Raw genomic sequence first — 121,986 nt, 5'->3', positions numbered from 1 at the left:
CTCGACGGCTTCTGCTCACATAAAGCTGCATCGCTAATATCTGCATAAAAAATGCGTTCTCGCCATGCCATTTCGAAAATGCTGACCTTCACCTGTACAGTGCATTTCAGGAAAGTTTTGCCTGCGGCTCTTTGCGAAATTTGAACAGCGCTAAACTCTTCCATTGACTGCTGGTAGCTACCGGTGATACTGAGCACGTAAGTTCACATTTCACCGCTGATAGCCTTGTGGTGCTGTCGCCGGTGCTTGCAGCGTATATTGAAACCAGGCTTAAGAGAGTAGATTAGTATCATAAGTGAACTAATCAGTTTTTGAGATTTCAATTTCAGTCGAGCAACAGAGGGAATAAAAGTTTTAAAAAGACTTTGAATTCAAAGAGCATCTGACAAAAGCATTCTTTTGTAAATCGACAAAATATAGAGTTGAACTTGAGTAACTGCTGGCTTCAATGCTTTACAAGCATGCTGGCAATTGTGGCCTCGGGTCCTAAACTACTACTGTTTGGGCTGAATGGTAGCCCCTCCAGTTTTCAGAACTTTAGTGCATAAATAAAAGAGGTTGAGGCTTCCAAAGAGCAGTAAGAAAAAAGATCATCCCGTACGAGAATCAAACCTGGATATTCAGATTCTCAGCCAAGCGCTCTACCATCTTCTTGCCTTAACCGCTGCAGCAAAATTGGAATAATACATTTACATATGTAGAGCAGCCATCATTCACTATGTCACTATTTACTAAGTGAAGTCATCATGTTAGTAAAGTGGAACACCTTCACCACTTTACCAACTTTACCCTCTACCAACTTTCCTTTAAAGATGCTACAAATATATTCTTGTATTTTCTTACCTAGCTTTAGATTCTTCTCTGTTTGATCCAAACCATATCAAGGTTATATTTCACAGTTTAGGGTTTTTCATTTCTTTTTCCAATTTTAGCCTATTGTTTGATATAACAATGACAACCGATATATACAGGCCCTTAGGGAGTATGTGCTACTAGCATCTGTCTGCACCATCTGCTTTTCTATAATCTCTGCTATAACCTCTGCCTTTCTCTAACCTCACCATCTGCTTTTCTAAAACCTCTGCTATAACCTCTGCTTTTCTCTAACCTCACCATCTGCTTTTCTATAACCTCTGCCTTTCTCTAACCTCACCATCTGCTTTTCTTTAACCTCTGCTATAACCTCTGCCTTTCTCTAACCTCACCATCTGCTTTTCTCAATATGTAACAATATAATATAGAAGAACATAAAATAACAAAGAATATAATACAGTGTAACATAATGTAGGGTAACAAAGCATAAGATAATATAATAAGATATAATTTAGTACAAATTAATATAATTTAATATAATTTGATATAATATATAATAATGTATAATAATATAATACAGTATTATATATTTTAATATAGCATTTTTCCTTCACTCAGTCATAGAAAGAACGAAACAAAAAGTATAAGTTTTGCCAGAGTAAAACAGAAGCATAAAATTTGTAATAGTTTTTTTGGTTTCAGAAAAGCTAGATGTAGCATCATATCTCATTTATCTGTTACATCAGATTGGCTTTGCTTTTAAATAACTTAATGTCATGAGTCAATTTTTTAAAACTCTCCATTTAGCAGCAGATTCTAATGTTTATTCGAGAGATGTGGAGTTGTCAAACCAATCAGAAAGTTGAAAAGGCAAAGTTCAAATTGAAGCATTTGAAAGAGAGATGAATATATGCGGAAGTCGGATAAATAAAGTAAAAAACTTGCCTAAGAATTGAACTGCTATTTTGGGAGCTTGTATATAAACTAAGTGATTGACCAAGTGTAATAAACCAAGTTATATAAACCAAGTGTATATAAACTTGGGGTTTGACTGAAATTAACACATTTTAAAAGACCGCATTTTTTTAACTCACTTTTATCTACCTACTGTAATATGTGATCAACAAACGTTTCAGCAAGAGTAGCCAACTCACATTTTTTTAGTGCTTTCAAAGATTGTGTTGGTGTATCTTTATTGAGTTCAGGTTTTGTCATTGTTTTTCATCATAATTGTAGCAGAGATGTTGTCAAAAATTAATGTAATTGTTTTATTTAAACCAATCAGCTATTATAATCAATGCTAGAATTATACAGTTGTATTGATTTTATGCATGCACAGGTCACTCTTGAATAGAAATAAACAGCTTTCGCTTGTTTTATACGTCACACTCCGTTTGAGATGAATAGTCACACGCACATATTTGAAGGCTAAAGATGAGGCCGGCTGGGCAGTCAAACACTCCAGCTACAACACCTTCAAAGGAGTGTGTGTACTTTTGGCAGTTTGTTCCTGGAACCGGAGAGTAATCGCTGCCCCATGCCTGGCAGCTGCTAACTGTAAGCAAATAAAAAATGTTTAATTAAAGTTCTGAAGCAAATTTTATAAATTTTGTAACAAAGTTCACGTTTGTCAGTTGAGATCAAGTTTTCTTGTAAAAGAGGTAAGTTTCTAAACTACACTGCTGTCAGGGCCACATTCTGCAATATTTTAACACACGAAAAACTTTTTTGTTTAAAAAAAAATTTTAAAGGAAGGACTTAATATGGATTTAGAAGGATAGTTTTTAAATATAAACAAAATTGAACAAGAGCAGATAATCCTTAATTTTAAATACTTGAAGATTGGCTTGCAACAAAATTCACATTTCAGGTATTTGGTATCAAAAGATTCATCATGTTTTACTCTGCTGTGTTGTAGGTGCAAAATTTGTGAAAGTGTGATTACAAGCTCTTAAAAGCGGGAAAACAAACAGTTAATCGAAAGCATCACTAAAACGCCATAGGTTGGAATCCCTTTCCAAAATGGCTCAAATGGGACGTAGTTGAACACGATGTGCTTCTGGTTACACTTTCATGCTACCTCACTCATCGAAATATTTTCACAAATATAGTTCACGCATTCAATAAAACCATTTCTATTGTCCTTACACGTCTATTTCATCATCATTGTAATGCTGTCAATTTAAGCACTGATATCTCAAAACCTAGCCTAAAAAGTTTAATTTTTTTAACTTTTTAGAAAACTCAGAACTTTCACTTGATCTGAGAGTTTTAACTGCAATCACGTTTTGTCGTTTTAACCTTGAAACATCTTGGCAGTCAGACCACTTAAAACGAATAAAATTACCGCAAATGATAAAAAATACCGATACTTTCTGATAAATTCTATTATAGTTTTGCATAATCTTTAAAAAATGTTATACAACAGCAAGTAGCTTAAAAGCTACAAAGTTTTGTTGCTGTTATAGAGAGCATACTATAAATGTCAAAGAATAATATAAAAAGAATATATTTGGCTAAAACCATTAATAATAGAAATTAACGGTAATAGAACTATGTTTGTATCAACATTCCTGATGGGCATTTTGATATTGTTGATGATATCAGCATGATATGTAGATTTACTTCCAAAACCTTATTGTAATAATTCGGGATTATCCACTCTTTACACTACTGTGAGTATAGTTAGTAAGCAATATTTCTCCTTCAAGTCTGATAAGTCATTCGCGTGCTATAACAAGACGATTTCACCATACAAACTATCCCAGCTAGTACCCTGGTATTCTAGTATGCCGTATGAAATTGTTAGGTGTGCCGATAAGGCGCAGAGAGTAATAATGCGCATAGTTATTCTGATGACCTGTAAATCTGACAATTAGCCAAGTGGTAAGATTGTTAGACCAGTTGTAGTCGACATGCCATGAGTTCAAATCCCATATGTTCCACGTTTTTTTCCAGACAATCAATCATTGCTTCAGACAGTTGAATGGACTTTTGTTAATGTTAAGATTGGGCTCGCTAATAAATGCTCATAAAACTCCAGCGAGTGTAGTAAAAGTTTTATTTAATTTTAATAATCATAGCAAATAAACAGACAAATGAAGTTTGATACTTTGAATTAATTTCTATATTTTATTCACAAAAGCTGTGCATTAAAAACTTTGTGTTATTGAATGGCATCATTTAGCGCCGAGGATAAAAAAAACCAGCTTTTTTATAGACAACTCCCATAAAAAAGAAACAAATTTGGTTTGCATCGCTGCCAGTGGGTTTTATTGATTTCATAAAATAAATAAAATAAAAATAAAGAAATAAATAAATAAAAATACATGTAATAATTTTTATAAAAAGAAAATTAAAAAACACATTTATCTGCAAATCTTGATTAATTTTCCATTAAATTTATTTTTAATTTCAGAACTGTACGAGTAGAGCGCATATATTTATATCTTCATCAACAATGTTTGTGAATTGGTTGTTGGCTCATCAGTTAACACCGTATGCAAATAAAAGCCTTGAGCCACTTTAGACTTAGTAAGTGAACTAGATTCATAGAATTATCAGCTTACCCATAGACATGCCCACCCATGTTCTTATATATTCATACTCACCAACACAGTGTTTTCCATCTCCAGTGTGTCCCTCATTACATGAGCAGGTAAAACCTCCAGCAATGTTGTTACAAGAAGCATCTGCATGGCAGTCATGAGTTCCCAGGCTACATTCATTGATGTCTTCAACAAATTAACATATCATGAAACCGGTATGTTTAGCTATCTAATTTCAAAGGTAAAAGAACTTTTTGCTAACACTTGATTTATTACGACATATCTCAAATTGGTCTATGAATGCATATGAAGAAAAGGTTACTACATGTCAACAAAAGTTTAATGGGTAAAGTTATTCCATTAATTCTACTTGCAAGCACTTACCACTGCATGTCAATCCATCTCCAGTGAAACCTGATTTACATTCACAACTGAACGAGCCTGCTGTATTGGTACAGTTAGAGTCGGGGTGGCAGTTATGACTCCCCTCATTGCATTCATTTATGTCTGAAATTAGTGGACTAACATGTTATAACCTAATCTCAGAAACAGACTCTACCAAAGTAGCGACCACCCCATCTCAACCATAAATGATAACTCATATATATCTACATTCTTATATACCCTAGGACACTTATATTTCGCTAGTATTTAGTTTCGTGAGTAGCATACAGAATAAAATTTCGCTGCAACTTAATTTCGCGGCTCTGATGAGTGCGAAAATATAGTGATGTGAAAATAAATGCAGTGGAAAAAAACAGATTACATTCCTCAGGTCCAGTTTGCTAATAAGAAAAAAATTCAATTTTGGACTAGTTCGTATTTGTAAACAACAGGTTGAAACGTGTGGGTGAGATCGGCAATTCAATTTGATCACTTGCTGCCATTTGTTTTTTAGACTATCAATGACGTCTAGGTTCCTCCCGCTGTGACTTTCACACTCGAATCCCAAGAAAAAGAAAATAGATAGGTAGCAACCAACTTCACAACCAAAACTGTATAACCCTTACGCTGCCATAAACGCATTTATGCGTTTTCTAGGGGCCACTGCCATAAACGCATTTTTGGACTTTCTCAGCAATTGTCTGGTAACCTGATTTTATTATTTGTTGACCACATAACCCACGATCTTTAAGTGTTTTATGAAATTGACGGTGTTCTCCGAAGATTTCTCTATAAAATCAGCCTAAAACAACGAAGCAATTTTAAACTTTTGTTTGAGAATTGCTAATCTAAAAACGAACATTTTTCTGTGAGTTCATTAACTACCCCGCGCAAGTCATAAAACAGGTAATTAGTTGTTGATGACATAATAGCCAATTTAGATTTTCGTGATTATACAGATAATTAAAGTAGAACTTGAAAAAATACTGTATACATATCATGAAGCAATATCGGCAATTTCGGTAAAATGGCTGGCACTAGGCCGGTAGCTAATTTGTACATGTACATGGTTGGCAGTGGAAGAGATAATGTGGTTAGACCTGATGAGGGTTGATATTGTTTTTGGTTGGTAATAAAATTCATCACTACAATAATTATAATGCAATTTTATGACTTCACCTACCAGACTTTCATCCTCATCAGTTACAAATTCGGTGACTAAACTGATATAATCTTAATTTGCTTTGCCATGCTGCTCAGTCGGTGTATTAGCTATAATGAGTTTACCAGAAATTTCCCATTTATCCCAACCACAGACGAAAATTGCCTGCATTTCTAATATGACGATTTTATTGTGAATATCAATGAACAAAGCTATTTAACTTCGCGTTTTCGCTTGTTCGTTATGATAGTTTAGTTTCGCTCATTAAATTTTCGCGAAAGGATGACACCGCGAAAACGCGAAAGTTAGATGCCGCGAATACATAAGTGTCCTAGGGTAACGCATAGATAAGCTAATGTATATACTCTAGTACAAATTGTATTGGGAGGAATTTTTATTAGGCCAAACATGGGCTTTGTTTAGTTTGTTCACTGTAATCTATTACAAAGCGTACGATCATCACTATATCTACTGTATCGCAGTAATATCTACAATTGACGGAGTTCTCATCACCTAGCAACATGATTGAGTTGGAGGCTAGCGGGAATTTTCATTGAATAAGAACTTCGTTGTGTGCAGCGACTCAAAATTTGAATAGGTAGTCTGTATCAAAGCAACGCTATGCTAAAGCGTGAAGAAATTCGCAGTGTACGCACATTGTTCACTTTTAAAATAAACAAGCCTTAGTAAGTAGCTGTTGGTCAGGTTTTCTAATTATAAATTGAACTCTAAAAGAATCAGTAATTTTTGTAAGTAAAAACTAACTTACTTATTTTTATTAAGCTTTGAAATTTGTTATATTTATAACTGTTCTGTCAATTTACATGTATATACTATTACCATGATTGACAGCATAATGAGTTAAGATTATTAAAAGACCAGAACATATATCTTACCATCTGTTGTTTTTATTGGAAACTTGAAGAGCTTCCCATACATACATGTATACTCTACTACACACGTACACCAGCTTAACTACACCTAAACGAACGTTTAAATGCGTACACATACATGTATGTATATACTTATATATACTAGCATATATATGTACACACATATATATGCCAGTATATATAAGTATACACATAGGTGTATGGGTGTACATGTACTAAAGTATATTCTCTATTATCTATGCGCTAGTACACATATGTACAAATACATGTTCAAGAATATATTTACCCAAGTACACCCATACACCAATATAAGTATGCCTGTCTTTGTACATCTACATATATGCAATTTATACACTAATATATATGCTAGTGTACATATATACCCTAGTATGCGTAATACCCACATATACATGTACATGTTTGTTATTAAACATATACCCAAGCACACCTACTCACTACCATTTGATATCTACTATAGTCATAGACCTATGTTCTAGTATACATATATACACATACACTAATACATTTGACATCAGTATACATATACAGTAGACGCTCCTATAGCATAAATCCCTGATAACATACAAAATTTATGTGAAGTTTTTGCTTCCTACTATGTAAAAAACTCCAGATAACGTAAAGTGTCAAGTCAGGCGAGTTTTCAAAATTGATTTGAATGTTAGTTTATTTTGCCGCACTTGCGGAAAAAATGACTTGCGTTTATTGTTGTATCTATTATATATATCTTTTATGACCTTCTAGTTTGTCGTAATGGATCATTAAATGTGTCGACAAAAAAGAGAATAGGATAGTTGCGCAATTGTTCATAAATACAAAGGCAATCGATTGGTGCAGGTGTTACAGCGTTGGTCTACCAGTCTTAATGTCACGAATTGGAGTATCGTCGAAAATTATTTTAATCCTAACCTTGACCCCAGGATAGTGATAGACGACGAACAGGTAGAACTGTTTTTTATGGTAGAAAGATTTTGTTGTTTTGCTTTATTGTAGACATACTAAATATTTGTTATTAGCTTATCTTTGCAGAATAGGCTTTACTGTTAAGAAAAATAAGCAAATCATTCTAAATGAACTTCGAAAATGTGCAGTTCCTATCAACTTGCTGTAAATTTACCGCATTCACAGTCTACAAAACCAGTGAGACTGATTATAAAAAAGAGAATAGTTGTTGACGCAAACCAATAATTCTGCAGTTACGGTGCAGCCTAAAAATTAAAAGAATGAAGTAAAGTTTTTCCTTTTTGCCAAAGGGATGAGCTTGCAAAGATCTTGGATTAGACAATTTACATGTATTTTACTCTTAGTGTAAACTTTCCTAAAATAGATTATTTACATTTTAGGAGCGTCTGCTGTATACTACCTGTAATCCACCTATTCACTAATACACTTGAGCTAATGTTACTCTATGCCTGCACACCTTGAAACTGATCAAGCTGTATTCTAGTATATTTATATATATTAATCTCAAAGTTTGTCATCAGTTGTCATCGTCTGTTTGAATATCTGTCTATAGCTATTAAAATCTGGGAATTAAAGTCTCATATCCTGCTGAATTTGAACTCTGTATAATTGCAACTGCAGGTTTGTAATCCAATTGTCTGCCCACCAGCCTACGAAGGCTCTTACGATTCATTGCTCTTACTATATACGTACTTTATACACCCTTTTTTCCAATTTTACTTGGTAGATGACGTAATAATTGAAACTCTATTAATTCTGTAAAACACGATAAAGTTTCATAGTTTTTTTCATTCTCGCCGTACTAGGGCTTCGTCTTCGAGTTTCATACAGATTTTATTGTCCTTGCCGTACTAAAGCTAATTTGTTTTCCGCAAAACGATATCAACAATAATGCCTATCGAAATTAGATTTTGGCAATTTTATCTCAGTACAGCATCATCTATTATGGTGAATACGGGTTCGAAAACAGATAAGTGGTAAAATTTTGGTTAAAAGTGCAAACTGAAATACAAACTAAAACTTCCTTCAAGTATGTTTAGTAAGCTAAATTTATATGAGTTAGATTCAGCGTTTATATTACACGTCTGTCTGGAAGGTAAGAACTCTGCACGTAGTACATTGTAATGTTACATTTTCTTGCAGATCATAAGCACAAAATGCACTGAAGTTATAGTAGGTAACTATAGTTACTAAGGTTAACATATTGTTTAGTTACTATTTTTTAATGATGATAATTTTTACCAGGAGGTGATTGCATTAGATAATTACTATGGGTGTCTATACCACTCTATACATCTATACGATAATTTCGCCTTATGATGCCAACACTGAAACGAACTAAAATCATATAATTGTATACCAAATAATTTTTGATTGTATTCGTAGCGAGATAGACTATATTTAGCCATTACCTGCTAATGATTTCACATTTACATTTAAACACTTTTACATTTTTATTTTTCCTTCTAATTTATTTCAACGAGACACTTCTTTCAAGTTATAAAATTTTTAATTAACAGTGTTTTGAAAACCTTTCCAGTTGTGTTATTTATTTTTAATTTAGTTGTCCTGCCAAAAACCTTTTTTTTTCATGACATGAATTTTGAAAGTTACAGTTGTTTGACAAAGTTTAAAAACCTTTACAGTTGTTTTTATTTTCTCTCGTAATTTATTTCAACTACACAAAAAGTCACAAAACATTTCTTTCATGATATGTAGTTTGAAAGTTAGAATGGCAAATGTTGTTATCTATTAAATACAAATCAATTTTCTGTCCAAAGACTTTTTTATTACCCGGCCAATGCCAAGTAGTACAGGTGGTATATATATATATAATGTGAAGCATCCAGAATATATATATATAATATGTAAAATATGATCAAGACATAACATCTACTATCTTGGGGCAGAGTTCCAGCAAGCACTTACCACTGCATGTCAGTCCATCTCCAGTGAAACCTGATTTACATTCACAGCTGAAAGAGCCTGCTGTATTGGTGCAAATAGAGTCGGGGTGGCAGTTATGACTCCCCACATCGCATTCGTTTATGTCTAAAAGTAATAGGCTAACATAATATAACTTAGTCTCAAAAACAGACTGTACCAAAATAGTGACCATCTTATCTCAACATAAATAACAACTCATATATATCTACATCCTATATACTAATTTATACATAAACTAATGTATATACTCTAATACACACATACACCAGTTTAACTACACCTAAACGTATTCGAATGCCTACACATATGTATATACTTATATACACTAGCATACATATGTACACGCATATGCATGCTAGTATATTTGTTGCATTAGCTGCATGTATTAAGTAAAGATTTGTGATAAATTAATTGTATTCAACACAATGTACTAATTGTGTCTACTGACCTGTACAGACCAACCCATTCCCAGTGTATCCGAAACTACATGTGCAGTTGAAGGTGCCAGCAGAGTTTGTACAGAAAGCATCAGCGTGGCAGTTGTGGGTTCCAAGACTGCATTCATCATGGTCTATAGGCATAAAAATATGATCAAATGACATTTTAATAGATTTTATCAAAAGATTATAGTTATTGTTCTATCATTTAAAGTTTTTTTCGTGTTTTATAAGATCTGACTGCCAGGTTGCTTTAAGATTAAACTTAAAAAAACTTGATTGCAGTTGAAAAGCTCGCATGAAAAATATGTGCCCAGATTTTCTCCAATGGGATACATCAATGGATCATAACACAGTAATTCATGATTTGATAGGTTTGTTGGATAAATTATTGGTAAAACCAAAAGGTTGAGCATCTCACTAATTCAATCTAGAGTGAAATATTTTTATGAAATGATTCTTTATCTTTTGAAAATTGAAATTACCTTTAACACATAAGCCAGTTTAAAGTCATGGTAAAGTGGTCATAGCCATATCGAGTCAAGTCATTGGCTCATAGAAATCCAATCATATAGAAAAGATCTGAGATCTATAATTTCTGATTGTTTCTGGTAATTTGGACAATATTTGTGTTTTAATATATAAAAATATGAGCTATTCAGAATATATATACCTATAAATATATACATAAATATAAGATGTGGCTTGCCCAGATACTGACAGCAATCAACTCAGGTGAGTTGCAGAAAAGTGCGCTATTGGGAACAGCTAAGATCTTGAGGCGAGTGCTCAAACTCCCAGGTCTATGGTAGGAGACCCGAGTTAGAGCAGAAACTACCACCCATGTGGGTTAACCGGGGTGAAAAAACAAATTTTACATATATATACAATATATAAAGTGTGAAGCATCCAGAATGTATGTATAATATAACGAGTGAAATATGATCAAGACATAACATCTACTATCTTGGGCAAAGTTCAAGCAAGCCCTTACCACTGCATGTCAGTCCATCTCCAGTGAAACCTGATTTACATTCACAACTGAACGAGCCCGCTGTATTGTTACAGATAGAGTCGGGGTGGCAGTTATGACTCCCCTCATTGCATTCATTCATGTCTGAAATTAGTGGGCTAACCTGTTATAATATGGTCTCAAAAACAGATTGTACCAAAATAGTGACCACTCCATCTCAAACATAAATCACAACTCATATATCTAAACTATTCCCATATGCTAGTGCATACATAAATTAATGTTTATACCCTAGTATACATATACCCTATTACACATGCACATACACCAGTTCCACTGCACCTAAACGCATTCGAATGCCTACACATATGTATATAGTCATATATACTAGCATATATATGTACACACATATACATGCTAGTAGACATATGTGTATGGGTGTACTAAAGTAAATCCTGTAGTATCTATGCTTTAGTACACCCATACACATGTGTACATAGACATACTCTAGAATATATGTACCCAAGTACACCAATATAAGTAGGCCTGTCGTTGTACATATGCACTGTCTACACTAGTATGTTTCGCTAGCATATATATATATATATATATATATATTTCGTATATATATTTCGTATATATATATACCCTAGTACACCCATATACCAGTATAGCTACACCTATACTTTTTCACATATACATATTTATTATTAAACATATAGCAAAATACACCTACTCACTATACTTATACCCATAGTTTAGACCTATACCTATGCTCTCGTACACATACCGTAAAACCTCAAATTGAACGCTACCTCTAATTGAACGCTACCTCTAATTGAACGCCACTTCTATTTGACGGTCACTATGAGAGAAGGGATGAAAAATAGAGTGTCACCACCTATTTAAACGCTACTTTAACATTCTTTGATCTTTATGAACCCATAATATTTAGTGATCAGTAGAAAAATGTCCACAAAATCATATTAATAATGAATCGTTGACATCAATAACAATCAATTAATTCTTTTGTTATCCAACTCCAAAGCTTTTCGTTTTTTTCCGTTAAAACTTTGAAAGCACCATCATAGAAATAATTAATATTTAGCTCAGGCTAATGGTATTTCCTTTTTAGCGTGGTTTTGGTATTTCTTAGTACATGTATATAAAAACAGTTTACATTTACGATGGTTGATGAACGACTAGTTTTGGGCCAAAGGTTACGTTTAGTGAGCAAAACTTTTACGCGTTGCATTTGTGCTAAATGTAACTCGTAAAGGTTTGCTTTGCCAAAAAATTGTTTGGAGGCTAATATTGACTAGCCATGCAGTGCAAAAGAAAAGTTGAGATCAGAAGACATTGTGGCAGATATTGGACAACCAGAAGATGTTCGTTCTGTCGAAAGCAACAATCAGAACGCAGCTATCCGAACAAACAACGCAAATACTTTTGTTCTAAAAACGTTAATTTTTGTTTTTACATTTAATATAAATATGGTTTATGTCACTTGATTATGAATATATATTTGTATCATTTGATAGATTATCATTATATAACTTATACATTTGTAGATTTATAGCATATTATTTGATAGCATCATTGCGGTAATCTGATGTTACAATTGATCGACGCTTGTAACTCCTCTTCTATTGCACATAAAAAACTGGTGTTGGCTGCAAACTGTAGCAAACATATCAATGGGTACACTGAGCTTTTAGGCAATATTGGTAAATATAAACATAAAGTAAAAATATGTCTTCAAATTTAAAATGTAATAAAAATTGAAAGCTTTCGCAAGTTAATGACGCTTCATCGGAAGAAGAGGGCAAAATATAGGCGACATTTGCTTCGTGCGTAATAGGGCTAAATTCATTTACCCAAAATTCTGACAAGTCATTTTAAAGATACAACTCTAGCCTCTATCTAAACGCAACCTCCTATTGACCGCCACTATTATAAAACAACGGTTGAAAAATAGAACGCCATGGCGTTTAATTAGAGGTTATACGGTATACACGTATATATACATAGTATACATCAGTATATATACATCTTACTTGTAATACACCTCATTGCTAGTACACTTAAGCTAATATAACTCTATGCCAGTACACCTTGAAACTGATCTGTCTGTACTCTAGTACATATATATATTAGTACATTTACACCTAACCCTTATACACAAGTATTTCTTGCACAAGTACACTGATGCACCTGCAGTAACCCATAAACAATTACGGCCTTACACAAACTCTTATATATAAAGGTACACTCATAGACCATTACATCTGTGCATAACTGTGTCCATAGGTACTTGTTTATTTGTATTATATGATGGCTGCATTTTAGCTAGACATATCAAGTAAACATTTGTGATAAATTAATTGTATTCAACACATTGTACTAATTGTGTCTACTGACCTGTACAGACCAATCCATTCCCAGTGTATCCAGAATTACATGTGCAGTTGAAGGTGCCAGCAGAGTTTGTACAGGAAGCATCAGTGTGACAGTTGTGGGTTCCAAGACTGCATTCATCATTGTCTATAGGCATAAAAATATGATAAATTGAAATTTTATTAGATTTTATTAAAAGTTATAGATATTGTTCGATCATTTGAAGTTTTTTGGTGTTTTATGAGATCTGACTGCCAGGTTGCTTCAATATTAAAATTGACCAAAATTGATTGCATTTAAAAAGCATGCATAAAAAAGATGTGCCCAGATTTCTTCCGGGCATAGTACCTGCAAGCACTTACCATCGCATGTCAGCCCATCCCCAGTGAAACCTGATTTACACTGACAACTAAACGAGCCTGCTGTATTGTTACAGATAGAGTCGAGGTGACAGTTATGACTCCCCACGTCGCATTCATTTACATCTGAAATTAGTGGAATAACATGGTATAATATAGTTTCGAAAACAGACTGTACCAAAATAGTGACCATGCCATCTCAAACATAAATACTAACTTATATACATGTATATCTGAACTAGTCTCTTATACTAGCATATATGTAAACTAATGTATATACTCTAGTACACACATACACCAGTTTAACTACACCTAAGCGTACTTGAATGCTTACACTTATATACGCACATATACATATATATGTATATATATGTATATATATATATATATATATTTACATATTAGTACATTTACGCCTAAACCCTTATACACAAGTATTTCTTGCACAAGTACACTGATGCACATGCAGTAACCCATAAACAAATATGGTCAAATACACAAACTCTTATATAGAAAGGTACACTCATAGACTAGTACATCTATGCACATATCTGTCTGTAGATACTTGTTTATTTGTATTATATAAAAACTGAATTTTAGCTGCATGTATCAAGTACACATTTGTGATAAATTAATTATATTCAACACATTGTACTAATTGTGTTTACTGACCTGTACAGACCAATCCATTCCCAGTGTATCCAGAATTACATGTGCAGTTGAAGGTGCCAGCAGAGTTTGTACAGAAAGCATCAGTGTGGCAGTTGTGGGTTCCAAGACTGCATTCATCATTGTCTATCGTTATAAAGATATGATAAATTGAAATTTTATTAGATTTTATCAAAAATTATAGATATTGTTCGATCATTTGAAGTTTTTCAATGTTTTATGAGATCTGACTGCCAGGTTGCTTTACGATTAAATTTGAAAAAACTTTATTGCAACTAAAAAGCTTGCGTAAAAAAGATGAGCCAAGATTTCCTCCAATGGGAGACATCGATGGATGATAACATAATAATTCATTATTTGATTGGCTTGTTGGACAAATTATTAATAAAACCAAAAGGTTGAGTATTTCACTAATTCAATTTGTAGTGTGATATCTTTGTGGAATATTTCTTTACTTTTGAAATTACCTTTAACACATAAGCCAGTTAAAGCCATGGGAAAATGGTCATAACCAAGTCAATAATCAATCAAGTCATTGGTTCATAGAAGTCCAATCCCACAGAAGAGATTTGAGATTTATAATTTCTGATAGTTTCTGGTAATTTGGTTAATATTTTGTGTTTTAATATATAAAAATATGATATATCCAAAATATATATTTAAAGTGCAAAATATGAGGTACTTAGAATGAACATATAATATATAAAATATGACTCATCCAGAATGTATATATAATATAACATGTAAAATATGATCAAGACATAGCATCCACTATTCTGGGCATAGTTCTAGCAAACACTTGCCATTGCATGTCAGTCCATCTCCAGTGAAACCTGATTTACATTCACAACTGAAAGAGCCTGCTGTATTGGTACAGATAGAGTCGGGGTGGCAATTATGGCTCCCCTCATTGCATTCATTTATGTCTGAAATTAGGGGACTAACATGATATAAATTGAATCGAAGAAGTAGATAGTACTTATATAGTAACAACCTCATCTCAAATATAACAACTTATCTATACGTACACAAGTACCTCATATACTAACACATGCATAAGCCAACGTATAAACATAAGTACTCATATATACTAGTACACGTATACTAGTACACATATACTAGTAAACATATACTAGTACACATATACTAGTACACATATACTAGTACACATATACAAGTACTCATATACTAGCACACATACACTAGTACACATATACTAGTACACATATACTAGTACACATATACTAGTACACATATGCTAGTACTCATATACTAGTACAAATATACTAGTACACATATACAAGTACTCATATACTAGTACACATATACTAGTACACATATACTAGTACACATATTCTAGTACTCATATACTAGCACACATATACTAGTACACATATACTAGTACACATATACTAGTACACATATACTAGTACACAAATACTAATACACACATACTAGTACACATATACTAGTACACAAATACTAGTGCACATATACTAGTACACATATACTAGTAAACATACACTAATACACATATACTAGTACACATATACTAGTACACATATACTAGTACACATATACTAGTACACATATACTAGTACACAAATACTAGTATACATATACTAGTACACATATACTAGTACACATACACTAATACACATATACTAGTACTCATATACTAGTACACATATACTAGTACACGTATACAAGTACTCATATACTACCACACATATACTAGTACACATATACTAGTACACATATTCTAGTACTCATATACTAGCACACATATACTAGTACACATATACTAGTACACATATACTAGTACCCGTATACTAGTACACATATACTAGTACACATATACTAGTACACAAATACTAGTATACACATACTAGTAAACATATACTAATACACATACACTAATACACATATACTAGTACACATATACTAGTGCACATATACTAGTACACATATACTAGTACACATATACTAGTACACATATGCTAGTACACATATACTAGTACACAAATACTAGTATACATATACTAGTACACATATACTAATACGCATACACTAATACACATATACTAGTACACATATACTAGTACACATATACTAGTACACATATACTAGTACACATATACTGGTACACATATGCTAGTACACATATACTAGTACACATATACTAGTACACATATACTAGTACACATATTCTAGTACACATATACTAGTACACCTATACTCGTACACATACACTAATACACATATACTAGTACACATACACTAGTACACATATACTAGCACACATATACTAGTACACATATACTAGTACACATATGCTAGTACACATATACTAGTACACATATATTAGTACACATATACTAGTACACATATTCTAGTACACATATACTAGTACACCTATACTCGTACACATACACTAATACACATATACTAGTACACATACACTAGTACACATATACTAGCACACATATACTAGCACACGTACACTAGTACACATATACTAGTACACATATACTAGTACACATATTCTAGTACACATATACTAGTACACATATTCTAGTACACATATACTAGTACACATATACTAGTACACATATTCTAGTACACATATACTAGTACACATATTCTAGTACACATATACTAGTACACATATACTAGTACACATATACTAGTACACATATACTAGTACACATATACTAGTACACATATACTAGTACACATATACTAGTACACATATGCTAGTACACATATTCTAGTACACATATACTAGTACACATATACTAGTACACATATACTAGTACACATATGCTAGTACACATATTCTAGTACACATATACTAGTACACATATACTAGTACACATGTACTAGTACATATATACTAGTACACATATACTAGTACATATATACTAGTACACATATACTAGTACATATATACTAGTACACATATACTAGTACACATACACTAGTACGCATATACTAGTACACATATACTAGTACACATATACTAGCACACATATACTAGTACATATATACTAGTACACATATATTAGTACACATATACTAGTACATATATACTAGTACACATATACTAGTACATATATACTAGTACACATATACTAGCACACGTGTACCAGCTCGCCTACAAACAATTTAATATGAGTAATTGATCCATTTAATTCTACATGTATATCAAGCAGCCATGTTGTCTACTCACCTGCGCAGACCCCACCATTACCAGTGTATCCAGCATTGCACATGCAGGTAAAGCTGCCAGGAGTATTTGTACAGGAAGCATTATAATGGCAGTTGTGAGTTCCCAGGCTACATTCATCAACATCTACAATACATAAAGAAGGTACTGTAAGTGGTCTTGCTTTATTTTTGGTTTTAAAGCGTCATTCAATGCTGTTGGAGTCACTAACAAACTTGAAAGCGTTGTGGTTAACTCCCTCTTTTACAAAAGAGTATTATTTAAAAGCAGTCTTCATCACTAGCTTAATGAGTAGACTGCAGGAATATTTTAAATAAATACCATTGTCTTCAACGGTGAACATCCAGACTCCAGAAGAGCCAATGTTGCTGCTACGTGTGACCTCCAGCATGTTTGGGGTGTTGGACAGTGGGTGGGTGTAGTAGTTGTTCCCTGTGCCATCATCAAATCCCATCTGCAACTCCGCAGCAAATTTGTGATTAGGTTGCATGATTCTTGCACCAAAAGAATGTTTCGCTTGGTAACATTCCAGAATATGAGTTGTTAGTATTTTGTTTGACAAGTTTTAGAGATATCTAGAGACCGTTTCACCAGGATGAAACCTCTAATCTTTGTAAAAACTGTAGTAATGCTACATTCGTTTGTGCACTTGACTTCTTATGAGTACTAGTGGACTGTGAGAGATCATCATGTGTGCCGGCAAAGCGCAAAGAATTAGTATGTGCACACTTAATCCACAAGCCAGTGGAGCAGCTGGTTAGTGTAGGTGTTAGAGTGATGGGCTTTTAAGCAAAATGTTCGGGGTTCAAATCTTGTGAGATGCGAGTTTTTTCCAATGCTCAATTGCAGCTTAAATGGTCATATTGCTTATTTTCATGGAGAATAGCATTCTGGCCTTCCGATCTGCTGTGATAGGTCATCATATGTAATAACCATGTGCAAAATTATTCTGCTGTAGTAGTTGTGCAGTTGGTAATGTATCTGACTGCTAGGATAAGTGTGTGAGCTCAATTTTTGCCTGATGTGTCTTTTCTCCCAGTTTCTAAGCATGCCTTCAGACAAATGGATGAACACAGCACTTGTTTTTAAAAAATATTAGCGTAAATACTAGCTGTGCTACCCGGCATTGCCCAAGTATTAAAAATCAGCTTATAAACAATGAGAGGGAATGAGATTTTCCTGCCACTTGCTATTAGCCTGGCACATTGCCAATGGAAAATTTGTGTAAGCTTTCTAGTAAGAGTTAGCCCTCTCCGTGATGTTACGCCATGACTTTGCGTCAGGACCGAAAGCAGTAGCCTATTTGCTCTCATATACCGACATACATCGCCTAGCGAAGCTGTCAAGCCCATGTGGCTTAGTTAGTAAGACATCTGATTGGTTAATGGGAGGTTTAGTGAGCAATCTTCTGCTTTGCAGATTCTTTATTCCAAGATTTTAATAGCTGGACATATATAACGACGACAAACTTTGAGAAATATATATAGATGGACAGGAAAAGCTAATTTTTCCATAAAAACAAGTTTACCAATTGTTGAATTTAATGATCGTATGCAAAAACTTTGTTCCATGTCAGTAAAAAGATTTTTATATACTTATGGAGCATCCTCTCAAATACCAGCAGTAATTAGCTTTTACACAAATGTTTGATCTTTGATTCTATAAGTCATTACTGCAGTGCAAATTCTACAAATCTGAGAACATTTCAGCTAGTGACAAGCTAAATGAAAAGTCTCGTTAGCACCTACACCTAGCAGCATCTCTTATGAATAACCAACCTGGGCAGTTCTGTCTGGTTGCACTTCTGGACCAGAATATTCCATTTCACCATAGAGAAAGAATACAATTGTCGTCCATCCATCACTGAGTATGACTGCTTGAAATGTGTCCTCCTGAACCAATGAGAGTAGCATATGAATTAGTGAACCAATCAAAGCAAAATAATTACGACTCAATCGGAACAATGGAAGATCAATAACATCAAAAAATTAAATAAATACAAATAAATGGCAGATAAAAGATGCTTCAGAAAAGTTGGAAATCTCTCAGACATGCTTTATACAAATAGACAAATACTTTATATTTTTACGCAGGTTCTACTGAAATTTAAAATTTAATCAAATGCCAAGTTTTACCAAAGTGAGTGGTAAACTAGCAGTGCTATTTTTCAAAGGAATGCAGTTTAGCTTTTTATGTACCCTTGGAAGAAATTTTAAAGAATGTAAAGTTGACCAGAGGTTTTAAAGACATCTGCAAAAGAACTTAACCACTTCTCATTAATAAACTCATTTATGAAAAGGTTAACTCAAAGTGAAGTCACTGTCTGATCTAACGCACACATAAATAGTCATAAAAGAGTGTGAAAACTATAATACACATGAAATACAATACACAGACAGTGATTTCATGATAACTTGCAGTTAAAACAACAGACACAATAATAATACAGACGTATACACTGTGAAATGTACTCTAACAAGTGTCAGTAACAAGTAATGTGCAAGAATTCATTTTCATAGAAAAATAACTCTAAAGATTTTTACAACTACACGTATCTTTTGTTTGTATTGCAGCTGAATTACATGCCTTCTGATAGAAAGTTATAGTGAACCCTCGTCATACGATTGTAATTCATGCCAGTGTTGGCATCGTAAAGCAAAAATGTCATATAGAGGGGTGTAGAAACCCGCAGTGATTATCTTATACCAACACCCCTTCGTAAAAATCATCAAAATTTTATATACATACTGTACATATTGAAAATCAGTAACAAAATAATATATTAACCTTAGTAACTATAGTTACCTACAGTAATTTTAGTGTATTTAGTGGTTATGGTCTGCAATAAAATGTAAAATTACAATGTACTTTGTGCCGAGGTAGGCGTGTAGCATAAACGTTGAATTTAACTTAAATGAATTTAGCTTACTAAACACATACATGTACATAAAGCTAAGCTTTAGCATGTATTTTAGTAAACTTCAACGTTGTCATAGGCTAAAATTTTATCACTTATCTGTTGTCAAATTGGTTTTTACTTCAACTTATAATAAATAACGCTGAACTTAAAAAGAGAGAGAGCATCGTATCTCTTTCAGGTGTTATGAGAGTGACTTTGACAAATAGTTTATTGACATTTTAAATAATTCAACATATTCATCAAACCGACTGCTAAACTTTAGTTTCAAAAAAAGGCTTTGTTGATATCGTATGGCAAAAATTATGTCCTGTTCTTCCTGGACCTATTAGAGGTGACGTTAAAATAGAGGGTGGTGCTGTATTTGTTGACTAGCTCGTCAGACTTTGGAAGATAAATACAGTTGAAAGCGATGCTAATGCTGTCTACATATTGCCCTTCTTCAGACGGAGTGACATTAATGCCGTTGACCTCAGCATCTGTTAGCACCTCAGCACCTTAGCATCACATGCTAAACTGTGTTTCGTTTACATCGAAATAACAGACCGAGTTAAACAAAGAACTACTACTATTCCGATACAGTTATTGATTGTTTCGACTTTTTCACTATAAGTTCATGAAGATCAAAAAATGTGAAAGTAGCAATCAATTAGAGGTTGTCGGATCAAATAGATCGATCAATCAAAGGGTGCCGCTCTATTTTTCAACCCTTCTCCTATAGTAGCACTTTATTAAAGGTGGCGTTTAAATAAAGGTGACTTTCCAATAGAGGTTTTATGGTATATTAGATTATTTTGGCCTTGGTGTTTTACCTTTTCACTCTTGAAAATCTTGAGTCAAGAACAATTAAAAAACCTTACAAGACTTGAAAGTATCACAGGGGATTTTTTGTGCAAAGATTATTTTTTTAATAGTTTTTAATTTAGTGATGAATGCAGCTTTTTTGCTGAACATAACAAGGCTTGACTCGAAATTTAGAAAGATGGTTTTCTATTGTGGTCTATTTACAATAGCAATACAAATGTTATCAAATAGTTGTTGATACTAGAATGTTGTCAATTTACCCTCAAGTCAACTGGAACAAATTATACAATTAAAACACTTTTTCTGCTTTAATTACAGTGATCTCGTCAGGATAGGCTGAAAGGTTTGTCTAGCAAAACTTTTTAACTGGCCCTATTTTCTACTAATGTCTTTCTAAAAACTCCACTGCTTCCTTTCCCCAGTGGAACAGTCAAACATTACTTGACGGTCTTACCAATCCCAAATTGTCTCTCTCAGAACCGTAATGTTGAGTTCTGTCCCACGTAGCAACCAATGCTGATGTTGCTTGAAAAGGTTTTCCAGTATGGTATGTGGCTGCAAGCATAAGGCAGATATTTAGACTACAATGTTATGATTTTTATATAAATACAGACATAGATACAAGCCTATATACTTACATATACACATATTACGTTTATAGTGTTATATGTATGAGTGCATGAGTACATACCTATGTTGATACATACACATAAATACAAGCACAGATATATGCACAGATATATGCATCTATATAATTATATAAATTTCAAAGTTTGTTTGTATGTATGTCTTTCAGCATGGCCAGCTGTAGCTACTAAAATCTTGAAAATTAAAGTCACGCAGCCTGCTAGATTTTAACTCACAAAGATTACGACCGCAGGTTGACGTCCAATTGTCTAACCACAAGTTTACGAAGGATTGTGCGATTCATAGCTCTTAATATATACTGTATACACTCTTTTTTCAATTTTACACGCTAAATGGTGTATTAATCAAAACTCTATGAGCTCTATTAAGTCTATGAATCACGATGCTTTTTCATGTTTTCATGAACTTCTTTTTCCAGTTTTTCGTAGGGTTCAATTTCTAAATTGATAAAGGCTAATACTTTTCATGCAGACAAATGTATTATCTAGATTGAGCATAGCCTCTACATTCTCTCTCCGTTCGGTCAGACAAAGTATCAGACAAAGACAGTCCGATATCTCATTTTTACATTTGTACAAGTCGACAATATCGACAACCAATATTGTCGTATTTAAAGTTAGGAAATAAATTAAAGGCAATCTTTATATACACACACACTTTTTGCATAAATTGTTAGAATTAATTTAACATATTCAGGATTTTTTTCTTTTTTCTCAGTTGGTATTAATTGTATCATTACCAAATCATCTTTTATCGTAATTGTAGTAAAACAGACCTAATTTAGCTATTACTTGTTAATTATTTCACATTTACATTTAAACACTTTTATAGTTGTTTCATTTTGTTTGTTAATTTATTTGACCTGCACAAAACATGTTCCTCGTGATATGAAGTTTGAAAGTTACAGTTGTTTGACAAAATTTGAAAACCTTCACAGTTGTTTTGTTTTTTCTCTTAATTTATTCAAACTACACAAAACACTTTTCTCATGATATTACATTGGAATGTTAGAATGGTATCTATTGTTATATGTTAAATAAAAATAAACTTTTTGTACAAAGGCTTTTATTATCCGGACAACATTGGGCATTTATATAGTGTATACATATATACAGTCATACCTCGACATACAAGCTTAATGCATTGTGAGACTGAGCTCGTATTTCAATTTACTCGTGTCTCGATTCACCATTTCCCATATAAAATAATTAAGTAAAAATTAATCCGTTACCATATTATGAAAAACCAACTAAAGAGGATGTTATGGTAGAAAAAGGGTTTTTAATTGTTATAATTCAGTACATACATTAACAAAGTAACAAATACCTATTTAATTGTTATGATCAGCAATAAAATATAACATCACTATGTGCACTAATGATTGGAGTATATGTATATATATTTACTATATGCATATATTATATACATATACTATATACACATACTAGGTGAATGCCCATATACATATGTAGATACATATATGTAGATACATATTTATCTACATATGTAGATGCATATATAGATAGATATATAAATACATGTTGTATATATACATATAAAGATATATAGATATATATACACAGACTAGTCAAATGCTTGGCGTTGCACAGGTATTAAAAACAGTTTATGAACAGTTGTAGGTAATGTAGTTGCTTGCCATTTGCCTGGCACATCGTCAAAGACAAATTTGACTACGCTATTATCCGTATTGCTAAACTTACCAATATGAGCCGTGAGAGCAAGCTTTAGTCACGTTACGTTGCGTATCGTGACTCATAATGGCTCATATCGCCAAAGAATTGGTAATTAATTGGTATGATATTTGTCTGGGAAACGGAAGTTCCGAGATCAAATCTTCTGTGATACAGATTTATCATTCCAATATTTTAATAGCTATACCTGGACAAACCGAACTACACACAAACTGAGATTTATATAGATACAGTATATAGAGAGATATATAGATATATAGATACATATATACACCTAGATATATATACATGTGTATATAGATACATATATATATTTATACATAGATAGATGCATGTATAAAATGATTGCTAGACGGGCAGTTGCATGATCTTAGAGTTGACTAACAAGCAGATAAACCAAGGTACACAATAACATCACACACTTGCCTATTACCTCTAACTATAGCCTAACCTCTTTCAGATAAATTATTTAGCAAATCCTCATCTGTGGATACTCTGGACCATAGGCTACCGCCATAACGAAAGTCATGGTCGGCCCAAAATGGAGCAATGACTGCGTAGCCAAAGTGAAGTGGGAAGGGTGGGTGAAGATATTGATTGGTGAACCCGCCAACCGTTAGGATGCCATTCGTGCATACCTGTAATTACATAAGTAAATTACATGTATTTCTCTCTATCTCTCTCTCTCTCTCTATCTCTCTCTATCTCTCTCTCTCTCTCTCTATCTCTCTCTCTCTCTATCTCTCTCCCTCTCTCCCTCTCTCCCTCTCTCCCTCTCTCCCTCTCTCCCTCTCTCCCTCTCCCTCTCTCTCCCTCTCTCTCCCTCTCTCTCCCTCTCTCTCTCCCTCTCTCACTCTCCCTCTCTCTCCCTCTCTCTCCCTCTCTCTCCCTCTCTCTCCCTCTCTCTCCCTCTCTCTCCCTCTCTCTCCCTCTCTCTCCCTCTCTCTCCCTCTCTCTCCCTCTCTCTCCCTCTCTCTCCCTCTCTCTCCCTCTCTCTCCCTCTCTCTCCCTCTCTCTCCCTCTCTCTCTCTCCCTCTCTCTCCCTCTCTCTCTCCCTCTCTCTCTCTCTCTCTCTCTCTCTTTGTGCATACCTGTAATTACATAAGTAAATGACATGTATTTCAAAATCTGTTTATGCTTTCATTGGCTGCCAACTACCAACTGCATTAATTGTTCCCATTCTAAAATTTTAGAATATTTGTGCACATGTTTATTATCTGTGCTTTATTGGCGCGCCCGTCCATTGCTCTGATTGTCCGGATCATCAACAACCATGGTCAGGTTTTGTCGCTTTTACTTTTAAAACATCCTGGCAGTCTAAGTTTCTCGAACATCAAAAACAATAGCTAATGGTAAAAAATATCGATACTTTCTGATAAAATTTACTAAATTTTTGTGTAAGTTTATTTTAACTGCTTGTTAGTCTTTAAAAAATCGTATTCTGAGGCTGCTCGTTTTATCTGTTGGATATAGAAATCTAAGATTTTTTGGGTTGATTTTCGATTGTCATCTATCCTGTTTTTGATGAGGTTTTCAATAAGGTTGGCATTGCTTCTAAATTTTGGCTTCTTTAAAACTGTGTATGTATAACTGTAGTTACACAAAACATGTTTTTCATGATATGTAGTTTGAAAGTTAGAATGGCAAATCTTGTTATATGTTAAATACAAATCAATTTTCTGACCAAAGGCGTTTTTATTACCAAGGCAACGCCGGGTAGTATAGCTAGTATATATACATATACGTATAACAAAATATATATATATATATATATGTACAAGTATATGCCTTGTGTAGCTCAGGGGTAGTGCTCGGGGTTATAAAACTTGCGGACGCAATCTCCGTGAGTTCAAATTCATCAAGACGCGGAATTTTAATTTCAAGAGTTTAAGCTACAGCTGGACATATACAATGACAGATACCCAGATACACAGACAAACTTTGAAAATATATATATAGATATATATATAATCAGCACATTGACTACCTTAAAGTCTGTGAGGCAACTTAGTTGTTTCATGGCAGGAAGTCAACTCTCATTAGCAATGGGATTTGTTTCCCTTGCCTGTTCTGAGCTACACTGATGAGGCTTCAATAGCCGAGAAAGTACTGTCTGTAGCATGAGTATATATATACGTATATATAGTCTATACATTATAGTCTCTAGTAGACACGTACATAAATGAAGGTGAACCACTCCAGTTTTGAAGAGTGGTACAATGTAACTCACATAGACAGATTGACCTCGGAGGCTGTAGCCTGTTACATAGCACACATCATCAGCTGATTCCTGTCTTGTATCTCCCTGTGATGTTCCAAATGGGTAAAGAGATAAGACTACAACAAACATGTGATCAGTTTTGATGGTTTTCAATAGATGGTCAGACATCATTCTTATAATGGTTACTAACTAGCTCATTGCTAGGAGTTGCAAGGCAATCAGCTAGTTAGTAGATCAAATCCCATGTAATAAAAAAGTTTTTGCACAAAAGATTTATTTTTAATCCACGCATACAACCTTTATCATTTTAACTTTTTAATAAAAGTTTTTAATTGAATATAATATTATATGTAATATTATATATATTATTTATATTACATACAATGTAGTACATGATAGTACATTTATTATTTTTTATTATTTATACTTTACTATATATTATGTTGTATAAATATATTTAATATTTTCAATTAAATATAATCTTTTTATCAAGAAAAAGAAAAAGCAGCAATTATAGAGACTGTCTAGCTGACTCAGAATATCTAGTAGAGCTTCGTCATTTCTAAAAAATCAAAAATCACAAGACGATTCGATATTGCAAATATGCAAAATCAAATCGAAACGCAATATATTGTGAATCGTCTATTTCTAGATGATTATCCTCTATTTATAGAGGATTCACGATATTCTGCGTCATTATTACTATTTAAAAAATACAGTCAAACATGGATAACTCGAACTTCATAGGACCGAGCGAAAGTGTTCGAGTTACCAGAGCGTTCAAGTTATCAGAGCCCTGTCACAAGTCCATGTATTCATTTATTAGTAGATACATGTACATATACAAACTATAATATAAATCAAAAGCATAAATGGCTTGTTTCAAATTAAATGCTTTTAATGTAAAGTTTAAAACTTTTTTATCAAAAAGTATAGAGATTTTTCTATCACTTAAGATTGGTTTGTTGTTTGAGGTGATGCTATTGCCAGGACATTTTTTAGATTAAAATTGGCAAAACTCGAGCGTTGTTGGAATGCTCAGAGGAAAATACATCTTTTTTTAGCGCTTTAACCAAGATCAATTTTGCCGATTTTTCTTTAAGTTTATGCGAAGGTTACCTCACTTTCCCTCGCTTCCAAAGAGCCATCGCTAAGCGGATGTTTGGTCGAATCAAATTTCATCAAACGTTTAGAAAAGTCGTTGACAAAAATATTTTGCCGATGGTAGTAATAATAACGACACCTATGAATTACGAAAAGTTGAGGTTTTTCTCTATGTCTTGGAATAAAGTGATTTTCTAAAGCGATAACAACCGTCTCGGTAGGTGCTGGTCAAAAAACTGTTCGAGTTAACAGAGTTGAGGTCGAATTATCTAAAGCAATTTATCATTATGTGGTAACGGACTGAAGAAACCGTTCGAGTTAACCATGTGTTCGAGTTATCCGAGAGCGAGTTATCCATGTTTGATTGTACTTGTAAATATCTGTTAAATTTTTTTTGTATATTTTAATTTTAAAAAGCTGGTTTGTGTTTGTGATAATTGGAAACATTTATTTCATGAAGGCCCATGTGTGTGGAAGGTTTTTGAAACAAGTTTATTATAAGACTAGCAGGCCCGTGCATTTTGGTTCCAGTATCCCTCACTCTGAAAATTGTCAGGTGGGAGATAAATCATCATTATACCATCATAGAGTAATAGAGTAATCATTGCAAGAATGGTAGAAACTTACAATTCATCTACAAATTGCAAAGAGATTCAATAAATAATTTTATGTTTATAAATGTTTTGTGAGTCGTGTTCAAATATATCGGAGTTATCTTATTCTGCTTAATGTTAAGCAGAGGTTAAAAATCTAGCTATTGCAATACAACTCTGTGAGGTTTTACATTTACTAGCATGACTGCAGTTGTGCACCGTGTGCCACCACAAGTGAGCCATTGTCAGTGCACAATTATTCTTAAATGTGGGAAAGTGGTCAAGTGGAGCAGATAGCAGCGTGGCAGAATATTAGTTCAATCCCTGTGCAATGCAATTATTTTTCCTAGCGCTCTTAGCATGGCTTTACATAAATAGATGAACAAACATGGTTTTTACCATTGTAAAGATTTAGATTAGTGTTGGTTTTAAAGTGTTTTTATCGATGAGCAGCTAAGACAGGAGAGAGGTGCCACTTGGTTTTAAGATTAGAAAGTCTATGCTCACCGCTGACTTTACTGATGCAAGAACCACTTGAACCAAAAACTAATCCAAAAGACTATTTAACGATAACCACAAATTTTGCAGTCAGTTCTAATTCAACCGACTACACATTTGTGTTTTATATTTTTTCATATTTACCCAAATGATCTGTAATCACAGAAAACCTCTTGAAAAATCGTTAAACTTTATCCCAATTTTTTAACTAATCAGATCGCTGTTGTTTTAACCAATCAGGTCGCTGTTGTTTTAACAATTATTTATATCTATAATGTTACATTTTTTCAGTTTTGTATCGGCAAAGCAGTATTGAGAACTTGCAACCGTATAATCTAAAATAAAAATTAGTAACCTTCTCCCGACATTTTCTGTTCTAGCTTTTTACCTTTTAAGTTTTATGCTGCTATTTAGCTATTTATCTTCTATTCAGAAATTTGTAAAAATGACAGAAATGGACCAATAGAATGCTTCTCTCTCAGTTGGAGTCACAACATGATAGATAAATAGCAATGGAGCACACTCTATTTTCTGGTCAATATTTTTTGTGTTTTACCTATCACACAACTCAAATAGAGCGCATTCTCATTTGAGTTTTTGCAATTATGAAGACTGATTTACTACTAGATACAATAAAAACCTTTATCAGGTCAGGTGTAAAAAGGTCATTACTCGGAGTGGGTTTTTTATTTTAAAAGATAAACATTTTTTATCTTGGTCACTATAATCTTTTTTTAAACAATACATAAGTCCTCAGTCATTGTAAGTCCCCACTACCAATTTTAGGTGGATTCTGGTTAAAAGAGGGTTCTAAGGTTTTTCAAGTATCAGTACAGGTCTAGAACCTTCTAGAACAAGAGTAAATAACGTACTCACCAGTAGCGCATTGCAGCAGAAACACACTCAACAGCTACAAATAAAGTTACAACAAGGTCATTGCAAGGAGAATCGTGTTTATGAGACCCATTAATTAATTATGTATATAAAGAGAGTCAAGAACAAACTACAATCATTAGTAATAGAGTCATATTAATCTGTCTCATAGATGTGGTTGTTCTTGTTTGTTTCATTATGTTTACATCCAATATTATCCTCTAAAAATAAGTAAAAGTATAGAGACGACGAAGGCTCATTGCACAATTATAGGATAGCTAGTTAAGTGCGAGCCCGTATAAGGAATTGGCAACTCAAGGCGGCGCGGACACTATGTCAGTGAGTCCACCAGATACTTTTTGAGAGATACTCTAAAGCTATTCACATCGCCAATCTCTCTGATGTAGCCTGGTAGAAAGTTCCATGCATCGGAAAGTCGGTATGCAGAATGTCTCTGGCCACACACCGAGAGGAAACTGGGTGGTCTAACTGATAGCTCAGAATTGCGAGCAGTGTAGAGTGGCTTGTCTCTTAGTTTATTTATGTAAACAGAGTGAGCTAAGAGACAGTCTGTGAATGTATAGTTGCTTAATTGATAAGTATTACCATTCTTATTTGTCGTCTTACAGTTTGAAAATACATAATACGTTTTACATCTTCCTGTATCTTGAGCTTGAAAGTTGTGATGATTTTTGCTTAAGTACTCTTTGATTTTGAAGTTAGAAAAGATATTGTTAACATTTACTAAGTATTTAACAACTTCAAACAAAATTAATTTATTATTGTATTATATTTAATATCTATTTTATTATTATTATTTGATTATGTTTTCTGCTGTATTCAACTGGGAATGTAATAAACGTTTACAGTAGATCGGCTGAAACTAAACAAAACTTGTACAAAACTTGATTAGAATATAGAATAGACCTTCTTATCAAACCATTATAATGATTACAATTACTGTTTGATCATGAAAATAAAATTTTATTATTATTAATGATAGCATATTTCAATGATTATAGTATAATTATAAATTTCATCTTTACTATAATAAGACCCGTGTCTGTTCAAAGCACGTGAGTTAAAATATTACTTTGTACAGAATTTAAATTTATGACTTTAATTTGTTGAATGGACATTCTAACACCTGTGTCAATTCATCACCTTCCAGTTTTTGGAATAATTGTGCGCATATTTATTCTTAGTATTTTATCAGCAGAAGTTATGATCTCTCACAGTACACCAGGCTGCCGGTGAACATCAAGGTTGATGTCCCGTTAGCTTACTGCAAGCAGAGGCTGTGCATGTTTTTTAAGAACATGTTGCACAAACAATGTCTCTGTGATCTTGGCTGGATATGTCCAAGTCCAGTGGCAACTCGATGACTGGAGATATGCTCATCGGCAGAGAGAAATTTAAGGTTGGATGTCACCCTGTCACCGCCAGTTGCCTTTTTTGGGAAAAACAGGGAAACTTCTTTCGAACCTCAACCTGTTGGCAGTTCGGGTAGACCATCAGGTCACAGTTGCTCTCTGTGCTTTCTCTCTGCTGTTTCTTACAACTAATTAATTTAAATCATGTAGTTTATTGGTTAAAAAATTATCCTCTGTTTTGTCAAAGTCATTCTAATAACAAACACAATCTTTTGTGTTTGAATTAATAGAATTATGAAAAGTGCACCTAAATTGCCTATAAAATACATCTTTTTTAAAAAACTGTCTAAAACCTGCACTCAATTTGTAACAGACGAGGAATTATATTGAATGTGTTTTTGTAAATTTTGCACAAAGTTTTAGTAGATTTTATCGGAAAGTATCAGAATTTTGTATAGTTTGCAAATGTTTTTGATATTTGAAATGATCTGACTGCCTGGATGTTTCAAAATTAAAATCACTAGACTTTATTGTGATTAAAGCTATCAGATCAAATGAAGCAGCAACCATATTGTCTATAGTTGCAAAGAGACCGCCCGAATAAAAATGCATAACAATGGAATTTGAACACAATAGCCAATATCAGCTAAATTTATAACAAATATAGCAACAATAGTAACTAGTGACACAATTTTACACAAATTTTCTTCTGAATGTTTTAGCAGCAATTAAGTTTTGTCGATTTTAATTTTGAACCATCCTGGCAGTCAGATTACCTCGAGCACAAAAAACAATTACATAATGATAAAAAATACTGATATTTTCTGGCAGAAATTAATAGAGTTTTGTGTAAAGTCAGCTTTAAGATAGTCGCTGACAAAAAGCAGAGCAAATTTTCACTTTATCAGTAAATAACACTGATTTACTGATAAAGTCTGGCATTGTCTAGGATTTTTTGCGTTTGTAATCAGGTAGCTAGCAGGATGTTTAAGATATTGATCTTCAGAAACCAGATAGAAGTCGAAATCTAATGTTTTAGCTATCTGGTGGAAGGCTCAAAACATATTTGTGTAAAGTTTGAATAAAATTGGCCAAAAATGTAAAAACTTTTAGTGTCTACTCGTTTATGCGCACACGCAACACACACACACAACACACACACAACACACACTACAACACACACACACACAACACACACTACAACACACACACACACACAGCATGCGCACAACACACGCACAACACACGCACAACACACACACAACACACACACGCAACACACACAACAAACACACAACACGCACACACACAACACACACACAACACACGCACAACACACACACAACACACACACAACACACACACATACACACACATATAGACGCACACAACACGCACACAACACACACACAACACACAACACACACACAACATACACACAACATACACACAACACGCACACACACACACGCACGCACACGCACACACACATGCATGCGTCACCTTGCCCTCACACACCCATTCCCCCACATTACACGCACACTTGTCATCAATCATCAATAAACTAGTGTTTTTGTATCCGAGCTTGTTTCTTATTTTAGGAACTTCCCTTCACTGTAGAATGACTGCCCTTGGTTCAACAACCTACGGATACATTTGCAACCTTGAACAAAGGACAGCTTGGCTAGTAGCATTAATTGAAATCTAAAGTGGAACTATCATCTTAAATTCTATGTTCTATCAAATATTCTGATGTTTATTCCTATTTTACTTCATCTTAAATAAATTGCATGAGTATAACGCAAATTTATTTAATAAAGTTTTAAAGTAATAATAATCTATTTATTATAACGAAACAAAAAGTTAGAAATGTACAAAACATAGAAAATAACCGGGCTACACAGTCAACTTTAGCTAACCTCTAAAATGAGTGCAATTGTTTTATCATTGAGGGCTTCATCTACGAATGATGTCATGCTGACTCGCGTCATTTGAGTTTGTTTAGTACTCTGCTATAAGTGTGAAGAGGTTTGCACCTAGAGGCTAAGTGCTGGAGTAAGAGATAAAAATGTGCAGACACGTTGTGACAGGTTGTGAGACACGCTGTGACAAGTGTCTGTATAGCTAAAGCAGTTGGCATGCGAGTATATCATTTGAAAAATTAATGGGAAAACAAAAGAGCTTTTGGAAGGTACATTGGAATTATCTATCAGAAAAACACTACAATCATAGTATCAGATACTAACGTTTGCCTGGCTGTATTTATCCATATATCAATTACGCTCTCATAAATTGGTAAGTGCAACTTGTAAATGCATGAGAGAATTTAAATAGAGAGTACATACATTTAGTTTTATAGAGAGAATTAATATATGTAACTTGTGGTATATTTGCTATCTTTTTATTCATTTCAGCGTTATTGTTGTTAATATTTGGTTGTATCTGGTTGCTATCTGCACACCTTTCACTGTCTGTAAACAACTATAGCAAATACTATCCAATATGTTTGCAACAATTGCATTTACACCCAAGTGTTGTACTATTTCAGGATAAGACAACTTGGATTTAAAACACCACTCACAAGTGTCTGGTTGAACAGACATTGATTCATTTTTATTTAGCAAATGTGCATTTTTGAAGCATAATTGATTTTTCATAAATTAGCCAAAAGTTTTTAAAGGCTGTCTAAGTGGTTTGTCTAGCAACCATTAGTATTATTGTTTTCTTGGAGTAAAGAACAAAGTGCAACTATCTGAAATTATCAACTAATTATATATTATATTTGTATATATATATATAATTATATAATACTTATATAATAATATATATTATATATATATTATTATTTGTGGTGAAAAATCAGTAAAATTTAAGAATTTTATTTTTTCAAAACTATTAAAAAAATCTGATGAATATAACAAAAAGCCAAAACTCACATATACGCTACCACCTTCAAGATGCTCAGACAATATTTTGTTCCCATCAGACTTTCATAGCAAACAAAGCAATACAAATTATTGTTTGTTACATAAAACAGATGTCTGTCTATCAAATAAATACATGCTCTTACGCTTCATTTTTAAAATTTTTATGATTCAGGGTTTTAAGCAATAATAAAAATTTTAATAACATGCACCGGCATATCTTAGCTAATTAAAAAGTTGATAATAAAAAAACTATTAAAATTCCCATCAAATGTACAATAAAGCCATTTAAGAAAATATTATTAGATGAATAAATAGTGTTATTTAATTAAATTCTTAATTTAACTTCATAATAATTTTTTATTTAAACTTCATGAGAGAATATTTTTATATGAGTAGTGATTGTCTATATCACTAGAGGGAAGCGTAACCTTCCAAGTAGCTTACCAATTTGTAGCTGACTCCCATTTTGTAGTCTCAGCCTTCAAATGGTAAGAACTGTAAAGGTCTTTCATTATATGTGCACCCAGCACAGAGTCATAGGGTCATGTTATCAGCCAATAGGAAAGTAGGTATATATGATGACGCAAACTGCATAGGTGATGCACACACATTGGTTAGTAAGCAAAACCTCTTCTGCTAAATTTGCTAAATATTTTGAAGAATTTTAAAGTTATTGTAATTGAAAATTGTGTAGAGTTAATTTGTATTGCATTATATTCATTAATCAAATTTTAAAAATCACAAAAAAGTAGGAAAAGAGGAAGGAAGAAACCCAAGAGTAATCTACTCATATTACTTAATAAAGATATCGCTCTAATGCCCCATTATGAGGCGAATGTGGTTAATTGACTTGACTTGACATATTGAATTTGTTCGTTTTAAAAATCAACTAAAGAATTTTAGTAAATAAATTTTATTGTAAAATAAAAATTATTGCATTAAAAATGAATTTTTTTGTAAAATTTATTATTAATGCATGTATATATTTACTGTGTATAAGGCTAATTAGGCTAAATAATAATAAATAATAATAATATTTTCGCAATACTAATAAGTCCCATAATATGTTAAATAAATTCTATAAAACTAGCAAAATTTATTAATTATTCAATACAAATAATAATATACCTGTAATAAATTAATATGTGGAGAATAAGTTTCAGAGAAAAAATAGTGTTAGTGCATATAGATTTTTATTGTGACAAAACCCATTGAGTCCTATTTATAGCACAGAATAACGCAACATTCATGCAACCGCTTCTAACGCAACTGATGACATGTACATGACCTCTGCTGAATCATCCAAAGTATGCAAGTAAACTTTCCCACGACAATCTGCTGTATTTGGTGACCAAGTTAGGCTACAGTAAATATGACAGCGGTCATGCACCGCTGTCATTTCGGTCTATGTTAACAAACGCGAGCGAAAAAAGCTACGTACAGAGGTAGCAGATTCATGGTACTATAAGGAGATTTTGAAATGGATAATGTACAGTTTTAGGGAAATATATTGATCCTGTTTCTCTGCATCAGTATCATTTTTATCAGTATCGGAATAATAGATATTTTTTATCATAAATTGACTCAAATTTTATCCAGATAATAGCTATTTAGAAATTAATGTCTAGACGGATTATTAAATCCGTCTAGCAAATTGTATTCGTTTGAACAAAAGATATTGGTGTAAAGTTTCCCATAATAAAAAAAACTTATTGAAATAACAAAAAACAGAACTCAAGACGTATATGGCATTTAATTTTTCAGTAAATGTGTAATATGATATGTTTGTGACCTTTAGATGACATAAACACATGCCAAGCCAAGGAACTTTTTAATATCATTAGCAACCCTTTTTTTAACTATCAAAAAATCGTTTTGGGAAATGTAGTCGCTATTGATGAGAAATAACAAATCGTTATTCTGGTAAGGTGTTTGGGAAATAACGGTCAACGTATGTTCAGTTATTGATTCCATCATTAAATAGGTTGTAGTGTACATACTTTATGCGTATATAATGGAGCAGATACATGATTGTATAGTAAATGGTATTTTTAGTATTAAATATTAAACAGCTTTGTACTTTGACATACAAAATTAATTTTACTTTATACTACATTATAACATATTTTAATATACTATATTCTAATGTAGTATATAGTATACTATATTCTATAACGCACTTTTGGATTTGTTTTGTGGATCTTTTAAATTGACGTTCAAAAAAAATTTTTTAAGTATTTTTTAAATTGTGATTTAAAAAATATTTTTGTAAAAGTGCCTTAGATTTTTTGTAAATCTATTATTTTCAGCAATGAGTTTTGTGAAAAACAATCATAGAACACGACTCCCAAATACTTATCATCATTAGCTTTAAGAGTCGCTGTAAGTAGCAGGAAACCGTGTTTTGATGGTATTGTGAAGTCAAAGCTCGCTCATCATTTCTCTCACTGATATCAGACATATTTATTACAACACATTCACTGATTCACTGGTTTTTAGTCAAATTATGTATATACATGTAAACAATTTTTTTTTAAATTTCATTTGACGTTTTATTTTAAGATGTACACAAATTATTGCCTGTTTATCTATGGTGAAAAAGAAAAATGCACATCTTTAGCTCGTTTTGGATCAATAATTTGTCAGATTTAGCTGTAGCGAATCATGGCCAAAATCATCTCGCCATCCCTACTCTATAATATATTTTATATTAAATAAATTTTACATAATATCACAGTATATTTTGTTATACTGTACTGTATTCTTTTCAGCAAGTACTTTGGTTTCTCAGAGCTTTCTAATAATCTATTAAAAGCTCAACTTTTGTATGATTGAAAGCACCTCATGGTCAATTCGAAACCGTTAGATAAATTGATACATTTATTATATTGATTAAGTTATTAGATTACTAAAATTTGTGAGCAGTTCAATTATGAACACTCATCCGTAAAAAAATTGTATTATATTCTTATAATGTGAAATAAATAGCCCATTATATTTATATTAATAAATCCCTCTTTGTCATTGTGTGTGACAATTTTGGTCAAAAATATTTAGTTTCCAATTTCCAATCGGTTTTTGAGACCCTTGATTTCAAACACCCGCTTGTTGGTTATTTGATTAAAAATGAAACTGCTACTATTATAGTATTTGTAAGGACAGAAGAAAAGCACCAAGCTACATCTGTTTATAAATACCTTATTCCAAAAGTAAACACCTCATTAAAAAGCAGATTTTGTGTGTAAAGTATGTAAGGTAGATTAATGTGGCTGACTGTATGACCTTGGTATCACGGACAGCAGAGAAAAAAGCAGAAAGTGAGTGTTTCAAATTCCTTACAAATTATACTTACACAGCCGAGATGTCATCAGACAGTTTTAGCATCAGACACTTGCTGGGATTAAAACTGAGGGAAAAGATACATGTATACACTACAACTACTTGTGCATGTATACACTACAACTACTTGTACATGTATACACTACAACTACTTGTACATGCATACACTACAACTACTTGTACATGCATACACTACAACTACTTGTACATGTATACACTACAACTACTTGTACATGTATACACTACAACTACTTGTACATGTATACACTACAACTACTTGTACATGCATACACTACAACTACTTGTACATGTATACACTACAACTACTTGTACATGTATACACTACAACTACTTGTACATGTATACACTACAACTACTTGTACATGCATACACTACAACTACTTGTACATGTATACACTACAACTACTTGTACATGCATACACTACAACTACTTGCACATGTATACACTACAACTACTTGTACATGTATACACTACAACTACTTGTACATGTATACACTACAACTACTTGTACATGCATACACTACAACTACTTGTACATGTATACACTACAACTACTTGTACTTGTATACACTACAACTACTTGTACATGTATACACTACAACTACTTGTACATGCATACACTACAACTACTTGTACATGTATACACTACAACTACTTGTACATGTATACACTACAACTACTTGTACATGTATACACTACAACTACTTGTACATGCATACACTACAACTACTTGTACATGTATACACTACAACTACTTGTACATGTATACACTACAACTACTTGTACATAAATACACTACAACTACTTGTAAATGTATACACTAAAACTACTTGTACATGCATACACATGTACAAGGAGGGAGCTGAATAGAAGAACTCAAACTTATTCAGTTGTGGCGTTTAAGGTATAACAAGTTCTCCTTGGCTCTGCACTCATTTATTTTTTAGTTGCCGACCCGTAGAGGCTGTAATTTTTTCTCATTAGAGTTTAAATAGAGACATCTGTGTATCACCATCTCACACTGCTAGTGCTAGTTCCCAGATAAGGGCTACTAATGAGTACTAGATTAAAAACACAATTTAGAAACTGGGCGAGATAGTCAAGATGAAAACTGTACTTATACATTGAAGAGAGGACAGAGATAACATGGTACCTTTTTAGGACATTTATTTATTTGCACTTATCGGCACTCTGTCCACCTAGGACAATAAGTAGTAACTCTGTCTACCTGGGACAATATGTAGTAACTCTGTCCACCTGGGACAATATGTAGTAACTCTGTCCACTTGGGACAATATGTAGTAACTCTGTCCACCTGAGACAATATGTAGTAACTCTGTCTACCTGGGACAATATGTAGTAACTCTGTCCACCTGAGACAATATGTAGTAACTCTGTCCACCTGGGACAATATGTAGTAACTCTGTCTACCTGGGACAATATGTAGTAACTCTGTCCACCTGGGACAATATGTAGTAACTCTGTCCACTTGGGACAATATGTAGTAACTCTGTCCACCTGAGACAATATGTAGTAACTCTGTCTACCTGGGACAATATGTAGTAACTCTGTCCACCTGAGACAATATGTAGTAACTCTGTCCACCTGGGACAATATGTAGTAACTCTGTCTACCTGGGACAATATGTAGTAACTCTGTCCACCTGGGACAATATGTAGTAACTCTGTCCACTTGGGACAATATGTAGTAACTCTGTCCACCTGAGACAATATGTAGTAACTCTGTCCACCTGGGACAATATGTAGTAACTCTGTCCACCTGGGACAATATGTAGTAACTCTGTCTACCTGGGACAATATGTAGTAACTCCGTCCACCTGGAACAATATGTAGTAACTCTGTCCACCTGGTACAATATGTAGTAACTCTGTCCACCTGGGACAATATGTAGTAACTCTGTCCACCTCAGACAATATGTTGTAACTCCGTCCACCTGAGACAATATGTAGTAACTCTGTCCACCTGGAACAATATGTAGTAACTCTGTCCACCTGGGACAATATGTAGTAACTCTGTCCACCTGGGACAATATTTAGTAACTCTGTCCACCTGGGACAATATGTAGTAACTCCGTCCACCTGGGACAATATTTACAGTAGTAACTCTGTCCACCTGGAACAATATGTAGTAACTCTGTCCACCTGGGACAATATGTAGTAACTCTGTCCACCTGGGACAATATGTAGTAACTCTGTCCACCTGGGACAATATGTAGTAACTCTGTCCACCTGGAACAATATGTAGTAACTCCGTCCACCTGGGACACTGTGTAAGATGAATCTATTTAATGATCCACTGCTTTCAAATTTGTACATAATTAACATTTCCCAAAATGCTATGAGGGACACATTTGTGTACTGCATGTTTTATTCTCAAAACTACATTTTTTTATAATTATATCTGGCTCTTCTACTGTTAATAATTTTAATTCTTGCTTAAAGCTGTAATTGTATGATATCGTTATTACTTAAATAGAGCTTAAAATATAATTATACTTACTGAAACTATGATCTTTTTTTTTCTATATCATGCACTGCAAACATTATACAAAAAATTCCACCCAAATATCACAGCTCATTTTCATTAGAAACTGAACAGTTTATGGTTAATACGTATTGCGTAATTTAAAATAGTACTGTGCTATTATAGCAGTACCCAAGCATAGGCATCCTAGACTCAAAAGTGAAATCCTGATGTTCAATAGCACCTGCGCAGGTTGTCTTTTTGGCAATGAAGTCACATGATCAAAGTAATGTTCAATTCTTTACTGTCTATTACTCCTTGCTTCTTTACTATACTGTTATTCTTTATTATTGGCTACTAATAAATTTAATATTCTGTTTTCAGTATTGTTTGAAAACCAAAAAATGTCGATTTGGTGCTAACCGAATTAATTAATAAGAACAAAACTATTCAGGACAACCACTAATGTGTTGCTGAATATCTCAGCATAATCAAGTGAACCAGAGGAAAAAATTATTTTCTTCATACAAGACAATTATTTTGATTACATACATGTTTATTTTGTTAAAATACTTGTAGTTAAATTGAAAGGTCACTTCTAGTATCGGCTGCTAAGCACTCGCAAAGTCAGTGAAGAAGTATTTTGAAATTTTACTTTACCAATGGAAATATTTGAAGTTGGCACTACAATTGCTGAAGCACCTGTTCAACTTCTTTTTTGATGGCACTTGGTAAGGAGTGTACTGTAAGAGGATGTCATAAGGTATTGGAGCCAAGGTTATGTAACCAGAGTGTCATTTTACGGAACAATTATAAATAAGAAATCATGGGAGCGGCGTTGCGTCATCAGATTTATTGAGGAAGCGTGAGATAACTTAGTATCGTAATGGGCGCCATTATGACCTCTTCAGGGTGCTGCTGATAAGTTATGTTTATAGACAGTAAGATAAAGGTGACATGGGCACCGCTGTCTTCTCTGCCTAATGTAACGAATGCTCAAAGACTATAAAGAAATGTCAGGCGGAACACTATTGGTTGTAAACCTCATGTTATGCTAAACAGTTATGTTAGCTTTTTTCATCATGAATTTAGTAGATGACAAACAGTAATAATGTTGTACAGATAGGAGCTATAACTGACAGAGAGGCATTCATTTTAGAAAAGTGTTTATGGTGCAGAAAGTTTTACTTTCTCAATGGTAATTTTTTAACTACACAGTTTATAATGTTTAGAACACTTGCGCACGTCTGGCAACCCAGGAAATTAACATACACAAAGTCTCGTAAGAACAGCTTTGTGGCTGACTGTCCAATCTACTAACTACAAAACCTAATACTTTAGACAATACATTCTTATCGCACAATTTCTGTTGTCTGAAACTTTTGAAGAACTTCGCCCAAGATATTCATCTTGAAAACATCTTATTATTAACATACATGTAGTTATTGATGTTGAATTTGAGTATCTAATTGTAGTAAAGGTCTGGAGTAGTTCACTAAGTCTAATAACATGTTCAGATATATTTAAAATACTGAATAAGAAAACAACGAGTAGGACAAAACAGTAATACAAAAATTCATTACAGAACTAAATCACTCGTTTGGTTAAACCATGTGTCAACATCTAGGACTGTTATTTACAGGGTCATACCCATTATAATCAGTACATATTTCAATTAAGAGTGCTGAAGCCTGTTACATGCCGCTATCAAAATGAAAAATTTTATTTTGCCTTTACAATTGAGCTAAATTTAGAAAAGTGTAGCATTAATTGAGAAGCTGTTATTTTTATATCAAACTTATTACAATATTATAAAACCTAAAATTGGGAACTTAAATTATCATGTTTTAACTGAGCTAAAGCATGAAAATATTTTAATCTTTCAGTTTCTTAATTCTGGTCATAGATTAACTACTCCACAGGCAGCAATTAAAATATTTCATTATCAGCATTTCAACAGCCGGCTTCACAACAGGACGGAGTAAGCGAGATAAATCTCTACTTAGTTCTGCCAAAGCTCTGTTCATGAATAAATTATTACAAAATTATTAAAGTTATTAAGTTAGACCTCCTTATAATCTGATCAGCGGTGAGCCAGGCGATGCTCAAAATTTCTTTGATTTTCAATCAAATTGTCGCCTACTGAGTGTAAAAGAGATTGGTTCTCTAGACTCAGGACTGAGTTTAGTCACAAAATATTTTTGCGATCCAGTGGAAGAGATGGAGCATATTCGTGTGAAGTTGGGATGAAATGAGGCAAAAAATGTGAAAGAGCATGGCGATTGCCCAGACTAATAGAAACACACAATGGCAAAGTGAGATATATGTTATTTGAAATTCTATTTTTTATTTAACATTCTGATTTGTGTTTCCATTTTGCATTATCTTAAATAAATTTTACTAAAATAATACAAATTTATTTGATACAGTTTTAGTGCAATGATATTTTATTTATTATGATGAAAAAAAATAAAAAATATTCAAAAGTGATAAAATATAATTTTTTAAGCAGTCAATTTTAGCTAATTTCTAAAATGAGTGCATGCAATACTATTTTGTCGTAGTCTGATGATTTCAAGTACCGGATCGTATCTGAATATGTTGAGTTGCCTCTCACCTTATATGGAAGCTCAAAACAAATAAGTATTACATAATAGGATTAAATATGAGTGTAATAATAGAATATTAGGGCATCTAAAGAGAAATACTAGAAAGATATAATAAAAGGAGTGTAACTATTTAAGGGTGTATAAAAGTAATAACATTATTTACCTTAAAGCAAATAAATAAAACAAAACTTACCACAGTTATCAGGTTGAACTTTAAAGGTGCGGCAGCACCTTTCTTTCATCATGAAATCACATAAAAAGCTTTTTATGATGATCCGGAGTAATAATTTGTGCTGTTTCTGTTGGTCAGTCTTCATCACAGTGACATATTAGTCAATCACTATTATAGTGGCATGTTGGTCAGTCTTCATCACAGTGGCATGTTAGTCAATCACTATTATAGTGACATGTTGGTCAGTCTTCATCACAGTGGCATGTTAGTCAGTTACTATCATAGTGGCATGTTAGTTAGTATGAATCGCAGTGGCATGTTAGGTATATTCCTTCATGCTTAGACATTATAGCCAACTGTATGCTAGTCATTTCAGGTTTTGCTTGAACTATATAAACCATCTGCTAGTTTTTCAAACACTCATATGCTTTGTTGGACTCTTGGGAAGTTATCTACTCTTGTGAAGTTATCTATTCAAACTAATTGTTACTACTCGCTATTTTTTGCTTACATAGACTGAATAACCTTTCACAAATATTATACACTGTAAAAATAGTAGTTATGATGTGATTATCATTCTATGTTTTTATATGCTTTCAGGTTTAATTTGAGCCACCACAAGCTGGTATGTTCCAAAAATGTAATAATTACCTTTGATATGAATATAACCTACAACTTTATGTTATTAGTAGATCATGTAGAATGGTTCGTACTTTGAGCTAGTGGTTTGGCAATTTTAAACACTAATTATTCACGCTTTTTTGTTTTGCTAGTAATAAACACAAAGAATAGATTTATAAAAACTATGCAGGTACAGTTCTGATAACTAAAAAGTAAAAACTATAGCTGAACACTAAAAAAGGTCTTTTTGAGCATTTTCTTTCGCAGAAGTTTTTACATGACTACAAAAATAACGATTATGATGATATGGAGTTTATTATTCAACAAATTTCTATCTCTAGAAAGAATATACATCTGGTGACAGAATAACAAGTAATATAAGAATATGTTGCTATTTTTAAATTTTTACACATTTTGCAAGTTGAATTCTTATTTCAAAATGCAGGAACGAACTTGGATAATTGTTTTAAAAATATTCAGAACATATCTCAATGACTGACAGTATCACAAGTAACTGGCCTGACAGTAATATTTAAATACATGTTTATATACAAATGTTCTATAGGTGTTTGTTGCCACAATAAAAACACTGACACATTTACTAGCTTTAAAACATGAAAGACAAAAAATTTAAAATACCTTGCATTTAAGGCCTTTTCAAATTAGACTTTACATTGGTGTCCTAATGTATTTTAGGATGTTATGGTAGAAGCCCAGTACGACGCCCCCGTAAGTCTAAAAAAAATGGAGCTAAACCTAAAAAAGTTACACCGAGACTATTTTTACATTTTTACGGATGAGTATAAAATCAATTTCTGATGGCATCAACTATTATCAAAAATGCACGCTATCTATTGGAATTTTTTTGTTGTATAAAAACTTATTTTTAAATTACTTTTGTCGATCTTTGGAGTTGTCATTAAGTTATCAGCATAAAACCAAAAGCTGTTATCAGGATAAAGTTAGTCGCTATTATCAACATAAAGTCAGTGAGTATAATCACTATAAGGACAGAGGGTATTATCAAGATAAAGTCAGTAGGTATTATCAGTATAAAGTCAATGATTATGATCAGGATAAAGTCAGTGGCTATTATCAGTATAAAGTCAGTAGCTATTACCAGTATAAATACAGTGGCTATTATCAGAATAAAGTCAGTGGCTATTACCAGGATAAAGACAGTGGCTATTATCAGGGTAAAGTCTGTGGCTGTTATCAGTATAAAGTCAGTGGTTATTATTCGTATAAAGTCAGTGGCTATTATTCGTATAAAGTCAGTGGCTATTATCCGTATAAAGTCAGTGGCTATTATCCGCATAAAACTTTAGGCCAACACACTACAGGTATATGTAATTGTAACTTCAAGCAGTTTGACTTCCGCTAAATATAAATAAGTTTTGCCAAGGATTAACTTTCTACATGCATTCCAGAATTTATACAGCTGTTGTAGTAAATTAAAGAATAAATAGTCCCTTGGTTTATTTCAAAACAAGAAGCACACTTATTGATCTTCTCTTAATGTTTAGAGTAAAGGTGTACTGTTTCTGTTGACAGCATGGTAAGAGAGCATGTAGCAACAGAGCATTTCAAATTAGCTCCTTGAAGTCCGATGTGCTTTATATTCTGATCTTTCTACTTTGGAGGTTGACGCAGCTTGTTAGCATCTGTTGTTGACGTTGTTTGAAGGTTTTTAGACATTTTAAGGCAAAGCAAGTCAAGCTCCTCCTCCCACTCTAGCCACTTCTTGTCACCTAGCATGTCTGAGAGCCGCTGATTAAATGGGCGGTAGAAATCTTGCAGGAGACGGTAGGTCTCAGGAAGAAATGTAAAATATTTTGGCATCACCATAATTCGTTTTGCTGCAAAATAATAAGATCGACAATGATACTTAATAATAATGAAACCGCAAACTCCAAAACCATAACTTTTATGAGAAAGACCATGATGTTACTTTTTATTTAAAATTGTGAAACTGGGTTACAATTGATGCCTTTTGGAATATGCACCTTTAAAAATGAAGCACAGTTTGTTATGAAATTCTATTATGTTACAGTGGTTTGTAGAATATAAGTAAATAGTCTTAACAGAAATAGATGTTTTAAATGCTTTATATTATATATGTTAAATTGTTTATTTCATTTGATTAATTAACTGCTGCCCTTTTTTAGGATTTTTATATGACATCCCTTAAAAAATATCTTTGCTTAAAATGAAATTATATCCAATAAAAAAGCTATGCTTCTGCAGTAACAAAACAACAATCACCAAATTTTTTTTCAGTTACTTGGTATCTTGGCATCCAGTGATATTAAAAAACCATGGCTCTTGTTGTCGGCTGAATAATATGGAGCAACGAAATTAGCACGATTTATAACCACCTCATACTATTCGATAAGATGTTCATTCATTGTATGTAAGTGTCTAGGTGCTAAGAATATTAGATGTTAGACCAATAAGTGCACAATGTACTGTACTTAGTCATGGTGACAGATATCATTGTAGGACTAAAAGTTAAAAATGTAGCTAACAACTTACTATCTACATAGCTAGTCCATGTACTAGTAACTCACTCTGTATCTAGTACTAATAACTCACTGTATATCTGGTGCTAGTAACTCACCATGTATCTAGTACTAGTAACTCACTGTGCATCTAGTACTAGTAACTCACCATGTATCTAGTACTAGTAACTCACTGTGTATCTAGTTCTAGTAACTCACTGTGTATCTAGTACTAGTAACTCACTGTGTATCCAGTACTAGTAACTCACTGTGTATCTAGTACTAGTAACTCACTATGTATCTAGTACTAGTAACTCACTATGTATCTAGTACTAGTAACTCACTGTGTATCTAGTACTAGTTACTCACTATGTATCTAGTACTAGTAACTCACTATGTATCTAGTACTAGTAACTCACTATGTATCTAGTACTAGTAACTCACTGTGTATCTAGTACTAGTAACTAACTATGTATTTAGTACTAATAACTCACTGTATATCTGGTGCTAGTAACTCACTATGTATCTAGTACTAGTAACTCACTATGTATCTAGTACTAATAACTCACTGTGTATCTAGTACTAGTTACTCACTATGTATCTAGTACTAGTTACTCACTATGTATCTAATACTAGTAACTCTTCCAGAACTATGAGCAAACAGTTATTCAGAAGTTGGATTTTTGTTGTGAGAAACCGAAATATTAATTTTTACATGGCCCCAACTTATTAATGAATTTTTACTACCTTTTATTCAAATCAGTTTGCTGCAAACTTTTGCTTTTTTAATTTTGGCAACTCAGAAAATGTAAATTCTACTAGCTTTTACTTACTTCCTTTTGTCTCCACAGCCTTTTGGACACCAGCTGTGGAGATGTTGAGAAATGCGTAGAGGTCTGTTAAACTAGAGATCGGAGTGTTATAGAATGTCTCAGACTTGATCAGGTGAACCTGCAAGAAGGGTGCGACAATCAAAAGACTCAGGCTATTCAAAGAAGTTTTATTTGAAGCTGGTCAAGTAGAAATTTCATCAAATAACTATGATGAACTTATTGTGTAAAATGGAAGTCTAAAACAATATATTGCGCTAGTGCACTATTGGCCAGGTGAATTTGTTGCTTAGGTTTCATTGGTCAATTTCGTTCCTTGCTGTTGCACCATTGGTTAGTTGCATTTATTGCTGGCATACCAACGATCAGTATCGGCGGTCAGTAACAAAGACGATGAGACGTAATCAAAAATTTCTAAACAATTTTAAGATACTAATACAATCACAACACTGATGACTTTATCGATACTCTGTAATTATAGGAATAAATAATTTTGAAATACCCGTAGTCACAAAAGCAGCGCTATATCCACAAGTTTTTTGCACCATAAATGGACACTACGCAGCTCCAACACACAAATGGTTAGAATTAAAACTAAACTTGATTACATGTTATCTTTCAGCTGCAGCTGTACAAAAAACAGACATTCGTTTAGCCTTTTTATTATCGTTGTTGGAAATCGACAGTTTTATTAAGTTGCCAGTTTATTGTAGGATTAAATAAGTTTTAACTTATGCAGCAAATTTAGTTTTTAACTTATTTTTATTTCATCAACAAACATAATTTGAATTTAGTTGCAAAAATAAAAATGCTATTAAATTTTGTAAATTTGTGAGAGAACAGAACAAAGCAACAAACGCTAACACTGCTAAAAGAAACGTGGTCAGATGTGAATAAACCAACCTGTGTGTTTATATTAGTTGTATAGATGTTTACGCCTACACAAGCAGACTAGCTTTATGGATTATTGACTAGAGCGCAAACACAAAGTATTCATAACCATAAATACCATTGATCCTACGTTACTCAACACCATATTTGTTTCTAATTACAGGTAGTTGACAATTTCCAGTTTCTCATCACAAGGTCAAAAAAAAAAGATTATTCAGGGATAATTTAAGACATTAAAATTTGGTGCAAGACAGAGTTTTCTTAGGATCAGCTTAAAAAGTAAGTTGAAAATATTGCAAAAACTCCTCTTGTTTTTGCTAGTTGTAACAGGCAGACACTTCCTTGTTTAAAGTATATCAACATTCAACAAATATCTGACTATCTTTGACATATTTGTTATGCATTTAAAAAAGCCTTTCCATTTTTTCTTTATGAAATTATGCTGTGTTTAAAAATGTAATAAAGTTTGAATTCCAAATGTCTGTGTGATACCACAAAGTATATATTCCATAAAATGATGGTTGGTTCATTTTGCTCGGCATTTATTTGAATAAAACAGTTTTCTGATAAAATACTATTCAATAAATATGTTATTTGTGTATTTTGATCTATATTTCTTTAAAGTGCTGTTATTAAATGTATATTTGTGTGTACATTTAAATAAATATCTATTTTTTATGTTATAATCAAGTATTTGCATATTTCAGGTTATTGCTTATAAGTCAGGGTCGACCTCCCGACCTTTTGAACTACTGATAAAACTGGAAGCTGCCATGCCATGCTTTTGACCAACTTGCACTCAATTGTAAGACATCAGTAATGCTGTCTAAAATCTCCCTATGGTTTTCTGACTTGAGTGCAAAAAAATTTACAAAAATAAACAAAATTGTTTTCAGAATTTACAAATCTTTCAAGTTGAAGGTGAGTTTAAATAAATTTTAAAAGTTTAATTTTAAAGTTTAATTTTTATGAAATTTTAGAATTCCAATTTAATGTGAATTCTGACTTCATTTTAAAAGTTTAATTTTAAAATGAAGTCAGAATTCACATTAAATTGGAATTTTAAAATTTCATAAAAAATTTGAAATTCAATTTTTGAGAAAATACTTTGAAATTAAAGTTGTATTCAAAATTTGAAAGTTTAATTTAAATTTTAATTTTAATTTCTCATTCATTCTTAATTTAAAAAGTTTTTAAATCAATTACCTGTGCGGGAGGAAAGTTCTTGTAGACTTCCTCTAGAAATATGTAATAGATGCCAATACGCAGAGTCATGAAGTAGACAGGATCACCCCAATGTTGGGATTCCCAGCCTGCCATATGACAGCAGGCTCGCAATGAAGTCTTTCTCACGCACTCATTGAAGTGTTGAATACTACAGAAAAAAGATTAGTAATAGAGATATATGAAAACAAACATAATCTGACAGCCTGTGGAATGTGCCTGAATGATCTGGTTCACTGCCAAAACAAACCACCATTTGTATAAATAATCTTCCACTTTTTATCACTTTTGAATAAAATATCAATAAAATAGTTTGTTGCCAACTGACACTCCCTCTTTGAGCTATTCAACTGTTATATACAGACTGTGCTATGTTTTGTGTGGTGTCCTGTGCTATTGAATTTTTATCTTTTATTAAAATTAAACACATTTCATTTCTAGACTTTCATTATACCCAAAAACCTGAGAAACTGAGGCTAAGGTATGAGCTGCTAAAAACTAGACTGTATATTCTTGAGTCTAGCCTTTCTCTATTAAGTATTGTATTGTACATATCACCTGATCTTCTACGTATTACGCTGTTTATGGTACAAAACAATGTGAAAGTGCTAAAAGAATTGTTTGCAAGTCTTGGAGCAGATTAAATTCATTCACCCCAGTACCCTGGCAGTCTAGTGTGCAATAAGCGATTGCCAAGAAAGTTGATAAAGCAAAGGGAATATTTATTTGCATAACTGCCCGTAATGTAGAAGGTTCTTGGTCATTGCAGGTGTCAGAGTGTCAGCCTGCTAGGCTTAATGTCACCAGCTCGAGTCTCGTTCAAAGCAATATTTTTTCCAACCTTCAACTTTGACTTTGGACAGACAGACAGACAGATGGACAGGCAGTTGCCGCTCTTATTATAGTAAGGAAGACTATGACCCCTGCGGTACAGAACGCCATGAGAGATCGTCGTGATAACATAATAATGCTGAATTATTCCACAAAGCAGAGAGGTGGTTGAGCGGGGCAGATAGTAATGGGCTTGGTTGCTATGACATATGTCTGAGTTCAAATCCCATATCATTCAATTTTTTTTCTTATCATCCAACTGTGGTTTCAGACCTACACGGCTCTTATTATAGTAAAGATTTTTTAACAGAAGATGTCACTTTAAAATTTAAAAAATTTGCTCTGTAAACAGCTTTCAGTAATACTGTATATGAGTCTATAACATGTTCTGTTTATCTCCTTACCTTTGTACAAAGAACTTGTGTATATCAAGGGGTGTCTCGGGCATGTTTACATATCTGAACCCAAGGTTAGCGTTGTTGTTTTTACTCATGTCTATTCCATGGTTGTAGAAGGAAAGGGCTCTGGTCGTCGGGTTTCGCATCATTACTGAATATATAGAGGTATAAACATTCTTCAGACAAGTCGGGATTGTGGGAGAAGCTTAGTATAAAAAGAGCTTGTCATAAAGCCTTGAGACGTTTTCATTGGCTAAGGACATTTTAACACTGGCAGAAATATTTACAAAAATCTTGTAAAAAGTTTGGTTGGACCAAATTTATGGATCTGTAGAGGTTTTGTGGCAATAACTTCTATATATAAGGATGTATATCTGTACGTATAGATCTGTACGTATGTCTAGATATATATGTGTACATGTGCATATATATGTATATATACTCATTTATTCATATGTATATATACACGTTTATGCATATGCATATATACACAATTATATATATATGTATATATACTTACATCTACGTATAAAAATATATATATTGTTGTTATTGATATATATACATTATATTATTATATTATACATATGCATGGGTTTATGTATTATACATATGCATGGGTTTGTTTATTATACATATGCATGGGTGTATGTATTATACATATGCATTGGTTTATGTATTATACATATGCATGGGTGTATGTATTATACATATGCATGGGTTTATGTATTATACGTATGCATGGGTTTATGTATTATACATATGCATGATTTATGTATTTTACATATGCATGGGTTTGTTTATTATACATATGCATGGGTTTATGTATTATACGCATGCATGGGTTTATGTATTATACATATGCACGGGTTTATGTATTATACATATGCATGGTTTTATGTATTATACATATGCATGGGTTTGTTTATTATACATATGCATGGGTGTATGTATTATACGTATGCATGGATTTATGTATTATACATATGCATGGTTTATGTATTATACACATGCATGGGTTTGTTTATTATACATATGCATGGGTTTATGTATTATACGTATGCATGGGTTTATGTATTATACATATGCATGGGTTTATGTATTATACATATGCATGGTTTATGTATTATACATATGCATGGGTTTACGTATTATACATATGCATGGGTTTGTTTGTTATACATATGCATGGGTTTATGTATTATAAATATGCATGGGTTTGTTTATTACACATATGCATGGGTGTATGTATTATACATATGCATTGGTTTATGTATTATACATATGCATGGGCTTATGTATTATACATATGCATGGGTTTGTTTATTATACATATGCATGGGTTTATGTATTATACATATGCACGGGTGTATGTATTATACATATGCATGGGTTTATGTATTATGCATATGCACGGGTTTATGTATTATACATATGCATGGGTTTGTTTATTATACATATGCATGGGTGTATGTATTATACATATGCATTGGTTTATGTATTATACATATGCTTGGGTTTGTTTATTATACATATGCATGGGTTTATGTATTATACATATGCAGGGGTTTATTTATTATACATATGCATGGATGTATGTATTATACATATGCATTGGTTTATGTATTATACATATGCATGGGTGTATGTATTATACATATGCATGGGTTTATGTATTATACGTATGCATGGGTTTATGTATTATACGTATGCATGGGTTTATGTATTATACATATGCATGGGTTTGTTTATTATACATATGCATGGGTTTATGTATTATAAATATGCATGGGTTTGTTTATTATACATATGCATGGGTGTATGTATTATACATATGCATTGGTTTATGTATTATACATATGCATGGGTTTATGTATTATACATATGCATGGGTTTTTACATTATACATATGCACGGGTTTATGTATTATACATTTGCATGGATGTATGTATTATACATATGCATGGGTTTATGTATTATACATATGCATGAGTTTGTTTATTATACATATGCATGAGTGTATGCATTATACATATGCATTGGTTTATGTATTATACATATGCATGGGTTTGTTTATTATACATATGCATGGGTTTATGTATTATACATATGCATGGGTTTGTTTATTATACATATGCATGGGTGTATGTATTATACATATGCATTGGTTTATGTATTATACATATGCATGGGTTTATGTATTATACATATGCATGGGTTTTTACATTATACATATGCACGGGTTTATGTATTATACATTTGCATGGATGTATGTATTATACATATGCATGGGTTTATGTATTATACATATGCATGAGTTTGTTTATTATACATATGCATGAGTGTATGCATTATACATATGCATTGGTTTATGTATTATACATATGCATGGGTTTGTTTATTATACATATGCATGGGTTTATGTATTATAAATATGCATGGGTTTGTTTATTATACATATGCATGGGTGTATGTATTATACATATGCATTGGTTTATGTATTATACATATGCATGGGTTTATGTATTATACATATGCATGGGTTTTTACATTATACATATGCACGGGTTTATGTATTATACATTTGCATGGATGTATGTATTATACATATGCATGGGTTTATGTATTATACATATGCATGAGTTTGTTTATTATACATATGCATGAGTGTATGCATTATACATATGCATTGGTTTATGTATTATACATATGCATGGGTTTGTTTATTATACATATGCATGGGTTTATGTATTATACATATGCAGGGGTTTATTTATTATACATATGCAGGGGTTTATTTATTATACATATGCATGGATGTATGTATTATACATATGCATTGGTTTATGTATTATACATATGCATGGGTGTATGTATTATACATATGCATGGGTTTATGTATTATACGTATGCATGGGTTTATGTATTATACGTATGCATGGGTTTATGTATTATACATATGCATGGGTTTGTTTATTATACATATGCATGGGTTTATGTATTATAAATATGCATGGGTTTGTTTATTATACATATGCATGGGTGTATGTATTATACATATGCATTGGTTTATGTATTATACATATGCATGGGTTTATGTATTATACATATGCATGGGTTTTTACATTATACATATGCACGGGTTTATGTATTATACATTTGCATGGATGTATGTATTATACATATGCATGGGTTTATGTATTATACATATGCATGAGTTTGTTTATTATACATATGCATGAGTATATGTATTATACATATGCATTGGTTTATGTATTATACATATGCATGGGTTTGTTTATTATACATATGCATGGGTTTATGTATTATACATATGCAGGGGTTTATTTATTATACATATGCATGGATGTATGTATTATACATATGCATTGGTTTATGTATTATACATATGCATGGGTGTATGTATTATACATATGCATGGGTTTATGTATTATACGTATGCATGGGTTTATGTATTATACGTATGCATGGGTTTATGTATTATACATATGCATGGGTTTATGTATTATAAATATGCATGGGTTTGTTTATTATACATATGCATGGGTGTATGTATTATACATATGCATTGGTTTATGTATTATACATATGCATGGGTTTATGTATTATACATATGCATGGGTTTTTACATTATACATATGCACGGGTTTATGTATTATACATTTGCATGGATGTATGTATTATACATATGCATGGGTTTATGTATTATACATATGCATTGGTTTATGTATTATACATATGCATGGGTGTATGTATTATACATTTGCATGGATGTATGTAGTATACATATGCATGGGTTTTTATATTATACATATGCATGGGTTTATGTATTATACATTTGCATGGATGTATGTATTATACATATGCATGGGTTTATGTATTATACATATGCATTGGTTTATGTATTATACATATGCATTGGTTTATGTATTATACATATGCATGGGTTTATGTATTATACATATGCATGGGTTTTTACATTATACATATGCACGGGTTTATGTATTATACATTTGCATGGATGTATGTATTATACATATGCATGGGTTTATGTATTATACATATGCATGAGTTTGTTTATTATACATATGCATGGGTGTATGTATTATACATATGCATTGGTTTATGTATTATACATATGCACGGGCTTATGTATTATACATATGCATGGGTTTGTTTATTATACATATGCATGGGTTTATGTATTATACATATGCATGGGTGTATGTATTATACATTTGCATGGATGTATGTAGTATACATATGCATGGGTTTTTATATTATACATATGCATGGGTTTATGTATTATACATTTGCATGGTTTTGTTTATTATATATATGCATGGGTTTATGTATTATACATATGCATGGGTTTGTTTATTATACATATGCATGGGTGTATGTATTATACATATGCATTGGTTTATGTATTATACATATGCATGGGTTTATGTATTATACATATGCATGGGAGTATGTATTATACATATGCACGGGTTTATGTATTATACATATGCATGGGTATATGTATTATACATATGCACGGGTGTATGTATTATACATATGCACGGGTTTATGTATTATACATATGCACGGGTGTATGTATTATACACATATATTATAATATTAGTAATTATTATTTTTATAATCCAAAGGAAGGTTTTGGATCTTCCAGGTTAGTTGTTCTGACTCAGCTTAAGACCCAATGCTAGCTTAACATTATGCTGTGCTACCAACAATAATAATAATATTGATAATAATAATCTTAATAATAATAATAGCTAGCATAAAATACAAAATGTGTAAGTTAAAATCATTGAAAAGCGTTGATTAAAGACCTTTCTAATTTTATACCATGCTTCTCAACAAAAATGAGTTTGCATCAAAGATCAAAGATTTCTCAAGAATTTTTCTAAAAGGCTAATATGCGTGAGATTATTTAGTTAGTATTATAACGTTTTGCTTTCTCAGATCTCATGAACCAAAGCAATTGAGTCTACCAAACTCTTTCACTCCCAAGTCAAATTGACCCGTCTCACCTCATCTACCCCCTAACTATCTCCTGTTCTGGTTTGTGCTACCAACACTAGTGGCGTTGTCACAACAGCGTCTGAACTCACCAACAATCTGTGCTGCAGGATGTATTCTCCTTATGTAGTGGAAGTTAGTATGTGTCGGTACTAGCGGGTCACCCGCGTAGCCCTGTTTTATCTTCCAGTGCCAGTTGTCATATATTATTGTGGCTGTAGCATCGTACATGATTTTTTCCGGGTGGCCATCTTGTTCCTTTTTTACTCTTTCATCAAAAAACTCGAGGAGTTGATCAAAAGTCTTCATGTCTTTGTGGTTCTACCAAATACAGCTCAAGAGTTTCAGATTGGATGAAAGAGAAAGGCATGACAGTACATTAATATACAGTATACTGAAGTGCATTGCTATATACAATATACTGCAGTGCATTACCATGTACAATTCACTGCAGTGCATTGCCCCATACGAGTACTGCAGTGCAGGATCATACATAATACACTGCAGTGCATTACCATATACAATACGATGCAGTGTATTACCATATGCAATACAATGCAGTGCATTACCATTTACAATACAATGCAATGCATTATCATATACAGTGCAATACAATGCAATGCATTACCATAAATAGTACATTATACACCATAATGTAGCACATTACGATACAATACAATATGTAATGTGTTATATTTTAGTGCATGTACAATGCAAAACACTTAACTGCCATATTCAATGCAATGCATTACAAACAAGACAATGCAAAGAAAAATAGTCCAATACAATACAATGTAGTGCAGTATGGTAATCTATAATACCATGCAGTGCAATAAATTACCACGCAATACAAAACCTTGTAATGTAATATAAACTTACACAATACATTAGAACGCAATACAACACAATATTTTTTAGTTTATAATACTGACTAAAGCAAAATATTTTTATCTCATAAGTATTTAGTATTAATATTTATCTATTATAATATCTCCTAAGTATCTTGCTTTAGTTAGTATTATAAACTAAATTATACTGTGTTGTATTTGTGTTGTATTGCATTGTACTGTATTGTGTAGCTGGTCTCTCATGTTTAAAGCATTTTCTAGCCAAAAATTGTTTCTTATCTATGATGAGTAGATTAGTGCAAAGCATTCAAGTTGATAATGTTTGTGTAATATTTTATTTATTTCCAGATATAAATGGAAGCTTCTAGACCAATGGTTCTTCACCTTGTTGGACGCACTGAACCCGCCAGTTTCATATGCACTTTTGATGAATCCTTTTTGAAGGAAAAATAAATTATCATTTTCGCGTTCAAGACATAGGTGTATGTTCTACTGGTGCGCAAAATAAACTGCTAAAAAATATTTGTTGTGCTCAAAAAACAAAACCACTACGATTCATGAACTCACAAAAAATTACATTTCTTCTCATAAAGGCATGACATTGCAAATTAGGGTCACTTTGAGAGACTTTCGTGAGACTGACTCGCGAGACTAACTTACCGAACCCCTAGAGTTTAATGGAACCCAGGTTAAAAACTGCTGCTCTAGGCTACACTGATCAGTGCCAATAATAAGTATTGAATATACAGACGAGGAGATGCCAATCAACTAGTCCCAGCTTTAAGGTGTCAATACTACGTATATTCAACTACCTAGGTGTCTCAAGGCAAGTTGTTCTACTAGTAGTTGTCTTACTACTGGCATAACCTAATACGAGAACTGATAACTCTAATAGTGAAAGCCCATTACATAAATCTATTCATGCACTAGTGGCATATGACCTCACATCATGAAGCTACATCATAAAGGTCAAAGGTCAAATGTAAGCACTAACCGGCCAAAAGCTGAACTGTGTGAGGAATTGTGTTTCCTTGAAACCATGCACTAGCTGTGGGTGACTGTTTAGGTGCCACCATAGGTCTGTAGTACCTGATTTGGCCCAACCCACCATGTACATGTGTGGCATGCACTAAAAGAAACATATCTATAGTAAACATTCATAAACACATCATTGAATGTTGTACCAACTCTTGTTTTCCTTTGGTTATGCAAGTTTAACATTAAGAAGGTTCAAGTCAGAGTGGTAACTGTTTTAAGCAACTTCTACCTGCTGTCTACTGTCATGGCACAATATAGTTGACAGGCATATTGAAATGTGTTATCTAAATGTTACTGTCTCAACTCCATGCAAGTGCTTTCTAGCTAGTAATATAAATTAGCAAGTCGTAATGAGAGGATGCTTCCCAAGTCGTACTACAAAAATTTCTCATTTTCAAAAGATTTTTTTTGCTGATTTCCAGACCTAAACAAATTTTCTTTTTTATATGGAAAAATTTTTGTAAAATAAGATTTTTATTTCATGCACATGTGAACGCCAAAAAATAAAACAATCTCTTTAGACAATTAAGTAAATCAATTAAAATTTTCAATTTGTTTTTTGTAAATTTTAAAATTTGTTAATCATTTTAAACAAAAGTTATGATAATGAACTCATATTAACATACATTTTTAAATATTCATCAACTCCTTTTATGGGTACTACTTGTATTGTATTATTACATTAAATTATTACATTGTTGTGCATTTTTGTATTTTCATTAAAATTCTAGTAAAAACTCATTTAAAGGGAAACTGTTCAGTATCTTATGTGCTTGGCTGGTCACCGTGATGCTGAATTCGAAACTGCTTTCTGTTACTAAATGTTCACTAAACGCTTGTGAAGCTAGCTCTATTGATTTATTAATCTATGGTGTATATATAAACCTCAGCGTTTGATTGTATTCTGTCTGTCCATGTGACCAATTATTGTCATAATTTCAAGAATGAAAAATTCACTTTGCACTGGATTTGAACTTGGAGCCTCTAGTTCTGCAGACAGGTATTTATCCATTACACTACTCTCTCTAGTTAGCTATACTATGGAATAAGTTGTTGCACATACTTATCACACCTGCCAATAATTTTTGGCTTCACGTTTAACACGTTTAACCTCGTGCTATGCGTGTAGCCATACCACAAGAAAAATATGTGCCTACACTTAAACTCACATGGCCAACAAGACTATTTCAATCAGTATAGATATTTTGTAAGCAATGCAGCTGGTACGGTATGAATTATATAGAAATAAACAGAGTATACAGAAATAGCACAGTTTACAGAAATGAACGAACATTTGATTTAAAAGTTAGAATGGTAGATGTTGTATATGATGATAAAAGGTAAACTTTTGGTCCAAAAACCTTTTTTATTACCCGTGCAACCTTGGGCATTCACCTAGTTTATAATATGCATCAATTCAAAAATATATAAAGTAATTTACCTAATTAAAAACTACATCTCCAACCATTAATTGTTCCCATTTAATATGGAACAAAAACATTCAGTAGTATTATGGGTTACTGAATTAGTTGAAAATTAACTACAACATGCATTCTTATTACCAGACCCTGCTAAGTGTGAACATCACTAATAATGGATGAACAGCAGTCACTACTCCCTTTAAAATAATCATTTTTAAACTACATGGTTTTTATTTGCAATAATGTTGTGTCAACACCTTTCTGAATGAAGCTGTTTCTTCCCTAAAACTTGCAGCACTTTTGTGAAAAACAATTTGTTTTGTTTACCTGATTCTAACAATTATGTTAAGACAGCTAGTATTATATAAAAACTATAAAACTTTTGCTGTTCAGAGGTAATATCTATCTTACTCTGAGTCTAGCTGTGTTGTAGTCTGCAAAGCATGGAGTCTTATATCTCTCGTCCCAGTTAGCATTTGGTGGAAAGCTCATAGACAGCCAGTTCTCATAGGTAGAGTTGTCATAGTTATGTCTTCGTATCTCTCTTGGAAAGAAGTCTACCAAAGGATCTATTGTAAAATCTTCTACCTGAAAATGTAGTAATAATAACAAAAATAATAATAATATTGCGTGAAATGAACTTGATAAAAGTTGATTTATGTAAATGATATATATATATACACACATTTACTTTACACAGTTATTTACCATAGCTATAATTGATGCAGAGAAAGTTTAATTCCTAACTAGTACTCAGCAGTCCTGTGCACCGTAAAAGCTCATCAGGTATAAAAAGTATACGCACAACTGTAATGGAATGTGAATGGAATGGAAGCAGATAGTAGTGTGGTTGAGAGACAAAATATCTAGGTTCAAATCCTGTTTGGTGTAATCTTTTTTCCTAACGCTTTAAGCGTGACTTTAACAAATGAATGGACAGACACAGCTAATATTATAGTAAGCTTACTCATTCTACCTATGTACGTTTAGTATCAAATATGTAGAACAAATAGCTAATAGATAATAGGTTTTATCAACAAAGTATAAAGTAGAACCTAAGCTACAACAGGGTAGCCAAAGGCAGACCATTGATCACAGTCTATGAAGCAACACTTCGGTTCTAGAGGGTGTTAGTGAAGCTATAGATAACATTAGGCCCAACCTCTTTAACCATCAAGCGTAGTTTATATGAAAGTCGGAATTCATAGAAGCGAATCTTTTACTATCGTCTATTAATTCGCCAGATGATAATTTCTACTAAATAAATTCTAGTACTTCTACCACCTATAGTAAGCAGATTGTTGCTTTATATTCATTCTCTCAATCTCTAGGTTTATTTGCTTTCTGTATGTTTTACATGTGTTATTAGTGTTTTGTATGTTTTAACTTTTGCGCTTGCTGTAACGGTCACAAACTCTTTCCAGTAAACACAGTACACAATAACTGTTGGCAAATGCATATTCCATTCTGGCACAAAGGGTATGAATACCAAAGTAATTCCAGTAGCAAGCTATGTGACAAATACATTTGACTCCACAAAAAAACTACAGTGACAGAAAAAATGGTTGGGATACAATTGCCTAATAGGTTAATTAAAACCAAATTTGTTATCTCAACATATTTGTTGTCTCTCATCCAGTTACTATGGATATTTATATATCAATAGAATGCTTAGACTCTCCTGTATCCAAATAATCTAGTTTCAATAAAGAATGTAAATCTCTTCTCAATTTAGTGAGCAATTTTAATTTCAATTCAAACTTTAAGACGATTGCCAAAAGACGAACATGTTGGGTGTTTAGTCCACCAAATACCAAAACTCATTTCCTGACCCCAATGATTATTTTTAGAGCTACTATCTTGCAAAGAGCTGTTCATACCTCCAGAAAACAAGAATGGCAGCCTCGATCAGAAAAGTATTTTATTAAAACTACGACAATTAGTGCTACTCGTAGATATGCTTCCTTAAATGGTATCTAAATTGGCCAGAAAATGATAAAGGTAAACTCAATAGATTAACAACAGTATAAGAGATCAGAATATATAGAGTTTTTGAGAGCTACTTGTAAAAACTTGAAAGTTATTCATGTCTAAAGCTGAGAAACCATGCATTGTTGATTGTGTGTCACAACTATTTAGTCAGACTCTGTATAGAGTGATCTAGCCAAAAGCAATCAAGCAAGAACTTAGAACTCAAATGCGGCGCAAATAGATTAATGATAAAAGATTGTATATGAGTCAACAACACCGCGAAAGGAATTCTATAAAAGCTGTCAAGGCTATATATAGAGACACCAAGATCCGAAGACCTACCAAAACACTGAATAGAGCCAGAAAGTTTCAAAAAGGACCACTCATAATGCGAAATTTAGTAAGCATAGATGCAGGACAAACATCAGTCTATGAAATTTATGTTATCGTTAATACTAGGGGGTTTGTCTACGAGGATACAGAATGACAAAATGGAGAAGGGTACTTTACAAGACCACAAAGAGAAAAAACATCAAGAGAAAGTCACTGCAATCATCAGTACTCACTAGCAGACAGTGGAGACCATAGTTTAAAAGATAGAGGCAAGAATAGCACAACAGATAGAAGTAGACAATGTGACAGTTTTCAGAAAGTATGATGGATGTAGTATTGGAATGTCACCTACTGGCAGGAAATGAGTAATTGAAAAGGCATAATGATGTGCCAAATTTTCTTATTACAATCTGGGCCATAGAGTAGATAGCTTGATATTCAACGCGGATAAAAACAGATATGGGTGCAAAGTATGGTTTTTGGAAGATGGCAGTCTAAAAATTGTATGATTTATGAAGTTGTTTTGCTAAAATCTGTTTTAGTATAATGATTGCAGGTAGGTAGCAAGATAAGAAACTTTGGTAGCAAGATAAAAAAGGAAAACTCAGGGGGAGGCAAGAAGTGATGATAGGTTGCATAGACACAAGTTATGGACTTAGCATTTTTGAATGGCAAGTATATAAAATAGAAACTTCTAGAAGCACCAGCCGTAGTAGGCAGAAAGAAAAGATAACTAGTGATTGTATCTATGGTGGTGGACTTCATAAAAAAGGCATAAATAAACATAAACTTTATTTAAACTGGTCAATGCTGTTTAAAGGAAACTAGACCATGAGACAAAAAACGTTGAAGTAAATTATGTGTTTTGAAGAAACAAGTTCTTTTTGCATAACACTGTTATATAATGTGAATTGTCAAGGTGCCGGTTTCTGGAAAAAGGTGTGGTGGTTTTTTAGGAAGTAGGAATGTAATAGACATTAAGCGGATTAGAGATATTTTAACCGGCAAATATTTAGAAAGAAACATTAAGCTCCTCAGTATTAAGGGCATTTAGACATTGGTTGTAACTGTCCATATCAGGTAGCTTAGCTCTAAAACATAATTTATGTTCTGTTCTAATTTTTCATTATCAGTTGTAAAAACAAGGGGATTCCAGCTTAGAGCAGCATGAGACCAAATGGATAATATACAATTTTGGTAAAAAATGATAGACCTTCTTGTTTCACACCAATCTGTTTCTGAGCTGAATTAGACATCTGGGTCTAAACTGACAGATAACCAACATACGAGGCAGACTAGAGCTGAAGCTACTACAAACTTATAGGAGGATGTTGAAGGCTACATTAGTGACGAGCTGAAACATTCAGAATAGTGTTAACGAACATCGTAACAGGAGACAAGGAAGATGAGCATTTATTAGTAAACTTTGATGTACACTAAGATCTGTCCACATGAAGGCCTGGATGGAACAGACCACCCACATAGCAACCTGTGGATTATAGGGAGAGAATGTTGAGAGGCTGTGTCATTTGATCAACAAATGCAGCAAGATCAGGCAAATAGAGTACATACATTGCATCATCATGTAACAACAGCTGTACATGGTAGCGCCTGTATGAAATGGGATCACTTGACAAAAGCAATCATAGAGATCAAAAGAATAAAGCTACTGTCTGACTTCCATAGAAAGATAACTTAATAGAGACGAGGAGTGTTAACGCTGGCTCACGCTGCATTACCATATGTCAGGTTGTCCTGTCAGCGAATATTCATCAACTATATGTGTCGTAACTCGATAACATTGCCGAGAAAACATGGATTGGTCGGAAAACATTGCAGCTGTCAAACTTTTACAATATTTCCACAAGTTTTCACAATATTTCCAGCCCCGACAGCCTGCAATGTGCACCACTTCAATGATGCTGATTGGCTGTTGAAAATTGCTTAGTCTGTATTTCCCTTTGTGACAGTTGCTGCAGGACTAGCATTTTACCATTTCAATAGCTGCATTATATAATGAGAACTCTATGGTACAGACTATTCCTTGATATAAATGCGCAGGGGTTTGTGATAGTGTGAACAATTTTATCTTGGATGATCACCGATGTATTCACCATGTTTCTGTGATGCACATTCGAAGTTGTGCACAAGTTACATGTAAGTTACCATGCAATTAAGTGTCTCAATAAACATTTGCAGGATGCACGTTTATCGCCAGCGCTTTAATAAAAAGACTAGACTGTGTTGTTAATTATTGACAACATAGGTCAATAAGTAGCGGCACACTTTTAGCGGCATTTGGAATTGCTAAAAAGATATAAAAATGACTGAAGTGTGATAATTTTTAGAACGGGATAGCCTGCGCGATATTTTAATGTACATAATATTAAATATTTTTATTAATAAAAATATTTATTTTAATATTTTTATTCATAAGTATGAAACATTCGATAACAATTTGTGAATAATAAAACTTGCTAAATTTATGAGTTTTTGCTATTTCCATGATACGGATCTCTTGCGGACTGACTCAAACTTACGCAGTATCATAACACACTTATTGTGAGACTAATTCCGACATACTGCGATACACTGTGAACAAAATTTAGAGTGAATAAAAAGCCATAAGTTTGACAAATTACAGATATTGATAATCAGGAGATGCAAAAGTTGTAGGAAAATAAGTTGAAGGGGGTAGAGAAGTACAGAGCACTAGGACTTGTAATTGGATGATTGCGGAAAGGATGGTAAGAGCAATAAATGCACCAATGAGTATCAGAAAATTAAAGCTGTTTGTAGTAGAGACTTAACTAGACTGAGATTAGAGCTATTGTGTTTATTGAAACAAAGCAGGTATTAGCTATTTTACCAACTACAAAAATACTCTAAAAAGCAGGACTCAATAACTATGAAATTGTTGTAATTTGACTTTGAGTTAAAAGCGTTTTGAATTCGAATATTTAAGAGACCCGGTGGAAGGCTCGAAATGTATGCTTCAAATCATCCAGAAGTGTTGAAATGACCAAAAGACGGACACATAATGACAAAGTGAGACTTATTGATACAGGTAGATATTGATGAAGTGCAGTTGATGCTTTTTAGTTTGTGTAATTTTTATCGGGTTTGTCATTTGTACCGTTCAGCCATCTTCCAGAATTGTGGGATAATTGTGTACATACATGTACTTATTATACATGGTGATCTCCCACAGCACACGAGACTACCAGGGTACTAGTATTAATAATAACAGCCATCTTGTTACATTGTGGAATAATTGTATAGATAGTTATTACACATGATGGTCTCTCACAGCACACTAAACTACCAGGGTACTAGTATTAATAATAACAGCCATCTTGTTACATAGTGGAATAATTGTATACATAGTTATTACACATGATGATCTTTCACAGTACACGAGACTACCAGGGTACTAGTATTAATAATAACAGCCATCTTGTTACATGGTAGAATAATTGTATAGATAGTTATTACACATGGGGATCTCTCAAGGCACATGGGGCAGACAGCAAACTAGTACAAATATACATTTAGTTACCTTCTTGAACTGTTGATCCGGTGCGAACGCATCCGTGATGTTTAGCTCAGTAAACCCAATGTTTAAATCAGGTGCGGAGATATCCAAAAAATGGAAAAGGGAAGCCTTCTGTGCCACATGCTCTAAAACTGTGTCAACAATTGCTGCTCCATCCTCTAATGAATCCAACGATTTCAATTGTGTACTAGAATACTGTAGTGTGGTAGAAAGTTCGAGTTGTGTGTTAGAACTTTGGTCTAGTGTACCAGAATGTTGGTGTTTTGTAACCGAATGTTGGAGTTTTCTAATATCCTGTTCGGATGATTCTGGTTGGTATTTCCAACTGTCAGCTGGTTTAAAATTGAATCTCTGTTTATCTAAAATAATTATAAAACTATGTAACACACATGATGGTATCTCTCAGAGTAGTGATTAGAGAAGAGATACTGTAAAACCTCTATTTGAACGCCAAAGCATTTTAATTTGCAACCATTGTCTTGTAGTGGCGGTCAAATAGAGGTGATGTTCAAATAGAGGTGATGTTCAATTAGAGGTTATACAGTATGTTGATAACGGCTCAAAAAGAAGCTTAAATACCACAACATAATATCTTAAGCTAGCAAAAATAGTCAAAGAAAGGTTTGTACTATCACTTTTTACAAAGGAAGGGGAGGGTGCAGTCAGAGGTCAGATAAAACCAAGACAAGAAAACATGTTGTCAACCCAACTAAAGCATAGTCCAACAATCTTTCATCTAATATTTGTTCTTTTAGTAAAGAAATGGCATTTTAAACACTATTTGTCAAACTATTTATCTAATTTCAATAGCTAATAGATGCCCTTTGTTTTCTTTTTTGTTTTACTATTGTTGTATAGCCTAATTTAAAAAACATTTCCATTCGAAATGAAATTATTGCCAATAATGTAATATATATATAATCAATAAATGTTACCCATTTTACAAGTCTGTAGAATTCATGAATAAACCAAATTGTGCCAGTTCACTTGGTAAGAGTACAGTACTACCGATAGTGTACATTGCAAGTACAAAGTTTTTGTACACATCTTTTGAACTATATTTTTAAAACCAAACTTAAAAATTGGTTACTGTACAGAGTGCAAGTCAAAGTAATAGAGAGCAGTAATACCAACTCTAGCTCATCGGCCTACCCCAGCATGTTAGTCTATCTTAGCACATTATAATAAAGGGAAACTATGACAGATAAAACAGAACTGAGCCAGTACTTTTAAATGAATAGAATTCATTGTAAAGACCAAATCACATATAACAAATTAAAAAGAAATATTACCTATTTGGCAAATACTTTGAAAGAACTAGAAGCTCAATTAAATGTTTGAATGTTGTGAAGCTAGAATTTATGATAAATGGTATTTGATTGATTAGATTATTTACTAAGGGGTTACACTTAGAATAGAACTAATTCTATATAGGGAAAACCCACAGATAAACTAGAAAAAGATCCTTTTAGGCAGATTTGAGCCGCAATAACTAAAAAGAGATGTTTTCAGTTGTGAAGGCATTATATAATCTACTACTAACACTTAGAAAAGTTGTAGAAGTATTGATGAAGCAATAGTAATAATAATAATAATAATAATAATAATAGTAATGAGTAATAATAGTAAGATAGCTTACTTTTGGTGGCACCTCTCAAAGTAGAACTTCTTGACAGAAAATTTACAAGAAATAAGAAGCAGCAGAAAATGACAACAACTGCTGGAGAGTATCTTTTAATGATCTGTGAAAGGTTCACCATCTCCGACCGGCAGCTCTAGGTCGGCTGCAAATGAAAGCAGCGAAGTGAGTCTGTCTGTAAAGTGTACTAACGATACATTAATATGACACTCTCAAAGAAGGAATAGTCTATAGCCAGTATATTGAACTAGAATATTCTTCGTGGATGTTACTAGTGTGATTGATAACTCGTCAAATGAACAGTTTGTATTCTCTGAACCGTGAATTACTTAGCGACCAGCTCCATAGCAACTGCCGGAGATAGAAATGTCAAGAATGATGAATAACTATAGGAATCCACAAAACACATTAGAAAAGTCAAAACAAGATAGATTGTTTTATTTAAGATAACTCTCCAGGCATTGGAAATAGAAATACTCTTATTTTAACTCTTTAGTTAAAAGCGGCCCTGTCATCATTCAGATGGAAAAGATGGCATGCATTAAACTGCTACCCATTTTAAAGGTTGACTTGCAACAAAATTCTCATTACAGTTATTTGGTATCAAAAGGTTCACCATGTCTTACTCTGCTGTGTTGTATGTGCAAAATATGTAGAAATGTGATTACAAGCTCTTAAAAGCTCAAAAACGAACAGTTAATTGCAACCATCACGAAAACGCTGTAGGTTGGAATCCCTCTCAAAACAACTCACGATGGCTTCTGTTTACACTTTCATGCAACCTCATTTATCGAAATATTTTCACAAATATACTTCATGCATTCAATAAAACCATGTCTATTGTCCTTTTGCGTCTATTTCATTATCATTGTAATGCTGTCACTTTGAGCACTGATATCCCAAAACCTAGCCTAAAAATTAGTTTAATTTTTTAAACCTAAGCACGAGGAGGTGCATATCATCCTCTGATAAACTTGGGAAAGCTATTGGTTACCTGTGATGGTCAAAAAACGCTGCAAAAAATGTTCACGCCATTTAGCTGAAAATATGAGTCACGTGATCAGATTATGACTGGATGATTTGACCAAGCTGAAACGAAACTGTAAAGTAGCGAGCATCTATATTTGATACGGGCTTTTCGGTAAAAGCCCGATGTGTTTGTCATAAACTAGTGCTATGAGAAGTGTTATATTAAACCTTTTATTGGCCTTTTATTTCATGTGATAACATCACGTGTCAAAACAATCACCGTATCAAGTTGAGAACGTCATCAAAATAAAGGGATTCCAACCCACAGTCATTTTTTAACCGTTCGCTTATAAGCTTTTAAGAGGTTGGATCACATTTCCACAAATTTTGCACCTACAACACAGCAGAGTAAATTATGGTGAACATTTTGATACCGAATCACTGTAATGTAAATTTTGTTGCAAGTCAACTTTTACGGAATAAGATTTTATTGTTGTAAAAGACTCAGTAGAGTACTAAAAACAAAATAGTGTACTGTGAAAATGCAAACGTTTAAAGCACCAGCCAACCAAGTCTTGTTACTTACTAAGGGATTGAGGCAGCGTATATCAGTTACATGTACTAATTTAAGACCAGCGATACCCAGGGTTTATTTCATTTTAAATCAGCCCACAAGTGGGTCTTTAAGAAGGAGGTTCTCAGTAACTTTAACAAACTGGTGAAAGGCATGGAGTATAAGCATGGAACATTTAAATGAAGTCGACCAAAAGATTTACACTGACTGACAGGATACTTACTGACTGACAGAGATACTTACTGACTGACAGAGATACTTACTGACTGACAGAGATACTTACTGACTGACAGAGATACTTACTAACTGACAAAGATGCTTACTGACTGACAGAGATACTTACTGACTAACAGAGATACTTACTGACTGACAGTATACTTACTGACTGACAGTATACTTACTGACTGACAGAAAGATACTTACTGACTGACAGAGATACTTACTGACTGACAGGATACTTACTAACTGACAGAGATACTTACTGACTGACAGAGATACTTATTGACTGACAGAGATACTTACTAACTGACAGAGATACTTACTGACTGACAGAGATACTTACTGACTGACAGAGATACTTACTAACTGACAGAGATACTTACTGACTGACAGAGATGCTTACTGACTGACATAGATACTTACTGACTTGCAGAGATACTTACTGACTGACAGAGATACTTCCTAACTGACAGAGATACTTACTGACTGACAGAGATGCTTACTGACTGACATAGATACTTACTGACCAACAGAGATACTTTCTAACTGACAGAGATACTTACTGACTGACAGAGATACTTACTGACTGACAGAGATACTCACTGACTGACAGAGATACTTTCTAACTGACAGAGATACTTACTGACTGACAGAGATACTTACTGATTGACAGAGATACTCACTGACTGACAGAGATACTTACTGACCGACATAGATACTTAGTGACCAACAGAGTTACTTACTGACTGACAGAGATACTGACTGACAGAGATGCTTACTGACTGACATAGATACTTACTGACTAACAGAGATACTTACTGACTGACAGAGATACTTACTAACTGACAGAGATACTGACTGACAAAGATACTTATTGACTGACAGAGATACCTACACCCTTGCACAATGACACAGTGGTCTCTGTCAATATAGATTCAAGAGCATATTAATAGAAATCTTTGAGTTTAGACACATTTCAAATAATTTAGTAAGTGTAGGACTGTTTAACAATCTAGACTTGAATAGCTGTGTCTCATTAAGAAATGCTGTCTCTTTTCCTTCCGACATCTTGAGTGGGAATATTTTTGCTGTCATTCTTAGTATAGCCATAGTTATTCGTTAACTCTGACCCTGGCCTTCTAAATGTTTCATATATGGCCTATAGGCATTCAGTCTGGCTGATCTCACTAAAATTCTGCCAATATTTTTCTCATGTGTGTCAGCAATTCTTCAAAAATTGTGTATGATATCTGCTAAGCTTACTGCAGAGGCTTTTCATGTTTTTAGATCATTGTTGCGCAAACAACGGGTTTGTAATCTTTGCTGGACACGTCTGGGTCCAGTGAGAAGAAAACTTTGATGACTGGATCAAGTTTCAGATAACAGTTTGCTGGAAAAGTAGCCATTCTTATCACCACCAATTACCCTTCTGTGAACTTCAGCCTGCTGTTCACAGGTCAGGTAGTCTAGACTCGAAGACACAACTGCTCTCAAGTGTAGTATATCTATAATTATGAAATAGTTGCCCTCTACCATGGTATATGGTTTGACCTTGACCTGACCTAACTTAGATCTTGCCAATACTGTGACATATTTCTTTACTTACTTACTTCCTTACTTACTTACTTACTTACTTACTTACTTACTCTTCAATAACTTGAAGACTAATTATGATGTCTGCTTAGCTTATTCAAAGAAACGTCTAAGTACAGTGGTAAGGGAATCATGACAAACGGAGACATGCTCAGTAGCAGAAAGCAACATGAAGCTGGATATCAGTTCTGTCACTAACAGTGATTTTTTTGGAAATTAGACTCAACCAGACGTATCCAGAACAGGCCTTCTAGATCACTAGGCCATAAAAGTAAAGGTTTTATGCTCTAAAAGTACATAAGATGCGGCATATATTGAGAGTGTTTCAAACATATTTTACTTTATTACATAGGAAAAACATGATATGAGCATTACCTTAGCATGGGATCCTTAGTGCTCTTCCATAGTAAGCTGTTATGCAGCCAAGTGCTACTTTATGGCGCTACTTCATTGAGTCTAACGCGCGACTCAATAAACATTTCATCACCTAGCTTTTACGTCGTTGATGGCATGCTTGTAGGTCGATATAAAAAGTTGCACTAGCTTATCACAATAGGGTTTCATACAAATCCGAGGGATATGTAAACAGGGCCTTTATATGGAAACAATAGACAGCTATAGAGAGTCAAGTTTATCTCGCCTTACACTCACACTCGTCTTAGTGGGCGTGGCAACTAGGTCCAGTGACTCCGTCCACATCCTTTGCGCCAGCACAACTTACATTAATAAGTTATAACTACTGTATCATTGTCAGAAAAAAATATGACTTAAAAAGCATTAAGTTTTTTGTTGTATAATATCACAGAAGATATGAACTTCAGATATCTATGTACATTTAAGTAAAATACTTAACATAAATATATTGTTAACTTCTACAGAGAAATGACCTTACAAGTTGCTTAGTTCTGTGAAGCTATACATTTTTAGAGCTTGTAGTACTCACTTAGTTTTATCATCTTACTAAAAATCAGCAGGTTGACTGATATTTGTTTTTAAATTTATCAATTGACTAACTGACGTATGACGAATGAGAGAATCTGTTACCAATGACAGGTGACACTCAAAGTAATAGCAAATTGAGTTGTCTATTACTAACCCAACTCCTACATATGTCAGTCAATGATTATACATGAACTTGTTGGATTGATTCTTCGTTTGTCACATGCCATATGTTTGATTCACAGGCTACACTTTCTGCAATCTTCTTGTGTGAATATATATCACTCAAAGCAAAAGCTAGTTGGCTTGTTTGTTACTAGCCCAACTATCTACATATGCTGGTCAATGATTTTACATGAACTTGCTGGATTGATTCTTCGTGTGTCACATGCTATTATGCTTGATTCACAGGCTACACTTCTGCCAACTCACTGAGTTAATATATATCAACATAATTAGTAGTCGTGTCATTTATAGAACAGTAGTAAGTAGTCGAGATGGATGTATTATTATTGATTAAATGCTGGAAAGACCATCTCAGTTTATTTGTACTATTACCCTGGCGGTCTACTGTGCTGTGAAAAATCGTCATGTACAATAAGTATGTGTACAGTTATTCTGCAACTCAGCTAAGTGCTGGAGTGGTGCAGTTGGTAGTGTCCGTGACTGCTGGTCCAACCATCTGTGTTTGAATCATGTGTTATGCAATGTTTTTTTCGGGCAACCAACAGTGGCTACCAACAAATATGGCTATTATTATAGAAAAGGTTATCACAATTAGCAGAGTATTGCATCTCGGTGAAACCTTCCTTCCCCCTACTCTTGTAGCTTTGGTTAAGGGTCAGAGGCTAATTCTTGTGTACATTTACAGACAAACTTGATAATCTCAAGATGTATTTCTGGCATTTCTAAAACATGTTGCTGGACAGTCTAAGTTGCGCGGTAAACTCTTACAAATTTTGACATCACTCTAGCTTTGAACTTTTCAGTTACATGTATTCTATTATCATTATAGTTAATATTGTAATTATTACTACTACTACTACTACTATTAATAGTTTCAGCTCCTTTGTATAAGCATTGTCATTACAGGAACTTTGATAGCAACCTGTAAAGATTGCTATCAAAGTTCGATTGTTTTTGATGATTTGAGATAATCTGACTGTCAGGATGTTTCAAGATAAAAATCAATAAAACTTGATCGCAGTTAAATTGCTCAGAAGAAAAATAGGTGCCAAAAAACGTTACTAATTACGCAGCTGCCTGTTTCTCTCGTTATTGATATCGGCCATCACGTTCAAGTTGCAGCGTTATGCGTATCTATTCTGTCGGTGTCTTTGACGAAGTGCAACTATTATTAAACAACATGTAATCGTACTTTTGCTTGATCTGACTGTTCCAAAGAAAAGATCTCATTCAAACTATTGTATCTCTGGACTGGGTATGTTTACAAAGACAAAAATTACATTAAATTGAAACTAGATGTTTTAGCTCTACATTGAAATTATTTTTGCATCACTTCAAAGATGTGAGTTTGCTCGTTGCTCGACTTTGCTCCAAGTTAAAGGCTTTTCACTTTGCTCTTCCGCTCTAAAGGCTTCTCATAATCTCCGCTGTCTCTAGAGTTGTTGATCTTTGGAAAGTTTAAAAAAGTATGGAAGCTCTTTGGAATATGCAATTAATTTGCAGCTTGTTGCTCTGATAGCTCCAATGGTGATGGGCATCATCTTTGGTCTGAGTCATCCGAATTTTCAGTTCAAATCTAGCACCTGTATTTATCCTTCATTTTCCTTTTGTGAGACGCATGCATAGCTGTGTCAGTAATCTGACACTCTTCTGCAACTGACATCAAGACTGGCCAAAGTGTGTCAATTACTCCCCTGTTTGAATTGTGAAATTTCAGAATGATTTAAGCTCATACTTTTTAATCAACGATGATTTTCCATAATCATATTACTCTTTAGAATGACACTAAGTTTTTTCTGAAAACTCTAGTGCACTAATTGCACTCAAAGGCAATCTTTACTATAATAAGAGCCGTGACCTGTCCATCAGAAGCCATGCAAAGAAAAGATTGCACTACATGGGTATTGAACTTCAGCATCCGAGTACTGCAGACCAGCGACCAAACACACCACCTGACATCCTTACCGCAACAAGTAATAATTGTGTACATAGTTATTACACTTGTTATCTTTCTGGCGCACAGAGCTGCCAGCTTACTCATATATAATATTTATTAGATGTTAAAGATGAATTTGAACAAAATTTTAGTAGATTTTATCAGAAAACATTTTTATTTTGTTATCGTTTACAATTTTTTTAATGTTGTTTGAGGTGATCTGACTGCCAGGATGTTTCAATATTAAAATTAGCAAAACTTGATGGCGGTTAAAACACATTTCAGTCTTTAACTACAGCTGATAGTGAGAAAATATTTATAAAAAAGTTTTCTATATTTTTATATAATAGAAAATTTTTATAGTTAGAAAATGACTCGATCATGACCTTGGTTTACTACTGTAGAGACAACTTTTACTCAAATGGATGCATAACTTTTCACGGGCATTGATGAATCATCAACAAAAATGATGTTTTTCGGTACGTGCCAAAAACAAAAATGAAAAGACAAACATCAGAAATTATTGACAGAGTTTAGCAAAGGTGTTTTAAAAGTTGGTAATCTAATAGTATCATGGAGGAGTTGAGATAGTGAATTAAAAGTTGTAGTAACAGAGTTCATAAAGTGAAACATATGATGGTCAGTGTAGTATAGAAAACAATATTTTTCAAAAATAAAAACCCATACTTTTTTTTCTTCTGAGGCCTTTATATTATTATTAATATCAGCAATTTAGAGAGTAATAAGGTGTATTTAAAAAGAAAACAACGCAATACTTGAACAAAAAACATGCACTCTCAACTGAACGAGCCTGTGAACGGTATACAAATGGCCAATAATAAAAAGCGATAGAGTTTTTTTAGAACCCAGGCTATGAGCTCCATGAGCTAAAATCTGACAGCCAAACTATCATATTAAAAGTTACCAGCAGTCACAGTTAAAGCCTCTATCTAGATCGCTATCCAATCAGCATCCTTTGATTATCCAACAAAAACTTTTCACTAGCTGGCCCACTGTCCAACCAATTCTTTGAGTGATTTTTCACCCTAGTAGCAGTTTCTTCTCAAGTTTGGACATTCGTCTGAGCATTGTCCTTTTGTCGTGCTCAAACTCTGAGCAAATCTTGTCAAAATGCTCAGCAGCTGCCTGTGAGAGGGGCAAAATGAATGTAAGACACACTACTTCCATCTGCTACAAAATATCGGCTTCAAAGAATGCGTTAACTTACAAAGGAATGGAGGGCTATAGAAGAACGACCACAATATCAGTTTTGTATAAATACAAATTATATAGGTAAAGATAGTCAAAGAGCACTCATAGATCTATCCATATAGATATACATAGACATAGGCAAAAAATCCTCATAGATATGTTTGTATAAATGTACACAGACATAGGCAAGAAACACTCATAGATATATTTGTATAAATATACACAGACATAGGCAAGGAACACTCAGAGATATATTCATATAAATATACACAGACATAGTCAAAGAGCACTCATAGATTTATCCATATAGATATACATAGGCAAGTAACACTCATAGATACATGTATATTCACATAGATATACACAGACATAGGCAAGGAACACTCATAGATATATCTATATAAATATGCATAGAGAGCAGAGAATTACTCATAGATATATCACCACACCCATCTAAATGTGTGATGTAAGTATACCTAAGAATTATAGCCTGGCATAGAATATTACTTTTATCAAACTAAGAATACCACCATTAGGCCTTTAACTTCTGGTTTAACTTTGCACAAAATATGATAGCTCGTAGCCTTAGGCTCTTGAAAAGCAACAATGGGCTTAGCATCTCAAACTTACAACACGCTTAGGACGCTATAAAACTTCTAAAACACAGACTAAAATAAAGCATTTTATTAGCTTGCCTCAATTGCAGTGAACTGGCTTGTAATCTTGGTTTCCAAAAAACTCCAGTCAACTTCTTTGGAGTTGTCCCTGCCTGAGCACACATCCTCATCAGTAGCAGAGTATTGAAGAGATGATGATGATATACTTTTACTTGTCTCGGGGTAGACTGTGACTTTATTATTCTCAGAACTAACTGTAGGTTTAAATACATCTCTGCATGGATGCAAAGGCATATGAGCATTATCTGTTTGGTTCACCTCTGATTTGGCAGAAGTTCGTGTTGGTGTGGATAAAACTTGGCTGTTTGAAACAAGGAGTTGTTTTCCTCGCTCTATCATTCCTTGTCTTGTCTACAATATAATAAAATTAGTCTAATAAGTTAATTACAGCAAGTGACTCTGACAGATGACAGCAGGTGACTCTGACATATGATAGTACGAGACAATGACATATGGCAGCAGATGAGTTTGACATATGACAACAAATGACTTGATATAAGACAACATATGACTTCGGCATATGACATCAGGCGACGCTGATATGCAACAGCAGATGACTCCGACATATGACAGCAGGTGGCTCTGCCACACAACAGCAGATGACTCTGATATATGACAGCGGGTGACTCTAACACATGACAAGAGATGACTTGAACATGTGACGGCAGATGACTTTGGTATACGACTACAAAGTTATTTCCAAAGTTTACAGTGGAGAAAATTATGTAAAAATTTAGACAAATTGTCAGCCTGTAGATATAGTTATGCTACAGCAGCCTCAGAGTTTGCCATCGACCATGACCTTATATCGAGATGTGTTTGCGTTTGGATAGCTATTTTGGCATCAAGAACCAAGGCGCTTCATAACCAGTAGAGAAATGGACAATTCGTTCAACGGACAACGTTACAACAAGCGACTTCGAATCTTGTACGATGTAATGGTTTCCTAATTTCTAACCGTGACTTCAGAAAGATGTAGGAATGAACTCAGCTTTTAATTTGATGAAGATTTAAGCAGCAGTTCGGAAACAAGAGTTACTTTCTTTTTCCTTAAGGAGCAGACAACTGTTTGTGTCGTACTTAAAGCTGGTTTATATCAACCATGTACAGTGGAGCCTCAAACCTGGGTTCTCAAACATAATCCATTTCAAAAGGTTCAAAGAAAATCGAGTAGTTTGAGATCCAAAACAATTATTCCCATTATAATTAATGTATGTAAATTTTAATTCGTTCCAAGCAGAGATAACAACCTCGGTAAAGTATTTTTCTTTAATATTTTACACCATAAACTGTATTGTATACTACATACTATAAATAAAACGGGTAGATATAGATTATCTTTATCTTTAATAAAAGATTCTCTATCTATGATGACAAAAATAAAAACAAAAAGTAAAAATTAAACATGCGCTTAAAACATCGAAAACACTCTACGTTAATATACAATACCAAAAATTGCAGAAATTGATAACAAAACAGCGAAAAATACAACAGATCAGTTACATAAAAAATTGTGTAAAAAAGAGAATGTAAACAGCATTGGTACGTTTACTTCACATCTTTGAATGAGAATCCTCCTACAAAACAATTTAAGGTAACTTGACTGGAGGAGTTGTCTCTCTAGCAAATCTCTTCGATAGAGGGACGTCGTCCCAGATGGTTCCTTGCTTTTTGTAAAGAATTTATGAAGTGTAACTTGCTTCTCCCTTTGTTAATGAATGTTTCCATGCTGTTTCCGTAGCTGTTCCAAACGTTTGATTCTAATGCGCATGCTCCGGTTTGGTCAAAAACCGAATTTATGTTCAAGATCCGACACAAACAAATCTCAATATTTTGGTCAAAAACCGAATTGGTCAAGAACCAAAGCATTCGAGAACCACGGCTCCACTGTAAATTTATTCTAAAAATATCAAATAAACTAGAAATTCCACTGTCATACAGCCCACGACCAAAGTGATATTAGAAAAAAAGAAAGGGTACTGATGGTTGAGAAATGCAATATTAGCAGTCAAATGGCACTGCAGCGGAACAGGATAACTGCAATGGTAGCTGTAATGTACTGGGTGTGGGTGTTATTATATACAACAAACAGCAATAATGAAAGGAAAAGATGTTTATATCTCTTACCTTGCAAGAGGAGAAATGCAATATTGGCCAATATCAGAAGTAAAATGCACTGATATTATTAGAATAATCAATATTATTAATATAGTAATAATAGAAAACCAATGCACAATTTTGTTTACATTTCAAAACGTCATAGCTAACAATATTGAGAAGTTGTGGTATTTATATAGATTTTTAGAAAATTTATTTAAAAAGTGTTTGGTCATGACAAACAGCAATAATGAAAGGAAAATATTTTATGTCTATTATAATCTCTCTCCTGCAATAGGAGAAATGCAATATTGGCCAATATTAGAAGTAAAATGCACTGATATTATTAGAATAACCAATATTGTCAATATAGTAATACAGCAATAATAGAAAACCTTTGAGCATTCACGCATCTGGAAGATTTCTGCAAACTGCAGCAAAATAAAAGCTGTTATAAAAGTGTTATAAAGCTGTAGGCCTAATTTACTGTAATGTATGTAATTCAACAACAATAAAGAAATATGTTTATTATAACTCTGAAATGCAAAATTAGAAGTAAAATGGCAAGCTACTGTGTACTATACACAGTTTGAAAGTTGGTTGCGTTGAATGTAGAATGGTTTTGATAGCGATCTTCAACAGAAAGCGAGTATGAGCATTCACACGTCTGAAAGTTTCATGCAAACTGCAGCAAAATAAAAAATGTTCTCGTCATAAAGGGGCGTTGTAGTTCGGCCCTAGCTTGTACATAAGTTGTAAAGAATTCTGGCTAACGTTTTAAAAAATGAAACATTCGGTGATTGGACAAAAAAACATAGGCTGATAAACTGTGTACCACAATTTCGTACCTATAAATTGGTCAACACCTCAAACGGTCTACGTTTATTACAGAAGCCTTCGAATAAATTCGAATACAAGTAAACAATGCCATAGACTGGTGAAACGTGCACGTTACTTTTTCGCGAAATGCGCACGACTTAATCGTTCTATTCTCTGTCGGCCCGCCGTTTCAATTTCTGGTCTTAACTTTTATTAAACCAAGCTTTTCAAGCGTTTTGTGACGATTTTCGTCCTAATAAATCTGTCTATTTGTGTATAATACGATCAGATGGGTAAGTTTTAAGAGATTTTCGAGAATATACAAATACTTGGTAACATATTTAAATAGCCCTATATGTGTTTTGTATCGTTATTATACTTTAACTAATCTACAAAACAATGGTTAAATTTGTTGATGAAATTTTATTACAAGGGTTCGTCTCATTGTTGATGAATAATTTTCGTAAGTTGTGTGCACATGCATTTATCATAAAAATTCCCAAACTTCGCATCAGCTCGTTTGGTCGTGGGAAAATTGAAAATCTCTTGTTAGATTATGTAAATACTAAATAGCGATTGTTTAGTATTGATTGCTGATAATTGAATGCTGATTGCTGAACGCTGATTGCTGAATGCTACGTATAAACAGCTAAAAGTGCAGTTTATCTTGTCGGTGCGATTCCGCAAGTGAAATTTGAGAGTCCCATAAAAACGTCTTGTTTTACAAATATTTTCACTAACCCATCACACACAAGAGCTCTATAATTCTGTATAGCCACATGAACTTGGTAACGTGTTTCAGATCTTAATGGTATTGTGATAACAAAAAAAGATATCAAACTGCTACAGCTCCAGACAGCCAGAAAAGCTAGATAAAAGCTAGATAATTGATCCAACAGAGAGAAGACAAACCTCCGGATAGTCCTTCAGCAAATCCCACAGATCAGCTTTGCTGAGGGAGAAGCAGTCCGAGTATCCAACACTTATGACATCAGCAACTCTTTTCTTACCATCCTTACCATCTGTGGCTGCTGGTATCTCTAGCACACTGATCTCTCCAAAAACACTTCCAGCATGTAGAGTTGCTAGCTCTATACCTTCTGCACTAGCCACCTGCCAATGGTTGCCATATGTCATTTTACATAAAGAATTAATACACACGTGTCAGTCTGTGCAAATTTAACTGCATGTATATATTCAGTGGAAAATCAATGTATTGGTAAACATGTTTACACATTTAATAATTTTCTATTTCGGATAAGTAACTAGCAGCAAAAACTAAATTTTTCTGGTCATATTATTCTTGCAAATCATGGGATATTAGCATTATTATTGCTTTAGTCTTGTTCGCATCAGTTATAAACAATTTGAAATTAGCATTAATGAAAAAAAGGAAAAATACATCAAATATATTATAAATTATTAGCCATGAAGGTAGTGATGCAGTCCTTAATACACAATAGCATGGCTAATCAAGGTTCTGGGCTGAAAGTCAGCAAGCCACAGGGTGGATTATCCTAGATTATCCAACACAGACTGTTTCAGTGCCACTCTAAATTTAGCAATACATCTTATCCCCGTAGATAAACAGAAAGACTGACCCAGACCTCAGACATCTGGTATGAAACCTGTCTTTAACAACAAGGTGACAGAAAGGCAGGCTTAAGTAAACAGAGTTTAGACTGTCGAGTAAGGTAGTATGGTGTAGGTAAAGATTCAAGGTGATTTTCATATGAAAGGCACATGTAAAGGTCATCCGAACCAAGAGCTATTTTTAGCAGGTTTCAAAAGCAAATAGCTCGAACTTCATGTATTAAAGAGAGCGTACACAAAATTTTAGTAGATTTTATCAAAAAGTATCGGTAGTTTTCTATTATTTGCGATTATTTTTAATGTTTGAGTTGATCTGACTGTCAGGATGTTTCAAGATTAAATTCAATAAAACTTGATCGTAGTTAAAACGCTCAGATCAAGTGAAAGTGCAATTATGACGTCTATAGCTGCAAAGAGACCGACAGAATACAGACATGTAAGGCTGCAACTTGAATATCGATTTCAAGTTTTTCTTCTTTTTTTCAAGCTCAAATCTAATAAGATTTGAAATAACATAAAACCACAAAACATAGTTTTTCAACTGTTTTATGAAATTGTTGAAAATAATTGAAATAGTTGAAAATAGTTCAGATGGTAAAAAAACTTGAAATGCTCTACAGTAGAACTAACAGCGGCCTATGCTGGTGCTTGTGTTCCGCATGACTTTGATAACAGAAAATTGGCTGTGCAAGTATTTGTACTAGCATCATTTAGATCACTGTTACACTGTGTAACTAACTTATCTAATGTACTGTATATATTGATGTGACACTTGACACTTACTGATAATATAAGTGACTTCACGAAGCACAAGAAAAATACTACCAATTTTGTTTCGTTGAAATCCAAGTTCTTCAGACTTTGGTCCAACGTCTTATGTATTATTTAAAGGTTGACTTGCAACAAAATTCACATTACAGTTATTTGATATCAAAAGATTCACCATGTCTTACTCTGTTGTGTTGTATGTGCCAAATATGTGGAAATGTGATTAAAAGCTCTTAAAAGGTCAAAAATGAACAGTTAATCGCAGCCACACGAGACTGCTGTAGTTTGGATTCTCTTTCCAAAATGGCTCAAATGTGATGTAGTTGTGGTAGATGGTTTCTGTTTACACTTTCATGCAACCTTATTCGTCGAAATATTTTCACAAATGTACTTCACGCATTCAATAAAATCATGTCTATTGTTCTTATGCGTCTGTTTTATCGTCATTGTAATGGGCTGAAATGTAATGGACTGTCACTTTTAGCAGTGATATCTTATAACTTACCATAAAAATTCATTTAATTTTTTAACCTTAGCTCGAAGGAGTACATATCTTTGTCTGATAATAATGACGAGCCTGTCGGTCACCTGTGATAATCGAAAAGTGCTGCAAAAATTATTTTCGAAGTATTGGGTCACATGATCAGATTACGACTTAACGATGAGTTCAAGCCTAACTAGAAATCAGAAACAAAACTGTAAAGTAGCGAGCATCTATATTTGATACGGGGTCTTCGGTAAAACCCGAAGTGTTTGTCATAAACTAGTGCTGCGATAAGTTTTATATTGAGCGTTTTTATTGCTTTTCAATACACGTGAAAACATCATGTGACCAGACAATAACCAAACTGTCAAGGCTACGTCAGAGAAATAAACGGATTCCAATCTACGGCAGCTTTTCGTTTTGAGCTTTCAAGAGCTTGTAATCACATTTCCACATATTTGGCACCTACAATGGCAGTACAACACAACAGAGTAAGACATGGTCAATATTTTGATACCAAATAACTGTAATGTGAATTTTGTTGCAAGTCAACCTTTAAGTACCCAAATATGGCGCCACAAATAGCTGGCACGTGAAAAGGGCCATAAATACGCTGTATTACCTGTAGGACACCAGATTTGACAATAAACATTTCTCTTCCGATATCTCCACTTCTGCAAACAAAGTCTCCTGGACTAAACACTTGCAACTTTAGTCTGAGAACCAACTCAGTCAAGAATCCAGGCTCAGAGTGCTGGAAAATGCCCACTTGACTCAAAGTCTGTATGTGAACATCTAAGGCAATCTTTGCTCTATAAGAGAGATATATTCCTTTATGGCTGCAAGAAGCTAAAAAGCTTGTGAAGATGAATGAATAATATAGTGTATATAATATATATAATATATATGATATACAATACATATTTTATATATATTATAGTTTCTCTATAATAATATTATAACAATATAGTATATATAAATACATTATATATAATATTTATTTCATAAATATATATATTTTATACTCTTTACATATAACCATGAATATTATAATAATATGAATGTTACGAAGGTCAACTCAACATACAGTAGAACTCTGAGATACGGAGGCCTAAGGATACAGTTTTGTCAAGTTACGATTTAGAATAGAAAATTTTTCTAACCTTGCCTACGGTATTTTCCAGTCTTACAGTGCAGCAAAATATTAATAAGATGCCGATACGTTATTGACTGAAACCGTCCCACAATGCGTAAATGAGATCTGAGACGCTATCCGTTGTTCACCACTAGCTAAGTGATGAGTCAGCTGTACATGGTATATCTCGTGTGACTGTATTATATTACTATATTGTGTTCACATCGTGCTTTTAGAGCTTATGCTGAACTTTACTTTGTTAGCCATGGATCTGAAAGTTGTCAGTGATTGTAAATGGATAAGCAGAAAGATTGTAACTATAGAGATGGAAATAATAAAAAAATTCAAAGAAGTGGGAGACAGAACAAATGTCATTGGCAGAAATAAGGAAAGCTATCAATCGGTTTAAAGCCACGCTAGATTTATTGCACACAAAAAAGTCGTGTTATGGGCAGTGTTAATGACAGGTACAGGGGGGGGGGCCATGTCATAAATATTTTAGGCAGTCATCTAAAGTAGGCTTTTTTGTATAATTTTTGCTCCAAAATGGAAGCGTCAAAAAGAATAGGTTTTAAAAGACTTCGCCATACAGCGATTTCGTCTTAGGATCTCAACCCCAGAACGGGGTTCCACTGTACTGTTTGTGGCATTAATTTTTTACAACTATTGAAACTAAGGTTAAACCCTAAAATGTTAACTACTCCAATTCAATGTGCGTTAACTGTTGAACCAGTTTGTTATACTATTTACATTATACCATATTATATTATACATATTTATATTTCACCATTATACAACTGAGATAAAAAAATAATTTTCATTGTAGTTGATCCCTAGAGAAAACAAAAAAGAAATAAAATAATTCATGCATCAAAACTTTTCTTCTAAAAATCAACTGTTTATACTTATAAAGATTGGATTTATTGAAATTAATTTTTATACTTGTTGATCCAAGATAATAAATACCTTAATGTTTAATTATACTAGCTTCGTGTTCTCCTAACTATACTTTTTAATTATAAGTTCTCCAACTATTTTAGAACATTCAGAAACCATCGATGTAACCAATAAATTATCAAAGATTATCAAAAACTACAAAAAGCAATAGAAAAATGTTATTATAGATTCTACTATAGATGCATTTTCATAATGGCATATTGAAAAACCAAAATTCTTCGTTTAAAACTAGGTTTTTGTTAGTGTTTTAGACGCTATAAAAAAGACTAATTGTATTAACATAGAACAACTATACTCAAGCTTTATTGTGATTGTTGGACATAAGCTAGTTACAGCTGAGAGTTATCTTACCAATCAAAATAAGCATAGAAGTAAGAGAAAAAACTTTGTGTATTGTAGTTGCTAATAGTTACCATACAGTTTTAATAGTTACTGTCCTATAATGAGAAGTACAAATGCATTCTTTATCTCCCCTGCAATTTTTTTCCTCTGTTGCGTGCTTCAACACAAGCCAGCTAAGTGGCATCATCGGTCAAGGTCATTTATAATTATATCCCTTCTTTAATTCACCTACATTTGAAAAATATCAACTACAGTATTTTCCCACTCTTTCTTTTATATATTATATGCTTACATATTATGAATACATGTATACATTATTTCGGTGTTTATTGTACATATTAAATACTAATACCCTGGTAGTCCAGTGCGCCTTGAGAGGTCATCAGGTGTAATAAGTAGCTGCACTATTATTCCTCAATTCCACAAGGCAGTCAACTGGTGTGATTGGTGGAGCACTGGTCTACCAAGCTGAAAGTCATGAGTTCTAATCTCATTGAAAGCAATCTTTTTTTCTCAGCCTTAATGCATAGGTTCGGACAGATGAACAAATAGACAGACATACACAGCTCTTATTATAGTAAATATTGATATCTGTTCAGTCTAATTTCAACATACAAAGATAATACATTCAAATGTTGTCTTGGTATGCCAAAAAATTTCATGTGATGACGTATTCATTTAAGAATATCTTAAAGGTCGATTTAAGACTGGTTATTTCAATTATTTGTTCCAGAGCGCAATGGATAAGGATTACATGTGGTGTTAAAATCGTACTTTGAATGATATTATGTCAAAGTGAAATAATTTGTAAGTTATAATCAGTAAAATAAGTTTTTATTGTTACTGACGATGAAGGTGTGAATGGAAGTGTACTTGAAGTGAATGCATAGGTTATGTGATATAGAAATAAACTCACGCTAAATTTAATTTTATACTAAACCTGTATGTTATTTTTTAATCTCTACCAGTTCCATTTTTACTTTCAAAATTGAAATATTTCAAAAGTTTTCGATGTTACATGCAAGTTATTTTATGTCAAAAAGTTTGTAGATGCAAGACAGATGCCTGTATGTACCTAAGTTGGTCGGGGAGGTCACATAGCATCCCTTCGTCTATCATCTGCTGATGAGACCAGATGTAATCAAGCCAGGACAGTATCTTCTTCTGTATGCTTTGATTTACATCTCTGATTCTCATGTATCTGAATAAGTGTGCTTAAAGCCTGAGTATCCCCCTTAACTGACAGGTAGCTGAGGTACCAAGGCTACACATAAATATGTATTTACTTAGCAAATACAGTGGAATCCTTAATAATATAAAGAATTAAAAACTTTATAAATGGTGACTGATTTTACCATGTGAATTTTCTAATCGTTTTAAGCTAACATTTGTATAAATTATAAATACATGAAATGGTTTAAATCTGTAACAACTACGTATGAGAATTGCATCATTACATAATAAATAAAAAGTAAACATCGAAAAAAAGAAAAAACAGAGAAATGACTAATAAAATATCAATAATATTTTTGTTTACATTTGGCATTGGCCGACTAGACAAGGCTAAGAAACGACCAAGAAGTGGTTGGTCAGAACACTCATCGCTTCTGACCAAGAAGTTTGTCAGAAGCGATGAGTGTTGCATTGTTATCTCGTTCTTGTTTTGCTCAGAATAAACGTTTTTAAAAATAGAAAGATTTATTTATATTAGCATGAACTGAAAAACTGTCATCATACCAAAAACATAGAGCTTGAATTGCTAGAAATGAAAGTTGTTTACTCTGCATGCAATACATGATAACTCCAAATTATATAACAAATGGAAACAAAATGCATATCCTTTCCTTTTGCCAGCAAGAAAAACTTAATGAGACAAGTTCGTAGGTTGTACCTACAGGAAGCAAACAAACCAAAGAAAAAAGCTAATCGAGAAGCAAAAGTTGTAAAATAAAGTTCATATGTAAATAATATATAAATATAAATAATAATAATATAAATAAATATATATTTTGTAAGTCAAAGCAGTTTTTTTGCCAAAAGTTGTTTAGTAACTTTTAGACTTTAAATCTAGGGTCTTCCTTAAAGGTTGACTTGCAATAAAATTCACATTACAGTAATTTAGTATCCAAAAATTCCCCATGTCTTACTCTGTTGTGTTGTAGGTGCCAAATATGTGGAAATGTGATTACAAGCTCTTAAAAGCTCAAAAAAGAAAAGCCGCCGTAGATTGGAATCTCTTTATTTCAATGACGTAGTCATGAAATTTGGTTATTGTCTTGTCACGTGATGTTCTCACGTAAACTGAAAGGCCAATAAAAAGCTCAATATAAAACTTATCGTAGCACTAGTTTATGACAAACACTTCGGGTTTTACCGAAGACCCCGTTTCAAATATAGATGCTCTCTACTTTACGGTTTTGTTTCGGCTTGATCTAATCGTCAATTCGTAATCTGATCATGCGACCCAATACTTCGCAAATAATTTCTGCAGCACTTTTCGATTATCACAGGTGACCAACAGGCTCGTCATTATTATCAGACAATGATATGTACTCCTTCGAGGTAAGGTTAACAAATTAAATGAATTTTTAAGGTAAGTTATAAGATATCAGTGCTAAAAGTGACAGCATTACAATGGCGATAAAACAGACGCGTAAAAACAATAGACATGGTTTTATTGAATGCGTGAAGTATATTTGTAAAAGTATTTCGACGAATGAGGTTGCATGTAAGTGTAAATGAAAGCCATCTTGTACAACTACGTCCCATTTGAGCCGTTTTGGAAAGAGATTCTAATCTACGGCGGTTTCGTGATGCCTGCGATTAACTGTTCGTTTTTGAGCTTTTAAGAGCTTGTAATCACATTTCCACATATTTTGCACCTACAACACAGCAGAGTAAGACATGGTGAATCTTTTGATATAAAATAACTGTAATGTAAATTTTGTTGCAAGTCAACCTTTAAGTAGAGGTTTCTCTGTAATAGTGAGGGAAAACAGGGAAGGTAAAGTTGAGATAAAGATTGAAAAAGGGAGGAGAAACTAAAAGCAATAAGAGAAGCACTATTATAACAGTAAAGGTATGCAAACAAATGGCGTTTGTAACTCTTAGAGTAGCTCAGTCTATGACAAGGAGCTCGAATCTGTAAGGTTAAGCAGCAAAAAGGTTGAAGATGTTGTATCACAACTCCTGTCTAACTGGTGACCGAGTATCAGTGTAAAAATAGAGGGAAATCAAAATACAGGAATAAATGAAAAAAATAGATGGGCCTTTAAAGTTTGATAGTAAAAACAATTTTTCATACAATAAAATAAATTGTAAAGAAAAATTTAAACAAAATAGAGCCCATAGACGACATCGAAAAAAAAGGGAGAAACAGAAAGCAGTTTAAACTTTGATGAGACATTAGCAAAAGAAAGCCTATAGATGACCTAAAAAAAGTGTGATAGGAAATAGTATAGATGAAGCCTATAGATGACCTAAAAAAAGTGTAATAGGAAGTAGAATAGATGAACCCTATGGGCGACCTAGAAAAGTGTGATAAGATCTAGTAATAGATGAAGCCTATGGGCGACCTAGAAAAGTGTGACAGGAAATAGAATAGATGAAGCAAATAGGTGACCTAGAAAAGTGTGACAGGAAATAGAATAGATGAAGCAAATAGGTGACCTAGAAAAGTGTGACAGGAAATAGAATAGATGAAGCAAATAGGTGACCTAGAAAAGGAGCGAGACTAGAGCACGGGTTGAGTGCTAAACACTGAATAGATATATATGTACCTCTTAACATTGTCGACTCTTAAAAAGAAATTGGCTCTGTCGTTGTTGGCATGGCTGATCATAGAGCCGATGTTGCCGACAATGGTAGCAAAGACGAGGACTCCAAGAAGAAAATTAAAGACAGTGAAGAGGTACTCAATGTCTGTCTCCGGATGGTGAGTCTCACCTTTACACAAACGAGCAAAGAAATGATCTGGCATGTACATTGAGGTCTTATCAGACATGAGTAGATATCTGATTAGACAAACTGTCATGACACTTCTTATGGCACCTGATAACACAAGCTGATCATGACACTTTTTATGACGCCTGATTAGACAAGCTGTCATGGCACTTCTTATGACACCTGATAACACAAGCTGATCATGACACTTTTTATGACGCCTGATTAGACAAGCTGTCATGGCACTTCTTATGACACCTGTTAACACAAGCTGATCCTGACACTTCTTATGACGCCTGATTAGACAAGCTGTCATGACACTTCTTATGACACCTGGTAACACAAGCTGATCATGACACTTTTTATGACACCTGATAACACAAGCTAATATTGATATTAGTATTGAGTATTAAGTATTGACTTAATAACTATTGACAGAAAGTCTTCACACAGCTTTTCTTTCTGAGCGTTTGAATCGCAATCAAGTTTTGTCAATTTTAATTTTGAAACAGCCTGGCAGTCAGTTCACCTCAAACATCATAAACAATCTCAAATGGTAGAAAAATAGTTATACTTTATATTAGTTTTTTTTAATTTGATGCGAGTGACCTTTCAAGATAATTTTGAAACGGCTGACCATGAAATGTTTAGTTTGGTGGAACCTCAACATTTAAAACATTTTATGAGCTGTACAAGGAGAGTAGTACAAAAAAGGCTCAAGTTACTAAAATAAATTTATGTAAGTTATATTAAAATGAAAGCACAAAGTTATGCCAAAATGAAAGTACTTATATTATACTAAAAGAGCATTGAAAGGCTACACACTGTTTGTCCATTTTTATGGCCATCATTTGTCAGAGTACCCCATAGAGTTGACCAATCTTATTTCGCATTGTTAATAGCAAAGAAAATACAAGCAAATGGAATGGATATTGATGAGTATTTCATTGGCTAAAAAGGTGACACATTTGGTACAGTCATTGTTTGAGTTGGTTTGGTGTAGTCTTTGCAAAAAACGTATTTAAAAATGTAAACAGCCTAGAAGCCATTCTAAATTCAACTATTTCAGTGGAAACACAACTCCAACAAATTGTGTGACTGTAAACACGCTTTAACAGTAGTACAGCAGGTTATAAAATCTTTAGCAGTCTACACATACAATGATTTTAGAAACTTTCATTTCTTGTGTGCCGAGTCTGCCCAAAAGGCAAGCCTTGACTAGTTAAGTCAGTACTAACCAATAGTGAGGAGTGTCAAAGTTGACCAATAGAATGAATAGATATATTCTGGACCGAGCGAGCTGAGCTCATCTGCTGTAAGATTCTCATACTTAAGGTCGCTGTAAGCCCATCTGCTGCCGTGATGATCAACAGCGGTAGAGATTGCATAATAAATGCAGCCATTCCAATGAATTATAATCAAGATATAAAGGAGAAGGTTGAGAACTCTAAAGAGAGTAGAGTGACTGCAAGTACAAGAGAGAAAAGATTTACCATTACTCAGAGAATCCTATCAAGGTTTATATTAGGCAATATATATTAGACATTATGACCACTATTGAGTCCACATAATCCAGATAAGCTGTAGGCCTATCTATATACAGTAGTGTTACATGCTACAAACTTTTGTTGTATTTTCATCTTCATAGCATGTAAATGATTTTAAACGTCACATATTTAATTCTTTGATGCGATTCAAACCTCCAATTCAAAGGGGGGGGGGGTATTTTTGAAAACATCATATTGACAACAATGTACTGTGTATGATGTAAACATCAATATTCATATTATTGCATAAATCTTTGCAGTCGGAGGTTAGATTTTCATCGTTTTCATTGGTGTCGTCTTTACAGCATTCCTACACAGCTCTGTTTTTAATGCACGTGTTCTAAAAATAGTATCTCTGAAATAAAAATATATTATTTCCAAATTTGGAAAAAAATCTCAAACATTTTGACATTGACATTTGACCTTAGATGCATTTTAATAGTGTCAGTCGCAATATCAAATATGCGCCTCGCTGTAGCTACAAGCGCAACAAACTAATATAGCAAACGCGGAGTTGTGCAACAATTTCTTCATAGCACGTAAACTCATCAGCTACGAACAATTGGGAGTTGTGCGACCACTCCTGCATATCATGTATCCTTATTCCTACGGTCAAAGCCACAACTTCAAAGCTGAAAAATTTGTAGGGTGTAACACTAGTAATAGACAACTACCCTAATATCTACACTTTCCAGATAATCCTCACCCAAATAGAAAACACAATTGAGTTCACACTATGCAGGTAATCTGCACCTACCTAATAAACCACCATTAAATGTTGGCTTGCAACAAAATTCACATTACAGTTATTTGGTATCAAAAGATTCACCATGTTTTACTCTGCTGTGTTGTAGGTGCAAAATATGTGGAATTGTGATTACAAGCTCTTAAAGGCTCAAAAAAACAGTTAATCGCAGCCATCACGAAACTGCCGTTGATTGGAATCCATTTCCAAAACGGCTCAAATGGGACGTAGTTGAACTAGATGGCTTCTGTTTGTACTTTTATGCAACCTCATTCGTTGAAATATTTTCATAAATATACTTCACGCATTCAATAAAACCATGTCTCTTGTGCATATCATCCTCTGATGATATGCACTCTTTCAAGTTAAGTTTAAAAAATTTAACTTTTTAGGCTAGGTTATAAGATATCAGTGCTCAAAATGACAGCATTACAATGATGATGAAATAGGTGCGTAAGGACAATAGACATGGTTTTATTGAATGTGTGGAGTATATTTGTGAAAATATTTCAATGAATGAAGTTGCATGAGAATGTAAACAGAAGCACATTGTGTTCAACTACGTCCCATTTGAGCCGTTTTGGAAAAGGATTCCAATCTACGGCGTTTTCGTGATGGCTGCGAATAACTGTTCGTTTTTGAGCTTTTAAGAGGTTGTAATCACATTCCCACATATTTTGCACCTACAACACAACAGAGTAAGACATGGTGAGTCTTTTGATATCAAATAGCTGTAATGTGCATTTTGTTACAAATCAACCTTTAACCCTTTCGTAAGTGAAGCGACATTAATGTCCCCGGAAGCCGTTATTCGTCAGCCATTTTGTTATTGGCTATTTTTGCTTGGTTCTTCAAATATTCTTTCAGTTTTATATTACTAAACATAATATTATTGTGTTCGCTATAATAGTCAGTCAAACTTAACAAAAAAACAAAGTTCTTATGGTCACTACGGCAATCAACTACCACCGAAACATCTTCTATCGCGAACTACTACTACGCCTAAAACTACTATCGAAACGAAACAATGGCAAGTCAAACGAAACTACCGCGCCGAAAAATTGCTACTAGAAGCAAATACGAGGAATATATTGCTCATTATGTGGTTGAAACTGATGAATCTTGTTCCAGTGGAAGCGATATTGATGCCAATGATTTCGATGTAGAGTCAGAAACCGATAGTGATGAATCTGAACGTGTCGACGGTCATGATCCACAACGACGGTGGGGTTATGCAAAGGTGGCTGCTTCAAGAAATATTAAATGTAGTGACTTCTATGTGAGTGAGTTACATGCATTTTAAATTTTATGTAGTTATTCCTGTAAATAAAAAAATTATGACGTTTTATGTATCTTTATGTACAAATTGCTAGTCGTTTTGCAAATATATTCACTCTGTACACAAAGGTTCAATTAATTAATATACTTGCGAAAGGGTTAAGTCTACACTATCCAGATAGTCTGCACATATATAGATCACCATTATTGAGCCCACATTACCCAGATACTCTGCACGTATGTAGATCATCATTATTGAGTCTACATTATCCAGATAATCTGCACATATATAGATCAAAATTATTGAGCCCACATTATCCAGATAATCTGCACATTTATAGATCACCAATATTGAGTCCACATTATCCAGATAATCTGCACATATAGATCACCATTATTGAGCCCAAATTATTCAGATAATCTGCACATATATAGATCACCATTATTGAGTCCATGTTATCCAGATAATCACTATTAGATTACTCAAACAGCTAAATACAAACAGATAGCCTGCTATACAGACCTATAGGTTTAACACATTCCAAATTTAACACTCACGAGCTCATCTGAATAGACCTGTCAAAGAACTCGCGGACTCGTCTCCACCTGAGCAGACGATTGAGACGGCATATTGGGTAGCTCTGAGGAGAGAGGAAGTAGAGAAAGTCAGTAGGTAAAATACTGAGTACATCGAGTTTAATCTCAGTGGACTGTAAGTAGTGCTGCCATAGTGACCTCCAGTCCTCTATCAGTAACCCGTTAGCTGACAGAAAGCCTAGAACCAAAATAAATCTTACATAATTTATTTTTTCTTTGTGTTGTAAATTTAAGAATTAGAATTAATTGCATGTATTCAGGAAAAAATTCAGAATTAAACAAGCATGTTAGTGCTTCACCTTTTTGTAACAGAGAACATTGAACAAGGCAGTTTTATTTATTATGATTCAAGATGTAATTTTGTACATGCAAAATATTCTAATTTTCTACCTCCAATAAACAAACAAAAGAACTTTCTCTGTTCAATATGCTCAATAAATTCAATTTGCTGCTAAAAGACAGTTACATATAAGAGCGACTAGCTTAATGTCCAGCATTGCATACTTGAAAAAAAGTTTTTTGCATAAAAAATTTCTTTCTAATCGACATATACAACATTTATCATTCTAACTTTTAAATTAAGGTATTCGTTTATTTCTGTGTGTGTCTGGCTAATGCATAATTCAAATATTCGAAAGCTCGAAGCACAGCTAAAACAGATTGTTGAAAAAACATTTTTCACTTCTTATGCTACACATTCGGTCAAGATTTGAAACAACTTATAAAGAGCGGCAGGTAATACAGTTATCATTGACTCAGTTTCTTTACCCTATGAATTTGAGTAACTTAAGCTAGTAACTAAAACTAGTAACTTAAGCTAGTCTTTTAACCTTGACCGTAATAAGAACCATGTCTGCCCGAAGAAAAAGAATTGCAGCTGGCAGGATCAATACAATGGGATTGATTTTTACCCACATGATGGGATGCTTGGATGAGAAGCCGCATGTGCTACCATTAAACCATACAGCCATCTTGGCAAACTTCGGAATACGTTTGCATATAATCATTACATACCATGATCTCCCATGGCACACAAGACTACAAGCGTGCATATTTTAACTAATCGCTATTAACTGGAAATTTGACGACAGACAAACACTTGACTTCATATGCATGTATATAGATTTGCGATGGCAGCAGTAGCATTGACTGGAAAGCAACATGACGCGGGAAGCATTAAAATGTACAATGCGCAGTGGCAGACTAAAATTATTTTTACTATAATTGGAAAATGGAGAGACTGCTGCTAAAGCTTTGTTAACTTTTTGCGTTATAGATAAGGTCAAGGTTACAAAATGACTAGTAACAATGAGCAAGGGTTGAAGAGTCTCACACATTATGCAAAATCTAACACAAGGAAAGTGTCAGGGTTGTGGCTGATGTGTATGTGCTCGCTACCACAAACTACTTGTAATACCCTAGGACACTTTTATTTCGCTAGTATTTAGTTTCGTGAGTAGCTCACAGAGTAAAATTTCATTGCAACTCAATTTCGCGACTCTGATGAGTGCGAAAATATAGTGGTGTGAAAATAAATGCAGTGGAACAAACAGATTAGATTTCTCAGGTCCAGTTCGCTAGTAAGAAAATTTTTTCGATTTGGGACTAGTTTGTAATTGTAAACCGCAGGTAGAAATGTGTGGGCGAGATCGATAATTCAATTTGATCGCTTGTTGCCATTGGTTTCTTGGACTATCAATGAACAAAGCTATTTAATTTCGCGTTTTCGCTCGTTCGTTATGATAGTTTAGTTTCACTCTTGAAATTTTAGCGAGAGGATGACTCCGCGAAAACGCGAAAGTTAGATGACGGGAATACATAAGTGTCCTAAGGTAGCAAGAGATAGATTTATATGCAATTTATTACTGGATAAATGACACAAGATATGTTTTTTCACAGATTTTTAGACAACTTTTTGTCTTTATTTGTGTTCCTCAGTATAAGGAATGAAAGTACATGCAGGAAATTTGAAGCCGCTGAAAAAGAGAAAGCAAGGTCAGCGTTCCATAATTATTACTATTTTACATCCTGTGTTTCTCTGTTCCATTTATAAGATCATCTTTTATTTCTAAATATGTTTTTAGTCTGTAATACACCTGACTGCGTTACTAAACACTAGTAAGCTGGCAGTCCCCTGTGCTGTGAGACATCATCATGTGTAATAACTATGTGCACATGTATTCCATAATGCTACATGTTGTCTCAGTGCTGTAGTTGGTAGTGGTTTAGTTGTAAAGCTGGATATCCAAGTTGAATTCCTGTGTGATGCATTTTTTAACTTTGAAGTGTGACTTGGGACTGGTGGATAAAGACGGCTCTTATTATAGTAAAGTTTATTATATTATTTCTTTTTGCAGCTGCATAATCAATTACATATTTAAAATGTTTGCATCGCCCAGCATATTGCTGGGTGCATTCTTTCTTTCACAGTGTTTCTTTAAAATACTGTGGTAGAAATAATGCAGCCAGCAAGTATTCTTTCAGTTGCTATCTGAGGATAAAGCAATCTTTACTACCATATGAGCCAGGTCTGTCTGTCCATCCTAAGATAGAGTAACAGCATAACGATATAAATATAGCACTGGAGCTGGATTTAAGGCTAGAATCACAGCAAGATATTTGGATTGTAGGGCACGCGTCCTATCATTACATTACTCAATCACCTAGCCAATTCTGGAAATAATTGTGTACATACTTATTACACATGACAATCTCTCTCACCATGTGGGACTGTCAACGTACTAGCATAGATTAAAAGAAGACAACTTACTTGTTCGTCCTTTCATAATCATATCTACAATGTATATTGCATCAGCGGAACAATCTAGAAGGATCCAAAGGTAGGAATGGTTAGCTTGGAGCTGGGCGAATACAGTTCTAGCGGCTATCATAACATAGTTGTACAGGACAACTGTAGAGATGATGCATAGCCAAGTATACTGCCCTCTGGAGTTGCGACGAAGAATGGCGTTGTGGAAAAAACTGCATCTGTAGAACCAAGTCTAGATGACATACTGTATGGAGCACAGCGGAATAGGAAGAGAATTACAATAATTAGGAGAACACTGATGATGTAATCCTGCTAAAAAAATATATTCCAACTTCCTTCTGTAAAATACCGTGGTAACGATTTGTTTATTTTTAGGATAGTAAGGGTGGTTTTTTATGCACGTACGCAGTTTATATTTGAGGAAACGGTTTAACATTTTTTAACGAAATATTACAACACAGTTTGTAGCTGGAACAAAAAATAGCAGTTTATTAAAATGTTTCATAGTCAACAAACAAAATTATGGTTTAGGATACAGAAAAGAGGAACTAATATTTACTTTGAAAACCTAAAAAATTTGAGATAAGATTATAAAGTTCTAAAAAGTAAGAGAGGAACAAAACTGCGGAAAAAATAAATTCTAAAAATAACAGGGATGTTAGAACTAGGACACATGATATAGATACAATTAGTTAAAATGTTAAACTAAGAGAGGTCTCATCATATAAATAAATATTCACTTTCCTTGTTAGTAGTTAGCTATTTCCACTTTACAGCTAGTCTGCTATTTGAGATTTTTCCTTGCAAACATATGTCTCCCTTGTAAACAATTGTCTCCCTTGTAAACAATTGTCTCCTTTGTAAATAATTGTCCCCCTTTGTAAATAATTATCTTCTTTGTCAATAATTGACTCAAATATCTACATGTATGTTTCTAATAAACACTCATCACCGATATAGTCAGTTATCTACCTTTTAATTAATTATTTCATTTACAGAGTTATTTTCTTATCTCCTGCATTCGCTGCGTTTCCATGCTTTGAATTGGTTCGGAGTTGCCCTCTGACAATAAATCCGCACTGTTTCAACGATTCTGATTAGCACTTTAGATCTTTCCAAGACTCGTGATGTATCCCTCAGAACAAAACTTGTTAAAATAGACCCCCTTATGGGTCCAAGTCACTTTTCAATTCATGTGTAGTCAAGAAGCTGCGCTAAAAAGTAATTATTCCGTCATCCTCGTACGAGCAACCCATATTTGGCATGTAAATGTTAATGCAAAGGTAAAAAGTCAAACAGAAACAATAAGGAGTAGCAGTAGAACTTTTTTATAGCAGAGACCCACATGGTTGTGTATTGAGGTTTCTTTCCCTTCATTGGTGAGAGCTTAGCCAAGTGTTATTGATGCGAATCCATCAGCAGTGAGCATTTCTATGAAGTTGAATAATACTCATACAGCGAATACCTTCCCACAAATTTAGTGAAACGAAACGGTGTCGAGTGCGATCAGACTTCACCATTTCTACGATTAGGAGAGGAAACAACTCACAACCTGTTCGAAGAATGGAGGCAGTGATTATATCACTTGTAACCAGTCACAGCTTTGTTATAAAGTGATGTCCTTTGACCTTTGACCCACGCTCTATGTCAGCTAACTATTATGACAGGTTTGAGAAAATTTATGATAACTGATTTACTAGTATGTCTACTGAATACCCAAAGGTATTATATAGGTAGTTTGACATTTCGATACCCTAGGACACTTATATTTCACTAGTATTTAGTTTTGTGAGTGGCATACAGAGTAAAATTTCGCTGCTAATTAATTTTGCAGCTCTGATGAGTGCGAAAATATGGTGATGTGAAAATAAATGCAGTGGAACAAACATTATTAGATTCCTCAGGTCCAGTTCACTGGTAAGGATAAATTTTTCTATTTGGGACTAGTTTGTATTTGTGAACCGCGGGTAGAAATGTGTAGGCGAGATCGATAATGCTATTTCATCGCTTGCTGCCATTTGTTTCTTGGACTATCAATGATGTCTAAGTCCCTGCTGCTGTGATTTGTGTGGTACCAATATTAGATCTCAAGTATTTATAGCACGCGGTGGCCATGGCTCAGTTTGATTTCACTTGTGGGTTGAGAGGATTTCATGTTTATCGAGAATTTTGGACTCCTGATATGGAAGATGTCTGGACATTATGTTATCAGCATTTCTAATATGACGATTTTATTGTAGATATCAATGAACAAAGCTATTTATCTTTGCGTTTTCGCTCATTTGTTATGATTGTTTAGTTTCGCGCATAAAATTTTCGCGAGAGGATGACTCCCCAAAAACGCAAAACTTGGATGATGCGAATACATAAGTGTCCTAAGGTACCCAGTTTTTTGACTGATCAGATAGTTGAATAACATGACACCAATATTGAACTTACATATGAATAATTTAATTATTTGGTTTAGACACATATTATATATCCTAATATGTGGATAATTATTACGTGGATCGGTATTAGTTGGATAATACTCGAAGATTTCACAACTGTGTTTTTATACACAAGCAATCCTAATGTACAGGTAACTACTGTAGTGCAATTTAAAGCAATTTATAAATTATACCTTGTGATTAGAAAATTTGGCTTCAAAATGTTATTATTGAAAAATCTGCAGTTCCAATAAATTGTATTTGATTTTAATATAAAAGTCATGCATTTCTAGTTCTATCATTTTTGATCAAATAGACTATATCTCTTTAATATTTTCTATACCCAAACAGACTAATAATGTAAGACTTTTAATTTAATATCATTATTCTATATATATAAATCTGAGTGTTTGTTTGTGTTTTTGTTGCTCTTTTTGTTTTCATCCCTGTGTACAGTTTTAGCGATGAAAATCTAGTAATTAAAAATCCAGATTGCACTGGATTTGATCTCAGAACCTCCAGATCTAGAAGCAGCTAGCTTAACCATTTAACTAGGTGTCTATCTGACCATGGTGAGTAATAATAGTAAAGACAGTCATTACATCTGTTAACATACTTACACTTAAATCGCTTGGGGTTATTAACTAACACTGTTGATCATTACCCATTACGAAACGATTATTCAGCCGTTTGCAAACACAGCTACTGTTTTAGTAAAGAATACTAAATAGATTACGAGGTAAGTTACTCAAATTCAGTAGGTAGTTGTTTTATTACCTGTGCTACAGCGGGTATTCACCTAGTCTATTAATAAAGTTGAAAATGGAGTCCAACATCAATAAATAATTTGTGTATATTGAAGAACAAAGACTATAATGATACAGATTTCTGAGATGGAGAGTCAATTAGATTCAGTTGTCTAGCTTTCCGTAGGCCCAAAACTACGAGTTCGTAACTTTGTTCCCGCAGTAGTCTGCTTTTTGCATGAAAGCTAGATTTTGGTAAAAAACTGTTTCCAAAATCCAGTACCAATATGTTGTAGTTTTATTGTGCGGTATATCTGTCTGGTTTAAGATTTCTGACTGACACGATGTGTATACAATTTTCTTTTGCTGTGTAATACTGTCTTTGTTTCTGACTGAGACTGAACAACGAGTGCTCAGTGTAATGTAGCATTTCTATTTTTTTGCATTTGTGACATATCGATTGAATCTCACCTGCCACATTGTTGTTTATGACCGTTAATAAATCTGTAAAGTAACTTGTAAGGCAATATGATTAACTAATCACTGAGAAAAAGACCAAGTTACTGGACTGCGAATTGTTTGCCACTGATCTGGGCGAACTAAATTTCAATACGACCTCAAACAGACCACTGCAGTAAATAATTAGATGTTATTATTATCATCAAACAAAATTGATTATTTTTCTGTAATTTTGACTAATATGAAACGAAAGATACGTATTATTGATATTAGTTATAGATAAGTTTATTTATTTATAGATAAATCCAAAAAACCGCTAAATTTCTACTCATTTTCCAGTAAAATAAGCGGTTACACAACTGCATGTTGCAATATTGAACTGTAGAATAAATTACTTGTAATTAGATTTATTTTCAAACCGCAAAATTTTTAACAAATAACTAAAAGTTTACTGTGTTTTATATTAAAAAGCACAACTAGTACTATGAGGAGATGGAAAAGCATACTTGTGTTCATTGGAGAACTGGTTCCCATTGTCTAATGTAGTAAGAAAAAATGGATCGTCATGACCAGACGTTTCTCCAGCTTTGTAGCGATCCTACAGGATGAAAATGCACAATGTTCAGATTTAATAAACAAAATATGTCTAACGGAAATAGTTTAATAACAAAAGAGGATAGAGTTCAAACACTTCCCTGTATACGGACTTTGATTAAACTGTATGATATACTAGCAAGTAATTAATTGGCTCGGATTGTAATCTCACCTTTCAACTACTCTCAATTGTTAGTCTCACTTTTCAACTACTCTCAACTGTTAGTCTCACCTTTCAACTACTCTCAACTGTCAGTCTCACCTTTCAACTACTCTCAACTGTTAGTCTCACCTTTCAACTACTCTCAACTGTTAGTCTCACTTTTCAACTACTCTCAAATGTTAGTCTTACCTTTCAACTACTCTCAACTGTTAGTCTCACCTTCCAACTACTCTCAACTTTTAGTCTCACCTTTCAACTACTCTCAACTCTTAGTCTCACTTTTCAACTACTCTCAAATGTTAGTCTTACCTTTCAACTACTCTCAACTGTTAGTCTCACTTTTCAACAACTCTCAACTGTTAGTCTCACCTTTCAACTACTCTCAGCTGTTAGTCTCACCTTTCAACTACTCTCAACTATTAGTCTCACTTTTCAACTACTCTCAACTCTTAGTCTCACCTTTCAACTACTCTCAACTGTTAGCCTCACCTTTCAACTCATCTCAACTCTTAGTCTCACCTTTCAACTTCTCTCAGCTGTTAGTCTCACCTTTCAACTACTTTCAACTGTTAGCCTCACCTTTCAACTACTCTCAACTGTTAGTCTCACCTTTCAACAACTCTCAACTGTTAGCCTCACCTTTCAACTACTCTCAACTGTTAGTCTCACCTTTCAACAACTCTCAACTGTTAGTCTCACCTTTCAACTACTCTCAACTGTTAGTCTCACTTTTCAACTACTCTCAACTGTTAGTCTCACCTTTCAACTACTCTCAACTGTCAGTCTCACCTTTCAACTACTTTCAACTGTTAGTCTCACCTTTCAACTACTCTCAACTGTTAGTCTCACCTTTCAACTCATCTCAACTCTTAGTCTCACCTTTCAACTCCTCTCAGCTGTTAGTCTCACCTTTCAACTACTTTCAACTGTTAGTCTCACTTTTCAACTACTCTCAACTGTTAGTCTCACCTTTCAACTACTCTCAACTGTTAGTCTCACCTTTCAACTACTCTCAACTGTTACTGTCACCTTTCAACTACTCTCAACTCTTAGTCTCACCTTTCAACTACTCTCAACTGTTAGCCTCACCTTTCAACTACTCTCAACTGTTACTGTCACCTTTCAACTACTCTCAACTCTTAGTCTCACCTTTCAACTACTCTCAACTGTTAGTCTCACCTTTAAACTACTCTCAACTGTTAGTCTTACCTTCCAACTACTCTCAACTGTTACTACCACCTTTCAACTACTCTCAACTGTTAGTCTGGTATAGAGCCTTGCACAAGCAGAATTTTCAACTTCAAAGATAGTTTTTATAAACATAGCGTATGTAATTAGCCTATCTGCAAATGATCTTCTTGCTGCAAGGCAACTGAGTGTGTGATAGGTCTTACAAGGCGTCATTGTGCCAGGGTTGAAGTCTCATACACTATGCATGGTCTGGCCAACCTAACACAAGGGAACTGTCGGGAATGGTTGTGATAGACGTAGTTACAACCACAAAATAAAAGCAAAAGATACATTTATATGCATTATATATTGTTAGATAAATGATTCAAGACATGTTTTTTCTCAGTTTTCAAGGTCTTTGTCTGTATTTACGCTCCTCCGTATAACGGATACATGGAAAGATAGTAATGTAATATGTTAACTATATTAATATAACAAATATATTATAATATTCCTCTTGGATTATAATATATTATATATATTATAATATAACATGGATAAGATATGGATAAGATGGAGCAGAAAAACAAAGGATGTAAAACAGTTATATAAGGAATGCTGACCTTTGTTTCTCTTTCTCTTCATGTATTTATTATATGGAGAACTACAATGTTCCATTTTATTATATCATTATTATATTTATTATTATAATAAATATATTATAACTAGAAATTCCACTGTCATACAGCCCATGACCAAAGAGATATTGGAAAAAAAGAAAGGGTACTGATGGTTGAGAAATGCAATATTAGCAGTCAAATCGCACTGCAGTGCAATAGGATAACTGCAATGGTAGCTGTAATGTACTTGGTGTGGGTGTTATTATATACAACAAATAGCAATAATGAATGGAAAAGATTATATGTTTATATCTCTCCCCCTGCAATAGGAGAAATGCAATATTGGCCAATATTAGAAGTAAAATGCACTGAGATTAGGCCATATTATTAGAATAACCAATATTATTAATATAGTAATAGTATAAAACCAATACACAATTTTGATTACATTTAAAAACGTCATAGTTTTTATAATCTCATAAGTATAATCTCATAATCTTAAAATCTCATAAGAATCGTTAGAAAAAAATATCATCGTCATTTCCTTTACTTACACTGCGTTGTACATCAGTTAGAATACCGAAGTACTCAAGAGTCTAAAATGTCAGTTACTTTGAAATCGGCAAAAATGAAACGATTTCAGTACTCCTACATTAATTACAGAAACCTTCGACAATGCTATAGACTGGTGAAATGTGCACGTTATTTTTTCGTGAAATGGGCATGACTTTATCGTTCTATTCTCTGTCGCTCGGCGTTTCAATTTCCGGTCTTAACTTTCATTAAAACAAGCTTTTCAAGCGTTTTGTGGCGATTTTCGTCCAAATTAATCTGTCTGTTTGTATATAATCCGATCAGATGGGTTAGTTTTAGGAATTTGCGGTAACCTTTCAAAGGCTTGGTAACATATTTAAATAGGTTTATATGCGTTTTGTATCATTATTATACTTAAACGACTTTACTGAATCTGTTAAATTTGTTGATAGGATTTCGTTGCAAGGGTTTGGTGACGGCCGTTAACGGATAATTTCTCGGGTGTTGTGTGCACATGTGCATTTATCATAAATCTCCCAATCAATCGCTTCGCTCTTGTTTGGTTGTGGGATAATAAACATATTATATTTATCATAAAATATATTATATTCCCACGACCAAACGAGCGAAACGAAGTGTGGGAGTTTTTATGATAAATGCATGTGCACACAACTTACGAAAATTATTCATCAACAATGAGACGAACCCTTGTCTAGAAATTTCATCAACAAATTTAAGCATCGTTTTGTAAAGTCGTTAAAGTATAATAACGATACAAAACACATTTAAACCTATTTAAATATGTTACCAAGTCTTTGTAAACCGTCGGTATTATCTTAAAACTTACCCATCTGATCGGATTATACACAAATTGACAGATTAATTTGAACGAAAATTGCCACAAAACGCTTGAAAAGCTTGGTTTAATAAAAGTTAAGACCGGAAATTGAAACGGCGGTCGACAGAGAATATAACGATCAAGTCGTGCGCATTTCGCAAAAAAGTAACGTGCACATTTCACCAGTCTATGGCATTGTTTACTTGTAATCGAATTTATTCGAAGGTTTCTGTAATAAACGTAGACCGTTTGAGGCGTTGACCGATTTATAGGTACGAAATTGTGGTACAGTTTATCAGCTTATGTTTTTGTCTAATCACCGAAGGCTTCATTATTTAAAACGTTAGCCGAAATTCTTTACTACTTATGTACAAGCCAGGGCTGAACTACAACGCCCCTTTATGACGAGAACCTTTTTTTATTTTGCTCCAGTTTGCAGAAAACTTTCAGACGCGTGAACGCTCATATTTGCTTTCTGTTAAAGATCGCTGCAAAATTGTGCATTGGTTTTCTATTATTACTGTATTACTATTACTAAGTTTGGATAGTATTTTTGATACCTCTTGATATTGTTAGCTATGACGTTTTTAAATGTAAACAAAATTGTTCATTGGTTTTCTATTATTACTGTATTACTGTATTAATAATATTGGTTATTCTAATAATATCAGTGCATTTTACTTCTAATATTGCATTTCTCCTATTGCAGGGGTAAAGATATAAACAATAGGAATCCTTTCCTTTCATTATTGCTGTTTGTCATGACCAAACACTTTTTTAAATAGATTTTCTAAAAATCTATATAAATATCACTTCTTGATATTGTTAGCTATGACGTTTTGAAATGTAAACAAAATTGTGCATTGGTTTTATACTATTACTATATTAATAATATTGGTTATTCTAATAATATCAGTGCATTTTACTTCTAATATTGGCTTACTAATATTGGCTGGCTAATACCTGCTTTCTATTAAAAATCGCTATCAAAACCATTCTACATTCAACGCAATCAAATTTCAAACTGTGTATAGTACCCAGTAGCTTGCCATTTTACTTCTACTTTTGCATTTCTGAGTTATAATAAACTTATTTCCTTATCGTTGTTGGTAAAGTACATACATTACAGTAGGTTAGGCCTACAGCTCAAATTAATATTTTTTTATCATTGTAAAACAGGTTTGAGATAGAAGTAGATTAGGTGAGATTGTTTGTGTGATTAGGTGTGATCTATTTTTGTATTAAACCAAGCTTTTCAAGCTATTTCTAGAACATTTCTATTTCAAACAAGTCTCATTTACACTATACTCTGTCAATTCCTGCTGAGAACTACCTTTTTAAACAACCAAAAGTACCCTTTCTTTTTTTCAATTATCACTTTGGTTGTGGGCTGTATGACAGAGGAATTTCTAGTTTATAATATATAAATATATTATATATATTATATAATATATATAATATATCATGATGTATATTATTTGTATATAATACATTTATATATTATAAAATATAATATATTTTATGGTAAATATAATATATTTATTATAATAATAAATATAATAATGATATATTAAAATGAAACATATTATATGATATATTATATATATTATACAATATATATATAATATATCATCATGTATTATGATGTATATCATGTACATTTATTATAATAATAAATAGAATAATGATATAATAAAATGAAACATTGTAATTCTCTATATAATAAATACATGAAGAGAAAGAGGAAAAAAAGTCAGCATTCCCTATATAACTGTTTTACATTCTTTTTTTTTTCTGCTCCATTCATATGAAAAGCTTATCATTTACAACTATGTTACTAACTTTCAGCCTGTATTACACAGTACTATATTATTACACATTATGCATTTATATTATTTGTTTTCATGCCTGCTGCTTCCAAGAGTTAAACCCAGTGTAAGCAGCCACCAAAATTTGATGACAGAGGATTTATAAAAAATCAGGCGTAAATGTGGTGGCACCAAACTATTTATACCGTCCAACATTTTACATTCGTGTGTCAAATGTTTATAATAACTCACATGGCTACCGCAAGAATCCTTCAGCAATTTTTCACTTTTTCCTTTTGCCTCTGTATCTCTGACGGCGTCCAACAGTTTACCTTCTTCGATCACAGAGAATCTCCTTTTGTTGTGCTGTGGCACTTGATGTCGTCTTACAAGAAATGGCACAGATTCAGCAAATTCAAGAATTTTGAGAAATGAAGAAACAGGAACAAGTTACAAAACAGACATCCTGCTATTGCATACTCACACTTGATGTGACACCTGCCATAGAAATCAACACTAGTAGGTACCTTGATGTGTTGACTGAGGAATAAAGAGCAAACTTCCACATGTCTAGTGAGGGTTGTGAAGAAGGAACTAGATATGAGAAGATGGAAGAGAGAAATGCAAGCTGATGCAATTAGCTGGGTATTGATTAGCGTCCACAAGTGGTCTTCACATCGCATAATATATATCTGGCACAGGATAAGGAACCGCAAGTGGATAACGCTGCCTTTTCTATATTATCATAAATAATCGTATCGACAAATCTACTTTGCACTGCGGCCTTCTAGACAAGTGTTGGTATGCAAGCTAAACATTATCAGTAGAAATCAATGCTAATAGTATTTAATTAATATAGGAACAAACTTTATCTTGAGGAATCTCGCTTAATACACTATCTGATCGAAAGTATGTACTAATGTTAGTGGTAACATTAAGAAACGCTAATACCTGGGTTAGACTAATGCCGTGCGAGGCGCTGCGCCCTGCTATGAAAGCTTATGCAGGTATGCGATTGATACCAACCGAGATAGCTATAAAACCACAGTATGAGGCAACTGAACCCAGAGCGTACTCAACAAAAGCAACAGTGCAAGGGTGCAGGACCTTGTGAGTCATTGAACCAGGCATTAGTGATTGTAGATTTTACAATCTCAATTTTGTCCAACCAGAACAAGGTAATATCTGATTCACCAACTGTCCTATTGGAAAAGGTCTATCAGGGTCCAGCCAAGTAGACAAAGGAAATATCAACTCGCTTTTGATTATTAATAACTAGAGAAACTCAAATTTTTCCCTAAATACAGGCTGATCTAAAGAAATTGACATTTTGACCAAAAAATACCCAATTCTCACTTAAAAACCACTAACAGGTAGATATGCAATATTTGTCAAAATTCATCACTTAAATGCATATTTCACACAAATATGAATTTATGCTTATCAACATGCTGATCAAAAAATATTTCTGTTTTAAGAGATCATTCTAGAAATACTAGATGAAAAGGATGAGCAAATCTAGCTTAAAGCAAAACAATAACGAGCAGAGTAATTGGAAATCACTTTTTAATGAGTTTAGAGTAAAAATTAAAACTATAGATGACTTAAATTTTCTTATTCTAAAAGTTAAATGCTAAGGAAACAGATAGTTGGCTTTTTTGACCTAGACATTTTGTTATTCTATATAATAAATTGCGGGATCACGGAACACCACAACTACTGCAAAACATTGCAGCAAACACTGCAATACACCAACAAGCAAACATGAAAATCTAGGGCAATTGCTATCCTGCTAGAAATATCAAGCATGGGAGTTGTCCAACCATCACAGCTGATGCAATTGGAATACAGTCAAACATGGATAACTCGAACTTCACGGGACCGAGCAAAAGTGTTCGAATTATCAGAGCGTTCAAGTTATCAGAGCACTGTCACAAGTCCATGTATTTACTTATTTATTAGTAGATACATGTACATATACAAACTATAATATAAATCAAAAGCACAAATGGCTTGTTTCAAATTAAATGCTTCTAATGTAAAGTTTAAAACGTTTTTATCAAAAAGTATAGAGATTTTTCTATCACTTGAGATTGGTTTGTTGTTTGAGGTGATGTTATTGCTAGGACGTTTTTTAGATTGACATTGGCAAAACTTGATCGTTGTTGAAATGCTCAAAAGAAAAGACATCTTTTTCTTTTGAGTGTTTTACCCACGATCAATTTTGCTGATTTTTCTTGAAGTTTATGCAAAGATTACCTCACTTTACCTTGCTTCCAAAGGGCGATCGCTAAGCGAATGTTTGGTATAAATCAAATTTCGCCAAACCTTTAGAAAAGTCGTTGACAAAAATATTTTGCCGATGGTGGTAATAACGACGCTTATGAATTACGAAAAGTTGAGGTTCACTTTTATGGCTTGGAATAAAGTGATTTTTTAAAGCGATAACAACCGCTTCGGTAGCAATTGGGCAAAAAACAGATCGAGTTAACAGTGTTGAGTTCGAGTTATCTATAGCAATTTATCATTACGTGGGAACGAACCAAAGAAACTGTTCGAGTTAACTATGCATTCGAGCTATCCGTGGGCGAGTTATCCATGTTTGACTGTATATGGGACATCAGTTGGATTGGGAGTTGTCTGATCATTATAATGAAGAGCTTATGAATGAAAAACAGCACAAAATTGCTACTAAATCATGATTATTATTGACCAACACCACCTAATATGAAAGAGACTAACTGGCTACAACAATTACTAATGGCTATTCAGTGAAGCAAACAACTCTACAGAGTGTCAAGCACAAGGAGAGGTATATCACCAATATTACAGGAGCCAGCTAGATTTATGACTTGTTGGAGCGAAGTAACAGTCAGCACGCACCAGATCAGCAGCCAGTCATCAGCGCGACAATTATTTACAACACTTTATTTAGTATATTTAGATATAGCTTACAACATCATTTTATATAGAAAATGTTGTATTGTATAGCAGTGGAAAAATATAGCATAATTTTTCATCAACAAAGATATTGTATTTTATGCAAAAAGTTTGATGAAATGGCTGTGAAAATAATGACGTAAAATTATAATGTTTTTCTTGCTTCCTATCAATTAGTTAGCTAGTAGCGTCTTAAAATGAGGATTACTGCAAAATTAATTTAACAATGTTACTACTACTAATCTTTGAGTTATGGCTGGCTTTGTATAATTTGTTGTTGGAATTAAAATATTTTTCGCTTGTCATCATGGGATTCCAAAAACAGTAATGAATTTTAGCTCACAGCAGAGAATCTGAAACAGAAATTATGCGAGAAATGATGCAACAACCAAAAGCAAAACACAACCAACCAATAATATTTGGCAATGACTCGAGGACAAGTATGAAAGAGGGGCAAAATCGACGAGAAGGAGGCGAGAAGCTGGCAGCGAGCCAGACAGCAAAGGGTCAGCACAAGAAAGGAGCCAAGACAAGAAAAGACTAACAGAAGCCCAAGACAGTCAAGGAGCCGGCAACAAACAGTTTGCCGAGGAAATACACAGCAGATATGATTCACCCAAAGAGGTAAAAGCCAGGAAGCCATAAAGCCCTGAGAAGAGAGTTTATTGAGCCCCCTGCCAGCAGAAAGAGCTACCACTGCAGCCTAATAGATACATACTCATTGAACCTAGTAAGGCCATAACAAATAGGGCTAAGTATACAAGCATATTGTTATTTTTGCTTGAGGTAGTGAGTCTTGACAGAATAATTGTTGTTTTGACCTTTGGAAGAAAATAGAGTTCATAGGAGATAATTACTTGCAGACCTTGCTGTGAGCATTGATACTTGGGCTCATCACTGGCTACAGTGGGTACTGTCAAAACAATGTCAAGGAAAGTTATAGTAGTGCCCATCCCCATTGATTGATTTATTGGCTGAATTGTGCTTTATAGCAACCGCCTGATTTTGTGGGGCAGAAGTGTCACTTTGTCAAAATTTGTCTTGGGAGAAATTGAACTCAATGTCCAGAGGCTAACCATTACACTTACATTACCTTACACTTCCACTACATTAGAACCATAAAACCATTGTAGCATTTCACTCAAAAAGACACAGAAAAACAATACATTTTATATTTTTATTTAAGTATCAAATAATTATTACAACAATTATTATAACAAAAACAAAACTATTCATATATTAATTATTTAATTTAAATTTTAAATATTTAATTTTAAAATTTCTCTTTTGACACCTGTAAAGAACGACATGTATGTTTGAATGACAATATATGTGAAGAAAAAATTGTAGGTTTGGTGATAATCTAACTTTTCATTCTGCATTATTACAATTGAGCTCTGAATTAAACTGGTCATATCGATAACCTGTGCTTTATAGAAAATATAAAGATATTTCTGTTTGAAATATACTTCAGATAATTCAGATACTTTGTCATACTTACCTTCATCGCCCACAAGTAGAGGGTTTAAAAGTGTCTTCAGCCACCCAAATACTTTTAACAAATAAAGCTCATGTCAGGCCATTCAAGTAAGCCCATGAATTTTGCTATCACTCGAGAAGGCTTGTTGCAGTGTGTCCAGCATTGACCGTTAAACTACTAGGTGCCATAGTCTATATTGTTAGGTTTTTTGTCTCATCATAATAGAGCCCCAGGTCGAGGCTCTATTATGATGGAGACCCTAATATGGATGATGGAAACAAGTTTCCTGAGCTACCTCTACATTGACATGGCAGCAAGCAGTTTAGTTTGCTTCTGATCATGACTTGTTTATGATCATGTTCGATCATAAAGTTCTTTTCCGCCAGCTTACGCTCACCCTAGCCTGGGCATGGCTCTCTTGGGGAAGGGGGAGAAAGAGAGCCTGGGACACATAGCAACACCCGGGGAAGACAACTCTAAAAGTCGACTTCTACAGTCGCTAATATCACAATCGTTATTTCTGAAGGAGTATCATGTGACGGTCTCATTTATGATCTATGCGTGTATTATGTATTATTTTTAATCTGAATTGGCAGCAAACAAACGCTGGTTGGTAAGTATGAAATGTTGGTTGCATAATAAATCAATCACGGGAGTTATATTATTTCATATGTTGAAGTAATTATGTTTTTATTTAATTATAATAAAAAACTAAATCAATTAAACAAAAAATTGTCACAATAACAATACAAACATAGCAAATGAATAGCAATAGAACAACTAAAATGAATCGGACGCTGCTAGTAAAGAAAAGTTCATCTAGTAAAAATTAATCTCAGTTTTATTTTACTCGCGAGTATTAGGATTACTCGCGACAGTTATTATGAACAACTCGGACCTACCACTGCAAAACAGTGCCATCTGAAAGCTAATACTCTTTCCGAAGCCAGTAGAAAGAACTATAAATTGGTCAAACCTGCGATAATATGTTGTTAAGCTTGAGACTGTTCTGGTCTCAGTGTGACTATGCCTAGCTTTGATAGATGATTTTTGAATCGCTCCATTTTCTATCAGTATATGAAATGAAACTGCAAACGAGAAAACGCAAGGGAATAGTAACCTATCGTTCTTATTGTTTTGTTATCAAACGGGGCATTACATAACTACCCAGCCTATCAAAAACATAAGGCCTTTCACTAGATCAAGTCAAGCGACCGTGATGATAGGCTTTTAAACGCGCCACATCTAATACATCGTGAGATCTGAATCTATCGACACGCTTCCATTAGTATCAGTATGAGCGTCATATGTAACATATGTCGCTCGTTTTGCAGAAGCTATTTTACCTTTTTTCGCTGTGTCCCAGGCTCTCTTTCTCCCCCCATCCCCAAGAGAGCCATGCCCAGGCTAGGCTCACCCTAACTGATGCACAGTGCTCATTGGATGATGTGAATTCAGTAAGTCTCACTGGTAACAAAAGACTCTTAATTACAGTCGACTGTTACGATTGCTATTAGATTGAGGCCATATGAAAGCAGTGAACAAGTGATGGTTGAGTTTGAAAAATAGATTTTGATGTCTATATTGTGAATGAGATACAAACATACATGTACAAAGAACATATGCGACATAAAACTTTGAACAAACAAAAATTGAGTTGTTTACACCTGATTAAACAAAAGACAATGGAATGTTATAAGAGAAAAGATTAAATACAGAGCATCAGTAGTAGTAGTGGCATGCTTCTGTCATGTAATTGTAGTGTTATGCTATAGTGTTTGTTTATATAAACAGTATGTCATCAGAGGTGACCTTATTGTTAGCCATAGATATAGTAAACCCTAGATTGGCGAATAGCTATCGTTACAATGGAGCAAAAGTGAGGCATATAATTGGCTATCGTTCTCACGATGTTGAGTCGCAGTGATGTGCATCACAGCAACAGAGCCTTCAGCTGAGCAATGAGTTTAGTAGTGAAAGCATACTTGTCATACTAGTTTTTAAGTCATAAACGTAACAATAAGACCAAATTTTTAGTGAAATGTTTTCAGAGGAAGCTACAACACCCTAAGTATACTTGGTAAACCTAACCTTTGCACATGTACTATACCATTGGTTCATGCTGTAAGAAACTACTGGAAACAAACTAACTACCAACTGAACTTACTTGTCTTATCGTGGTCTCATAACAACGAACATACTTTTCTATGATTATTCTGAATTGAAAGTGAAGTGAATGAATACTTGGGACAACCAAAAGAAAGAGTGTCTAGTCTGATTACAACAACACATATTCCAAACTTGTCTCTCAGCTGATAGGGTTGTAATCTAGCTTGGCATGATTGATCAAATATCTTTTTTGTCTCATTCCAAGTAATGTAATGATATTCATTCTACTACATGTATGTATTGTTAATGTTTAGGCTAAGAAAAAGTCAAGCCGCAGCTGGTGCTGTGCCTATGGATGTTCAAGCAATCCTGAGAAATGCCCAGATCTATAGCGTTTCACCGCTTTCCAAATGAGAAACGAGCTGAAACCTGTAATGCTTGAGTAAAGGCGGTGCGGAGGCAGGATTGGACTCCAACATCAAGCTCTGTATTATGCAGTGGACATTTTCAGAAAGACTGCCACAAAGTTCCACCAGGTATTAAAAGAAAACCAAGGCTAAAATCTGACGCAATACCTACAATATTTACAGCTTATTCAATCTACCTTCAGCTAAAAGCTGTGAAAAGACGAACACCAACCATAAGAACAGAAAGCCTGCCAATACATGGAAGAATATCTCAGACAACAGCCAGCACCATAATACCTGACCCTGAAAATACTTCACCTAGTGATACTACTATTCATGATGATGAGCAACCTGCAGCTTCTGACGATCAGGACACACCTACAGCCTCGACAATGAGCTGCCAGCGTGGTGGTAGACCTAAACAGCCTGCTGTCACACGTATCTCAATATTAATAAGAAGAATCAAAACTCTACAGCGGACAGTCTGTCGATTAGAGCAGAGGAATAGGATTCAAAATAATTTGATCACAGTACTGAAAAAGGCCAATAAACTTAACAATATAGAGGTTACATTGATGGATGGATGTCTAGGAGAATTATTGTCAAACAAACCACAAACAAAGCTAGAAAGACTAAAAAGACTTGCAGCAAAAAGGTAAAAGAGTTTGCCATAACATTGTTCTATTATTCTCTCAAGGCTTATGAATACCTGCGGACACAATTTATATTGTCAAATTCACGCACTATTCGATCATGGTTTGAAACAGCAGCGAGCCAGCCTGGCTTTTTCACAAATGTCATCAAGAATTTGAAAAATGCCACTGCAGATTTGTACAGCCTTGTCATTGACAGTATGGCAATTCGTGAACGGCTGATTGTAGATAAGGCAACAATTGAAGTACTTGATCACGTTTTTATTGGTGATAGTAACAAGATGGCAACTGAGGCTTTAGCCTTTCTTCTGGTACCAGCATGCGGAGAGCAGAGAAGCCTAATCGGTTACTTCTTCGTTGATAAGATTTACAGCGATATGCAGGCCCAGCTGGTTACACAGTGTTTGAAGCTGACTGCAGAGCATGGCATAAAGATCATCAGCCTCACTTGTGATGGTGCAAAGGCAAATATTGCAACTATGAAGAAGCTTGGTGCTTCAATCCCTGACAAACCATCCTTTCAGCATCCTAGTCTGGATATAACTGTACATACACTACTAGATCCAGCTCATATGCTAAAACTATCAAGAAATGATTTAGGTAGTATATGTCGACTCATATCAGAAGATGGTGTAATCGACTATAAATACATTGAACAACTTCATGAGCTACAAGAACAAATGGGCTTGCGACTTGCTAATAAGCTTACCAAGCAGCATATGAAATGGAAGGACAGTAAGATGAAAGTAAAACTTGCAGCTCAGATGCTCAGTCGGTCTGTAGCAGAATCCTTGGAATATCTTAGTAAGACAGACCCTATGTTCCGAGATGCAATGCCTACAGTGAACTTCATTTGCAACTTTAGCAAGCAATATCAGAGTCAGGTGTCCTGTAAACTATTTTCAGTGTGTTGCTTGCAATCATAATTAATTGCTAGATCAAACATCATAAATATGCATTTTGTGGAGTTGTCTGTCAAAGCATGCCACCACTTGGCACCTATGTTAATGAGTCAACCGCTATCCCCTGAAGTGATCATTCTGTAAATGATCGTAAGAAATATAAAAATGAAAATATGCTTTCCTAACAAGATTATTTGTTACAGGTTGACACCTTATTTGATATCCTGAATTGCCATGACCCATATGGCAAGGATGATAAAGAGCCCATAACAAGACAGAACTTCAACTCAAAACAAGAAGTTCTCAACAATATCATAAGCTATCTATGCCAATTAAAGACACCAAGCAGAAAGCTGCTAGTGGAAAATAATAGGAAAACCTTCATCATTGGTTTTGAGTCAGCAGCTAAATCTGTGCATAAAATTGCTCAATATCTTTTCAGCAACTACCCTTACACCAACTACTTCTTAACCTTTAAGATCAACAAGGATCATATTGAGACTCTGTTTTTTAAGATACGGTCTAAGGGTGGCTACAACAATAACCCGAATGAGCAGTGCTTTAGATCTGCACTTCGAGCACTGCTCATAAAAGCAGATATCACACCAAGTCCTAATGCTAACTGTATTGATCTGATGTGAGCAGGGCTGAAAAACTGGTCAACTCCTACTACATTCTTTGGCTAGAAAGAAGAGGGAAGAGACAAAAGCTGAGGAAGATGAATATGAGGAGTTCAGTGATGAGGAATTCGTTCTAATCATTGACATCACCAAACCAGTTGCAGATATCTGTCAGTACATTGGTAAGTTGGCAGAGAGCATAAATGACATAATGATACTGCCTTTTAATAATCTTGACTCTACACTCTTGTCAAGAATTTACTCTATCTTGTACTAGCAGAGCTAAGTTTAAATAGATCTACTAACAATAGCTGTGAAAAGGACCCAGGTATATCACTTAGAACTGGTGATTGAACAGTGAGTGTGAGAACAAATGAAGTGAGTGTGAGAACAAATGAAGTGAGTGTGAGAACAAATGAAGTGAGTGTGAGAACAAATGAAGTGAGTGTGAGAACAAATGAAGTGAGTGTGAGAACAAATGAAGTGAGTGTGAGAACAAATGAAGTGAGTGTGAGAACAAATGAAGTGAGTGTGAGAACAAATGAAGTGAGTGCCATTTGACTCAATTTCCTTTGATTAGTTTTCAGCTGGTTATGTCATCAGAAGTCTCAAGCTCAAATGTGATGACTGTATCAAGTTCTTGAATGATGTAGAAGTAGTGGGAAGTAGAAGTAGTGATGACATAACCCTAATCACAGTTAAAAACAGAGAAGGATTCGTGACACCAAACCCATTGGTAGGTTGAATATGTATTGCTGCAGAAAAGTGCTTACGTTCACACATGGAGAGCTGTGGTATCACACAGAGAGTGATTAAACAAGTAACAACACAGACAATAACATGTCTTATTACATAACCTCAATCAAGGTTTCACATGCACAGTGCATGCCACCAATCCACTCAAAACTATAGTAAATTTTGAAAATTATAACACACTATGCCGCTTCAAAGCAGGAATCTAGTTCAACCAACCTTAGACAAAAGCTATCTCCGCTAGTGATTTTCAGTCATGTTCAATGGGTGTTTAATACAGTGGTCCAGCTTAACTGCTTCTAAATTTCATTTGATTCATTAGTTCGTTATTAGTTTAATTTCTATTTGATCACTCTTTGTATTATCAATGATATAGAAGCTTCTAAATCATTGGTATTATCCATTACCATGCGTGTAAGATTCCTGCCTTTCTCATCCAAAGTCAGTTTTATATATTTTAAATAAAACATGCAGTATCACGTGCACAAACTATGGAAAAATTGAGCAGTTTTTAGTGTTAAGTCAATAGGAGTTCGTAGATCAGCTGATTCACTTTACAAATCACCATGACATTGCGTCATGGTAATTATAGGCCTCACTTGTTTTGATTATTCGCATATCTAGGGTTTACTATATCTATGATGTTACCTCATTATCAATCCTATGCTATCCTATCCTACCTTACGGTAATAAAGCCGTTTAGAGTTGCACAACAAAGCGGCAGCCTAATATTATATACCCAGAACACAACTCTACAGTAATGTCAATGCTTGGTAGTGTTCTCATGTTCTCTGTTTCCTTATCTGAAGTAAAGTGGAGTAGAGAAACACACTACCAGGACTAGTTTAAGCTACCTTGGGTGGTCCTAACACTTTTCAAGGGCTTCTCTCATCCGGAGACATCCGGGTTCAGAGGAAAGGCACCGCCGATACGTCTGAGGATATGTCCAGGTGCAGGAGTTGCCGGAGAAACTTGCAGTGCAGAGATCCAACGCCTTTATGGGACTCCAACTCCATGTCTGGTAGATAGCCATTGATTTGGGTAAAATTCATCCGCCCAGAGGGATCTCTACCAATCCCCTCGTGAGACAGGTGGTACCAGATTACACGGGATACTGGTAGCAGGCAAGCAGCGTGACCTGACCTCCGATTAGACCTTACAGATTTAGATGTGTGTCGTGGTCCTCGGCACTGGTTGGAGATTCATGTAAAGGCTGTCCATCAGTTACCTAAAACATAGTCATAAAAATGTTAACTTTATTAGTACAATCTCAAAAAGTATGTGAAGGTATGTATACACTCACATACACAGTAGTCATACGAAGTCTCGCAAATTCTCCTAGTGAAGCCTCACAAAGATAAATTGACTGTACAACTAGTCATACGGTATACTGATATCACATCAGACCTCATGAGAATTACGATATATATGTATTGTACAGCCAGTCATACTGATGTCACATCAAAGAATCACTAGATACACTAATACACAAAAGACTAAATTACACGTCATCATGAGAATTACTATGCATATGTACTGTATAGCTAGTCATACGGCATACTGATATCACATCAAACCTCATGAGAATTTTTTGATGTATGCTCCTAGTACTAGCTAGTATCAAATGAACTAACCATAGAGTTATCTCCCCCTAGAGTGATAACAACACGAGCGTTTCCTGTGCCAGCAAGGAGCGTTTAGGCTATGCCCCTTTTTTGTGCTAGTCAATCGTAGTGATTGACTAGATTAATAACATCAGCCATGAAAATGGTTAAACAAGGATCATGAATTTCCACAGTTAAGATAGTAATTAATGCTCATATTAAAAAAATGATGATTATAGTTTATTACTCTTATATAATGTATGCTTATTATTTAAAGCAATTCCATACCTACATGACTTGCAAAGGCACTGAATAGAGTGTTAAGTAAGTGAGTTAAAGCAATCAGTTACTCATAGATAAGATAAATAGTCATACTGGGGTTGTATTACATTAGTGTGATGGGAAGCTAATCGACTGCCATCAACTGAAAGTATTGGCATTGTATGGTGATAGAGTGATTCATCGACACCACAGTCCACAAACAGCCCTTGCATGTAACATTAGATTTCAATACATATCAATCGAATACATAGACTAGCTTGAAGCAAAGATATCCGCTAGTTAGTGCACATCCTTGCTTGATGTAAGCAAGCAAAAAGTTTGAAAGTTAGAGTGGCAAATGTTGTTATATTAATTATTATTTATAAAAATAAATTATACTTAATTTTTATCACTCTGTTATCACTCTAGGGGGAGATAACTCTATGGAACTAACCTCGTCATTCCCTGACCTGCCGGAATCATTCCATTTACATTTTTGCCTCCAGCAATAAATGGCGACACTTATGACAACTATGACCAGCAACACTACTACTACAGCCAAGCCAATGGTGAGTCCTCTTATTGCTGGTGTCTTGTCTTCATTTCTCACGGACTCAGCAGATGAAGTGTTGTCTATGACAGTTGATGCTCTGGTTGCAAACAGAGTAGTTCTCAATACTGTTCGAGGAATAACTGTGGTAGTTGATGGTGCTTGTGAAGATGCTTCCGTTGTACGATCTTCACAGGTTTTATTCAGCGCCACAAACTCCTCTAAAACAAACAACCAGTTCCATAGAGACTAATGATTGTTAGCCATTGTACTCAAACTACGCGTGTAAACATAACATAAGAAAATGTAAAAGATTACGCGCCACGCGTAACGTACTCAGGCCTGCCAACCCAAGAGTAGGGCAATGCATGAGATTTGGTTTTGGGACAATTGATGTATCAATGATATTATATATAAAATTGTGGAAATTTGGGCAAAAATCTCACGCAAGTATCATTCATTTTCTTTTTTTCTTTGGTGAGATTGCGTGAGTCTCACCTCATGCCCAATGCTTGAGAGTTGGCAGGCCTGAGCGGCTTCCAAGCGTCACTTATTACCCAACAGTGTTAGTTTATGTACTCAGTGACACCAAATCTCACTAAAATAATAATTTGACTTGTTGCTAAAGTGTGACTCAGTTTAGTTTAGGCAGGATTGGTTTGGGCAAGTTTGGGCAATGAACACTGTCGCTGCATGGAGCAGCGGTGCCTGGTTTGTGATTGTAAGGGGAGATCTGACCAAATTGAGACCAGTGGGAGTGAGAGTGGACCAGTCCTGTGTCCTTTAGCAGTGTTTTTCTTAGTGTTTGGCAATCCGCCACCCAGCAAGAGCAATCAGTTCACAGCTGACTTTACAGGGAGCAACATTAGTAAACTCTGAATTGCAATCATTTTATCACATTTTTAACAGCAACAGTACTGCGAGTTTGCAAATGGCAAAAGGTTTGTTTTGCGATTGTAATTGCGATAATTTTACACGCATTCTGAAAACTGTATATTTCTTTTCAATTTTAAGTTATTGTTGCCTTTGATACTTGTAGATTTCATGGTTTGATGATTAATAAAATTAATTATAGAATCAGTGCATCGCAACCATCCTACTCGCATTCTACTGAACCTAGCGGGAAACCGCTATAGACAGCCAGCCAGTAATAACATCTATGACGGAAATACATCTATGGATGCATAACTCTAGCAGCACCTGATTCTATTGATACTGAGCTATGGATTTAAAACTGGCAGAAAGTAAATCTGGATATTCAGCTTTGTCACGGAGCTAAAAAGTTTTACCAGAGAATACATCTATGCTTTTAGGCAAATAGTATTACTTCGTCTATGAAAACTTGTCATAAAAATAGAACACGAGGCTCACAGACACTGGTCTGCTAGAAAGATCGTAAAGACTTAAAGATGTGGTTGCGTCAAAAAGGTCGATTTAATAAAATTAAGACCGATAAAAGGCTAAAACATCAGCTACAATTTGATGTCATTTTTGTCTTTGTAGACTAACCCTGTCCAGAGATATATGCGTTTGAATGAGGTCATCTTTTAAAAAGCTCAGATTCCAGAGAGTGCTTCATTCGTGATGCAACTAGTGATACACGCGAAAAGATTCCACGAGCGACAAATATAAGATCGCTTCATTAGCCAATCATCAGCACGAAATTTTTATATAGGTCGTAATAAATGTTATTACTCGTAAAACGCGTTGTCCGTGATCTCAAATTTAGGGATTTTACTCTATTATTAAATCGCATGAACATCGATATTTACTAAATTAATTAACATCGGCACTTTAATGAATTACTCGATCAACACGTTTTATTGACAAACAACAGAATTGTAAAAATTACTGTAAGGTTACCGCGAAAGTGACTCCAAGTTTTCTGAGCATCAGGTGGTTAAATTGCTACAGAAGAAGATAGGAGAATGGAGGTGAATTTATCTTTTACTTTGAGTCTTTTATAGATATACTGTTGTGTTTAAATTCAGATTATATTTCTCTGTTTGAGGTTATAATGTAATTTCCTGTGCGCGTGTGCGAGATACGTACATGTATGTACAGTAAGTTCTTGACAGCTCCTTTTTAATCCACGATAGCATTTAGCAATACAATGGCTTAGATTGATGAATATACTAAAGGTAATAATTTTAGTACTCACGAATGCATTTACTAATTAATAGAATTATAAATTTTTGCTATCACCAATCATCGTTTTATAATTTTTTATCGTTTCACCGAGCTATATTTGCTTCAAATTTTCTTTGGCAGTTTAAGGTAGGAAATTAGCTTTATGATTTGACTTTAGATGTTCACTTTTCACTTGTAGAAGGTGAAGAGAATTGATTGATCAATGCACATCTCCAACTTCAAGAACCAAAGCTTCGAATCTTTGGCTTGGTGTACTTATGCTTTTGTTAAACATTTATTCATTTTTAAAATTACTTTCGCAATCTATCTAACTCCCAATTTGAAAGCTTTCAGTAGATACGCGTTAGAATGACATATCTATGAATGACATATATTTATTACATTTGTTTTATTGATTACAGGATGTTCATGTGGTCCCACCAGCCGAAGCAGCTTTGTCAGTGTGGAAGCTGCCATAAATGGGAAAGAGAGACTTGAATGCGTGCTGCATAAACCATGTTGTTTTGTTTGATTTTGCTGCAGTAGATGAATTTGTCTTATTGTATGAGCTGAAACTATGTGAGTGGCCACGACTTGGATGGATATTTTTAATAAAAGCTTTATGATGAGATGAAAATTTTTCTTCTTGTAAAAATCATATAATAAAATAATATTGTTGAAGATAACGCAAAACATGATTTGCAGAACATTGAATACATCCTAGCCCCGTTGACACCTGTGCTGAAATCTTGTCTGATAGATGGATTTATGAAGTGTAATCAGAGCTGCATGGACAGGCACTATTGCATAGCTCGACCATTTGTTTAGTACTTGAATCAACTAATCAAATGTGACCAGTGAATTTTTTTCTACAAATTGATACCAATAATGACTCGATAACGTTGACAGTCGACTATACAATGTACATGACTTTCAGGGATGTAGTTGGTTTCACCACGTATTATTTTCAAAGACGCAGCTTGCTTATTTTACTTAGTAAGAAACTAGTTTCCGGTGTGGGCAATGATATACAGCCTCCTCCCCAGGATAGGTGATGGATATCATGTGGGTGGAGCTTTTGGGGGCTGTATATCATTAGTGTGGGTAGCGACAGAACTGTGCCAATACAAAGACCTTATTCTACATAGTTTGCTTGACATAATTACCGTAGACTGGTAGAATTGGTAATTGGTACTAAGATGTTTACACAGCAATTAGAAGAAGCTAATATGACAAGTGTTTAATTTCCCTTTTTTGAGGCAGGGAGACATTGGTAATAATGTATCTGTAGCCTGATTTAATTTTTTATTCTAGCCAACATGAGCAAATACAAGATAAAATATATGCCAATAGAGCCGCGTAGGACTAGACTTTTATCGCAATAGCCGATGTGAATACAAGAGATAGACAGGCTGTATCACGCGTTACATCATTTTGGGCAAGTCTGGGCATGTTTTTTTTGGCCTGAGCCAAAAATGATGTTAATCGATGTTAATTCGATGTTAATTTTCAAATATCTTGACAATGAGATCGCCTAACGCAACAAACAACATATCAACTGATAGACAAAGAAAAATACTTTCTTTTAAAATCAACTCAAATTTGACGCAACCAAATCTTTAAGCGTCTATTGACCTACTATGGCACTACCTAACCTTGAAGTAGACAGGCATTTAACCAATGATTAATATTGCCTAGTCTCAGCCACACCCTTTGTGAATTATATTTGTGGATGGCCACTCTGCCATTTAAAACAAACCCGCTCTCTCATACACTTATAATAGCTGCTTTTTAAGATTACTAAATAGCTATTTGATCCACCTTTTGTTAAAATAGTAAGATCTTCTGCTAGCTATTCTGTCTTTTAGTGATTAGTCATATGCCTAACGAGTTAGGTGTTGACTTACTTGGACAAAGATTGCAGAGTTGTTTATCATACAAGGTAGAACAAACTTCTCCGCAGGAAAAGATATCCGGTTCAGCAGTAATGCCGTGTACTTTCAAGCATTGATCAGGGTTGTAATTCTTTATGCATTGCCTTCGATTCATATCACATGCCCTATGACTCAGATCTTGTTGAATAGCTTGAACACAGGCTAACAAGAAGCCGATGATAACAGCAGTGATCATCACGTACATGTGTTTGTTTCTCTCTCGAAGCATCTGAAGCAGAAAGCAGGTCAGTCAAAGCTGACAGAGTATGGGCTATGTTATGAATATCCTACTGCATTGAATGACAAGTTTTCACTGTTATATTCAATATAGATAGTACCGACTTTCAATAACTTCAAACACCTGTTGACACATGTTAGTTAAGTCTGTTTTTTCGTTTCAATTCATTGTGCATTGCATAATATTCCTTCTTTCAGAAAGTCTAATTTTAGTTTACTTTCAGTAGAGTTTTAGTGAGTAATTTCCATATTAAAGAATTTGCAGCTGAAGTTACACTAAAACTTATATTATAGTAGGCCTAGAAGGCCAGCACAAAGTTGCTATCAACATCTTTTTGGTTCAGCAAAATATTTTTTCTTGCCATTTAGCCAACTGTTGAAAAACTTCTCTCTACTGAACAACAGCAGCAAACGTTCAACACTGAAAACTCATCACACATAACAGATTGCTGCATGGCTAGAATATCATTGCATAATTTGCATTGCAATATCATTGCATCATGCTGTTAGTTTAGCATATTAGCTTGGAAGATATTTTCTCCTCAGTATGGTCCACTTTTTGGTATGCTATGGAAGATGCACGAGGCAGGACCAACTACAATGTTGCATCTTTTTGTCTGTCTTATATTGTACTTGGTCAAACTAGAGTTGATACCAGGAGCATCAGGAATTCTTATGTATAAATATTGGTACCTTAAAGGTTTACTTGCAACAAAATTCACATTCCAGTTATTTGGTATCAAAACATTCACCATGTTTTATTCTGCTGTGTTGTCGGTGCAAAATATGTGGAAATGTGATAACAAGTTCTTAAAAGCTCAAAAACGAACAGTTAATCGCAGCCATCAAAAAAACGCCGTAGTTTGGAATTCTGTGTGGCTAGAATATCATTGCGCTGGCAAAAAACTTACTGCTGCAATGAATATACACGTTCTAACGTAATATACGTAACTAAAAACAGGGGTAATGTTTCCACATTTTTACTACTAGGGGTTTTTATCTGGTCATCTGTTACACTGTGAAATAACAACACCACAAACTGATAAATATATCATACTTGTATCAGTCATAAACCCAACATAGAATAGTGATTGCTGAAACAACAAAATAGAATGCTATTAGTCAAAAGTTCAGAGAAAGGAGTTCTCTCAATTTGATCCTAGTTAATGTTTTCTTATGCAACTCAATTAGCTATGCTTGTTAGTAGTCTCTCCAATGCAATTACATGAATCGTTATTCGTAAGTAAATAGTTTTTGGTCCCAAATCTGAGGGCAGATTCGCTACTACTGATAATAGTGTATGACAAGTACTACCAACAGCAATACTACTAACAACTCTACTTAGAATAGTAATTTTTTATTTAAAAAAAAAAACAAAGTTAAGGCACTCATATGTACAAGTCTAACAGCTAAGGGCATATTTCAAGTTTTGAATGAGACGCTTATTCAACTACTCGCTGTAGCAGACTAGTTCACTGAGATACACAGGTAACACTCTCACTCACTCACTCTCACTCTCTCTCTCTCTCTCACCCTCTCACTCACTCTCTCTCTCTCTCTCTCTCTCTCTCTCACTCTTTCTCACGCTCTCTCTCACTCTCTCTCTCTCTCACTTTCTCTCTCTCCCTCTCTCCCTCTCCCCCTCTCTCTCCCCCTCTCTCCCTCCCCCCTCTCTCCCCCTATCTCTCCCCCTGTCTCTCTCCCCCTCTCTCTCTCCCCCTCTCTCTCTCCCCCTCTCTCTCTCCCCCTCTTTTTCTCCCCTTCCTCCCCCTCTCTCTCTCCCTCTTTTCCCCTCTCTCTCTCCCCCCTCTCTCTCCCCCCTCTCTCTCCCCTCTCTCTCTCCGTCTCTCTCTCTCCGTCTCTCTCTCTCCGTCTCCTTCCCCCCTCTCTTTCCCTCTCTCTCTCCCTCTCCCCCCTTCTCTCTCTCCGTCTCTCTTTCCCTCTCCCCCTCTTTCCCTCTCTCTCCCCCCTCTCTCTCCCTCTCCCCCCTTTCTCCCTCTCCCTCTCTTTCCCTCTCTCACTGTTAGCACGCAGTCTCCACTCTAAACTCACTGTTAGCATAGTGCGTCTGTCTCCTAGTAGCTACTAAATTGTAAGTAGTTACTTGATTCACAGATGAACCAAGAATGCTTTTGAATAACAGATTTTAGGGATGCGATAAAACAGGTTTAGTCAATAGAATAGTTTAGATGATTCATAGATGATTTCAATTGTTGCGATAAAACTAGGCGTTAACTCAGAATGCTGTTCTCGCTTTCTTCTTTCTGTAAGATCAGTAAGCTGAATGCAGAGGAATGTTTTTCATCCCGTCAAAAGCAAGCCTATTGAAGCCTACAGCTAATACTGCAACAAAAACAAAACTATTCATATATTGATTATTTAATTTAAATTTTAAATATTTAATTTTAAAATTTCTCTTTTGACACCTGTAAAGAACGACATGTATGTTTGAATGACAATATATGTGAAGAAAAAACTGTAAGTTTTATGATAATCTAACTTTTCTTTCTGTTTTATTACAATTGAGCTCAGAATTGAACTGGTCACATCGATAACTTGTGCTTTATAGAAAATACAAAAATATTTTTGTTCGAAACATGTGGAGACAAGTAATGAGCTATAAAGACACAACAGCAAACACAACTTCAATCTATAAGCTTTCAAGATTTAATTACCTAAATTTCATTAAACTATTGAAATACAGATATTGCCTCTCAATTGTAGCATTTCAACCCACGTTTAGAAGTTAATTTATAAAAACTGATTATAATTAAAAGTCTTGGAAACAGACTCGCATATCAACCAAAATGGGAAGTTTTGCATAGTTTACGATATTTAACCAAAAAGACACAAAAGCTACTCCTCACGGTTAATGCCTAATTTAGACTAATAAGACTCCGATAAGACTCTGATAAGACTAATTTAGCCCGTGATCATGATAACTTGATGACAACTTGCTGTGAGCATGATGTCCAATAGAAACATTGACAATTTACAGCATTCTCACAACCTGTGTATCCAATTTTGTTTATTTACCGGTGATGTTTATTCATATTAACAAGTTTCTCAGCTTTAGCAACTTTTAAATAAGACTCACTCTAAACAATGTTGAGGTCTACTTTGATGCGCTCTCACTTCTCTTCTCAGCCTTGGATCAACTGCTGTTCAGATTAACTCTTGTCGCCTTGAGCCGGAGCATCAATCTGCTTCGATGGAGACAGCGGCAACTAAAGATAAGGTTCTTTCATCATGTGAACTATATTTAGTTCATTCTATATGATTGAACAAACAACTAGCATCAACTAGCTGTCTCTTATCTCTATAATTCACATTTATAATTGGAGCATGACGCATTAGGACCTTTGAATTGTTGACACAATAGCTTAAACAAAACTTCCATATACTCGTAAGGTAGCTTTAGTTATTGA

At 34.1% G+C, this 121,986-nt stretch overlaps 3 protein-coding genes across 5 annotated transcripts; all 3 read right to left on the bottom strand.

Annotated features, from left to right (window-relative positions):
• Positions 1 to 44,162: 44,162 nt before the first annotated feature.
• Positions 44,163 to 68,983, bottom strand: LOC137401565 (carbohydrate sulfotransferase 15-like). 3 transcript variants are annotated; one of them, XM_068087992.1, is made up of 10 exons: positions 68,969 to 68,983; positions 65,239 to 65,383; positions 63,603 to 63,958; positions 58,151 to 58,327; positions 56,275 to 56,409; positions 54,525 to 54,753; positions 49,390 to 49,534; positions 48,137 to 48,305; positions 46,043 to 46,160; positions 44,163 to 44,567 (listed from the first exon to the last, which is right to left on the bottom strand). In XM_068087992.1, the coding sequence occupies exons 2-10, from the start codon at positions 65,357 to 65,359 to the stop codon at positions 44,341 to 44,343; spliced, it is 1,677 nt and encodes a 558-aa protein (XP_067944093.1). In that variant the 5' UTR covers positions 65,360 to 65,383; positions 68,969 to 68,983; the 3' UTR covers positions 44,163 to 44,340. The 3 variants fall into 3 exon arrangements, with proteins under 3 accessions (XP_067944093.1, XP_067944092.1, XP_067944094.1); XM_068087991.1 differs by lacking the exon at positions 68,969 to 68,983 and having other exon boundaries at positions 65,239 to 65,521; XM_068087993.1 differs by lacking the exon at positions 68,969 to 68,983 and having other exon boundaries at positions 63,603 to 63,931; positions 65,239 to 65,521.
• A 3,712-nt stretch (positions 68,984 to 72,695) lies between these two features.
• LOC137402315 (cyclic nucleotide-gated channel alpha-3-like) lies at positions 72,696 to 102,546 on the bottom strand. Its single transcript, XM_068088812.1, has 12 exons — positions 102,506 to 102,546; positions 102,231 to 102,363; positions 96,758 to 96,849; positions 92,618 to 92,835; positions 89,809 to 90,025; positions 86,919 to 87,145; positions 85,518 to 85,683; positions 82,814 to 82,939; positions 79,927 to 80,116; positions 77,372 to 77,572; positions 73,562 to 73,894; positions 72,696 to 72,800 (listed from the first exon to the last, which is right to left on the bottom strand). Exons 1-12 carry the CDS (start codon positions 102,544 to 102,546, stop codon positions 72,696 to 72,698), a joined length of 2,049 nt encoding a protein of 682 aa, XP_067944913.1.
• Positions 102,547 to 112,372: 9,826 nt separating this feature from the next.
• On the bottom strand, positions 112,373 to 121,779 carry LOC137401993 (uncharacterized). Its single transcript, XM_068088463.1, has 4 exons — positions 121,656 to 121,779; positions 118,295 to 118,550; positions 114,162 to 114,478; positions 112,373 to 113,070 (listed from the first exon to the last, which is right to left on the bottom strand). Exons 2-4 carry the CDS (start codon positions 118,548 to 118,550, stop codon positions 112,999 to 113,001), a joined length of 645 nt encoding a protein of 214 aa, XP_067944564.1. The 5' UTR covers positions 121,656 to 121,779; the 3' UTR covers positions 112,373 to 112,998.
• Between the last annotated feature and the right edge of the window lie 207 nt (positions 121,780 to 121,986).

The sequence above is a fragment of the Watersipora subatra genome, chromosome 8 (genome assembly GCF_963576615.1).
Source record: "Watersipora subatra chromosome 8, tzWatSuba1.1, whole genome shotgun sequence".
NCBI lineage: Eukaryota > Metazoa > Bryozoa > Gymnolaemata > Cheilostomatida > Watersiporidae > Watersipora > Watersipora subatra.
The sequence above is the reverse complement of the archived record's forward strand: the minus strand, read 5'-3'. Positions and strand labels throughout refer to the sequence as shown.

What these genes read in the sequence shown, in the direction of transcription:
- LOC137401565 (XM_068087992.1), bottom strand. Translation starts at nt 65,359, where the DNA reads ATGGTGAACCTTTCACAGATCATTAAAAGATACTCTCCAGCAGTTGTT. An exon ending in TTTGAGAGGTGCCACCAAAA is followed by an intron (nt 63,959 to 65,238) that starts GTAAGCTATCTT and finishes TAATTATTTTAG; the next exon opens with ATAAACAGAGATTCAATTTT. An exon ending in CACAAGTTCTTTGTACAAAG is followed by an intron (nt 48,306 to 49,389) that starts GTAAGGAGATAA and finishes TTTTTTCTGTAG; the next exon opens with TATTCAACACTTCAATGAGT.
- LOC137401993 (XM_068088463.1), bottom strand. Translation starts at nt 118,550, where the DNA reads ATGCTTCGAGAGAGAAACAAACACATGTACGTGATGATCACTGCTGTT. An exon ending in ACTCTGCAATCTTTGTCCAA is followed by an intron (nt 114,479 to 118,294) that starts GTAAGTCAACAC and finishes TGTTTGTTTTAG; the next exon opens with AGGAGTTTGTGGCGCTGAAT. An exon ending in GCAGGTCAGGGAATGACGAG is followed by an intron (nt 113,071 to 114,161) that starts GTTAGTTCCATA and finishes ACTATGTTTTAG; the next exon opens with GTAACTGATGGACAGCCTTT.
- LOC137402315 (XM_068088812.1), bottom strand. Translation starts at nt 102,546, where the DNA reads ATGTGGAAGTTTGCTCTTTATTCCTCAGTCAACACATCAAG. An exon ending in GATTATGAAAGGACGAACAA is followed by an intron (nt 90,026 to 92,617) that starts GTAAGTTGTCTT and finishes TTTTGGTTCTAG; the next exon opens with GCTTTCTGTCAGCTAACGGG. An exon ending in AGAGTCGACAATGTTAAGAG is followed by an intron (nt 82,940 to 85,517) that starts GTACATATATAT and finishes ACACTTATTCAG; the next exon opens with ATACATGAGAATCAGAGATG.